The 106,798-nt window shown below is 31.3% G+C and overlaps 3 non-coding genes and 2 pseudogenes across 3 annotated transcripts; 3 read left to right on the top strand and 2 right to left on the bottom strand.

Moving 5' to 3' along the window:
- Nucleotides 1–6,941: 6,941 nt before the first annotated feature.
- Nucleotides 6,942–10,507, top strand: LOC110669100 (wall-associated receptor kinase-like 8; annotated as a pseudogene).
- Nucleotides 10,508–14,185: 3,678 nt separating this feature from the next.
- On the bottom strand, nt 14,186–14,291 carry LOC131177052 (small nucleolar RNA R71). Its single transcript, XR_009146773.1, has one exon. It is a non-coding gene; the product is annotated as a small nucleolar RNA R71 (small nucleolar RNA).
- Nucleotides 14,292–38,210: 23,919 nt separating this feature from the next.
- On the top strand, nt 38,211–38,317 carry LOC131177051 (small nucleolar RNA R71). The gene has a single exon (XR_009146772.1). It is a non-coding gene; the product is annotated as a small nucleolar RNA R71 (small nucleolar RNA).
- A 14,369-nt stretch (nt 38,318–52,686) lies between these two features.
- On the bottom strand, nt 52,687–52,793 carry LOC131177050 (small nucleolar RNA R71). The gene has a single exon (XR_009146771.1). It is a non-coding gene; the product is annotated as a small nucleolar RNA R71 (small nucleolar RNA).
- A 38,378-nt stretch (nt 52,794–91,171) lies between these two features.
- LOC110649558 (wall-associated receptor kinase-like 8) lies at nt 91,172–95,192 on the top strand (annotated as a pseudogene).
- Nucleotides 95,193–106,798: the final 11,606 nt, after the last annotated feature.

Below are 106,798 nucleotides of genomic sequence, written 5' to 3'. Positions count from 1 at the left end.
CATTATTATCATTAAATTATTATTTTTCATTTAAATATAGAGGGAAATAGTCAAAGATATTTAGAGAATGATATAAATAAAATGAATTATAGATAGAGATATTAAGATTATCATATATATATAAAGATAAATAGAGGGAGAGAGAGATAAAGATGTGGAGAGAGATATATAGAAATGCATAAATCAATATATGTGTTGATTTCAAAATCAACACATATATTGATTTATACATTTCTATATATCATATATATAAAGATAAATAGAGGAAGAGAGAGATAAAGATGTGGAGAGAAATATATAGAAATGCATAAATCAATATGTGTTGATTTATTGATTTATGCATTTCTATATATCTCTCTCCACATCTTTATCTCTCTCCCTCTATTTATTTTTATATATATGATAATCTTAATATATCTATCTATAACTCATTTTATTTCTATCATTCTCTAAATATCTTTGACTATCTCCCTCTATATTTAAATTAAAAGCAATGATTTAATGATGATAATGGTGGTAATATTGTACACGTGGTGATTATAGCGGTGGTGCTGATTTAACTATTGATAGTTGTATATGTGACTATTCTAATAGTAGTGAAGTGTTGTTAATACTATAAAACTAGGTGTATATAAGTAAATGATTTATATATATATATATATATATATCTTATAATTTTAAATTTAAATATTTGTTATATTATAATTTTAAGGAAAAGTGTTAATTAGGGTTTAAAAATACTTCCAATTATTATAGTTTAATATTATATTTTTTAATGAAAAGAATTATAAAGAATCACAAAAGAGAAAAAAAAAGGGACAAATGAAGGGATCGAATCCTAAACCCTCTACCTTATGCTTGGGAGCATGTGCCAATCGGACTATTAGCTCTCATCCGATAAATTTTTGTATACACACACACACACACAAGAGTTATTTCAAAATCAACACATATTGATTTATACATTTCTATATATCTCTCTCCCTCTATTTATCTTTATATATATGATAATCTTAATATCTCTGTCTATAGCTCTTTTTATTTCTATCATTCTCTAAATATCTTTAACTAGCTCCCTCTATATTTAAATTAAAAACAATAATTTAGTGATGATAATCATGGTAATATTGTACACGTGGTGATTGTAGCAGTGATATTGATTTAACGATTAATCGTTGTATAGGTGATTATTCTAATAGTAGTGAAGTGGTGTTAATATTATAAAATTAGGTATATATAAATAAATGATTTATATATATCTTATAATTTTAAATCTAAAAATTTGTTATATTATAATTTTAAGGAAAAATGTTAATTAGGATTTAAAAATACTTACAATCATCATAATTTAATATTATATTTTGGAATGAAAATAATTATAAAGAATCACAAAAGAAAAAAAAAGGGACAAATGGAGGGATCGAACCCTAAAACCTCTATCTTATGCTTGGGAGCATGTGCCAATCGGACTATTAGCCCTCATCCACTTTTTAAATCAACGAAAATATATATATACATATATAAAGAATGTATTGTGTTAGGTGCACTTATAAATGGAAAAAAATGACATTTGACATAAGGAGGGCTCGAACCCTGAACCACGCTGGAATGCGTACTTCTATGCCAGTCGGGCTACTTACCCTCATTTAACATTTTATTGCATGAAATATATATATTATACAAGCTCTAATGTGTATATATATTATTTTTTTCAAAAATATAAATTTTATTTGTCAAAATTATATATCATGTCCAGTAATATTTATTTTTACATTTATATCTAATTCTTCTCTGCAATCTAATTCATTATGCTAGCTCATCACTGCTGCATGTAGTAGCTCATATGTGCATGCATTAATGCAATAGACACACTTCTCGAATCATCAGTTCTTGAATGGTGTGCATGGCTGCAAGCAATAATAGCTTATTGCATGCACACTTTCCTTTGCATGAGCCATTAAATAAGCTACCTCACCAACTCCAAGCTTTGAAATTATTTTTAAGCTGTTTCTTCTCTTTCTTTTAAGGGTATAATAGTAAAACTATATACATTAGTACCATTTGAGCTAGCTCAAATTGAGCTATTTAGCAGTACTCATAGTTCTTATCCGATTTAAAATTTTCAATAAAATTTAATGAGGCTTTGCTTGTCATTAATGTTGGAGTTATTTATTTATTTATTTAAAAATCAAAGATAAAATTCACTGAAGTTCATTGAAGCCACTAAACGGACATATGATAAGAAACAAAGAGCACTTGTCTTAAATAATAGGGCAAGAAGATTTGTTAGAATACATTCCTTAAATATTTTAATTAAAGAATATTAAAAATTGATTTAAATATATATTTTAAAAATTGTATATAATAATTTGAGTTTGGCCCACTTTTAAAGGTATATATTTACCTTTAAATTTAAATATGTGCTTTAATAATTATTTTCTTACTTTATATTATTCACTTATTCCCATAAATTAAATTGCTCATATATTAAATTTGAATTCTAATAATTTTGAGTTTAATGAAAAGTCATTAGATTATATATATATATATATATATAATGAAAATTTTTCTTGGAAATAAAGTTTTCAAAAATAATTTTCTATGAGAAATGTTTTTTTGAACAATTCTTGAATAAAAAATGTCAGGGTTGAAACATTAATTCTATAAAATTTCAAGGATTAAAAAATATTTTATTTAATTAAGTGTAAGAATATCATTTCATATATATTTAACGGAAATGATATTTTTTTTTTATGAAAAGATCAACTCGTTAATGAATTCAAATTATAAAGACTTTTCGAGATACATGGAACTTCGCTCGAAAAAAGAAATATATAGAACAACTTATTAATTATATCAAATTATAGTGATCACGTGTTTTTGAAATGAAAAGATTCCGAGAGTTGAAATTTCTAACAAAACTTGAGTACATGAACCTTACTAAGAAATAATGACTTCTCTTGCAATCTCTTCTGTTTCTAACAACTACATTTGTGTTTTGTTCTTCTCTTTTCTCATCGAAGGTACACTTTTACTACTGGACTTTAGTATCATTAGAAATTTCAATGTAATATCTCTATTTCAATCAGATTGAATATTATTTCTTATGATATTAACAAATTAATTCATAATACCAATTGATCTAAATTAAAAAAAATAATCAATATTTTTTTTCATGAGGATAAAAACTCCAAGCTAAACAATAAATTAAATTATAAAAAAAAATATATTATGCAGATTCCATATGTCCTCAAGTATAAGATTTCCCAATTGATCAACTAATTGGCAGAGAAATTAGTTTTGAGGAACTTCTAGTTTCGTTAACTGATTGATTAGCTATAACACATATCATGCATGCAAAAGAAGAAATTAAATGCTTTATTTTCCTTTCTCTAAAAATTGTGGAGTGCGAGGATGTGATTTTTCTTGCAAAAATAAATGTTAATCCGGTGGACTAAACCAAAGCACTCAAGCTTTCACAATTAGATAGGGCAATGGGGTTCTGTTAACCTATTCTGATGTCAAACTTTCTCATTAATCTCCTTCTTTATATTTTAATTATTATTTAATTTATTGTAATTTATCCAACAAACACGAGAGTAGTATCGCAAAGACTATACCAAAAATGAGCTAAAGAATTTATATATAGCCCAAATCCAATTACTAAAATAATTTAGGTTATTGATTTATTTGAATCAATTGGAGCTGACGTACTGTTACAATTAATGATTAAATTTTATATTTCTAATTTTTTTTTCTCTCCAAAATTGTAGAACGCAAGTTTGAGATTTTCTTCCCAAAATAACAGTGCAATCAATATTCTTCACTGCATGCTAGGAAGTCTTGTATTTTGTATCTTTCAGCAAATGCTCACAAAGCTCACTCTGCCAAAACTTCTTACAACCGTTTGAATATTCTCTCTCAACTTTGCTTTTCAACAGAAGTGGGATTCGCACATTAAATAATTAATTCATCAACACATTTACATAAAACTTATTTTTATTAATAAATTTTTTTATTTAGCAACGATAGAGTCATTTAAACTTAACTTAGAAGGTGCAGAGAAACATCTCTTTAAGCTCAAAATCGTCATGCTCTAATCAAGTGAGAAACACGGGCCAAATAAAATAAATATTTAAATATGTTTTATTGTTTAATTAAACCTAATTAATTAATTGTATACCTATATTATTACCACAAGTATGATTTCTTAAAAATTGTTATTATAAGCTCATATTATACCACTTATAAAATATCGCTCTTGCGTTAATAATAAATAAAGGAGAATATTAATAATATATTAATTAATTAAATTTGTATTTATATTATTTAGTTATTAATGTTTTTTATTTTTATTTTTTTTAGCATTGAAAATAATAGTGTTCATGATTCTTATTCTTTTGAATGAAACAAAAAAAATAATAAGAATTGAAATAAAAAAATATCATAAAAATTAAACAGGATTGGACTAAATTTATTTTATTGTAATGATATAATTCTAATTTTCTATTGATAATTGAATTAAGAATCATATTATACTCAATTATACTGAATACTAAATAAAAAAATAAATAAAATAAAATCAATTTTATAAAATTATTATTTACAATCTTTTTAGAAATATAATATAATTTTAATATGATTAAAATTTAAACACGTAATACATATGTTATATTTATAATAATAAACTATATGCACTATAATATATAAACAACTATGAATGAATTGAAGGACCAACTTTTTGGACTGTAAAAATATTCTTATAAATATTAATAATATAAATTTATATTTTTCTTTCTTAGATTTTATTTTTTTTAAAATTATTTTACAGAATTCTTTTACAAATTTTATTTTAGAATTAGAAATATATATATATATATATATATATATATATATATATATATATATATATATATATATATATATATATTCAAATTTAATTAGAACGTGCAAGATTAAATTTATATTTTAATATATAATATTTATAATTTAAAAAATAAAAATATTTATTAAATAGATTTTAAAATATTTTATATTAGACAATATGACAATATAAAATTTCAAGATATTAATATAATAAAAATAAAAATTTTATAGTAATAATGCACTAGAGTAATAAAAATTTATTTAAAAAATTATTCTATTTTTTAATTTTACAAATAATTTTCTTTCAAATTAATCTAGATATATAATTTTATTATGGAAGTTAAAATTATTTTAAATTATAAAAAATTAAAATAAAATAGATACAAATTAAATATTTTTTAAAAAATAAAATAATAGAGTTTAAATAAATTAAATTCAATGAGATAATATTTTCACCTATTTATATTTTTAAAACTTATTATTATATCTTTTTCATTATATTACACTTAATTTTATAATTAAGTTAATATTACACATAATTTTTATAAAAATATGATAAAATAAAAAATTTAAATTGATAGATATTTTTATTTATATATATAAAATTAAAATGACATTAAAATTAATACTTTAATTTAAATAATTAAATATAATATTTATAATAGTATGATAATATTATATAATATATATATAATTAATAGTAAATTATATAAAAAAATAAATTATAATTTTTTATAACAAATATAATAATGTATATGTAAAAAAAAAATTAGTTAATAAATAATAGTGCATTGACTTAATTATGATATAAATTTACTAATAAATTTTAATGGAGGACTAAAAATATAAATGGATATGTACCATTCATATACAAAATATATATATACTACCATATATCTTATGTCTTATTCAATATTGACTTATTCAGACAAAAAATTTCCTAAATTCGCATGTATATATAAAAGAAAAACTTACTTAGGCTTGATCCATTATGATTTCAAAATATAAATATGTGAGTTTTATTATATATTTTATATGTTGAATGTACTGTTAACATAATTACAGCAATTAGCATGATTATAGGAGATTTGTGTAGCATAATTACAGCAATTAGCATGATTATAGGAGATTTGTGTAGCATAATTATAGCAATTATTATTCTTGTCTAAATTAGTTCATATTCTCATGTATAAATAGATGTAATATCTCTGTAAATGAGACACAGAAAAATATACAATCCTTTCCTTCATTACTTGTATTCTTTCTTCTAACATGTACAATGAATCTAGTCTAAATAAGAATAATTTTCTTTTGTAAATTTCAATGCTATTTTTTTTTCTTTTGTAAATTTATTGGAAAAATTATTCTTCAAAGTAAGTTTTTCTAGGAAATAAAATTTTCTCAATTTTCTTGTGAAAAATTATTTTCTTGAAAATTTTATTTTGGACTTAATTTTTTAAAAATAATTTTCTATGAGAAATGTTTTTTCAAACCATTACTGAAGAAAAGATGTAAGGGTTCAAACATTAATTCTATAAAATTTCAAGAATTAAAAAATAATTTTTTTAATTAAGTGTAAGAATATCATTTATTATATATTTAACGGAGAAGATATTTTTTTTGGATGAAAAGACCAACTCATTAATGAATTCAAATTATAAAAACTTACTCATTCCAATCTCAAGATACATGAAACTTCACTAAAAAAAAATACATGAAGCAACTCATTAATTTTATCAAATTATATTAAAAAATTGTAATAAACTCTTTATTCTTTTTTTAAAGAATGTCGATATCTACTTATTATATTATAACTTTGATTGCGTTATACTCAACATGGCCTTAGTGCCATTGGATTTCCTATTAATAATAAATATTTTGCTTATCCCAATACATATATATATATAGTCCAAAGACTTGTTAATCCACACATGCTGGTTTCTAGATTACAAAAGCCTTGAAAAATATCTTCAATGCATGCTAGGAAGTCTATCTTGTATTTTTGTCTCTTTCAGCAAATGCATATCAATTTCAACTCGCTCTGCCTACCACCTTTTGAAAATTCTCTCAACTTTGTTTGCCAACAAAAGTGGGATTCTTTCCTAGGCATTTCCACAATTTTTTTTTTTAAGAGATGACAGAGTCCTTTTAAATTAATTGAGAAGGTGCGAAGAAATATCTTTATTTTCCAGTCTCCAATTTTTATTAAGGCAGATATTATTTAGCTGCTTCAACTCAAAAGGCTCTCAAGAGAAAGACTACAAAAAAGAGCAAAAATGAGTGTGAAATTAGTGTGTGGAGTCAGTTTCACTTTGGCGCTAATGCTAACTATTCAGTTGGCAATAGCAAAGGCACCTATTGCAAAGCCCAACTGTACAGACCATTGCGGAAATATAAGAATTCCGTACCCATTCGGAATGGGCAATAGGGATTGTTATTTCAACGAATCGTTTGAGATTGAATGCAAAGAAAGTAGAGCTTTTATAAGTAAAATAAAAATGGAGCTCTCAATATTTCTATAGAAGGCTGGGCTAACGTCAAAAGTCCAATCATATCCTCCAATTGCTCCGACAGGGAGACCAATCTGCCTTTCAATTTGACGGGAAGTCCTTTCTTTATTTCCGACGAGAACGTATTCACTGCAGTAGGTTGCAACACCCGTGCTTTAATGATCGATGAACCTCTCCAACGCCTTGGGTGTGAGTCCAAATGCCTTGGCCAGAAGAAGGATGTTGATTGGCGACAAATGCTTCCTAATTTCATAGAAGAGGTTTCTAGTGGTAATTACTGGATACTGAACGATTATTGTAATGGTACCGATTGCTGTCAGGTTACAATACCTTCATCACTTCAGGTTTTCGATCCAAAATTACAGGCCATAGATGATAATCAAAGCACAGATGGTTGCCAGCTGGCATTTCTAGCAGGAACATATGAAGTAGATTCCTGGAGAGAAAAGGATCGCAATGTCCAGTTTCCGATGGTGCTAGATTGGGTAATCAATTCTACCCTAAGGGAAGATTATCTAAGGACGATGAATTCCAGCCAAAGGAAAGGTGTTGTCCCGAAAACCTTTTATTGCTACTACTACGGTTCTTCTTCTTCTTCTAATAAGCCAATATTCCGTTGTTCTTGCAAACGTGGGTACGAGGGCAATCCTTACCTTGAGTGCACAGGTAAATTTAATGCGCTGTTGTTTTACTTTTTACTGCTATTACAGTGCTACCAATTAATATATTTATTCGTCATCTATTTATTCAAAATTAACACATGTTAGATATCATTTATTTTATCAAATATCATGTGTCATTAATGAGTAATTTTAAAAAATAGTTGAAAATAATAATTACAAAAAATTTATAAAGATATAAATTTAATTAAAGATATAAATTTAATTATTATAAAATCAAATAAAAATTTTATTTGATTCTTATTAAAAGTAAATTAAAATTATTATTATAGTAAATTTATAAAAGTATATAAAATTACATTGATAAATTTAAAATTGTTATTATAAAAAACGTGGATCTATTATTTTAGAGCTTAAAATCTACTAAAGGCGAACTTAATTATTTGAGAATTCAAGTGAATGAATATATATAGGTAGATGAAAACTCGAGAACTTCTCACTCCCTTTATTTTAAAAGGTAAAAAAAAACCAATTAGATTACTCCCTGGTTAGCAATTGAAATCTTTTAATTAGTAGTTATTAATATATTATTATCCATCTACCAATAACTAGAATAGTACTAATCTTTTTTATTCACTTATTCTTTTCATTTTCACTTTGTTATATTAGATATTGATGAATGCAAAGAGCAAAAGCATCATTGCAAGGGAATAACAAAATGTGTGAATACTTCGGGATCATTTAAATGTGTACCTGATGCAAAATGGATTATATTATTGGTAAGTCTTCTTTTGCTCAATAATATCATTAATCAATCATGCAAAGAGCTATAATACTTTTTACCATTTTTATGAACTAAAAAAATTTTAAGTAAGTTTAATTAGTCTATATCATATTATCCTTAATGAAATTATTTTTTATTAATATAATTATAAATAGATATATAATTTAATTACTTTGAAAATTTTTGAATTACAAATAATATGAGTTAATATAATCATAAACAATTATGAGATTTATTATTTCTTAATTTCTATTGATGAATCCATAAATGAGTTTTTTTTTTAAATCTATAAATGAGGTTGCCTAATGATATCTCTAAGTTACATATATTGACTTTCTTAAGTTAGTAAGTTTAGACAAGGTAATTTTTTTTTTTTTAACTTCTATTGACTTTGTTAAGTTAGTAAGTAATCGTTCTCATATGTGTTTCACTTTTTTTCTTTTGAGTTATTTAGTGCGTAGGGGGGATTATTGGAGTATTGGTAATAGTCTTTGGTACTCGGATATTGTGCAAGCATGTGAAGAAAAGAAGGAAAATCGAACTCAGAAAAAAGTTCTTCAAAAGGAATGGTGGTTGCTTTTACAACAACAACTAACTTCAAGTGATGGTAGTGTTCAGAAAACAAAAATATTTACATCAAAGGAGTTGGAAAAAGCCACTGATCATTTCAATGATGACAGAATACTTGGTCAAGGAGGTCAGGGTACAGTGTACAAGGGAATGCTAGCAGATGGAAGAATTGTTGCTGTCAAAATGTCCAAATCAGTTGATGAGGAAAATCTACAAGAATTTATTAATGAAGTTGTGATTCTTTCTCAAATCAATCACAGGAATATTGTCAGGCTTTTGGGATGCTGCTTGGAAACAGAAGTTCCCTTGCTAGTCTATGAATTCATACCCAATGGATCTCTTTTTCAATATCTCCATGACCAAAATGAGGCGTCTTCTTTACCATGGGAAATGAGAGTACGGATTGCGAGTGAAATTGCTGCGGCACTTGCATATTTGCACTCAGCAGCTTCTATTCCAATTTACCATCGTGACATTAAATCTACAAATATACTCTTAGATGAGAAACACAAAGGAAAAGTATCAGATTTTGGAACTTCAAGATCAATTGCGAATGATCAAACTCATTTGACAACTCATGTGCATGGCACTTTTGGTTATTTGGATCCAGAGTACTTCCAATCTAGCCAATTTACAGATAAGAGTGATGTTTATAGCTTTGGAGTAGTTCTAATGGAGCTTTTAAGTGGACAAAAGGCAATTTGTTCAAGTAGCTCACAAGAAACCATGAGTCTTGCCACACATTTCATTCTTTTGATGGAAGAGAACAGACTTCATGACACTGTTGATGTGTGCATTATGGAGGATTGTCATGAAGAAGAAATTGTTGCAGTAGCTAATCTAGCTCTAAGATGCTTAAATTTGAATGGAAAAAAACGACCTACAATGAAAGAAGTTGCAATAGAGTTGGAAAGGATTCGAGCATCACCAAGTAATAAATTACATGTTCAACAAAATACTGAAGAGACTGAAAAGACCATGGCTGCTGAAGTAATTATATTGCAGATGGATGATGTTCCTACTTCAATTACTTGTGATTTTAACAGCTAATGTTGAAGTTGTAATAATAGATCTTTGAACCATCTATTGCTTTATAAGAAAGTTATTGAAGAAACTCTAGAACATGCAATAATAATATTAGTTCTTGCTTTATAGAATATGTAATAATATTGATTAGTAGGACCTGATGATCAAGAAGGCTATGTGTATTTCTATTAAAGTATATGTTTCATTTTGTTTCTTAGACTGGTCCATTACCATTGCCTTCTATTCTTTTTTATGTGAAGGTTGTTGAAGAACTAATTAAAGAAAAATCTAATTAAAGAACCTCTACAATATCTTGTTTTAAATAAATTGCACCTAAATTTAATTCATAATAACTTTAAGATGTAATATATATAATGAGATATATATTTATAAAATAAATTAGACTTGTATATTTATGTTTTTGAAAAGAAAAGATTTCGAGAGTTATCATGTCAACCAAATTTGAGTGCATTAACCTGAATAAGAATTAATGGCTTCTCTAGCAATTTCTTGTGTTTCTAACGGCTAAATTTGTTTTTCTTTCTTTTTTATCTTTTTCCTCATCCAAGGTACAGGGACTTTTATCACTGACATTAGTATTACTAGAAGCCTCAATACCATTTCTCTATTTTAATCGGATTGAATATTATTTTTTATGATATTTAAAAAATTAATTCATAATATCAATTGATATAAATAAAAAAATCAATATTATTTTTTTTTTCATGAGATAAAAACTCCAAGCTAAGCAATAAATATAATTATAAAAATAAAATACTATGCACACTAATATTATGTAGATTTCATATAAAAAAATAAGGCTAAATGATTAAAAAAAATTCAAACCTTTATAAGTTTTTTCTATTTTAGTAAAATCATTTAATTTTATGCATTTAATCTCAAATTTTCATATTTATTTTAATTTTAACTATTAGTTTCATTAGATTAAAAATAATTTAAATATTTACTAACATTATTAATATTAGTCAATTATTTTAATTTTTTTATTTTAGTAATTATTCTCAAATAAATCAAATAAAAATATTGTTTTATTGAATCAAGTACTAATTATTTTAAAAGTAATAATTAGATTTATTTTTTATATTATTTATTAATATTTTATGTCTAAACATTTGAATTTTTTTAATTAGTTAAGCCTTAAATTCGAGATAAAATTATGAGAAAGATGTGAATTAAAAGTACAATATAAAGAGAGAGAAAAAAAATTAAAATTAAGTTAATAATATTAGATATATTATTCAATTATTATATTTTTCATCAACAGGAAGTTTGTTAAAATTAATAAAAAAATATTAAAATCATAGAACAAATGAATAAAATTAAATAGATTAGCTAAATTTTACAATATATAAATTAAAAAATTTGAATAATTTGTCAATTAATGAATTTAATTGTTTAATTAAATTTATCAATAAAATTGAATACAATATGACAAGTTTATAATTAAATTGATAAAATTAAAATATTTATTAAAAATTATAATTAACATGAAGATTTAGATATTTTTTTGCAATTTAAAAAAAATAACAATAATAATAGAACGAAAAGTTATGTGGAGAAAGTCTTAAAGAAAATATTTCCTACAAACACTTAAGAATTTTCCTTTAACTACTCAACTAATACAATGTCAAGTAACTTATTGATGCATACATTTTATATTATCATTTAGATATCATTTTTTCACATAATTTACCCTTGTTTATAGCAATTACTGTAGATATTAGCATATATTTAGTTAATTTCGTCTTTTTACACTTCTTAGTTTAATTTTTGAAACTTGTTTGTTTTGTAGGTTAAATTTGGAGAATTTTGGGGTATTTTGATCAGAGCAGCCATTTAGAAGAAATTAGAGTTGAATTGCAAAATTTTGAAGTTGAGTTAAATAAACAAAAAGTTGCACAACCTATGACACAGGTTGTGTCGTTGTCAGATATAAAGTTTTTCTCGGGCAGAAAGTTACACAATTTGCAACACAAGGCGCAACACAACCGACTCAGCTTGTGACGTTTTAATGAAAATTTGCTGATGTGGCACTTTCGTCCCTCTAATTTAATACATTATTTTCTCTAGAATTTTCTGTCTTTTTAACCCATTCTAGGGCAGACCTTTGCACCATATATAAACACCTTTTTCTCTTTCTTTCCATAAGGAGAAAAATAGAGAAATTTTGCAAGAGAGAGAGAGAGGAAGAGGAGCACGTGAGATCGGTTTTTGGCAGCAGTAGAGGACGCCTTCTGCAACACTCCAGCAGCAGATTCTTCATCATTTTACTGGGTTCTTCTTTCCTTTAGCTTAGATTTTCATTATTTCTTCATTTTTATACTTGGGTTTGTCTTGAAACAATGATTTGTGAGTAGATCCTTGAGATTCTAGAGATGGGTTTGTAAATATTGCTTTGTATTGTGGTTTTTGGACTGATTTAGTCATTTAAATGAGATTTGCTGTATTTTGATTTATTGCTTGTGAGTTTGTTGTCTTGCTTGATGAATGGGTCCTCATTAAGTTAAGTTTTAATCCTTAATAGATGAACTGAAAAGTGAATGTTTGGGATAGATAATCTTGCAATAAACTTAGTTTTCTTGGTGTTAAAGATAAGCTAAGAGGATTAAGGGGACTTTCAACATCAATTAGAGCTTTAATTGGATTTTTTTCAGGTTTGAAATACCATGAAAACAGGGTTTGATTTGATGAATAACAACTTTGAAATGCTTGAAAAAGGTTTCAAAGCACTAAGAATTGATTTGATTTCCCTCAAAATTGCAATTCTCATGTGTTTGACTGAATTGGGGATAAACCACATGCAAACAATATTGAAAACTCTATCTCTAGAATCACTTTAATTTTTATTGAATTTAGATTTAATTCCTCCCAATTTCATAATTTGCAATTTCAATTTAAATTTTGGTAATCTAGTTTAATTAATTTAGTTAATTGTTTGATTTACCTTAAATTCCTCAAATACCAATTTTAATTTTAAATTTCATTTTTAATATCTTTAAATTTTACCACTCTAATTAGCTTATTCTTTTAATTCCAATTTAAGCATAATTCCCTGTGGGAACTATATTTTTAAAATTATACTATAGTAATCCGTGCACTTGCGGAAGCTATTTCACAGCTAACATCAAGTTTTTGGCGCCATTGCCGGGGAATTATTTGGTTTTAAGTTGGATTTTAATTGTCTAAGCTGATTAGAATTTTTATTTTCTTTTATTTTCACTGCTGTTCCTTGTGTTTTTCAGGTAATTTTCTTGTTTATGAGACGATCGAAAAGCACAAGTGATACTCAATTGTTGTTCAACCCTAAAATTGAAAAATTCTATCGAGCCAACAAAAAGGAATCTAAGAGGAGAAAGGAAGCAGAAAAAGAAGAACAACAAGGGTTTAACCAAGAGGAGAAAATTAAAAATATAGAGAATCAAAATAGAGCTATTGGTGGAAATAATGGAGGAAATGAGCAAAACAAGCAGAATGAAGTTGTTAATCAAAATGATCCTCAGAGAAGATCTATGTTAGATTATGCTTTTCCTAGATGTGCAAATGTGAGAGATAATAGTCCTATCATTGGAGCTAATCAATTTGAGTTAAAGACTGGTCTCATTCAAATGGTTCAGAATTCACAATTTGGAGGTAGTCCACTTGAAAATCCTCATTCTCATTTGAAGAAATTTTTGATGATATGTGGCACTCAAAGACAGCCTAGAGTTTCAGATGAAGTGATTCGGTTGACCTTATTCCCATTCTCTCTTCGGGATTTAGCATTAGAGTGGTATGACTCACTTCCACTCATTTGAGGAATTTGATGGTAGCTTTTAAACCAAGGGATGATGAAATTTTGTATGAATCTTGGATGAGATTTAAGGAGCTTGAAAGGCAGTGTCCTCATCATAAAATACCCAAATGGATGATTGTTCAGAATTTCTACACTAGAGTTACTCCAGCCATAAGAAATACAATTGATTCACAAGTAGGAGGAGATTTCATGAGAATGACAAGCGAAGAATGCTACGATCTATTAGAGAAGATTGCTCATAACACCCATTTATGGGGAAATCCTAGAGCAATTGAGCCAAAGAAGGCTGGGATCTATGAACTTGACTCAGTTAGCTACATGAATGCAAGATTTGATCAGTTGACTCAGCTACTTAGTTATTTTTGCACAAAGGCAACAACCTCAACTCCTACAACTATGCAACAAGTTGCCTACGCAGATGGAACCCAAAGTTGTGGAGTTTATTACTCTTCTTATGGTAATGATTATTTACAAGAACAAGCTGCTTATGCAGGAGGTTATCAACAGAAACCTATGGGAAATTCTTACTCTAATGTGAACAACTCAACATGGAGACCACAAGCAACTTTTGGTCAACAAGGTCAAAGCTCAAACTATGCTCATAACCAGCAGTATATGCAGCAGAATAAGCCTCAGTTTTAGCCTCAATTTCAGCCCACAAGGCAGCCACAATCTCGTTATTAACCAAGAGCACAACAATCCCTTTCACCTCATGAACCAAAGCCAACCTTGGAAAGCATGATGGAGAAATTTTTTGCTGAACAAAGCAAGATGAATAGCAAATTGGAGGAAGAAATGCAACACATGAGACAAACCATGGATCAATTACAAGCCCACAACCGTATGTTGGAGACTCAATTGGCTCAACAAGCAAGCTCATCAGGATCTAAATCCTATGGCAAACTACCTAGCCAACCACAGAACCCTCATGAACAATGTAAGGTTGTGACCTTGAGAAGTGGTAAGAAAGTTGGTCAAGAGAGTGAAAACAAGAAAAAAGAAAAAGAGAGCACAAAAGAAGAAAAATCAGTTGAGAGCAAGAAAAATAAAAAAGAAGAAGAAAGTAAAAGTGAGCAAGATGAGGGAGAGAAACCATACATTTCACCTGAACCTTATAAGCCCACCCTTCCCTACCCTCAAAGATTCATCAAGCAGAAGCTAGACAAATAATTTGGAAAATTTCTTGAAGTGCTAAAGAAGTTGTATATCAATGTGCCATTCACTGAGGCACTATCCCAAATGTCAAGTTATGCCAAGTTCTTAAAGGAGATTCTTACCCACAAGAGAAGGCTAGAGGATTATGACACCATCAACTTAGGAGCGCAATGCAGTGCTATAATTCAAAAGAAGTTACCTCCCAAACTTAAAGATCCGAGTGTGTTTTCCATTCCTTGTCATATAGGTAATAATTGTGTGGCAAATGCCTTATGTGACCTTGGAGCTAGTGTCAGCCTAATGCCTCTTTCAATATATGAGAAGCTAAATATGGGAGAGTTGAAGCCCACAAATATGTATCTTTCATTGGCTGACCGTTCAATTAAATATCCAGAAGGCATTCTAGAAAATGTGCCTATCAAGGTTGGAAAATTCTACATTCTAGTGGACTTTGTCATTTTAGATATGGAAGAAGACACAAAAATTTCTATCTTGTTGGGAAGACCATTTTTTGCAACAGCTGGTGCTTTAATTGATGTAAAGGGTGAGAAATTAACACTTAGAGTGGGAGATGATCAAATGATATTCAACATCAATCCAGCCATGAAAAGGAAACATGAAGAAGTTGAGTCTTGTTTGCAAGTAGACATTATTGATGAGATTGTTCAAAAGCATTTCAGAAAAAGCTATCCACAAGACCCTCTTGAAAATTGATTAGTCCATGGTGGGAGCATTGATGATGACAATCCTCATATAGTTGCTTTTGCACAATACTTGGAGAGCTCTCCACCACATCCTGAAGCTACAATTTTTCAGCTTGAAGAAGTGCAAACTTTGGAGATTAAACCACCATCATTAAAGGTAGAGGATGCCCCAAAGGTAGATCTTAAACCTCTTCCTTCCAACCTCAGGTATGCTTTTCTTGGACCCAATGGAACATTTCCTGTTATAATTAATGCAGCTTTGACTAATATTGAGATTGACAAATTGTTGAGAGTTTTAAGGGAATATAGGAGAGTTTTGGGTCATGCAATTGATGATATAAAGGGAATTAGTCCAACAGTCTGTATGCATAGAATTTTCCTATAGCCAAAAAGTAGACCTTCTATTGAACACCAAAGAAGATTGAATCCTATTATGAAGGATATTGTGGAAAAGGAAATCCTGAAATTACTAGTTGCTGGAATTATTTAACCTATTTTTGACAGTGAGTGGGTTAGTCCTTTGCATATTGTACCAAAAAAAGGTGGGGTGACAGTTGTTAAAAATGAGAGTAATGAATCGATACCCACTAGAACTGTTACAGGGTGGAGAATGTGCATAGACTAGAGGAAGTTGAACAATGCTACAAGAAAAGACCATTTTCCCTTTCTTTTTATGGATCAAATGTTAGAGAGATTAGCCAAGCATTCTTACTTTTGTTACTTAGATGGATATTCTGGTTTCTTTCAAATTCCAATCCATCCTGATGACCAAGAAAAAACTACCTTTACCTGTTCCTATGGCACCTTTGCCTATCAAAGGATGCCATTTGGATTGTGTAATGTGCCTGCCACCTTTCAAAGGTGCATGATGGCCATTTTTTCTAATTTTATTGAAGAAATTATGGAGATCTTCATGGATGACTTTTCAGTATATGGCACTAATTTTGATTCATGCTTGACTAATTTGTCTAAAATTTTGTAGAGGTGTGTTGATAATGATCTGGTGTTGAATTGGGAGAAATGCCACTTTATGGTCCAAGAGGGGATCATCTTAGGGCATTTGATCTCAAACAGGGGAATAGAAGTAGATAGAGCCAAAATAGAAATTATTGAAAAAATGCCCCCTCCAACCACTGTCAAAGGAGTGCGGAGTTTTCTTGGAGATGCTGGATTTTACCGGTAATTTATTCAGGATTTTTCTAAAATTACTAAACCCTTAACAAATCTTTTGAAGCATGATGTTAAATTTGATTTTTAATCAAAATTGTATGGTTGCTTTTTGCAGGTTAAAGACGGTAATAACAACAGCTCCTATCATGCAACCCCTGAATTGGACTTTGCCATTCGAAATCATTTATGATGCAAGCGAGTTTTTTGTTGGAGCTGTCCTTGGCCAGTGAAAAGATAGAAAACCTTATGCAATTTACTATGCAAGCTGAACCCTTGATGAAGCTCAAGTTAATTATGCTACAACTGAAAAGGAGTTCCATACGGTAGTATTTGCACTCAATAAGTTTCGTTCTTATTTGGTCAACTCAAAGGTAATTTTTTTTCTCTGATCATACATCAATAAGGTATTTAATGAGCAAGAAAGAAGCTAAATCTAGGTTGATTAGATGGATTTTGTTACTTCAAGAGTTTGATTTAGAAAGAAGAGATAAAAAAGGTGTTGAGAATGTGGTGGCTGATCACCTTTCTAGGATAAAAACTGAAAATAAAGATGATGATATTGTGTGAATTGATGACTTTTTTTATGAATGAGCAGCTGTATGTGTTGAAATCTGCACTTCCATGGTTTGCTGAAATTGTGAATTATTTGTCTTGTGGTGTCTTGCCACCTGATTTATCTTGGCAGCAAAAGAAAAGATTCTTGCATGATGTTAAATTTTATTCTTGGGAAGAGCCTCTTTTGTTTAGGAGATGTAGTGATGGAATAATTAGGAGATGTATACCAAAGGAAGAAATAAATGATGTTATTTACCATTGCCATTCCTCTGAATATGGTGGTTATTATAGTGTCTCAAAAACTATTTAAAAAGTCTTGACATTAGGTTTCTATTGGTCTAATATGTTTAAACATGTGAGAGACTTTGTAAGCAAGTGTGATAGGTGTCAAAGGGTAGGCAATATTTTCAAGAGAGATGAGATGCCCCAACAGTCCATATTAGAAGTTGAATTGTTTGATGTGTGGGGAATTGATTTCATAGGGCTATTTCCATCCTCATATGGGAATAAATATATCTTGGTAGGGGTGGAATATGTATCTAAATGGGTAGAAGCTATTGCTACACCTACCAATGATGCAAAAGTTGTAGTGAAATTTTTGAAAAAATTTGTTTTGACCAGATTTGGTGCCCCACATGCCATAATCAGTGATGGTGGTGGCCATTTTTGCAATCACCAATTTGAAAAATTGATGAGAAAGTATGGGGTAAAGCATAGGATTGCCACACCATATCACTCTCAAACAAATAGCCAAGTAGAAATCACAAATAGAGAACTTAAGCAAATATTGGAGAAAACTGTTAGCAAGTCTAGAAAAGATTGGTCCCTTAAGTTATATGACACTCTTTGGGCATATAGAACAACCTTTAAAACCCCCATAGGAACTACACCTTATAGGTTAGTTTTTGAGAAATCATGCCATTTGCCCATAGAGTTAGAACATAAAGCTTATTGGGCCATAAGAGCAATCAATTTTAATTTACAAGCTGCTGGATAAAAAAGATTTTTGCAACTTAATGAGTCAAAAGAATTGAGACTTGATGCTTATGAAAATACTAGGATCTATAAATAAAGAACTAAAACATAGCATGATAAGCATATCAAGAAAAAAGACTTTAAAAAAGGAGATTTGGTGCTCTTATTCAATTCAAGGTTGAAATTTTTTCCAGGAAAATTAAAATCAAGGTGGTCAGGACCATTTAAAGTTGTGAAAGTTTTCCCTCATGGTGCTGTGAAAATTTTTGGTGAAAAATATGGTAATTTCAAAGTAAATGGGCAAAGGTTGGGACATTATTCAGTTGGTGAGCCAATTGAGAAGATAGCAACCTGCTATCTCTCTCATTCTCCATGAAATTTTGGTTTATTAAGGTCAAGCTAAAGACCTAAACTTAGCATTTTTGGGCATAACCTACAATTTTTCTTTGATTTTTTATTTCTTTCATATATTTGTTTTAAGTTATGCTATACTCTTTATTCAGAATTTGAAATTATTCTAATTTTCTTGTGTAAATGGGATACAATTCATTGCAAGCAAATGAGCTTTAGTCATTTTGTTTTAGTTCTAGTTTTAAATTGCAGCTTTAAATTTTATTTTTAAATTTGTTCCTTTGTACTTTTCATTTTTCTAAGGCTGAATATTTGCTGGTTGGTTTTGCAGGACTCATTGCTCTTTTTGTTGATCTTGAGAAGAAGTTTTTCTAAACTTTGTCATCTTGGTTTAAAAAGAAAATTATTTGAATGTGGATGTGTGAATTGGTGCTTTGTAAATTTTTAATGAGTGTTTGATGAATACAGCAGGTTGAGCAATTAGAACTCATGTCATGAAGGTCTGATCACTTGAAATTTAATTTGTTTTAATTTTTCAGGTACTGTGTAATTTTTTTAAATTTGGATAGAAAGTTACACAACCTGCAATACAACCAATTTTGGTTGTGTCATAGCTTGTGTTCGCTGGACACCAATTTGGATAGAAAGTTCCACAACCTGCGGCACAATCGATTTTGGCTTATGTCACAGCTTATGTTCACGGGGTGCAAATTTGGACAGAAAGTTGCATAACTTCCAGCACAACTTACATCCCTGTGTTGTAACTTGTGTCGTTTATTGGGTTTTGCAGGTTAACAACCCAATTCACCAGAATGGACCCGCGTCCAAACCCTTCAGCCCACCTGATTTCTAAGCCCTTTTCACCTTTCATTTTAAGGCCCTACCCATATTTACCAAAATAAAGCCCACCCATTTTATATTTTAAAATCCACAAACACATTTATTTTTTAGCCCAAAAGCCCACTAACCCATGTTTATTTCAAAAAAAATAAAAACCCAAAACCCACTAACTAACTAACTCTAGCCCATAGCCCGTAGCCCATTTCACCAAACCCATGCCCAAAAGCCCATTATCATTTTCTTTTTACCAAAAGCCTACACCTAATTAACAAAGCCCAAAGCCCATAATCCATATCCAAAACCCCTCAATTTTAATCCCTAACCCAAACCCATACCCGACACCCATAATCCCTACTACCTCCTTCTTTCTCTCGCCATAGTCCCCGATGATGTGGCCCAACCGCAAGTGCACGGGTCTTACAAGTAATATAGAAAAGATATCGTTCCCACGAGGAGTTTTGTTAATGATTGAATTTTTGATATAAAAAGTTGACTAAATTGAACTATTTTTGAAATTAAAGCAATGAATTGATGGGTATTGGAGTATGAAATCTATATGTGCAAAATCAATAATCTATTCAACTATGTAATGATTTAACTAAAATTGCATCAAATTAAAATAGGCAAATTCAAATATGGCAATATTTAAAATGGCAAGTAATTAAATTCGACTAGAAATTAACAATGATAAAAGGTGATTCCGGAGTTCTGGATTTCATATTCAAGCTATTTTAAAATTTTTAAATTGGTTATCCAATCTTGTGGAACTTACGGGTTTTAAGGAGATTAATTCTTAAATCCTTTGAATACCCTTTCGAGTGAGACAAAGAGTGCCTTAATCAATCTAATCCTACTTTCGTGGACTTAGAGTTAATTAAGACCCATTAAGTTCTTTAATTAATCTGTGAATCCTCTTAATCCTTAGTCTATTTCTAGATCTAAGTTAATTAAGTCCAATTTCTTGATTATCTATCACAAGGCCTTCTCCTTTCGGTGCCTCAACCATGGATTAAGAACATCACTTAATGGGATCCTACACTAAGCATGTCATTAAGCACACAAGAAATGAATAAAACTCATTAAGACCAAAAAATATGGATTACCCAATCAAAATCCACAAAATATCTCAAATATTACATCCCTTACTCCAGAATCTAAGTAAAACTACTCACTATCCATAATGTTTACAAGATATTCTGAGTTTATAAGGAAATAAAGCTTTAATCTAAGTTAAGAAACAAGAAACTAAACACTAGAAAGGTAGGAAAAATGTAAGAAAAGAAAGAAATCTCCAAATCTGGTTGAAAATGGTGTGGGAGGTATTGTGACTCTTCAGCTGCTGCCTGCACCTTTCCCTTTTCTTCCTCTCCTTTTTCCTTCTTTCCTCTTCTAAAATGGGAAATGGGGCTATTTATAGCATTTTCTGATATGGAGCCCTAAAATGGTGTGTTTTAGGAGGGATTTTACGAGGAATCTTCCACTTTCATTAATGATATCTTTGTGGGACTGCATAAGTGGACTGCATAAGTCATGCAGTCCCTTATGCAGTTTTTGGCTGGTTTCTGGTTCACTTATGCGAAACTGCATGACTAGGCGCATAGGTTATGCACAATTCTATGAGATTGCATAAGGGAGGCGTGAATCTGCATAAGCTATGCACTCTCCTTATGCACAATTCGGCAGGTGTTGGAACAGTGTTTATTCTCCTTATGCAGATCTGCATAGCTTATGCGGCAAGTTATGCGCAATTTGGCCAATGCATATTTCAACTTGAAAACTTGTTTTTGACATCTTTGGCTGTAGAAGTCACTCCTCAATGGCAAAATTTCTTTTCAGTCCTTCAAAAACACCATTTTTCCTACAAAACAAAGTAAAAATTACAAATTAATCCAAAATTGACAATTATGAAAAACTAACTAAATAATTAATGAAATTAGCTAAAAGTGACTAATAATCAAATAAAATGGCTATGAAATTAAACCTAAATGATTATGCAAAATGTATGCATCAAATACCCCCAAACTCAAGCTTTTGCTTGTCCTCAAGCAAACTTTAAAATGTGATGCAAAATTTTTAGGGGTGCCTTATCCAAAGAGCTATGAAAATCACCTATTAAAGTAACTTAACACCCCTTTAGCCATACCAAAAATCCATATACCCATCCTTCAAAATGCAAAGAATTTAGTGCTTATCCAAGCTTTCACCGCTTAGCCATCAAGTCAATTATCATTCAAAATTCCCAAACCAACCAATCAAAAGAGAGAGTCATGCTCAAAAGGAATTCTAGGACAATCAATAGTCAAAGTGTCTCTATATGGAATGATGGAATTGAATGAATGAATGAATAGTTTTCCAATCCCATAGGCAAATTCCCTACTCCCATCTCTACTAATGTAGCTGTTGATACCATATTTTGGCCGATCCCCAGAATCAATAAGCTTTGAAACCGATCCCTAGCATTAAGTCCCCCTTTGCCAGCCAACCACATTTCCGATCTCTCCTCACGAGAAATTGAATCAATGCTAAGTCCTCATATCAGTTAAAGCCTTACCGGTCTCTCAAATCACTCACCGACCTCTCAAACCAATTGTCAAGTCCCCTGATCAGTCAATTATGTTTCCGATCTTTCTTGTCAAACGAGATTCAACCAACATTAGGCCTTCGTGCCACCAGTCTTATTGCCGATCTCTCATTTAAAAGTTTGGGAATAACAAAGTCAAGGTTTCGATCCGGTTTAATGATGATCCCGATCTCAAGTGTTCAAGACAAATTTCCACTTTTAAACAAATCCCGTTTAGCGTTGGTTCCCTACCGATCTCATGCTTATTGTGTTTTCCGATCTCTCACACTTAGGTTAATAATCACTTTTAGTTGTTTCAATATACTCAGACAATCGAGTGCTTAAATAATTTAGAGATTTTCCGATCACAACCATTCATTGAACAAAAGGGATTTCATTTCATTTCATATTAAAATTTGTACAAGTCATTCGGCTGGGGGATCACCCCCAGCCTGAGTTACATTTTGCTCATTTCCTCTCTCACCCTCGGCCTCCTCCTCGCTCTCTTCTTCGTCCTGGGGAGCCAGGTCTACCATCCAAGTGAAGTCCTCCTCAGGATATCGCTTCCTGAGCTCGGCCAAGAGGTCCCGGTGAGCATTTACATAAGCGCCGGCCTCCCTTGTTACCGCCTCTTCCTCTTTTGCTTTGAGCTCTTCAGTGAGGTGAGCAACTTCGCCAGCCCGGAGCGCTTGGACTTCTTCAAGAGCATGACCTCGCTCGGCCAGAACTTGAGCCTGTTCGGCCAACTTATCCTCATAGAACTTCATTCACCCCTCAATCTGAGATATGTAGTTCTGGGCGGATGACAGTTGGGATCGGAGGGAAGCCGCTTCATGACCCACTCTCTCAACCTCTTTACTCAAGCGATGAGCCTTCTCCCGGACCATATGCTGGTTCACCAAGCACTCCACGTTCAGGCTCATAGATCTGGTCAGGATGTCATCAAGACTATCCGAAGACAATCTATCCCGATCTTCACGAAGGCAGATGGAGGATCCCAGGACCTTAGAAAAACTCGGGTTCTCCCGAACAGTCCGGTTCTTCTCCAACGAGTGGATCAGAACTTGAGCGCCTCGAGAAAGGGGCCTTACAGGAGGTTGCGAAGGACCCCCTTCCACACTCGAAACAACTGGAGGAGGTGGAGGCGGCTCCTCCTTGCGAGGGGGAGATCAGACCACTTCTACGATCGGAGGTCCAGAAGGTTGAGACGAGCCTTCTTGTATTTCTCTGGGCTCATGACCAGGCGTTTGAAGCAGCTCTGAATGCTTCATCTCCTGTACCTTCTGGGAGATCTCTCTCTTCCGCTTCCAGCTCTCCTTGGAGGCTTCGCCGCTTGCCATACCTGCACAAAGAAGAGGTCAGTGAGATCGCTAAGGTCCTGAGATCTGAGATGTAGAAAATACCGATGCCGAGGTCAGAGAGCTGAAGCCCGCGATCTTTGCCGGTGATCAACTCCATTGTCCAGTGATGAAGTTCGGTAGTCACTGCATCCAAGCAAGAGAACTTCTCTCTACTCGCTTGTTCTTTCAGTTCCATCACCATCAGGCCTTCCTCCCTATTCAATACGAGATGATTCAAAATTAAGGGGCCTTGGTGTAGCCAACTACGAGGGAAACCTTCAAAGCCATTTGGAATTTTTCTCCTTAGAATGAAGAAGCGGTTCTTCCAATTCTTCAGGGAGGAGGGCAGATCGGTGAAAAGCCCGCAATGTGGCTTCGCCTGGAAAAACTAGTACTCGTCATCCTTTCGACGAGTTAATCTATGCAGTTCAGCGAATACCTTAGGCGTAGGACGGAATCCCTTAGCTCGGCAGAGGCCTCGGAAGGCTACTAAGATCCGCCATGAGTTCGGGTGAACTTGGGCTATGCACACTTGGTGAAATTTTAAGACTTCCTTAAAGAAGTCGTCAAGAGGGAACCGCAGCCCGGCTTTCAACTGTTCTTCGTATACTATAATCATGTCGTTCTCTTCGAAGAAATGATCGGCCCGGTGATCGCCGTGACACCGGATAAGTTCATATGAATCAGGCTCAATGTTGTACTCCTGGCTGAACGACTGCAGATCGGTTTCTTGAAGGACCGATGGCAGCTCGTCCATGGGAAGATTCTCTCTCCCTGAAGAAGGCGCATGCCTTGATGATGCCGCTTGCCCCCGAGCTGGAACGGAGACCCTAGGAGGTTCAGGTCGCGCGCTTGGCCCGACCACCTCTACTTCATCAGACGACCACGAGAACTGAATGGAAGGAGGGCTCGTCGCTCTCTGACCCTCGGCGCCGCTCATTTTCAAAGAAAGAAAAGAATTTAAACTAAAAGAAGGATCAAAACCCTTACCGGAGCTTGATCGGTGTCGGAAGAACTTGAGAAAACGAGAGAATTTTGAAGTTGTTCGCGAGAGACTGAAAATGACATAAGGGAGCAACTGGCTAACCCCACCCCTATTTATACTCGTCCGAGCATTTAATGCTCACGATGTTCCAGGCAACGCATCGGTTAGCGGGACTCGCCAGCTGTTCTGACACGTCTCACGAATATTCCAAAATTCCATAAGGAGAGATCGGCTAGTTAAGGATCGGCTAATTAAGGCGAATGTTTGGAAGTACGGATCAGTTAAGGGTTGTTCAGTTAGGAACCAAATCGGATAAACACATCAGAGATCGGAAAATAATCAATGCAATAATAATAAAATGACAGTTGTCAAAATAAATTTTATTTCCGAAAAGATCTGATTACATCATTTGGGCGATCTCTAGAGATCGGATTACATTAAAGGTCTGACTACATTATTTGGGTGATCTCTAAAGATCGGATTACATTAACAATATGATTACATCATAAGAGCGATCTTTGGAGATCGGTAGAACATCCCATCTAAAAGGCCTATGTCAAAGCCTAGTCTCGTGGCTGAGTCAAAAGATGTGTTTGACCAGGAGACCGGCTGTTGACATCGGATAGATGTACAGCTCAGATGGGGGGACTAAGACTCTCATGAGAATGAGAGAGGTCGTCATCAAAGTTACCGCTCGAAACCGAGCCGCTATCGGAACACCCAGTGTGGTGAGGAGCCAGATGAACACCAAAAAGCAGTCACCGGTGTTAAGGGGAATATTAGCAGTCTTCTCGCCCGAAATCAGTTCGCCATTTGTATCGGTCGAATGATTCGAGATCAAGGTCCTCGATCCAGGTCGGTAAGTTAGTTCGGTTCTCCCACTGTCATCAAATGAGGTTATCATAATTCTCCGATCACCAGGATCGTAAATTTTCAGTCGGGGAATAAAGAGGTCCATCGGAAAAGGATCAAAAGCCACAATCATGGCCGGAATTACTGCCGGAACGGCTAGAACAGGAAAGTGAGGAAAAAAAAAAGAGGAAAATCGAATGAGGAAGGTTTTTCCTGTCAGGGGTATATATAGAGGAAGATCAAGCATTTATTGCTAACCAGAAAACGAAGCGGACGCTTCGAGAATCGAGGGAAATTAATGCTTTAACCGGACCGGACCTGATAAAGGGGAGGACCGGAATGATAGGGATCGGAAGAGGGAAGGCCTGTATAAAAGATCGAAAAAGGAGCATGTTAAGAAGATCGGAAAGGAGGAGAGAGCGGAAAACAAAGAGAATAAGGCGCCTACCGCTGTCGTCATAATCAGAGCCTAGGTAGTTAAAGCGTTGCAGGTGAAATCTCAACCGCACGCCCCAGAATCGCCTGCATTACTGACAGGTGCCAGAATATGTCATGACAGCGCTGTGCCTTCCAATCTCCACCGTTGATCCGACTTGTAAGGACGATCCCGGGGCCCTTGGATCGAAGAAGAAGACGACAAGACCAGCGCCTTTCACTCCTAGCCCTCGGATCGCCCCGGACAAGAGAATTTGGGACCGTCAGATTAGAAGATTAAAAGGACAAATATTCTGAAGGGGATCTCGGCCGTCTGTTCTGATTCTCTTTAATTCATGAGCCTCAGATCATGTCCTTTGAAATCCTGACCCTCCATTTCCCTCAAAATAGATCCTGACCCTTCAGGGGAAGCACCCGGTTCCTATAAATACCTGCATGAAAAACTGTTTAAGGGACAAAAAAAAAAGGCGGTGACTATAGTGGAAGAACTCTGAAAATTAATTCAGTTCGTTACTCTGCTATTTTTTTAGCTTTCATAAGAAAAAACTTTTGAAACCAGTTTTCTAGAGTGTTTTCTCGCAAAGGGATTCTTGAATACTAAAACTCTCTATTTTCAGTTCGTTCATTATCCTGTGGTGCTCTCATTTTCAGCTCTTTGTTTTCTTTATTTCCACTCCCACTGTTCAAGCTCAACCTCATTTAAACTCGGTTATTATTTCGACCCGATGGCATTTTAGCAAAGCATCTTTCGTTTCAAGGCGAACCTTAACCTTCCGGTTATCAATCTGCAGTCCTATTACGTCTTGGTCATTCCATACTTAGTTTAGTAGATTCGGCTCCCTACAGGTGAGTGCTCATAACGTCATTTCATTAATTGCTCATTCTTATTTTATGTATTTCCTTTGTTCTATTATGTACGTAGCTTTCTCTAAGTTTATATTGCGCTAAAGAATACGAAGAGGGTTTACTTTTTTGTTAATCAGTCCATCCTTTTTATTAATCTTTGTTATTTCTGAATGTAAGTCTTCTAGTCTCGAGTAGTCTATAAAAGGTCGGGTAAAATGTAGGTAATGGTATCTTAAGGGTCTCTTTAAAGATAATGAAAGGTCTGAGTAATAAGTCAGGGAAATAGTTAGGCCGAATCACTGGAATAACACAAAAGACAATCGGGTAAGATGTCACAAGGCAGGATAAAACCGAACCTTAGATAAATAAATGGAATAAACCAGGTATCAGAGAGTACTGGTAAGGCGACCACGTAAGGAGATCGGGAAATTCAGTTTAGTGTCCCCGGTCTAGTCACAAGGTACTAATAAGTTAAAAGAAGCCTTATTCCGATCCCCGTCATCTTCGAATGCCAAAACCCTTAGTCTTAGGCTCTTACGAGGTGTAATTGAAATTAAACTTCGAGAGGTCAGAAAAATCCTTATCCGACTACCATTAAAATAAAAGAGATCGGAGGAGAGTTCTTATCCGGTTCTCAACCAAAATTTTAACAAATATTCAAAAGAGACCGGAGGAGAGTTCTTATCCGGTTCTCAATCTAAAATTTAAAACAAAATAAAATAAAAAAGATCGGAGGAGAGTTCTTATTCGATCCTCAAATCTAAAACTTTAATAAATATTAAAGAGATCGGAGGAGAGTTCTTATCCGATTCTCACCTAGAATTTTAACAAATAATTTAAAAGAGGTCGGAGGAGGGTTCTTATCCGATCTTCAAGCTTAAAAATTTTTAATAAATATTAAAAGAGATTGGAGGAGAGTTCTTATTCAATTCCCAAAATTGAATTCTAATGAAATAGCCCTTCAAACAAAACTAACATACAACAGTAACTCACTAAGGTTGTCTCATTTACTTATGTATCTGGGTAATCCGAATTAGTAAGAAATTGAAAATTCCTTTTGTCAAAAGGATTAAAATTTCCATTCAAGCCCTCCTCACTAATTTATAAAGAACGCGAAGTTAAATCTACTTACCCTTATTGAGAGACGAGGTGGGGTGCCTAACACCTTCCCCACCCGTTTACGGACCCCGAACATAGAATCTCTGTTTTGAAGTGGTTTCATTTTAATTTATTTTCGCAAATGGTTTCCTTTAATTTCCCCCAAAATTAAAGTGGCGACTCCTCACTCTTTTCCACTTCGGTGAGTGTTCGTCCAGGCGACCGCAAAACACCTTGCGACAGTAGCAAGTACTATCAAGAGATCAAAGGTCTTTTTAGGGATGTAATGGGGCCATGGGGTTCAAAATGAGGCTAAGAAGAAAGATGGGTAAAAAGGATTCAAAGCATGAGAATATTTTCAATCTTGACAACATAAGGTACACTTTTTATTTTATTATATTATTTTTTTCTTTTTTTTATGTTTATATGGGGGAGAGAAATACACAATGAGAATTGCCAAGTGCTAGCATATTTTACAAAACACATAAAGAATTAGAGGGACACTTTGATACTTTAAACTTGTATCTTGCATTTTCTTTTGATGATTGTCCCTAAAATTGCCACCCCCAAACTCATTTCTTTTAATACTTTGGGTGGATGTCTTTCATTTTGAATGACAATAGTGAAAAGCACATATACTAGCACTTTTACAAGATGACAAGCATTTCTTCTCCCTTTTATTGTATATATTTTTTCTTTTATTTTTTTTTTGTACCTAATATTATAAATAATTATTCTCATGAAAAGGGTTGGAGTGTTTGGTTCATTGGCTAGGTAGTAATAAGGGTTTCAAGAAAAATTAGGAATAAAAAGGCTCAAAGGGGTTTGCAAGGGTCAATTTTAATTAGGAAAAGGGCCAAAGGGTTTAAAATGAAAAGGTTTAAATAAAAGAATGCCTAATCATCTCTCTTTTCAAGTACAAGCTGGTATTTCACCTTGAAAGGTTTAGAAAATTTATTCTGGGATTGGTGAGACATCATTTGACTACCTTATATCCAATAACTCCCTCTAAACACTCCAATCTCTAAAGGACTAGTTGGGTGGCTTTTTGGCTAAGAAGATATAGGCAAGGGGTAGACACTTCAAAACCTTGCACCTCTTAGGAAACTTTCAATCCACAAACCCAACTAAAGGTAAGTCAAATCACTCTCATAGGCACATTTTCAATACTCAAGGGATTTGGCAAAAGATTTTAATGCATGATGCATGATTCCTAAGAATGAGCAATGCATTAACTAAATGGAGAAAATCTATTTGTGTGCAATGTGTACAATTTCTAAGTGATGTATAATGTGTGTGTAAATGTGTTATGTATATGTATGTATGGATGTATATGTAAAATATTTACAGTATATGTAAATGGAATGGGATGAGATGTTCCTATAATCAAAATGTGAAAAATGTAGCAAAAATTAAAATGTGCACCCCCAAACTCAAAATTTGACATTGTCCTCAATGTCTCAAGCAGTGTATTATCAAAAGTCAAAGTAAATAGGAATTACCAGGAATTGTGAGATTTAAGAGCAAAAAGAAAGAGTTACCTGGTATAGAGTAGATGAGAATTCAAGAGATAATGGGGATGCATAAGAAGCTGCACAGGTTATGCAGAATAAAGTGTTGTCCAGAACAGGTGCATAAGGAAAGTGCATAAGCTGTGCGGTTCTGCATGAGTGGCCATAAGGACTGCACAGGCTATGCAGAACATTTGCATAAAGGGATTCACAGCCTGTGCAGTTCTGCATGAGTGGCATAAAGGACTGCACAGGCTATGCAAAACATTTGCATAAAGGGATTCACAGCCTATGCAGTATATTCAAAAGCTGCTGCATGATGATGAGCAAGGAAAATGTGCAAACACCAGTAGAAGCATGCAAATATATAGTGTATGGACAAGTATGCACAAAAGGGCTGTAAAGGCAATGAAAATCAATCCAAAAACTAATGTAGTAGCCATCCAATAGAACTCAAGAAAAACAGAATTCAAAACAAACTAAAAATTGTTTCAACATATCTACAAAGAAAAACTCCTACAAGTTTGAACAAAAGTAAAACAGAAACTAATCTAATTCTATTGTTTTGCCCTTGTCCAAAGATGTTGCTAAGGGGCTGGTTGGAGCTGGCTGCTGTCGAAGCGATGGTGCTGGAGGAGGTGATGGAGGTGGAGGTGGCATTCCCAGAAAAATCATGAGCTGTTTCATCATCTGCTTTAATTCTCTCTGCTTGTCTCTGGTTTCCATGACAAAGTCAAATAGTTGATCATGACGATCCTTGAGGGTATCAAGACCAGTGTCAAGCTTCCTATCCACAAAGTATATATCATCACTAAGCCTTTCAAGATAGGTGAATAAGGCTTTAATGTTGAAGGCAGGAGGGGCTGTGGATGAAGAGGATTCAGCTGCAGAAGGTGTGGGCTGTGCAGAATCTGCTGGGATGTCCTGCGTGTCGAGTGGGTGGTGTAGGTTCGTGAGAATCTCGTTGGACTGGTGGGACAGGTTGTGCTTCTGGTTGTGCAGTGGGTTCAATTTCTGCTACTGGTTGTGCAGTGTCAGAGGGTGGCAAACTGAATCCAGTTTTGGATAGGTGTGTAGCATCAAAATATAAAGTGTCTGAAAGTGCTGGTATTGGATGCTCTTCCGGATTAAAACCAAAATGCTTGGCTATGACAGTTATGAGCCCACCCAAGACAATGTCACCTATGGATTTGGTAGCAATATGTAATACATGCTCACAAAAGAAGTAACCAGGAGAAACCTTGACCTTGTGAAAAGCACACCATAACATGAATAATTCAGATTTCCCAACAGCACCAGAACTAGTCCCTCTGCCCAAGATAGTGCTAGCAATAAGCCTATGGATAAATCTAAGTGCAGGGTCTAGTATTTGAGAAGTTTTGGATCTACCAGCAGAAAAAGTTTGAGGTTGGTTTGTGATAATCCTCCAAAATTGAGCAGCATTCCAAATACCTTTGTTTGCTACCTCTACCCCTGTATATGGCACCCTAAATAGTCCATCAATTGCAAATCAAAAAATGCTATGAAATTGGTCCAATGATAACTCTCTATTTTGCCCCAAACATCTAAATTTCATAGTTGGCTTATAATCTACGTCATGCAATTTCAGGGTAGCAGAAAATGAGGAAATAAATTCCAAAACTAAAGCTGGATAAACTATTTCTTGCTTATGTACAAATTCCATCCAACCCATACCATCAAGGTAGGCAACAACATTATCAAATAAACTAGCTGATTGGAGGGCCTCTGCAGAAATATACCTTGTGGGTTGCACCCTCCTTTCCTTAAGTCTCTTAAAGGCTGCCTTGTGAGTTGCATCAGGAAGGGGCCAGGGCAGTTTTGATACCTGTGATGCTGCTGACATTTGCTTTCTGCTGGAAGAGGGTGATTTGGCTTGTGTGGAGGCTGAAGTTTTTGGGTGGAGGCTCTGACATTGGGGTGGTGGGTGGTTCTTTGCGTTTTGAGAGAGGAGGTGCAGAAGCTATGGGTCGGGTGGATTTCGACCTGATTTTTCTCTTGTAAGTGGCTGTGGGAGGTGGTGCAGGGGTTTCTTATGGAGGGGAATCGGGGTTGGGAGGCCGCATTGCCAAGAGCGAAACTTGGAGAGGGGAGGTTTGAGAGGAATGAGGAGGCGACTCCATTGGGTTGCCGATGGTGAGGATGAAGGAGATGAGGGAGAAAATGAAAGATGCAGAGGGTAGCTAGGGCTAAGGCGGCAGAAAGATGAATGGAGCAGAAGGGGAGGGGTAATGCCGGAATAAATGGACGTGGGGGGGGGGGGGGGAAGAGTGAACAGGAATATCGGGAGGTGGAGGTGGGAAAATGGGTGCCGAAAACAAATTTTGATTTGAACAGGACATGTGTTAAGGCTGCATAAGGGGAAAAATAGGTGTGCATAACTTATATACTCTCTTATGCATGTTTCGGCCTGTTTTGGATTTCAGATAAATAGGTCATGCGGAAGTACATAAGTCATGCACTCTCCTTATGCAGGTCTCGGCAAGTTTTGGAGGTCAGAGTTGGTGGTTATGTGGAAGTGCATAAGTTATGCACTCTCCTTATGCACCTCTCGGCAAGTTTTAATTTTTGGAGAGTGTGGTCATGCGAGAGTGCATAAGTTATGCACTCTCCTTATGCGCCTCTCGGCAAGTTTTGGAATTCAGAGTTGGTGGTTATGCGGAAGTGCATAAGTTATGCACTCTCCTTATGCAGGTCTCGGCAAGTTTTGGAATTCAGAAAATGTGGTCATGCAATTGTGCATAAGCTATGCACTCCCTTATGCAGATTTCGGCAGAAAGAGAAAATGCAGGATTTGAAGTCATGCAAATGTGCATAAGTCATGCACACACTTATGCAAGTCTCGGCAGTTTTGAAATTTGACAAAAATGTGGCTATGCAGAGTTGCATAAGCTATGCACCTCCTTATGTAGTTTGCAACAGAGATGAAAATGGCAAGAATTGTGGTTATACAGGATTGCATAAGCTATGCAGTTACTTATGCACAATTCAACAAGATTGAGATTACAATTGAAAATGATTTGCAAGTATGAAAAATACCCTAGAATGAAGAAATATAATTCTATGAAGCATAAATCATGAGAAATTGTCATAAAAAACACATCAATATATACAAAGTCCATCAAAATTGCATCACACAAGCTTGTAGAAGTGAATCCTGCATAAAAGGCCTTTGTGAACCACGCCATTTCAACTCAAATTCTGCAAATCAACCTTTAGCACATAAAACTCAATAAAATCTGCATAAAGTTGCATCTATCCACAAATGATGAACTCCCCAAGTTATGCCAAGAAAATGCAGTATGTCCACCTTGAATCCCACAACCTAAATAAGCTCAAAACTGCAAAAATGACTCACTTACCACCATATTAACATTATAAGCACAAATACTTAAAAGTTACACACCCAACCTCACCAAGAAACATAAGCTATCTGCTGCAGACCCTTCCTTGCTGCAAAATTTCATTTTTTTTCTCTGCATAAACCAAATAGCAACCCTGCACAGGTTATGCAGTAAAAATCAATCAATTTTGGGAGAGTTTGAAGGACAAAATTTCAGATTAAGAATCACTCCCTAGTAGTTCACCAACCTTCCTCCATTGAAATACATCTACAAGGGACAAGATTCAACAATGTCAAAAATTGAATTTGGGGAGATTTAAGATAAAAACAAAAGCAATGTAAATAAAAGTAAATAAAAGTAAATCAGCAAAAGCAAAATAAAAGGAACTTGGGATGCCTCCCAAGAGGGCTAATTTATAGTCCTTAGCTGGACTCTTCATGAATTTTACTAAAAAGAGGTGAGGGATTGGAGAGCTTGTAACAGCTTGCTCCTTTTATTGGGTCTCCAGTTATGTAATGTTTCAATCTATGCCCATTGACCTTAAAATTCCCAGATTTTTCACTCCAAATTTCAATTGCTCCATAAGGGAAAACCTTAGAAACTCTATATGGACCAGTCCACCTTGCTTTAAGTTTTCCAGGGAAAATTTTCAATCTTGAGTTAAACAACAAAACTGAATCACCTTCTTTAAATTCCTTTTTCCTAAGATGCTTATCATGCCAAACTTTGGTTCTTTCTTTGTAAATATGGGCACTTTCATAAGCATCCATCCTCAATTCTTCAAGCTCATTAAGTTGCAATAGCCTTTTCTCACCAGCTTGCTTGAGATCAAAATTCAAGGTCTGAATGGCCCAATATGCTCTATGTTCTAGCTCCACAGGTAAATGACAAGACTTACCATACACCAACCTAAAGGGAGTAGTTCCTATAGGGGTTTTGTAAGTCCCTATATGCCCATAGAGCATCATCTAGTTTGACAGACCAATCTTTCCGAGAATTGCTTACTGTTTTCTCCAAAATATGTTTGAGTTCTCTGTTAGAAATTTCAACTTGACCTGAAGTTTGAGGGTGGTATGGGGTAGCTATCTTGTGCACTACACCATACTTCCTCATTAAGCTTTCAAATTGCTTATTACAAAAATGTGAACCACCATCACTAATTACAACCCTAGGAGCTCCAAATCTACTCAAGACAAATTTCTTCAAGAATTTCACTACCACTCTAGCATGATTAGTTGGAGTTGCAATAGCTTCCACCCACTTTGACACATAGTCAACCCCAACTAAGATGTATCTATTACCATATGAAGGAGGAAATGGCCCCATAAAATCTATTCCCCAGACATTAAATAATTCTACGTCAAGAATATCATTCAAGGGCATTTGATCTCTTTTTGACAAATTTCCACTCCTTTGACATTTATCACATTCCAACACAAATTTCCTCACATCCTTAAAAAGATTTGGCCAAAAGAAACCAGCTTGCAAAATTTTACTAGTTGTTTTAAAGATTCCAAAATGTCCTCCATAATCAGAAGCATGGCAATGATGCATAATACTCTGTGTCTCCTCATCAGGAATATATCTTCTTATTAAACCATCACAGCATCTCCTAAAGAGTAAAGGATTATCCCATCTATAAAATTTTACCTCATGCAAAAACTTTTTCTTTTGTTGCCATGTCATTCCTAGAGGCAAAACTCCACAAGATAGATAATTCACAAAGTCTGCATACCAAGGTAATTTAGCAACAAGAGAGAAAAGTTGTTCATTCAAGAAAAACTCATCAATAGGGACTTCATCCATTTCTTCATCATCCAACTTCAGCCTACTAAGATTATCTGCAACTACATTTTCAGCTCCCTTCTTATCTCTAATCTCCAAATCAAACTCTTGTAGCATCAGAATCCACCTAATGGGCCTAGGTTTAACCCCCTTTTAACGGAGTAAATACCTGATGGCTGCATGATCTGAAAATATAACCACCTTTGAGTCAATAATGTAAGGTCTGAACTTTTCCAATGCAAAGACAATTGCTAAAAATTCCTTTTCAGTTGTTGCATAATTTGTTTGAGCCTCATCCAGTGTTCTACTAGCATAATAAATAGCATAAGCCTTTTTGTCCTTTCTTTGACCAAGAACAGCTCCAATTGCATAGTTGCTAGTATCACACATAATTTCAAAAAGTAGGCTCCAATCAGGTGGTTGCATGATTGGTGCAATGATAAGAGCTTGCTTCAACCTGCAAAAGGCATCCAAACACTCTTGGTCAAATACAAATGGTATGTCATGACTTAACAAATTAGACAAAGGTTTGGCTATTTTAGAAAAATCCTTAATAAAGCGTCTGTAGAACCTGGCATGTCCTAGAAAACTTCGAATTCCCTTGTCATTGGTAGGAGGAGCCATCTTCTCTATCACTTCGACCTTGGCTTTATCAACCTCTATTCCTCTGTTAGACACCAAATGTCCAAGCACTATCCCTTCCTGAACCATGAAATGACACTTTTCCCAGTTTAACACAAGGTCAGTATCTGCACATCGCTGCAAAACTTTAGAAAGGTTAGCCAAGCATATGTCAAATGAAGATCCATAAATAGAAAAATCATCCATAAAAACCTCCATTATGTCTTCAATGAAATCTGAGAAGATTGCCATCATGTACCTTTGAAAAGTGGCTGGTGCATTACACAATCCAAATGGCATCCTCCTATAAGCAAAGGTTCCATATGGACAAGTAAAAGTAGTTTTCTCTTGATCATTTGGATGGATAGGGATTTGAAAAAAACCAGAATATCCATCTAAATAGCAAAAATAAGAATGCCTAGCCAATCTTTCTAACATTTGATCAATGAAGGGAAGTGGAAAATGATCTTTTCTAGTGGCTATATTTAATTTTCTATAATCTATGCACATTCGCCAACTAGTCACTGTTCTGATGGGAATTAATTCATTATTTTCATTTTTGACCACTGTCATTCCACCCTTTTTTGGTACAACATGTATTGGACTCACCCAAGTACTGTCTGAGATAGGGTGTATGATCCCTGCATCAAGTAACTTCAAAATTTCCTTTTTAACAACTTCTTTCATATTTGGGTTCAACCTCTTCTGATATTCAATAGATGGCTTACAATTTTCTTCCAAACAGATTCTGTGCATGCAAAAGTGTGGGCTTATTCCCTTAATGTCATCTATGGTATATCCTAAAACTTTTCTGAATTGCCTCAACACTCTTAACAACTTATCAGCCTCTAAGGTACTTAAATTTGCATTTACAATCGGATAAGTGTTATTGGTGCCAAGAAATTCATACTGAAATGAGAAGGAAGTTGCTTAAGTTCTACCTTAGGTGCATCTTCTTCCTTGAATGATGGTTGCTTAGATTCGCTATTTCCTTTTGTGTGAGTTGAAAACCGGAGCAGAAATGAATGGTGGACTACCCTCTAAATGTTGAGCATATGCAGCCACATGAGGGTTGTCATAGTCTATGCCTCCTCCATGAACCAAGCAATTTTCAAGTGGATCTTCTGGATATTTCTTTCTAAAGTGTTCTTCAATCAGCTCATCAATAATATTAATTCTCAAACAAGTATCAGCTTCAGAATGATGCTTCTTCATAGTGTTATTAATATTGAAAACCAATTGATCTTCACCAACTCTAAGAGTCAATTTTTCTCCCTTAACATCAATCAATGCTCCTACTGTAGCTAAAAAGGGTCTTCCCAAGATAATTGGAATATTAGAATCCTCTTCCATGTCCAAGATGACAAAATCAATAGGTATATAGAACTTCCCAACCTTCAGGGGCACATTCTCCAAAATCCCTTCAGGATACTTAATTGATCTGTCAGCTAACTGAAGAGAAATGTGGGTTGGTTTAAGATCTCCCATATTGAGCTTCTCATAAATGGAGAGGGGCATAAGGCTAACACTAGCCCCTAAATCACATAAAGCTTTTGTAGAACATGATTCCCCAATGTGACATGGAATTGAAAAACTCCCTGGGTCCTTGAGCTTTGGAGGAAGTTTCCTTTGGAGGATAGCACTGCATTCTTCTGTCAAAGCTATAGTTTCATGGTCTTCAAGTTTCCTCTTGTTTGAGAGAATTTCTTTTAAGAATTTTGCATAAGAGGGCATTTCTGAAAGAGCTTTAATAAAAGGCACATTTATGTATAGCTTCTTCAAAACCTCTAAAAACTTTCCAAATTGCTTGTCAAGCTTAGCTTTGTGAAATCTTTGTGGAAAGGGAAGTTGTGGTTTGTAAGGCTCTGGAGGTATATACTTCTCTTCCTTCTCTTCAATTTTCTCTTTACATTTTTCTGCACTTTCTTTCTCACTTTCTTGTTTTTCACTCTCCTCAGTTTCTTTTTCATTTTCTCTCTTCTCACTATTTTCACTCTTCTCATTTTTTTCACTCTTCTCATTATTTACAACTTTCCCACTTCTTAAAGTAATAGCTTGACACTGCTCTCTTGGGTTTTCTGGTTGACTTGGAAGTTTTCCAAAAGACTTGGTACTTGAGGAAGATACTTGTTGTGCAATCTGATTTTCCAACATTCTGTTATGTGTTTGCATCTATTCTAGCCTTGCTTTCATCTCTCTCATCTCTTCATCATGCTTAGTTTGGTTAGCAAGAATCTGTTGTAATAAAGCTTCTGTAGTGGAACTTTGTTCTTGCTGTTTTGGTAGAGGATTCATATTTTTCTGCTGAAAATTAGGCAATGGTTGCCTATTTTGCTGATATGGAATTCCTTGTTGCTGTTGTGGTTGAAAATTCTGATTTGGAACTTGACTTTGCTGATTTCCCCATGAAAAGTTGGGATGATTCCTCCAAGTTGGATTATAAGTTTGAGAGTAAGGATTCCCCATTTGTTTGTTTCCATAATTACCAACATATGCACTCTCCATAGTCTACTCCACAGCTGGTAGTTCCTTCTGCATAAGTAACTTGTTGTGAACTTCCAAATGATGATGATGAACTAACCAACATACTTAAATCTTCCATCTTCTTAGCCAAAACATTTGTAAGTGCATCGAACTTTGCATTAATCATGTTGAATGGATCAAGGTCATACATTCCAAAGACTTGCCTTTTTGAGTTGGAGCTGGTCCTCTTGGACTACTCCAAATATGAGTATTCTTTGCAATTTTCTCCAATAGCTCATAAGCTTCATCTTCATGCTTCATAATAAATTCTCCTCCTGTTTGAGCATCAATTATCCCTCTAATTGCAGGAGTAACATTGGTGTAAAAATTCTGGTTTATCATCCATTTTGGAATGGCATGATGTGGGCATTGTCTCTCTAATTCTTTCCATCTCATCCATGACTCATAAAGAGTTTCATCTTCTCTTGGTCTGAAAGCTGTCATTTGATTCCTCAATTCTTGAGTTTTTCCAGGTGGAAAATATTGTGCAAGAAATGCATCAGTGAGTTGCTCCCAATTTGTAATGTAGTTGTGAGGTAAAGAATCAAGCCAATCCAATGCTCTATCTTTCAAAGAGAATGGGAATAACTTCAATCTTGCTGCATCATCAGACACTCCAGATTGTTTTTGCATATCACAAATCATAGCAAACCTCTTCAGATGTGTGTGTGGATTTTCAGAAGGATGTCCCCCAAATTGAGAATTTTGAATCATTTGAAGAACTCCAAAATCCATCTTGTAACTATTTGCATCAATTCTTGGTCTTGCTATGCTTTCTCTCAAGTCATCAAAACGAGGAAAAGCATGATCCATCATACTTCCCCTAGGCACGTTAGCATTTACAACCTCTTCACCTTGGGCTGCATTTTCATTGTTTCGATCATTTCCAGCATTACCGCCACCAATTCTGATTCTTTCATCAGCCATGTCTGCTTCTAATTCAATTTCTCTCAAAGTTTCTTTCCTTTTTTTGGTTTCCTTCTTGTTGGCTTTACAAAATTTCTCAATTTTATGATCAAACAATAAGGATGTGTCACTTGTGCTTCTAGCTCTTCTCATAAAAGATTATAAGTACCTGAAAAAGAACAAACAAACACAAAATGAAAAGATAACAAAGATAAAACTATAAATACTAAAATAATCAAGAATTCAATCTTAAACAAACAATTCCCCGGCAACGGCGCCAAAAACTTGATGTGGCCCAACCGCAAGTGCACGGGTCGTACAAGTAATATAGAAAAGATATCGTTCCCACGAGGAGTTGTGTTAATGATTGAATTTTTGATATAAAAAGTTGACTAAATTGAACTATTTTTGAAATTAAAGCAATGAATTGATGGGTATTGGAGTATGAAATCTATATGTGCAAAATCAATAATCTATTCAACTATGTAATGATTTAACTAAATTTGCATCAAATTAAAATAAGAAAATTCAAATATGGCAATATTCAAAATGGCAAGTAATTAAATTCGATTAGAAATTAACAATGATAAAAAGGTGATTTCAGAGTTTGGGATTTCATATTCAAGCTAATTTGGGATTTTAAATTGGTTATCCAATCTTGTGGAACTTACGGGTTTTAAGGAGATTAATTCTTAAATCCTTTGAATACCCTTTCGAGTGGGACAAAGAGTGCCTTAATCAATCTAATCCTACTTTCGTGGACTTAGAGTTAATTAAGACCCATTAAGTTCTTTAATTAATCTGTGAATCCTCTTAATCCTTAGTCTATTTCTAGATCTAAGTTAATTAAGTCCAATTTCTTGATTATCTATCACAAGGCCTTCTCCTTTCAGTGCCTCAACCATGGATTAAGAACATCACTTAATGGGATCCTACACTAAGCATGTCATTAAGCACACAAGAAATGAATAAAACTCATTAAGACCACAAAATATGGATTACCCAATCAAAATCCACAAAATATCTCAAATATTACATCCCTTACTCCAGAATCTAAGTAAAACTACTCACTATCCATAATGTTTACAAGATATTCTGAGTTTATAAGGAAATAAAGCTTTAATCTAAGCTAAGAAACAAGAAACTAAACACTAGAAAGGTAGGAAAAATGTAAGAAAAGAAAGAAATCTCCAAATCTGGTTGAAAATGGTGTGGGAGGTGATTGTGACTCTTCAGCTGCTGCCTGCACCTTTCCCTTTTCTTCCTCTCCTTTTTCCTTCTTTCCTCTTCTAAAATGGGAAATGGGGCTATTTATAGCATTTTCTGACATGGAGCCCTAAAATGGTGTGTTTTAGGTGGGATTTTCTGAGGGAATCTTCTGCTAGCTCATTAATGAAATCTTTGTGGGACTGCATAAGTGGGCTGCACAAGTCATGCAGTCCCTTATGCAGTTTTCGGCTGGTTTCTGGTTCACTTATGCGAAACTGCATGACTAGGCGCATAGGTTATGTACAATTCAGTGAGATTGCATAAGGGAGGCGTGAATCTGCATAAGCTATGCACTCTCCTTATGCACAATTCGGCAGGTGTTGGAACAGTGTTTCTTCTCCTTATGCAGATCTGCATAGCTTATGCGGCAAGTTTTGCGCAATTTGGCCAATGCATATTTCAACTTAAAAACTTATTTTTGACATCTTTGGCTGTAGAAGTCACTCCTCAATGGCAAAATTTCTTTTCAGTCCTTCAAAAACACCATTTTTTCCTACAAAACAAAGTAAAAATTATAAATTAATCCAAAATTGACAATTATGAAAAACTAACTAAATAACTAATGAAATTAGCTAAAAGTGACTAATAATCAAATAAAATGGCTATGAAATTAAACCTAAATGATTATGCAAAATGTATGCATCACCTGACACAACCCACGCTGCTCCCTTTCCTTCCCTCACGGCCCAATCTGCACCACCCACGATCCACGACCACATTCTTCTTCTACTCCTTCGTATTTTTCTTCCTCGTTTTTTATTCTGCTCCCTCTCTTCCATTTTCACCATGATCGATTCCCCTCTTTCCTTCGAAAACTCTCCTCCCCATTCCTCACACCCTACGCCGCAACCTCCACCCATCCACCCTATGGATACTGACTCATCGGCAGCCCATTCTAGTGATGCTCCTATTGCTGCATACAAGAAGAAGAAAGCCAAAAGTGTTAAGCCACACAAAACCACAAGCGGCACAAAGAGAAAGGAACCTGAACAGCCCACCCAGCCTCAACCAGTCCAACTGCCTACTTCTGCCGTACCTAGTGCTCGCATTGGAATCCCGAGATCAGTGGTAAAGCGCCCAGGGAAGTCTTCAAGTAACCCCACTATTCCTTTATCTATAACTACTGCCAAACAATGGGTGTTGCCTACTGCCGAAATGAAGAAAAATAAGAAAAGAATTGAAAATAGAGAAATTGTTCAGACTCGGTGTTTGGATGTGTTTACACTTAAGTCTCTGAATATATATGATGAAATGCAGAATTTGTTGGATGCTTTGGGTTGGGTGAGATTTGTTCATAAACAGGAATTGGTTTACCCCAATTTAGTGCAGGAATTTATGGCCTCCCTGTCCACTAATGAGCATAAATATGAATTGGATCATAACTTGACAATGAACTTTAGATGCTTGGGTTAAGATAGGCTACTGTCCAAGGATGACTTTCATCATATATTCGGGTTCCCTATTGATAGTTTGATTAGAATGCCTACCAGTAGAAAGGAATATAACGGCCATGAATTCTGGCAGCAAATAGCACCCTTAGGAGGTGTTTTCAAACCTGGGCACAGTAAGGCCTTTAAAATTGAGAGTATCTCTTTGCAGTTGCTTCAAAGGTTAATTGCAAACACAATTTTAGGAAGAGGAGCAAGTGTTAGCACAATGTCTCAGTATGACCTATTTTTTTTGTGGTGTGCCAAAACTGGTAAAAAGGTCTCACCTAATTATTATTTTTGTCGCCATATGCTACACCAAGCTACTAGGGGTATTGGTAAGATTGTGTTTGAAGGTTTGATCACACCCATTGCACACTATTTTGGTTTTGACCCTCAAGTTCATAGGTGTGCTGCCATCATAACTGGCTTGCTGTATTTGGATGGACCTCACTTGGCTAACCAAAAATTCTGTGTTAAAAATGAGACTACGTAGCTTTATGAGATTCCAGCACTAGCAGCAACACCGTTAGGTTCCCCTACTGCAATTAGTTCCTCTACACCATTTGAGCAACCTACTGAGCAGCCCTCTACACAACCTTCACGTCAAGCTCCACCAGCTGCACAACCTGCTTTATCAACAGCTTCTGGACCCTCCATGGCAACCCTCCTGACATTCATGGAGAATCTCAGTGATGAGATATACTCCTTTCGCCAGATGACAGATGTCTCTTTTCAGACATTAAGGAATTTAGCAGACATCTATTTGGAAAGGAGTGCTGAAATGCAAGATGAGTTGAAAGCCATGCGAGCTAAGCTAGAGCAAATAAAAACTAACCAGGCACTCATTCTGAGCATCATTTCTCCACAGCAACCACCACCACCTCCACCAGATAGCAAGGGCAAAGGAGTTATCATTCGTGACTGAGCACCTTTTAGTTTCAGTTTACATATTTCATGTCTTTATTTTAGTTGCTTAATTAATTAGTGTTTTTAGCGATTTGTTTAGTTAATATTTTGCTTGTGTTGCTTTTCTTTTATTTGAAACATTTACTTATTCAGTATTTTTTTTAGTTGCTTATAAGTACATTTTTTGAATCCTTAATGCTTTGCTCACTTGCTTTTGATATGCTACTTTGGAATTTCACTTGATGAGTGAATATCTCATGGTTATATTTTTGAGCTTAACCTCCCTATCTCAATTTTTTGAGTTTAATTGCTTTAATGGATTCCATTCCCCTGTTTCTTTTGCAATGAGTACAGCAGCTGTCCACATTTTCTTTAATTAAATTGGCTGCACCTTCAATGAGGTAACAATTCTTATCTCAGCTTGTGTTATTTTCAGCACAAGTTGTGCTCCACTTATGAAACAGGGTACCCCTTATCCACTTTCTTTTAAGTTCATTAGGCTTACATATCCATTCTTTATGCACATATTAGCCACCTATTTCTTGCACAGTATTTGAGTGAATCCATTGAATTTATAGCCAAATTATCCCATTCCTTGCATTCTTTTAATATTGAGGACAGTGTCCATTCTGAGTATGGGGGAGAGGGTAAATTTTTTGCAAAAATTATTTTTCCTTTTCAGTTGCATATAGTGACATACTCATTCATTAATTCATATTGGTATATATTCATACATATACACTGCATATAGTCTCATATACTTAGTCATACATACTTAGTGCATATAAATTCATTATACATTCATACATTCATGCATTTCATTTATTCAAAAATTTTTTTTTTTTTTGGATTTTAAACCAGTCTTTGAATTTCAAAAGTTGCTTATTCAAGTAATCTAACTTGCCTCTAGATGGTTAGTGGAATGAAAGTTTCCAGCTGGGTACAAAGTCTTAAGCATTATTCTTTCTCTTACTTAATAGTTGAAAATTAATATATTCATCTAGGTATGCAGCTTTTGATTAGTTATTTTAAGTTCTTTAGTGTGTAAATAAGCCTTTAAGGAAGAAAATGGTCATTGTTGTCTCACTATTCCTAGAACAAGCATCTTAGATCTTTCAAAACGAAATTTTTAACTTGCATTTGATAAGAATATGACTTAGACATTCCTTCATATTTTTAAACCTCATATTTAGCCTTAACCCACCTTAATTTCATTTCAACCCTTGCAAGCCCCCTTGAATCTTAATTCCCTAATTTCTTTGGAACCCAAATCATTTACCTAGCCATAAACCTAAACACTATCCCCTATTTATGAGAATAATATTTTAGCAATTAAGTGCACATAAAAAAAAATTTTGAAGATGATAAAAAGAAAAAAAAAACTTGGAGGATTGAAACATCTTGAAAAGTGCTAGAGTAATTGTGAAAAGCTGATAACCAAAAAAAAAAAAAAAGAGAGTCACCAAAATATCCCAAAGGTAATTTTGGGTGTGACATGAAATAGGGACAAGTACAAAATCAAAAGAGTATAAAAAGTAGTCACTTTATATAACCCAAATTGTAACAGCCCGAATCCTTCTCCAGTCTGTATTGTCCGCTTTGGCCCGTGGGCCTCACGGATTTGTCCCTTGGGAGGTTTCATTCCCAAAAGCGCTGACCAGGTGAGGAAGACTCCCACATATATAGCCCAAATCTTTTCTTCCCGTTTCCGATGTGGGACACGAAGTTTCCACCCCAGTGCTTAGCTGGTTGAACAAGCACGTCCCAACCCCATCCCTGGGTCGTGACAATCACTGTGATAGCACTTGAGATTCATTGTGAATTTCTTTCCTCTTGATAAAAAAAAATAAAAAAATTATTATAAAAAAATGTTAAAAAAAAGAAAAGAATATTGGATGCACTTTTAGTTTCATTATTAGTATTATTCTCATATTTTGTTTTCCTTATTCCCTTTCTTTGTTAACCACAATTTTACCTTATTTGACCATATTACAACCCTTAAAAAAACCTAATGATTCCTTGAAAATTGCTTGTTACATTAGTAGAGTTAGATCTTTTATGCTTGTATATGGGTTTGGCAATATAATCCTCCATACATTACTCACCATTTATTTGAGACACATTGGCTATCTATTTCTTTTAGGTTTGTTTAGGCACAATTGACTCTTATAGCTGGTTGGTATTTGTTGCTTGGGTTGATTGGTTAATTCTTAGCTATTCTGTAATTGTTGAGAGTGATTGCTTCATTCTTTGTGCTTTGCTGGTGGGAATTTGGAATGTTGGTGGCTAGGGGTAAGTTGGTGGTTTGGATTAGTGATTTTTGTGTTTTCAAAGACTGATTCTATTCCCTTCCAAATGAGTTTTAATGAAATTTTGCTTGGGGACAAACAAGAGTTTGAGTATGGGGGAATTTGATGCATGCATTTTATATCATCATTTAGGTATAATTTTTGCACATAATTTACCCTTGTTTATAGCAATTACTGTAGATATTAGCATATATTTAGTTAATTTTGCCTTTTTACACTTCTTAGTTTAATTTTTGGAACTTGTTTGTGAAGGAACGGAAGCGTGAAAAACACAAGTTTATACCATTGAATTCAAAAATTTTCACCAGGGTCACATGCATCATGCAAGATTTATTTTTATCTATTTGATTTCAATGATAAACAACATATTAAAACTCTGTTAATATGTTTTTGGATCTGTATTTGCTATTTAAGATTTTAAAATTAATCAGATTAATTTTAAAACCCTAGATTAAATCAAGAACGATTACACTAACCTCTTGATGCCTTTGATGTCTGCGCGCTGAGATTCGTCTTCAGGACACCAGATGTTGTCCCTCTAGCTTGTCCACACCAAGAACACCTATGGCAGCCCTTGAACAGCTTCTAAAGCTTTTTCTATTAATTAGAAATTCAAGTTCTACCTTTTAAGAGATTAGAGATGTAAACAGGACACTAGAAACAATTTCTAGCGTTCTTAATTCAAGAGATTGATGGCTAATCTCTTTGAATTGATGAGAGATGAAGAACAATAGATGAAAAGCCTCAAAGTGGCGTGACAAAGGAGAGGAGTGGCTGCTGGTTACTTTTTCTTTTCATAACAACACTTAAATAGCTAGGTTAACACATTAAACCCTTGCCACATGTCACCCTTTGATTAGCTCTAGGTTTAAGTGACCCAATCACATTGTGCCAAGTGTCAAACATATATTTAATCTTGATTTTAATCATCTTACATGATTAAAAAACATTTGGCAAGCTTATGTGTAATTCCATGTGTCACCATCTCATGGTGCCACGTGTCACACTGTGAAATGACCAAAATGCCCTTGTGTCTTAATTTTGAGTTCTTAACCCAAAATAATTATTTTTCTTCTTCTAATTAATTTATATCAAATATAAATTAATTAATTAATCTCTATTAATTAATTTCTCATTAATTAAATTCATATTTAAATACTTTAAATATAAATTTAATTTATACTACACATCCAATAATCTAGATTTGGTTTCAAGTCATGCTAGGGACTTTGCAATTTAATTGCAAACCAAACCTATTTAATTAATCAATTAAACTCTTTAATTAATTAATTAAATCATATTTAAATAGGTGATAACTTGTGTATGTGTGTGACTTACTAGGCTTATCACTAATTGGCAATGAGACATGATATCAACTCTTAATATCATCAGAACTCTTTCTTACCATAAATGATTTCTCTAAATCATTTTATGAACCTCATAGACCATGGTTAACACCTAGCATAGCATGCCATGGCCACCCAATTAGTAATAAGGTTTACCTTAAATGAACCTATAATCATATGTTACCATGCACTAGAATCTCTCTGTTACAAAATCCCAACTCAAGCTGGAGTCATGGTTTATGTCAAACTCCATTTGCTATGAATATTATGTTCTCTTTTAATTCCAGTTCTTGATTAAAAAGATTTTCTCATCAGAAACTCTTTTCTGAATAAATCTATCTGTCTGCCAGAACTTGAAACATATAGAAAAATAATATAAACATAGGATTTTATATATATTTACTTAGAGGAACAGATTCCATATTGATCAACACCTAACTAGATATATAACTTGTAGGAGCCTACACATTCACATATACCCTTACAATGTACAAGTATGAAAGCAGTATCAAACTCAAACTACCTATATACAAGATAACTGTGCTATCTCAGGTCTAAAGATTATATGCACTGATATGATTTATGAAAAAACATTGACAAGAGTAAACTCCATGTGCTTGTCATAAGTGTCACTGGTTCGGCTTACTTATCATTTATAAGTGCCTATCATGTTTGTTATATGGCATGAGACTCACCATTCCATCTTATTTATATCTCATATAAATAACTTGGGAACAAACATGAATACAATCTTTCTGGATAAGTCATGTCCTTATTATGAAGTATCCTCGATTGTGAACCTATTTATGATACTTTGTGCTAGAAATATTGTCACTCATATTCTTAACAACTTAAGAATAATATTTCTAACAAAATATCAATGGACCTTTTCTATTACACATAAATATATTATGTAAACGGAAAAGTGGAAATGCCTTTTATTAATAAAAATATGCACAAGATACATACTAAATGATATGTTCTAGGGCATACTACTAACAGTTTGTTTGTAGGTTAAATTTGGAGAATTTTGGTGTATTTTGATCAGAGCAGCAATTTAGAAGAAATTATAGTTAAATTGCAAAATTTTGAAGTTGAGTTAAAGAAACAGAAAGTTGCACAACCTATGACACAGCTTGTATCACAGGTTGTGTCACACCTTACCCCTTTGTAAGGCATAACATGATCCCGTAGAATACCTAATGAACTACCGAACTTCACCTACCGATAACTAATTAAGTACCCTACAAGGGATTTTAAAACAAATTTCTATTTTTTCTTTTATAAGTGGTGAGCATTTTTTTTATATAGGTATTAAAAACATTTAATTGAAGTTGAAAACTATTTAAAATTTTTGGCCCATTTTATTTTTCCGCAAATTTTATAAAAATTTCGGCAGAGTGCCGTCTGTATTTTGAGAAAACAGTTCTTTAAATACTTGAAAAAAAAAGCACTTTCAATAATTTTTCTCAACAACTTCTTCAAATTCATAATCATCCCAATCAATTTCAATATCATTTATCAACTTCTAAAAATTCATATCCACAATTTCCAATATTCGACAATCATCAAAATACCATTTATCAATTTCATTCAATTTAAAACAAAATACTTCCATTCATATTTCATTAAAGATAAAACAATTTATATACATCATTACAAAAATTTACATTAAAAGAAATTCAAACTAAAATTTATTACAAATTTTATACAAGCTGCTCAAGACCAGTTTTACATGTCCATACCTTTACATACATTACATACATCAAAATAAATTTTTACAGTCAGGGTATAAAATATAACCGATAACTTCAAGCAGGTAGGTCCTCAATCCTCAGCAGCTTAGTCTGCTGCTCCTCTAGTCTCTAAATCTGCGATAGCAATAACAGCCATCGCTGAGTACTAGGACTCAGTGGTGCACAACATACTAAAATAATCTTTATGCAGAATTTAAATCATATTTATTCAAAAATTGGATTGAACATGAGAGTTAAACACAAAACATGAATTATGAGACTTTAATCCAAACAATTTCATTTCGAAGTGTCAAAACCAATTTCATAAAACCCACAGTTATATCATGCCATTCAAAACAAATATAATCTCAATAGCCAGAGGCTAAGGAGAAGTCACATCACAAGGCTAGCTAGCTCAAATATATGGATATCCATTCAATTTCTTCTTCTACTGGCACACACCTCAACACTTCAACCAGAGAAGGAATCAAAATTCGAAACTGATTACCCCCACTAGTCATGCTAGTGAGGTGTTCAAATATATGGTCATGACACTGTGGTTTCAAAACTTATCTTAACAATTTACTAAACATTTATGCCATCTCAAATATACATAAATAACTTTCAACAATTTAAATCAAAAGCATAATAAATATTTCATCCCAATAATGTCACAATTCAATATTTCAAATTATTCAAAACAATATGCAGAAGAAAATTTATAGAAATTCTACGTTGTGCACAAACCTTAAGCGAGTCGCCTCTTGGCCTTGACTCGATTTCTCGGGTTCTTTTCCGGTGTTCTTTTCAACTGAAATACACAGTTTCACAGTGTTTCAGTATCATAACTCATTATAAACCTAAAAATAAATTCAAATTCACTTTTATCTAGCTTATATATGCTAAACTTGATGTTCTTTAAACTTTGTGCTTCGGGGTTACTATTCACAGCACTATTCAAGTCAATTTGTTGACTTTCTAAGACTTAATAGGTATGGGAATTTCAACTTCACCCACATACCACATTTTGGTTACTAAATTTGTTAGTTTTGGTTGTTTACTCAAAATCTAAGTCTTTTAGGCAAATTTGTAAATTTTCAGTTTTAGTGTCTTATGTTGCACTGTTCCATTGGTCATTTTGCTGTTAGAATTTGGCAAAAACTTTCTTCTTAGAAAATGTTCTCTATTGTCTTAACTTTATTCTCTTTTTTGAATCACTCCATTTTAAGTTTTGTAGCTCAAGTTATAGCCATTTGAATCATGGCTGCCGGATTGGACTTAACCCAGATTTCTGAGAACCAAACTGGTTCTGGCAGTTTTAGGTCACCAATTTTGGGTGGCCAACTAACTTGGTTAAGGGCATAATTTGGGTTTGTATTCTTCATGAAAGTTTTAGTTCTATATCTTAGCTATCCACTGATAAAATTTCAGGTCATTTAGACTTACCAAGCCTAAGTTATGGCCAAATGAACAAACACTGTTCATTTGGTCATTTTTATACAGGTCAGACTGTATAAATCCGGATTTGATCAATTTGTTCACTAGGTTTTGGTCACTTTTTGGGCCTGATTCCTAAATGAAAAATGTTCCATTTTGTGTCTATTTTCATTCTCAATTGGTCTCATACCAATTGGACTTGTAAATTTTCAGTTTTGGTCCCTCAAAGGGACCTTGGTCCTGCTGCCTGTAGCATGGCCATTTTCAGTCCGAATTTAAACTCACTTCTAACACTTCCAACACATCTCAATTGGTCACAAATGACCATTTTTCATCTCAAACAAGGTCAAACACACCATTTGACTAATTCTCACATTTTTGCCTCCAAAACCCTAAATGCCAAAACCCTAGTTCATGCCATTTATTGCATTTAGCTAATTAAACACCTATACACATGCTTACTTAACTCATTCAAGCTCACCTATTCTACTAATTCAATCAAAACACATATATACACCCATTAACCCTAGCTGGCCGAAATTCAACTTTGGTCCCTCAACAAAAATTTTCTTTTCATTTAAGCATATTTCCAAGTTCCTTCAATCATAAACACATGTATTAAACTCAAAATTCCAAAGTAATTAGCTTACCTCAACTTTGAATTTCAATAACCCAATTTCTTCTTTCTTTTCTTTTTTTTTTCTTGCTCAATCTCCTCTTCAAGGTCTAGATACAAGATTTAGTGATGGAGAGTAGGGTTTCTATGGTGGGAATTAGGGTTTCTTCAAGCTCAAAATGAGCTTTAATGGAGTTCGGTGAGGGAGAGGGTGAGAGAGAGAGAGAACGGCAAGGTTGAAGAAAAATGGCCTTTTGCATTTTTTTTTCTTTTCTTTTATCAAATTTATCCTTTTGGAAGACCAAATTTATCCCATAATTAATTTTTAATTATTTTGTTTATTGCATCATGCATGATGTCATGCATGATGTCACCAATTTCCACTTTTCCATTTTCTCTTCTTTTTTTTTAATTTATTTTTCCATTAGTTCTTTAATTTAATTCCCGATTCTGAAATTTTCTTTTCTCAGATTTTATTTGACAGTTAGGTCAGGAGTCAGCTCTCGGGGTCAATTGACCAAATTGCCCCTCGCCGGTTCAACCCGGTTTGCAAATAATTCAATATTTCTTCCGGATCCCTGACCTAATTATTTGACTGGCTTAACAGTTCTTTTTCATGATTTTCTCTTTTCCACTGTGTTCGCAATAGTCTTAAGGACCACGGCGTTACATTTTACGATTCGAAATTTGAGTTTAAATCGACTTCACAATCCTTCCCGAGGAGGTCACCCATCGCTGTGACTCTCAGCTCGTTTAACTTCTTATGTTTTGTTTTTCTTTTTCATACTTAACTAATTGGCAATTACTAATTATTTGTATTTATGGCTTCTCAAGTTGTCTTAAGTGTGATTCTAATCCCCTTAATTGTCCGGACCGACACCGGTCACCGAAATAGTGAAATATACCAGGCTTTGCAAATAGGGGTGTTACAGGTTGTGTCATTGTCAGATATGAAGTTTTTCTCGGGAAAAAAGTTACACAACTTGCAATACAAGGCGCAACACAACCGACTCAGCTTGTGACATTTTAATAAAAATTTACTGACGTGGCACTTTCGTCCTTCTGATTTAACACATCATTTTCTCCAGAATCTTCTGTCTTTTTAACCCATTATAGGGCAGACCTTTGCACCATATATAAACACCTTTTTCTCTCTCTTTCCGTAAGGAGAAAAATAGGGAAATTTTACAAGAGAGAGAGAGAGGAAGAGGAGCATGTGAGATCGGTTTTTGGCAGCAGCAGAGGACGCCTTCTGCAACACTCCAGCAGTAGATTCTTCATCATTTTACTGGGTTTTTCTTTCCCTTAGCTTAGATTTTCATTATTTCTTCATTTTTATACTTGAGTTTGTCTTGAAACCATGATTTGTGAGTAGATCCTTGAGATTCTAGAGATGGGTTTGTAAATATTACTTTGTATTGTGGTTTTTGAACTGATTTAGTCATTTAAATGAGATTTGCTGCATTTTAATTTATTGCTTGTGAGTTTGTTGCCTTGCTTGATGAATGGGCCCTCATTAAGTTGGGTTTTAATCCTTGACAGATGGACTGAAAAGTGAATGTTTGGGATAGATAATCTTGCAATAAACTTTATTTTCTTGGTGTTAGAGATAAGCTAAGAGGATTAAGGGGACTTTCAACATCAATTAGAGCTTTAATTGGGTTTTTGTCAGGTTTGAAATACTGTGAAAACAGGGTTTGATTTGATGAATACCAACTTTGAAGCTCTTGAAAAAGGTTTCAAAGAACTAAGAATTGATTTCCTTCAAAATTGCAATTCTCATGTGTTTGGCTAAATTGGGGACAAACCATATGCAAACAATATTGAAAACCCTATCTCTAGAATCACTTTAATTTTTATTGAATTTAGATTTAATTCCTCCCAATTTCATAATTAGCAATTTCAATTTAAATTTTGGTAATATAGTTTAATTAATTTAGTTAATTGTTTGATTTAGCTTAAATTCCTCAAATACCAATTTTAATTTCAAATTTCATTTTTAATATCTTTAAATTTTACTACTATAATTAGCTTATTCCTTTAATTCAATTTAAGCACAATTCACTGTGGGAACGATATTTTTAAAACTATACTACTGTGATTCGTGCACTTGCGGAAGCTATTCCACAGCTAACATCAAGTTTTTGGCGACATTGCCGGGGAATTGTTTGGTTTTAAGTTGGATTTTAATTGTTTTAAGCTTATTAGAATTTTTATTTTCTTTTATTTTCACTGCTATTCCTTGTGTTTTTCAGGTACTTTTCTTGTTTATGAGACGATTAAAAAGCACAAGTGCTACTCAATTATTGTTCAACCCTGAAATTGAAAAATTCTATCGAACTAACAAAAAGGAATCTAAAAGGAGAAAGGAAGCAGAAAAAGAAGAACAACAAGGGTTTGACCAAGAGGAGAAAATTGAAAATGTGGAGAATCAAAATAGAGCTATTGGTGGAAATAATGGAGGAAATGAGCAAAACAGGCAGAATGAAGTTGTTAATCAAAATGATCCTTAGATAAGATCTATGTTAGATTATGCTTTTCCTAGATGTGTTGATGTGAGAGATAGTAGACCTATCATTGGAGCTAATCAATTTGAGTTAATGACTGGTCTCATTCAAATGGTTCAGAATTCACAATTTGGAGATAGTCCACTTGAAAATCCTCATTCTCATTTGAAGAAATTTTTGATGATATGTGGCACTCAAAGACAGCCTGGAGTTTCAGATGAAGTGATTCGGTTGATCTTATTCCCATTCTCTCTTTGGGATTTAGTATTAGAGTGGTATGACTCACTTCCATAAGCTACTATAGCTACTTGGGAGCAGCTATCTCAAGCTTTTCTATCTCAGTTTTTCCCACCTAGGAAGACCACTAATTTGAGAAATTTGATGGTAGCTTTTAAACCAAGGGATGATGAAACTTTGTATGAATCTTGGATGAGATTTAAGGAGCTTGAAAGGCAGTGTCCTCATCATGAAATACCCAAATGGATGATTGTTCAGAATTTCTACCCCAGAGTTACTCCAGCCATAAGAAATACAATTGATTCACAAGCAGGAGGAGATTTGATGAGAATGACAAGTGAAGAATGCTATGATCTATTAGAGAATATTGCTCATAACACCCATTTAGAGGGAAATCCTAGAGCAATTGAGCCAAAGAAGGCTTGTATTTATGAACTTGACTCAGTTAGCTACATGAATGCAAGATTTGATCAGTTGACTCAGCTACTTATTATCGTCCTTTCAGTTTGGCACCATTGCTAAATATTCAGCCGGCAATAGCAGAGACGCCTATTGCAATGCTTAACTGTACAGACCATTGCGGAAATATAAACATTCCATACCCATTCAGAAAGGGTAAGGGTTGTTATCTGAACAAATAGTTTGAAATTGCTTGCAACAAAAGTAGAGCTTTTAACCAAGTAATATTAATTTGGTTTAGAATGGTTTTGGGTAGTTTAAGATAAATTTTAATCCAATTTGAAACAAATTCGAGTATTAAAAATATTAATTAGAATTTGGGTATAGATAAAATAATTTTCGTTGGTACTTTATCTATTGCCATTTTTACCTAAACTCACAACAAACTTTTTTGATCGGTTAAGAAGCTAAAATGAAAAAACAAACCAAATTAATAAAAATTGAAAATGTACACATCCTACTTAGAAATTTCTGCGCAATTTAATTAAATACTTTCTTATAATTGATAAGGTCTCTCCATCTATTTTGAGTTGCATAATTCACTAATCATGTAAACCGAATTATATTATTTGTTTTTATTAATATAAAATTAATATAAATATCACTATATATTTTTTAAGTTTATTAAATTTTAATTGAAGTTTAAATTTAAAATTATATAGTCTTATAAATGATTCTGATAATTAATTATTAAATTAAAATTCATTTATTAAATACTGATACTTACTTAATGGTCAGTATCGACTTAATTTGTTGGCCAAAATCTGTCAACAAAAGCGGGTTCTGCGCGCGCACACACACACATATATAACAGACAGATTTTTCTTTGGTGCTGCCATATAGGATTCCAAAACCTTTATATTTATGCCACGTAACAATATTTAAAATAGTCAAGTTTTCTCCTAGGCTATCACATAAGATTCTAAAACCAATACATTTATGCCAAATGGCAATATTAAATTGAATTTATTTCATTGCCACATATACCAATTATATATATATATAAAGCAATGAGGTTTTCTCTTACTATTACCACGTGGCACTCTAAATTTTAGTACTGTCACGTGGTACTTACTATATAAAAATTATTATATTTAACAATTATAATAATTAATGTAAGTAATTATTATTTTTTATATTAAGTATTTAATTCCATTTTTTATTTAATTCTAATTTTCTTTTAAATATCTTTACTATAACCATTATTACCATAATTTTTATGGCTAACTAATTAAAAATAGTAGATATATTTCAAAAATTTATAAATTTTTCATTTAAGGATTCTTAAATTTTTTATTATTTCATTTAATTATAAAAATTTAAGAATTATACATCTTAAAATTAATAAAATAATTTAGAATTATACTATAAAAATTATCACATGGAGCTAAATATTTTATCCTCTTATCACATGGAGTTAAATAATTTGTCATCTTTCTCTTTTTTTATATATTTAATAAATTTTAATTTACCATGATTTTATTTTATTTTATTTTAACACATATTTAATAAAAATATATTTTTAATTATATATTGAATGTTATATATATATATATATAATAAATTATGAAAAAATGAAATAAAATTTTATTTTCATAGTAATGAAAAATAAGAAATTTATGTTAATATTCAATTTTCATTATTTTTTTGATATTCTTTATAGTATAATTAATAAATAACTAATATTAGTATTAATCATATTATATTGTTTTATTATTATTTAGAAAAATTTTATATATATATATATATATATATATATATATATATATATATATATATATATGCACCTGTCCCCACTTGAAATTTTATTTTTTATTAATTAATTATATAATTTCTTTAAATTATGTTTAAGTTATTAATTTTCTAATTTTACATATATAAATTACAAATTATTTAATTATTACATTTTAATACTATAATAAATAGCTATTATTATTGCTATTGTTATTATGATTATTATAAATACCCGAAAAGTTCAATTTAATTAGAGAAAGAACAAATTAAAAATTAATTTAATTAATTTATTAATTTTACCTAATAAAAATATATATTAATTTTATATATGTTGCATTTTTACTTTCTGATAAAAAAGTGGTCCATATTTTTATAAAACAAATTCAAAATGAGATAAGATTTTAAATCTATCATATTTATACTAATTGGTAATTTTTAATTACATTTATTGATAAATATTTTTCTATATTTCCTAAAAGTTGTAATATGCCAAGTGGCAATATTAAATTGAATTTATTGCCTTGCCACACACACACACACACACACACACACACATATATAAAGCAAGGAGATTTTCTCTTACTGTTACCACGTGGCACTCTAAATTTTAGCGCTGTCACGTGGCACTTACTATATAAAAATTATTATATTTAACAATTATAATATTTAATATAAGTAATTTAAGTATTTAATTTCATTTTTATTTAATTCTAATTTTCTTTTAAATATCTTCATTATTACCATAATTTTTATGACTAACTAATTAAAAATAGTAGATATATTTCAAAAATTTATAAATTTCTCAATTAAGGATTCTTAAATTTTTTATTATTTCATTGAATTATAAAAATTTAAGAATTATACAACTTAAAATTTACAAAATAATTTAGAATTATACTATAAAAATTATCACATGGAGTTAAATACTTTGTCCTCCTATCACATAGAGTTAAATAATTTGTCATCTCTCTCTTTTTTATATATTTAATAAATTTTAATTTACCTTGATTTTATTTTACTTTAACACATATTTAATAAAAATATATTTTTAATTATATATTGAATGTTATATATATATAAAATGAATTATGAAAAAATGAAATAAAATTTTATTTTCATAGTAATGAAAAATAAGAAATTTATGTTAATATTCAATTTTCGTTATTTTTTTGATATTTTTATAGTATAATTAATAAACAACTAATATTATTATTAATCATATTATATTATTTTATTATTATTTAGAAAAAATTATATATATATATATATATATACACACACTTGCCCCATTGAAGTTTTATTTTTTATTAATTAATTATTAATTTCTTTAAATTATGATTAAGTTATTAATTTTCTAATTATGCATATATAAGGTACAAATTATTTAATTTTTACACTTTAGTATTATAATAAATAGTGAGTGTTGGGCACTGAAAGAGTCGTATGCATCTAAGATAAGAGTTGCAGAGATGAGAATGTTAAGGTGGATGAGTGGCCATACTAGATTAGATAAAGTCCGTAATGAGAGTATCAGAGAAAAGGTAGGAGTGGTGCCAATTGAAGATAAGTTGAGAGAAGGGAGATTGAGGTGGTTTGGTCATGTGAAGCGTAGACATACGGAGGCTCCAGTTAGACAAGTAGAGCACATTAGGTTAGAGGATAGAAAGAAAAAAAGGGGTAGACCTAAATTAACTTGGAGGAGAGTAGTACAACATGACTTAGAAGCATTACACATTTCTGAGGATTTAACCCAAAATCGTTCAGAGTGGAAAAAACGAATCCATATAGCCGACCCCAAATTTTTGGGATAAAGGCTTAGTTGAGTTGAGTTGAATATTATAATAAATAGCTATTATTATTGTTGTTGTTATTATTATTATTATAAAACTTGAATGGTTCAATTTAATTAGAGAAAGAAAAAATTAAGAATTAATTGAACTAATTTATTAATTTTATCAAATAAAAACATATACTAATTTTATATATGTTGTATTTTCACTTTTTGATAAAGAAATGGTCCATATTTTTATAAAATAAATTCAAGAGGAGGTAAGATTTTAAATCTATCATATTTATACTAATTGGTAATTTTTAATTAAATTTATTGATGACTATTTTTTTATATTTCCTAAAAGTTGTAATATACAATTATTATATATATATATATATATATATATATATATATATAATAGAAATGTATTCACAGAAAAATTGCAACACTTTTCTTAAAAAATTATCACGTGTCACTTTCTATAAATATTCTCTTTTATACTAATTATTATTTAAATTTTTATTTATCTCTTAATTATTATTGTTATTTAAATAATATCTTAAAATTTATGATTTAAATTATTATTTTTTAAAAATTTAATTTTTTAAAAATTAAGACATTTTGTAATTAAATACAATATTTATAAATTATTTATATTATTCTATAAATACTAATTATTATTTAATTTTTAATTCTTCTTTTAATTATTATTATTATTTATAATACTACTTTAACATTTATTAGTTAAAATATTATTTTCTTTAAATTCTTATTTTTAAAAAAATTAAGACCTTTTATGATTAAATATAATACTTAAAATTTATTTATATTATTTTTTTTATAAATTCATATACTTAAAATTTATTTATATTATTTTTTTTTATAAATTCATTTATATAAAATATTATTTATCACATGATATGTTTAGTGATAATAATAATAATAATAATAATAATAATAATAATAATAATAATAATAATAATAATAATAATAATAATAATAATAATAATAATAATGAAAGGTAATTGATGACCATTAATTTAAGGAACATTGACTATTAATTTATGATTTCATAATTAATAATAAATACTCTCCTTTATATCAATTATTATTTAATTTTTTTATTTCTCTTTTAATTACCATTATTATTTATAATATTACCTTAGCATTTATGATTCAAATTACTATTTTTAAAAAAATTAAAACATTTAGTAATTAAATGTAGTATTTACAAATTATTTATATTATTTTATAAATACTAATTTTTTTTATTTCTCCTATAATTATTATTATTATTTATAATATTACTTTAATATTTATGATTTAAATTATTATTTTTTGATTTTGATTTTTAAAAATTAAGATATTTTATGATTAAATATAATTTTTAAAAATTATTTATATTATTTTTTTATAAATTCATTTTTATAAAAATATTATTTACCAAATGTTACCCTCCATAATAATAATAATAATAATAATAATAATAATAATAGATAATTGATGACCATTAGTTTAAAAAAATTAATCATTAATTTGTGATCTAATAATTAACTATCATATAATTCAATCTTAAATTATTTCATATATTTAACAAATATTTTTATTGTATTATTATATTTTTTATTATAAAATCTTTCTTAAAAATTTTGAGAGACAAAAGTGTAGTCTACATAAAAAGTTTTAAAAATAAAATATAGAGATTTGACTAATTTATAATTAGTATATATTATTTTTTATGTTAATAATTTAATATTATTTTTATTTAACTTTTCTAAAATTAATTAATGCTTATTATTATTATTATTATTATTATTATTATTATTATTATTATTATTATTATTATTATTATTATTATTATTATTATTATTATTATTATTATTATTATCATATGGCCAACTTATGACCATTTAATTGAAATGGCCAAGTAAATGAGAAACATTTTACTTTTAAAAAATTGAATTTAAATGTTTTTGTTACCATTTTTCAATTCAATAATATTTAGTTATAAATTATTTTTTATTTAAATGATTTTCATTTATTTGTCAATATATAGTATCATATGAGATTTTTGATACACATCAAACACTCTTCTTTCACCAAGTATTTTTATTTAACCTAAATGTGCTCAAATATTTTTTATATTTTATTATTTATTTCAAAGTTATTAGTTGTCATTCTCAAAATTTATTTTTTTAAATATATCTAATTAATATTTATTTAATTATTAATTTTCTAAAATTTCTTATTTAATATTTCTTAAACTTTGAATATCTTATTTCATTATAATTATATATCGAATAAAATTATAATTAATATTTTGATTATCTATATTTTATTATAATTAATTTTCATCAAAATTATTTTTAAATTTTAATTAAATATCTATATCTTAGTGCATAAATTATCTCTTAACTATATTTTTATATAAAAATAGAATTTTAACGATAAATTGCAAATATAATTGTTAGTAGTATGCCCTAGAGTATATCATTTAGTATGTATCTTGTACATATTTTATTAATAAAAGGCAATTTCACTTTTCCGTTTACATAATGTATTTATGTGTAATAGAAAATGTCCATTGATATTTTGTTAGAAATTCTATTCTTATGTTGTTAAGAATATGAGTGATAGTATTTCTAGCACAAAGTATCATAAATTGGTTCACAATCGAAGATACTTCACACAGGACATGACTTATTCAGAAATACTGTAATCATGTTTATTCCTAAGGTATTTATATGAGATATAAATAAGATGGAGTGGTAAGTCTCATGCCACATAACAAACATGATAGGCACTTATACATGATAAGTAGGCCGAACCAGTGACGCATATGACAAGCACATGGAGTTTACTCTTGTCAATGCATTGTCATATATCATATCAGTAGATATAATCTTTAGACTTGAGATAACACAGTTATCTTGTATATAGGTGGTTTGAGTTTGATACTGCTTTCATACTTGTACTGTGTATGGGTATATGGGCATGTGTTGGCTCCTACAAGTTATATATGGAGATAGGTGTTGATCAAGATGGAATCTGTTACCCTAAGTAAATAGGGATAAAATCCTATGTTCATTTAATTGTTCTTGATGTTTCAAGTTCCTGGCCAGAACAGACAGATTTAGTCAGAAAAGAGTTTCTGACAAGAAAATCTAATTCATCAAGAACTGGAATTAAAAGAGAACATAATATTCATAGCAAATGGGGTTTGACATAAACCATGACTCCAGCTCGAATTGGGATTTTGTAATAGAGAGATTATAGTGCGTAGTAATATATGATTATAGGTTCATTTAAGGTATTCCTTATTACTGATTGAGTGGCCATGGCACGCTATGCTAGGTGTCAACCATGGTCTATGAGATGCCTAAAATGATTTAGAAAAATCATTCATTATAAGAAAGAGTTCTGATGATATTAAGAGTTGATATCATATCTCATTACCAATTAGTGATGAGCCTAGTGAGTCACACACATACACAAGTTAATCACCAAGTTAAATGTGATTTAATTGATTAATTAAAGAGTTTAATTGATTAATTAAATAGGTTTGGTTTGCAATAAGATTGCAAAGTCCCTAGCATGGCTTGAAACCAAATCTAAGTTATTGGATGTATAGTACAAGTTAAATTTATATTTAAAGTGTTTAAATATGAATTTAATTGTGAGAAATTAATTATTGAAGATTAATTAATTAATTTATATTTGATATAAATTGATTAGAAGATAAGAAATAATGATTTTGGATTGAGAACTCAAAATTACAATATAAGGGTAATTTGGTCATTTCACATGGTGACATGTGGCACCATGAGATGGTGACACATGGCATCATATAAGTTTGCCATTTGTCTTCCTATCACGCAAGGTGATCAAAGTCAAGATTAAGTCTAGCTTTGACACTTGACTTAATGTGATTAAGTCAATTAAAAAAAAGGTGCAATGTGGTGGTGACATGTGACAAAGGGTGTAAGTGATTACTTGACCTAATTATAAAAGGGAAAAGAAAAGAAGAAACAAATAACACTCTCTCTTGTTTCAAGTGTGGCGGCACCTTTTCTCTCCCTCTCCTCTTCTTGCTTTCTCATCAATTCAAAGAGAATAATACAAATTCTTTTAAATTAAAATTGCTAGAAATTGTTTCTAGTGTCCTATACACACAAACAACCTCTCTAAAAGCAAAAATCCAAATTATAATTAGTTGGCAAGGCTTGAGAAGCTGATTTGGGGGCTGTCCATTGGTGATCTTAGTGTGGACAAGCTAGAGGGACAACATTTGGAGTCCTAAGTGCTTCCTAAAGGTGCCAATTGCATCCATAGTACATCAAAGAGGTTAATGCTCAAACTCCTCTTTTAAACTAGGGTTTAATTGAATTAATTTGTTAATTCACAATCTTGAATGGCAAATATAGATCCTAATACATATTAAAAGTGTTTTAATATACAATTGAGTATTGAAATTAATTAGGCACATAAGAGATGTGGCATGATGCATGAAACCCTAGAAGAAAATTTTTAAATTCAATGCTCCAATGAACTAATCACCATGCTTCCGCTCCTTCAATAATAACATTGAAAATTTAGCTACAAATAAAGATGATTAAGAACAATTAAAGTTACAATATTATAATCATGAAATCTGCCTTTTGAAAAATAGTATGTATTTTTAGTATTTATTTTAATAATAAAAAATTATGACATTTTATAATTATAACTTTTATGAAATGTATTTATTTTACAAATTTATGTAAAGTGATAACTATTTTTGTCAGATAATTATTTTATAAAAAAATTTAGATTAATAAAAAAAAATTACATTTAGATGTAGTAATTTTAAAAATAATATAATAGAATGTTATTTTTAATTAATAATAATATTATATATTTTCATTATTACTAAAATTAAATAATTCAATTCATCAATTTGATAATTTTTTATTATATTAATAACAAAAAATATTATATTTATATATTTTTAAAATAATATTATTTTCTCATTAATTTAATGTATTTTCTATAATTTATAAAAAATAAATATCAATTTACATAAATTATGAGATAAAATATAAAAATTTTATGAAATTTAAACTATTTTTCAAATAAAGTACTTTAATTACATTTTAAACAAAATAATTATGAAAATTACTCTTAATAAATGTATAAAAAGAACTAAATAGGTATTTTAATTAATTATAACATAAATTATTTAAAATTTTATTATTATGATAGGTAAAAATTTATTTAAATTAAATTAAATAAAAAAATTTAATTTAAAATTAATTTAATAGTAATAATTTATTTTATTTAAAATAATTAAAAATTAAATTAAAAAATAAAAATTATAAATTACCCATGCATAGCATAGGTATTATGCTAGTTGAATATAAAATCAATTCAAGACATTTCCAGGAAATATATGTTTGGACGACCAAATCCAATCCTTTCAACATAATTTAGAAGTAGAAGTTGTAGGGCAAAAGTTTCAGGGGAGATTTCTTTAAAACTAGATCTAGAGTTGTAAAACTAATTATGTGAGATTGCAAAGACGTGTGTATATTTACTATTGTTGATGGAGGGAGCTGAGCTCCCAATTTTTAATTTATTTATATTAAGAATTGTGAAGGTGAGCTGAACACTTCATACTATTATTTTTATTTGTTATAGGTCGGGTGAGTTATTACTCCCCGTTAGATAGTCCTGACTCTGTGCATTTATTTTCTTGGAATTAGGCTATTATTATGGGCTTTATGTATGGTTTAGAAATACTTAGACTTGCTACGAATTTTGGAGGACTTATGCTAACCAAGTCCGAGTACTAGTCTGGCCTAGAAATCGAGTCGTGACACACTCAATTTAGAAATAACACTAAAATAAGAGTTCTACTCAATATAGGAAATATTCATCTATGGTTTTCATGAATATTTCTCCAACTCAAATTAAAAAAAGTCTCCCTCCAAATCCCACTAGGATTTTGAGTCATAATTTTAAAATAATTGTACCGATTGCTGTCATATTACAATACCTTCATCCCTTCATGCTTTCGATCCAAGATTACAGGCCATAGATGATAATCAAAGCACATATGGTTGCAAGCTGGCATTTCCAGCCGGAACATATGAAACCAACTCCTGGAGAGAAAAGGATCGCAATCTCCAGTTTCCGATGGTGCGAGATTGGAAGATCAATTCGACCCTAAGGAAAGATTATATTAGGATGATCAATTCCGATCAATGGAAAAGTGTTTTCCCGGAAAACTTGGATTGCTACTACAGTTCTTCTTCTTTTATTGAGCTAATAATGCGTTGTTCTTGCAACCTTGGGTACGAGGGCAATCCTTAAATTTAATTAGAATTCACTTATTATTTTTCATTTTGACATTATTATATTAGTTATTGATGAATGCTAAGATCCAAAGTTTTGTGGTCATTGCCAGGGAATATCAAAATGTGCGAATACTTCTGGATCATTTAAATGTGGACCTAACGCAAAATGGATTATATTATTGGTAAGTCCTCTTTTGCTCAACAGTATCATTAATCATGTAAAGAGCTATAATATTTTTTACCATTTTTACGATCTAAAAAAATGTTAAGTAAATTTAATTAGTCTATATCATGTTATCCTTAAATAAATTATTGGAATTATGTTATTTTTGTATAATTATAAATATATTTATTATTTAATTATTTTCAAAAATTTTTATATATAAATAATATTAGATAATATAATCATAAATAAATATGAGATTTATTATTTCTTAATTTCTATTGATTAATCTATAAATGAGTTTGGCTAACGATTTCTCTAAGTTACATTTGACTAAGTAATCATATTTTTTTACTTACATTGACTTTATTAAGCTAGTAAGTAATCATTTTTATTTGTATTCATTTTTTTTTCTTTTGTCTGTTATTTAGTGTGTAGGTGGGATTATTGGAGTTGTGGTAATAGTCTTTGGTACTCATTTGACAACTCACGTGCATGGTACTTCTGGTTATTTGGATCTAAAGTATTTCCAATCTAGCCAATTTACAGATAGGAGTGATGTTTATAGCTTTGGAGTAGTTCTAGTGGAGCTTTTAAGTGGACAAAAGCCAATTTGTTCAAATAGCACACAAGAAATCATGAGTCTTGCCCCACATTTCATTGTTTTGATAGACGAGAACAGACTTTTTGACATTGTTGATGCGCTTATTATGGAGGATTGTCAAGAAGAAGAAATTGTTGCAGTAGCTAATCTAGCTCTAAGATGCTTAAATTTGAATGGAAAGAAACGACGTTCAATGAAATAAGTTGCATTATAGTTGGAAAGGATTTGAGCATCACCAAGTAATAAGTTGAATGTTCAACAAAATATTGAAGAGACCGAAAAGGTCGTGGCTGCTGAAGTAATTATGTTGGAGATGGATGATGTTCCTACATCAGTTACTTGTGATTTTAACAGTGTTGAAGCTGTAACAATAGATCTTGAAACTATCGATTGTTTTATAAGAAAGTTGTTAGAGAAACTCTAGAACATGCAATAATAATATTAGTTCTTTTTATATAGAACATGTAATAATATTGATTAGTAGAACCTGAAGATCAAGAAGCTTAGACTGGTCCATTACTATTGTCTTCTATTTCCTCTTTTATATGAAAGTTGTTGAAGAAACTAATTAAAGAAAAAATCCAATTAAAGAACCTAAATAATATCTTGCTTTATAAAAAAATCTTTACCTAAATTCGATCTACAATGAATTGAAGACATAATATATATAATAGAATCCACCTATAAAATAAGTGTAATTCTCATATTTGTATTTTAAATCTATGATAAATCAAGTTTTCTTTTATATATGTTAGTGATGGCATGTTTTTGAAAAAAAAAAGATTCCGGGAGTTGAATGACTTCTCTTGCAATTTCTCATGTTTCTAACAACTAAATTGGTGTTTTTTTCTTCTTTTTTCTCATCGAAGGTACACTTTTACTATTGGACTTTAGTATTATTAGAAATTTCAATGTCATTTCTCTATTTTAATCGGATTGAATATTATTTCTTATGATAATAATCAATATTATTTTTTTTTCCATGAGGATAAAAACTCCAAGCAAACAATAAATTAAATTATAAAAATAAAATACTTCGTACATTATATTATGTAGATTCCACTATGTCCTTAAGTATAAGATTTCTCACTTGATCAACCAATTGGCAGACTGTATGACCCTTGTCCCACATTGGTGCCAAATCCAATACAAAATAATTTGTGTTATTGATTTTAACTAATGGCTTAGATCTACAAATTATTTGAATCAATCGGAGCTAAGGTACCGTTACAATTAGTGAATAAATTTTTTTCCCTCCAAAATTTAGAACGCAAGTTTGTGATTTTCTTCCCAAAATTATAGCAATCAATATTCTTCACGGCATGCTAGGAAGTCTTGTATTTTGCATCTTTCGGCAAATGCACAAAAAGTTCACTCTGTCAAAACCTCCTACAACAGTTTGAATATTCTCTCTCAACTTTGCTTTTCAACAGAAGTAACTTTTATTAATAAATTTTTTGTTTAGGGACAACAGAGTACTTTCAAATTGGAAGGTGCAGAGAAATATTTTTTATAGTAATTTCACTATTTATGACATAATACTACATTTAGATATTATGATATTTTTTAAGATTATCCTTGAATGTAAAAAATAAAAGGCAAAAGCTCACATTTTTGTCTTTATATTCTTGAAATTGAATTATTAGTTTTTAATATTTAATTGTTTAATAGTTTAGTGCTCTATTTACTTTTTGTTCCTTAATAATTAGTCAAAATAATTAAAAATTTAAAATATTATAAAATTTTATGCATACTCAGAGACGTATCTAACATATAAAAAAAACAACTTCCCTTTTATTACAACGACTTTCCTATAGAGCGATTAATTTAATTGAGCGCATGAATCTTATTAACTATAAAACAACGACTTCTCTTTTATTATAAAGAAAATTTTCCCACTATCTATCTTCTACGCTTATCTTCTAGTGAATTAAAAAAATTTTTTGTTCCCTTTTATTACAAAGAAAATTTACTTTTCGTTCCCTTTTCATTGGTCAAAATAAATAAAAATTTAAAATATTATAAAATTTTATACATGCTTGGTGGTGTATCTAATATATAAAAAACAACGACTTCCCTTTTATTACAACGACTTCCGATAGAGGGATTAATTTAATTGAGTGCATGAATCTTACTAATTATAAAACAACGACTTCCCTATTATTATAAAGAAAATTTCTCCACTTTCTAACTTCTACACTTGTCTTATAGTAAATTTAAAAAAATATTTTTCTATTGTTTAAGTACTTATAGTAACTAATAATTAAATTTTTATATTTTAAAAATTAGTATATTTTTTTATAGTAATTTCACTATTTACGACATAATACTACATTTAAATATTATGACATTTTTTAAGATTATCCTTGAATATAAAAAATAAAAGGCAAAAGCTCACACTTTTGTCTTTATATTCTTGAAATTGAATTATTAGTTTTTAATATTTAATTGTTTAATAGTTTAGTGCTCTATTTACTTTTTGTTCCTTATTAATTAGTCAAAATAATTAAAAATTTAAAATATTATAAAATTTTATGTATACTCAAAGATGTATCTAACATATAAAAAAAACAACTTCCCTTTTATTACAACGACTTTCCTATGGAGCGATTAATTTAATTGGGCACATAAATCTTATTAATTATAAAATAACGACTTTCCTTTTATTACAAAGAAAATTTCTCTACTTTCTATCTTCTACGCTTATCTTCTAGTGAATTAAAAAATTTTTTGTTTCCTTTTATTACAAAGAAAATTTACTTTTCGTTCTCTTTTCATTGGTCAAAATAATTAAAAATTTAAAACATTATAAAATTTTACACATGCTCGGTGATGTATCTAATATATAAAAAATAATGACTTCCTTTTTATTACAACGACTTCTCGATAGAGGAATTAATTTAATTCATCATTAAATTAATTCATCATTACATTTACATAAAAGTAACTTTTATTTATAAATTTTTTGTTTAGGGACAACAGAGTACTTTCAAATTGGAAGGTGAGGAGAAATATCTCTTTAAGCTCAAAATGGTCATGCTCCAGTCAAATAAAATAAATATTTAAATATGTTCAATTGTTTGATAGTTTAGTTCCTTTATTTACTTTTAAGTTTTTTTTTATTAGTCTAAATAATTATAGATTTAAAATATTATAAAATTTTATAAATAATTAATAAACACTTTTTATTCATTAATATATTAAGTTCGTATATTGTTGATATCAAGTGATTCATTCTCATCACTAATTTATGTGTACATATATTTAATATATAATACTATGCTAATATTATATAATGTAAAAAAATTAATAACAAATCATATAAAAAAATTAATCACAATTTCTTATACGTTGTCTAAAAAAATTAGTTAATAAATAATAGTGTATTGACTTAATTTATTGGTCAAAATCAGTCAAATAAAAGTGGGTTCCAAACCTTGAATATGAAAATTAATTCAAGATTTTTCCATTAAATTTACCAAATCCTTTAAATTATAGAAATATCTTGAGTCTCGAATTGCACTGTTTTAGTGCAGTAGTTTCAACACCCGTGCCTTAACGACCGATTTGCCATAAAGATTAATTTAATTGAGCGCATGAATCTTATTAATTATAAAACAATGACTTTCCTTTTATTATAAAAAAATTTCTCCTCTTTCTATCTTCTACACTTGTCTTCTAGTAAATTAAAAAAAAATGCTATCATTTGAATACTTATAGTAATTAATAATTAAAATTTTATATTTTAAAAATTAGTATATTTTTATAGTAATTTCACTATTTATGACATAATAATACATTTAAATATTATGATATTTTTTTAACATTTTTTTAATATCCTTGAATGCAGAAAATAAAAGGCAAAAGCTCACATTTTTATCTTTATATTCTTCAAATTGAATTATTAGTTTTTAATATTTAATTGTTTAATAGTTTAGTCCCTCTGTTTACTTTTTGTTCATTTTTCATTAGTCAAAATAATTAAAATTAATTTTAAAACATTATAAAATTGTATGCATGCTCATTGGCGTATCTAATATATAAAAAACAATGACTTCCGACTTCCGTGTAGAGGAATTAATTTAAATGAGTGCATGAATCTTATTAATTATAAAATAACGAGTTCCCTTTTATTACAAAGAAAATTTCTCCACTTTCTATCTTCTACACTTATCTTCTAGTGAATTAAAAAAATTTTTTGTTCCCTTTTATTACAAAGAAAATTTACTTTTCGTTCCCTTTTCATTGGTCAAAATAATTAAAAATTTAAAACATTATAAAATTTTACACATGCTTGGTGGTGTATCTAATATATAAAAAACAACGACTTCCCTTTTATTACAACGACTTCCCGATAGAGGGATTAATTTAATTGAGTGCATGAATCTTACTAATTATAAAACAACGACTTCCCTATTATTATAAAGAAAATTTCCCCACTTTCTAACTTCTACACTTGTCTTATAGTAAATTAAAAAAAATATTTTTCTATCGTTTGAGTACTTATAGTAACTAATAATTAAATTTTTATATTTTAAAAATTAGTATATTTTTTATAGTAATTTCACTATTTACGACATAATACTACATTTAAATATTATGATATTTTTTAAGATTATCCTTGAATATAAAAAATAAAAGGCAAAAGCTCAAATTTTTTTCTTTATATTCTTGAAATTGAATTATTAGTTTTTAATATTTAATTGTTTAATAGTTTAGTTGCTCTATTTATTTTTTGTTCCTTATTCATTAGTCAAAATAATTAAAATTTTAAAACATTATAAAATTTTATGCATACTCAAAGGCGTATCTAACATAAAAAAAAGGACGACTTTCCTTTTATTATAACGACTTCCCTATAGAGGGATTAATTTAATTGAGCGCATGAATATTATTAACTATAAAACAATGACTTCTCTTTTATTATAAAGAAAATTTTCCCACTTTCTATCTTCTACACTTGCCTTCCAGTGAAGTAATATTTAATTGTTTAATAGTTTAGTGCTCTATTTACTTTTTGTTCCTTATTTAAAATATTATAAAATTTTATGCATACTCAGAGACGTATCTAACATATAAAAAAAACAATTTCCCTTTTATTACAGTGACTTTCCTCTAGAGCGATTAATTTAATTGAGCGCATGAATCTTATTAACTATAAAACAATGACTTCTCTTTTATTATAAAGAAAATTTTCCCACTCTCTATCTTCACATACATTTCCGCCAGGAACTATTTCACTGTAGTAGGTTGCAATACCTCAGTCCTCTCCCAAGTTTTTAAATGGTCAATACTTTGATTAAATCGGACCGAATCGACTGATCAAATCAAATATCAACTTAATTTATCTATACTTCTATACTCAACTCAACTCAACTAAGCTTTTATCCCAAAGATTTAGGGTCGGCTATATAGATTCGCTTTCTCCACTCTAAACGATTTTGGGTTAAATCCTCAGAAATGTGTAATGCTTCTAGGTCATGTTGTACTACTCTCCTCCAAGTCAATTTAGGTCTACCCTTTTTTTTCTTTCTATCCTCTAAACTAATGTGCTCTACTTGTCTAACTGGAGCCTCCGTATGTCTACGCTTCACATGACCAAACCATATCAATCTCCCTTCTCTCAACTTATCTTTAATTGGCACCACTCCTACCTTTTCTCTAATACTCTCATTATGGACTTTATCTAGTCTAGTATGGCCACTCATCCACCTTAACATTCTCATCTTTGCAACTCTTATCTTAGACGCATACGACTCTTTTAGTACCCAACACTCACTACCATATAACATAGCCGGTCGTATGGCTGTACGGTAAATTTTCCTTTTAACTTATTGGGAATTTTACGATCACATAAAACTCCCGTGGCACGTCTCCACTTCAATCATCCGGCTTTAATCCTATGACTAACATCCTCCTCACATCCCTCATCTACTTGAAGGACTGAGCCTAGATATTTAAAGTGATTACTTTGGGACAGTACCACTCCATTCAAATTAACTCCTTCCCTATCACCAATTTGGCCTTCACTGAACTTGCAATGCATGTATTCTGTCTTCGTTCTACTTAACTTAAAACCCTTGGATTCTAGAGTACTTTTCCAAAGCTCTAGCTTTCTATTGACTCCTTCTCGTGTCTCATCTATCAAAACAATATCATCCGCAAATAACATGCACCAAGGAATACTCTCTTGTATATGTTTCGCCAATTCATCTAAAACTAATATAAAAAGGTAAGGGCTTATGGCTGATCCTTGGTATAATCCAATTGAGATCGGAAAATCTCTTGTGTCCCCTCCCACTGTGCGCACAATAGTAGTTGTTTCTTCATACATATCTTTCAACACTTGTATACTATATATAAATGTGGAAAGGAAGAATATTAGCTTTACTAAAAATGCCCTTCACTCTACAAATTAATTATAATTATATTTTTTTTATTTAAACTAATTTGAATATTTGTATAAATTTAAAATTTTTAATTTTACAGTTCATATAAATTTTAAATTCTTAATCCTACTATATTTAAATTCAATTAAATATAAAATTTTATAAGAAGTAATTATCTAAAATAAGAAATTAATAAGTAGTAAAAAATAAAAAATAAAAAATATAATTAATATATAGACCTTATTTGGTTCAATTTTATGGTAAAATTCATTTTATTTGCAAATGAATTTCACAATAAAATTCATTTACAAATGAATTTCTTTATTTGGTATATTTTATATTCAATGTGAAATTCATTTCAAATGAAATAAATTATGTTTGAAATAAATAAAATAAAATAAAATGATATATAATAAGATGATAATTTTGCCATTTGAAATATGTATAATTTTAAGTTGGGAATTCATTTGTAAATTTTATCAATTTTGATGGAATTTGTCTTAGTGATAATAAATTCCATGGAATTAATTATTAAGAATTTTAAATAAATTTTCATTTAAACCAAACACTAAAATTTTATATTAATAAATGAATTTCACAAAATTTTGTGGAATTCATTAACACTACCATGATCTATATCTACAATAATCTATAATCTATATATCTATAATTATTATCTATAATCTTTATTATAGATAAAATATAAATGTAAAAAGAAAGGGGATTGACCCTAGAATTTCTCACTGCTATTGGGAATTGAGATGGTAATCCCACCATCATTTTAGTTGTCTTGAAAATCCTACAATCAAGAGCTCAACAATAGCTCTCTCTGGGGTTCCAGTTTGGATTTTGTAAGCATTTACAGCCATTGTCATTTGCTGGAGCAAATTCAAGATATTGTATTCAGACATACTATCTATATTTCATTCATAGACTGTAGAGGCATTGAACCTAGACTGTGTCAAAATACTGGGTTTATTTTCTATACTTATGTTTGGTACTGTTGTTGGAAGAGGTCCTGTCCCCTGCAAATAAAGTTTGTTTAATTTTAGACTTTCTTAAGAGTTTTGTAGGTTTGAATCCTGCTTTAATGTGTTAACACTAGCTTGAGGAGTATCAGGAACTACGAGTGTAGAAGTGGAGGCTGATAACCTACTAAGCTAGGTCCTAACAGCTCTTAAGAACTCAATTTGGTTATTTTGTAACTGTTGCTGACTGGTTTGGGAAACTTGGAAGAGTTTGAAAATTGGATTTTTCAATTTTGTATCTACAGCTTTTGAAGTTTCAACAGGGGAAACCACAGTCTTCTGGACCTATTCTATCCTAAGAAGTTGGTTCCCTATTGTGTGAAGATGTGCATTTGTAAAATTTTTCTGTTGAATAATATTTCTAATATTAACAGAATCACTTTCATTTGGGATTTTGTAAGGAGTTACTTCTACAGTCTGGCCCGAATGGGTTTTCTTAATTTGTCTAAGAGGAGGGTGCTCTGACTCTACCTTTCTACCATTTGCAATTTCCCATTCTGAAGTTTTATTTACAGTATGTGAGGTTCAAGGTTTTTGAAAATGGATATGAAATGCAATTCTCAGAGGTGTACATCTCAAACTAATAAAAAAATGGAATGTTGACTTTATGCTGAGACACAAACTCATAAAAGTGATTTTGTATTTCTTGCCTCTGATTTAGGAAATTTTTGAAAAACCACATTTTCTTCTCTGCATTATGAGGGGCATAAAACTCATCATGCAAGAACTCTTTATCAACTTCAAATTCTTTTTCTAACACATTCAACTCATTTGCAATGTTTTTAGTGACTGTAGAAAAAGTTGGAGAAGTTTCAGGTGAAGTCTGTCTTTCCACGTATTCTATCTAGGGGTTTGCATAGATTGGATGTGAAACATTTGTAGAATAATTCACATTTTATAAAGTAGAGCTAGATAAGTCTAAAGTAGAAAACCTAAGTCGAACTACTGGAGGAAAACTAATACTTGGTCCTTCTTCAATGGGTTTTGTAAAAAATAAATTTATGACAGAGGACAAGTTTGAAACTCTATTTATATTTATAGTACTAGATGTTGAAGAATCATTAGAAAGTCTAAGGCCTCTATCAAAGGTAAGACCGACTCTTGCATCTTCAAATTGGGTGATCTGTCTTAATTGGACATTGGGTTCTACACGTTTTGAAGACTCAAGTTTTACTGCACCTTCTAAGATTTATTGTCATTATCATTTTTAAATATTGAAGATTGTAGGGATTAAAATGTAATTCACCTTTTGTTGAATCTCCTTGCAATTGAAAAAGCACAAGAGATTTTTCCAGATTCTTATTTGAATGGCAAAAGGAAATCGATCGTGGAAAGTGATCCAAAATTTGTATATATTATTTTGGGTTTCAAAAATCAACAATAGACTTGGAAAATTATGCAAGAAAATTACATGGCAGACCAATTTTGCAAAGAAAGTTAATGTGTAATTATGATGTTGCAATTTTTTTCTTTAGTTTTCTTTATATACGGTCGGTCGAAATTTTAGATCTGAGCAATGCTGCATGTAGATTATATTTACATATATTTTTTTTAATGTAAATATATAATTATGAAGGTCAAAATAATTTAATAAATGTCCTATGTCACATGTCTTTGCACGTGCAATTTTAGCATTAAATATTTAAATAATTTTATCATTATCAACTATGGGAATTTCTCACCTACACTACACTAATCAAGATTTGATTGGAGTGGTTCCTTTCTACTCTTAGCTAGTTTTAAAAAAGGTTTTCTCGTCCTGTTCTTGATTTTTTTTTTTAATTTTATAAATTTTAAAATGAATAGATGCTGTCAAATCCTCCGCAAAGAGCTGCACTTTATAGCCATGCAGTGTAATTACCGTCAAGAAAACAGGAAAAATCATAAAGGTTCTCCTTCATTTCAAGATCATCCACATCTTCCGAGAGGCCAGTTCAGTCGCTTGCTCATTGACTAAGTAAGAACTCTACCGGGCAACAGATTTTATTGCTTCTTTTTGATGACCAGCCGCTACTTTTATTTGTTGCGTTTGCTTCTTTGTTGGTGATGTGAATCTTTTAGCTTGCTTATTTGTCCTGTTTTGATGATATGGCCATTATAGCCTATCTGTTTGGTTTGTGTGCTGTGTTCCTTGTTAGGCTCGTTGTTATGCTTCCCTTTATCCCTGTTAGGTTCATGGCCTTGGCCTATTTGCTGTTCACCCTGTTTTGGCTGTGATTTGTTGGTTTGTCGTTTCAGTTTTCAATTTTTTTTTTTCTTTTATCTTTGGCACTAAGTTTTTTTCACTTAGCATAATATCGATTAGGTTGAATATATTGGGGCAGCCTACTAGTTAGAGTTAGTTATTGACGTCCATGCTAAATTTTTCTTGATTTTATTATTAATAATATTTCCTTTTATCAAAAATAATATATATATATTTTCTATACTTGTCAAAAAGTTTTATATTTTCTTAGTCTACTTACCTAACCAAACAAAGCTTAGTCATTTCGATGAGTTAAGAAACTACAATGAAAAATGTTCATATCCTACTTAGAAATTTCTACGAAACTTAACTGAGTATTTTCTTATAATTAATAGGACCTCTGATCCATTTTGAGTTACATATTTCACATAATCTTGACATAAAAACAACATGATCTTAGTTTATGTATATTAGACCTGGCCATGGATCAGTTTCTATTCTATTTGGATCAAAATCGACGGTTCAGTCAGCTTCACAGTTCGAATTGATTTTTGTTCATAATGGCTCTAATCAGAAACAGTTTCAGTTCAATATTATCCTAGTTTGAAATGGTTCGATATGGTTTTTGATTCGGTTTCATTGTTTGTCCTGATTTTAATGTGAAAAATTAAAAGAATTCAATATTTGAACAAAAAAATTGTGCAATCGGGCCAATTTTAGGTTCAAGGAAGGGGACTGAAACTGACCCTGTAACTCGGCTCTGGGCCAGCTCATGAACCGGAACACTGACTCGATTCAATCACAGTGTAGCTTGTGGCTCGAACGGTTGAACCAACGTTTATATGGTGATATAAGTTTTAAATGAATGGTTCGAATATATAAAAATAGATTTTTATATTGACAAATATAAATTCCATAGATTTAAAAAATATAAAAAAAATTATCAAATATAATATATATTTTTCATTCAAAATCTGTGATAATTAATTGAAGAACTAAGTAAACCGAAACATATTATTTATTTTCTTATAAATATAAAAAAATAACTTAAGTATTATTATTTTTTAAATTTATTAAATTTTTATTGGAGTTTAAATTTAAAATTTTAATTATAGCCCTATGAATGACTTTAACAATTAATTATTAAATTAAAATTCTTTGATGAAAACAATGATATTTACTTAAATGTTCAATAAATGATAGTGTATTGACTTAATTTGTTGGCCAAAATCTGTCAATGAAAGTGGGTTCCGCACATTGAATGTAAAATTAATGAATGATATTTCCACGAAATTTATGTTTGGACGACCAAATCAGATCCTTTCAACATAATTTAGAGGTAGAAGTTGCAAAGAAAAAGCTTCAGTCTCCATCTCCAACGCATTGGTGTGACTTAACATGCCTGCCCCAAAACGGATGTTAATTGCCGAGAAATGCTTCCTAAAGTCGCTAACTAATTATTCCAACTGGTTAAGAAACTAAAGTGAAAAAACCAAATAAAAATTGAAATAGTTCATATCCGATTTAAAATTTTCAATAAAATTTAATGAGGCTTTGCTTGTCATTAATGTTGGAGTTTTATTTATTTATTTATTTAAAAATCAAAGATAAAATTCACTGAAATTCATTGAAGCCAATAAACGCACATATGATAAGAAACAAAGAGCACTTGTCTTAAATAATAGGGCAAGAAGATTTGTTAGAATACATTCCTTGAATATTTTTTAATTAAAGAATATTAAAAATTGATTTAAATATATATTTAAAAAATTGTAAATAATAATTTGAGTTTGCCCCACTTTTAAAGGTATATATTTACCTTTAAATTTAAATATGTGCTTTAATAATTATTTTCTTACTTTATATTATTCATTTATTCCCATAAATTATATTGCTCATATATTAAATTTGAATTATAATAATTGCTCATATGTTTATAATATTTACCTTTAAATTTAAATATGTGCATTTGGACTGTTTTTGGTAAGTAAAATCACAAATTTTTTTCAAAACATGCTGAAACTTGCTGATGATATTGCTTACCCTAAGCTGTACCCTATGCAAATTCTGCTTAACCCTAAGCAAATTTCTGCTTAACCCTAAGCAACACCAGAATCATTAGTTTAGCAATTGCTGCATGCTTACCCTAAGCTGAACCCTATGCAAATTCTGCTGAACCCTAAGCAAATTTCTGCTTAACCCCAAGCATAACCCCAAATTACCAAGTGTCTGCCCTACATTTTAAAAAGCCCCAAAATTTCCTCCATTTTTATGAAGTCCTCACCCTCACTCCCGATAAACCAAAGCACTATTCCACCCCCCTCCACCATTTTTTCCGGCCATTCTAGGGAAGCTGAAGAGTTTATTTCTCTTCATTAAATGGTGAGAACCAAGATGTGGTCCACCCACAAACCCAGAAAATCCAAACGCTCTGTTAAATTGAAAATGGCTACTCCATCTTCACTTTCTGTGAACCCTAACCCCAGTCCCAGTCTACCGCTGCCATCCCAATCACCACCGCAAACACCACCACTACCCCAAAACCAAACACCAACCCTCATTCCGCCGACCCCCTCTCGCCACAAAATGAACCACAAAATGAAACACCCATTTTCGAAACTCAGATTCAAGAACCAATGCCTGAACCTGCGCCAACTCAAACCAAATCTAAAGGTAAAATCAAAATGGCTGCGGGTAGATCCAAGAAAGCCACTGTCGGAAAAAGAAAAGGAAACCCCTCTATTCCTTTGGACTTTAACTCTCCACCTCAGGTTTCCTCTGAACCAGTCAGTAAAAGAACTAGGTCCTCATCGCAAATTTCATCACCAGTGGTTCAAATCCCTGTATCTCAGTCACCCTTAGACTCTCCCCAGCCTGCCACTGCTCCAGCAGCACCTGCGTCATCTGCCAATGATATAGAGGAGGTACTTTCTCCATTACCTTGGGCTTTTAAAGACATGGATATGAAAAATGCTTATGAGAGTTTAGCTCCTAAGCCTATTTCGGCAAACAAATATATGGATGAGCAGATTTTAAAAGAGTTAGGCATTTATGACTCTGTATTTGCTTATTTAGATGCTATCCACTGGACTAAGTTTGCTAGGATTAGGGAACCAGTGTACAAAGATTTGACCTTGGAATTTTTGAGTTCCTTAAGGCTGAATTTCAAACCAACTGTTCCTGAGCATAAGGATGTGATCTGTTTTCGATGTGCTGGCATTGATAGGAGTTAGACATGGATTCTATGAGTGAAATTTTTGGTTTTCAGGGTTCGGGCTAAAAAGTATTAAGTGGCAACAAACCATTTATGACCCTGTTCAGTTCTGGAAAGAAATTGCACCTTATGGGGTTTATTACAGACAGAGGATAGCAAAAGCCTCTAGGATAGTAGATCCTGTGTTGAAATACCTCCATAGATTTATCTCTTATACTGTTTTAGGAAGGGGACACAGTAACAGCATTGTGGGTGCTGGAGACTTATTTTTCTTGCGGTGCATCAAGGAGAGAAAACAAGTTAGCACAGCCCATTTCCTAGCTACTCATTGGCACCAAACTGTCACAAGGCATACCACAGGTAGCATAGTTTTTAGAGGCTATATAACTGCCATAGCCAATTCATTTAGCTTTGATGCTAGTCTACATAAGCTACTGCCAGTGTCTGGTGAATCCTTTATAGACAGCACAATGTTGCTACACATGGATCTTTGTGAGAAAGTAGGACATACATATGTTTTATTACTGACATGTTGATGCGATGTCTGCGAGAACCAAGTGCCTTTGCACGTGAGAACCTCAAGCGACCTTTGCCCAGTTTTGTGAGATATTTTGTCCCTCCTAAGAACCTTGGAATCTAAAGTAGTCAGCTTCATTGCCCAACCATCTATTCCCTCACCTGACACCATAGATATCCTTGCAACCTTGAAGAGCTTAGAAGTTAAAATTGATACCATGGGTCAGCAGCAGGTCAACCAAAAGAAGAAGCTAGAAAAGAAACTTAAAAAGAGATTTTCATCTCTTAAAAAGAAGCAGCAGCAGCAGCAACTTCAAATGTTGGAGCTCTATAACAAATTGGCCCAATCTTATAACAATTTATATCATTGGGCCAAGACATGCTCCAGCAAATGAAAGAACTCACAGAAAATTTGAAGACTGCTTCTGAAGCTTCAGATTACAATGAGACTACTGCAGAACCTGAAGCAGCAACAAAGCCTTGACAAGAATAATAAGAGCAAAGTAGTTTATTTAGTTTAACAAGTTTCTATTTCTGTATTTGTTTTTGTGTTTACTCTAGTCTTTGGTTTCATTTTATCTTTTGTTTGTTAAACTTCAAACTTTGGTAACATATGTGATTTATCTTATTTTATGGTTGTGCTCACACTTACATATTTTCTTTAGCTTATTCTCTCCTGTTTTATTATCCTATATGATTTTGCAGTAGTGAATCTAGTTCTTTTCTGAATACTCCTATTTTCCACCTTAGTACACATTATCTTTGCATTTTCTCCTTTATTCAGTTCTAATTTTGTGGATATTAATGAGTGGCACAGTTTACCTTCAGCCAAATCTGTTTCATTTTATCATGAGGTACTGAATCACTTGCAGTTCTTTCTATATATATATATATATATATATATATATATATATATATATATATATATATTTAGCATGTTCCCAGAGCTTAAGATCTTGCCTAACCTTATGCAGATCTCGCTTAACCTTAAGCTTAATCTTAAGCAATTTCTTAAGCAGTGTAAATTCATACATTTGGGATACTTTTTCACATTTTTCTCTCTAAAGCTTCATTGTTAATATCATTTTGAGCTAATTTTGAAATACTTGAGCTTATATTGATTTAATCCCCAATTGTATATATTTCATTAATTGATTAGTTTACACAATTTTGCCCATCTTTGCATTCATTTTCGACATTGAGGACAATGTTTCATTTGAGTTTGGGGGTGAGGGCAAAATTTTTGCAAAATTTAAAAAAAATTTTTTTTTTAAATTTTCATAAAATTTTCATTCATTCATTTATTGCATTTCATTCATCCATATATAGATAATCCATACACTTATACATATACCACACACATGTCTATACTTATATACATACATTTGCATATAGTTTTCATATAGATTACACTTAGTTTTAATTTGATTTATGCATTCATTTTAGGATCATGCATATCATAAAAATAATTTTTTACCTTGTCCTTAGAGGATTGAGAATTGCTCTGAAGAGCAATTGAGCTTACTTTTAGAAGGGTTTGATGGATTGAAAGTTCTAGATAGGTGCAAAGTTATTAGATTCTTGCTTTAGATTATATCTTCTTAGCCAAGGGCCACCCAATCAATTGCGTTGACTTTGAGTGCCTAAAGAAAACTCTAGGGTGCGAAGTAGCTAATTGTTGTCTCACCAATCCTAGAACAATCTTTCTAAACCTTTCAAGGCGAAATCATAGCATGCACTTGAAAAAGAAATGATCTAGGCATTCTTTGAATTTTAAACCCATATTTTAGCCTTAGCCAACCTCACTTAAAATTTTCCTTTGAAACCAATTTGAGCCTACATTTATCCCTCTTATTTCTTTGGAACCCACATTAATGTTTAGCCATAAACCCAAACACTTACCTACCCTCCATGAGAATAATTCTTTGAGTGATAGATACACTTAAAAAAAAAAAAAAAAAAAAAAGCTAGCAAATTCAATTATGGTATGTAAAGTAATTCACCACCCAAGTACACAAAGAAATGAGTTTGGGGGTGAATTGAAAGGGACAATTATAATTCAAAGTCCATGTTATTTATGTAGTCCCTCTAAAAGCTTCAAAATTATATGCTAGCATTGGTGAATAGTTGTAAAGTTCCTTCCCCCATTTGATTCAAAAAAAAAAAAAAAAGAGAAAAAAAATTTGTGTGTCTTGATCTTTTAATAATTTGATTATTCTCATATTTTGTTACCTTTATCCTTTCCTTGTTAGCCACATTATCACCCCCTTGGCCCCATTACAACCCTTGAAAGTCCTTTTTATCTTTTAATGGTGTTTTGCTACATTAGTGGAGATTGGAATAGGAGAATTGCCTATGGGATTGGGATATTATTAATCCATTCATTTACTTCCATCATTATTTGAAACACTTTAGTTTATGGATTACCCTACAGTCTATTTAGGCATGATTATTCTTTGTGATTGATTGGTTTGGGCTTGATTGTAACACCCTAGGCAAATCCCACATCGACAAAACACGGGAGAGATGCTGGGTTTATAAGTTGGTGGTTCGTAACCCCTAGTGACGCGTTTTAAAACCGTGAGGGCTTCGGTCCAGAGCGGACAATATCACTAGTGGGCCGGGCCATTACATTTGTGGTATCAGAGCCGCTCCGCGTGCAACCTTGAACGATGGTGGGGCAAACCTCAGCGAGGACGCTAAGTCCCATAAGGGCGGGTGGATTGTAACACCCTAGGCAAATCCCACATCGACAAAACACGGGAGAGATGCTGGGTTTATAAGTTGGTGGTTCGTAACCCCTAGTGACGCGTTTTAAAACCGTGAGGGCTTCGGTCCAGAGCGGACAATATCACTAGTGGGCCGGGGTAAACCTCAGTGAGGACGCTGAGTCCCATAAGGGGGGTGAATTGTAACACCCTAGGCAAATCCCACATCGGCAAAGCACGGAGATGGTCTTAGGCTCAAAAATAATGATATATAAGATGGGGGAACTAATCACGAGAGGCGCCTTTTGGTGGAATGGCCTGGAGAGTTGGAAGAACTCCAAGGTTAAACGTGCTCGCTTGAGAGAAATCCTAGGATGGGTGACCTCCTGGGAAGTTCTCCATTCCACCTATGGGACAAAACCGTGAGGCTTATGGCCAAGGCGGACAATTCCTCTAGTGGTTGGAGCCCGATCGTTACATTTGTGGTATCAGAGCCACTCCGCGTGCAACCTTGAACGATGGTGGGGCAAACCTCAGCGAGGACGCTGAGTCCCATAAGGGGGGTGGATTGTAACACCCTAGGCAAATCCCACATCGACAAAACACGGGAGAGATGCTAGGTTTATAAGTTGGTGGTTCGTAACCCCTAGTAACGCGTTTTAAAACCGTGAGGGCTTCGGTCCAGAGCGGACAATATCACTAGTGGGCCGGGCCATTACATTTGTCTGATACCACAAATGTAATGGCCCGGCCCACTAGTGATATTGTCCGCTCTGGACCGAAGGCCTCACGGTTTTAAGACAAATGTAATGGCCCAGCCCACTAGTGATATTGTCCGCTCTGGACCGAAGCCCTCACGGTTTTAAAACGCGTCACTAGGGGTTACGAACCACCAACTTATAAACCTAGCATCTCTCCCGTGTTTTGTCGATGTGGGATTTGCCTAGGGTGTTACAATCCACCCCCCTTATGGGACTCAGCGTCCTCGCTGAGGTTTGCCCCACCATCGTTCAAGGTTGCACGCGGAGCGGCTCTGATACCACAAATGTAACGATCGGGCTCCAACCACTAGAGGAATTGTCCGCTTTGGCCATAAGCCTCACGGTTTTGTCCCATAGGTGGAATGGAGAACTTAACAAGAGGTCACCCATCCTAGGATTTCTCTCAAGCGAGCACATTTAACCTTGGAGTTCTTCCAACTCTCCAGGCCATTCCACCAAAAGGCGCCTCTCGTGATTAGTTCCCCCATCTTATATATCATTACTTTTGAGCCCAATCGTTACATTGATGATATAGATAATTGACCCAAGGCTAAGCGGTGATAACTTTGGTAAGGATTAAACTCTTTGTATCTTGAAAGTGGGTATATGGTTTGTTAGTGGCTAAAGGTAAGCTTGAGAGTTTGAATAAGTAATTTTCATAAATTTAAGGTAAGGTACCCCAAATTGCATTAATTGTTTTAATTTGCTTGAGGACAAGCAAAGGTTTGAGTTTGGGGGAATTTATTACACTCATTTCATATAGGCATTTTAGGATAGTTTTGCATCCATTTTGCCCTTATATTTTAGTATATTTTATGTTTTTTTAGCTTTATTTTAGCTTATTTGTTAAATTTAAATACTTTATATTTGATTTTTGTAATTTTGTTGTTTTTGATAGGATTTTGTGGCAAATCAAAGATCAATGAGTGCATTAGAAAGTGATTTGAAGAAATTTGAAATTCTTTAAGCATGGAGGAAAGTTGAAGAAATCAAGCTTTGAAAGAGCAAGTTATCCGAAATTTGCTTAAGACTTTGCTTATAATGTTGCTTAGGGTATGTCATATAAGCTTAACCTTAAGCCTGTTCAAGCTGAAAGTCAAGCACGGCTTAAATCCTACACATTCAAGCTTTTACTCCACAACTTGCCTAGAATTGCTTAAGATCCTGCTTAGGGTAAAGCGGCAGTGCTTAAGGTGCAGCACAAGTCAAGCTGGAAGTCAAGCATGAGCAGAAAAGTCTATTTTACTCTAAGTCTGCCGAGATTTCGAGGGTCCGCAACCTTAAGCGCATGGTGCAACCAGAGGCTGAAATTTGCTAAGAAGCTGCTTAGGGTTAAGCCGTACCCTAAGCAGACTGCCCAGAACGTGAATAATGCTGCTGACTTGGATAATTTTACACCTCATTTCCTATCCACTCTTTGGCTCTTATTTACTTTTAAGGCAACTTTTTGGGACCATATAAATTCATCATTTCCTAGTTTTTGCCACAAGAGGAAAAGAGGGAGAAACAAAAAGGAAAGAAAATATAATAGAGAGAGAAGAGACGCCATTTTCTATGGAGGAGCTGCTGCAACCATCTTTTGGAGCTCCAGAAACCAGAGTTTTGGGTTCTTCTACCTGGATTTTTCTATTTTAGTCCTCTTATCATGTTTTTCTTTACTTTTCCATCAATCTTTCTTGTAAATACCATTATGAGTGAGTAAACTCTTTGGATTTCAGAGTTGGGAAATATGTTTTAGATTAATTTGTGGATTTGGACTGGGTATTTCCTTATTTTACATAAATATGAGTTTTGATTCTTTTCTTGTGTGCTTGATTTACTTGCCTAATGTTGGTACCCATTGGGTATTGTGTTAATCTTTAATTGAAGGACCGAAAGGTGAAAGTCATTGATAGATAATCAAGGATTGGAACTTAAAATCACCTAGATTTAGAAATAAACTAGGATTTTAAGAGGAATTAATTATTGGTTACAAAACTTAATGGGTTTTAAAGTAATCAAATAACATACGAAAGTAGATTTGGTTATCTTAGAACACACTTTGGTTTGCTTGAAAAAGATATCAAAGGAATTTAGAATCAATTTCCTTCAAATTCTGTTTTTTCCCTTAAAATTGGAATGCCCTAGACCAATCCGAATTAATTTATTCATAAACCCCCAACTCTGGAACCACTTTTAACATAATTAGACTTTCATTTAAATTACCCATTATTAATTTAGTTTAATTGCAAACTAGATTTAGAATTTATTTGTTTGCTCTTTACCCATTCTTATTAGATTAATCAATTTACCTTGCTTATTTATATTTACTATTTATTCATCAATCATTAGCCCAAATAATCGCTTCATTCATAGTTTGGTACTCAAACGGCAAATCCTTGTGGGAACGATACTTGATTCATCACTTTATTACTTGAAATAACCGTTATACTTGCGGATTCGCCACATCAATAACACATAATTTTCATAAAAATATAATCAAATAAAAAATTTTTAATTGATAGATATTTTTCTTTTATATATATATATATATATATATATATATATATATATAATTAAAATGACATTAAAATTATAATATGTTAATTTACATAATTAACTATAATATTTATAATACTATGCTAATATTATATAATGTATAAAAATTAATAACAAATCATATAAAAAAAATAAATCACAATTTCTTATACGTTTTGTAAAAAAATTAGTTAATAAATAATTGTGTATTTACTAAATTTATTGGTCAAAATCAGTCAAATAAAAGTGGGTTCCAAACCTTGAATATGAAAATTAATTCAAGACTCTTCCACTAAATTTACCAAATCCTTCAAATTATAGAAAAATCTTGAGTCTCCAATTGCACTGTTTTTGTGCAGTAGTTTCAACACTCGTGCCTTAACGACCGATATGCCATAAAGATTAATTTAATTGAGCACATGAATCTTATAAATTATAAAATGACTTCCCTTTTATTACAAAGGAAATTTCCCCTCTTTCTATCTTCTGCACTTGTCTTCTAGTAAATTAAAAAAAAAAATTCTATCATTTGAATACTTATAGTAATTAATAATTAAATTTTTATATTTTAAAATTTTGTATATTTTTTAAAGTAATTCACTATTTACAACATAATAATACATTTAAATATTATGATAAATTTTAACATTTTTTTAATATCCTTGAATGTAGAAAATAAAAGGCAAAAGCTCACATTTTTATCTTTATATTCTTGAAATTGAATTATTAGTTTTTAATATTTAATTGTTTACTAGTTTAGTCCCTCTATTTACTTTCTGTTCCTTTTTCATTAGTCAAAATAATTAAAAATTTAAAACATTAAAAAATTTTATGCACACTCATTGGCGTATCTGATATATAAAAAAAAATGACTTTTCTTTTATTACAAGGACTTCCCTATAGAGGGATTAATTTAATTGAGTATATGAATCTTATTAATTATAAAACAACGACTTCCCTTTTATTATAAAGAAAATTTCTCCATTTTCTATCTTCTACACTTGTCTTCTAGTGAATTATAAAAATTTTTTGTTCCCTTTTATTACAAAGAAAGTTTACTTGTTGTTCCTTTTTCATTAGTCAAAATAATTAAAATTTTAAAACATTATAAAATTTTATACATGCTCAGTGGCATATCTAATATATAAAAACCAACGACTTCCCGTTTATTACACCGACTTCCCTATAGAGGGATTAATTTAATTGAGTGCATTAATCTTATTAATTATAAAACGACGACTTCCCTTTTATTACAAAGAAAATTTCTCCACTTTCTATCCTCTACACTTGTCTTCTAGTGAATTAAAAAAAAAATTCTATCATTTGAGCACTTATAGTAATTAATAATTAAATTTTTATATTTTAAAAATTAGTCTATTTTCTATAGTAATTTCATTATTTATGACATAATACTACATTTAAATATTATGATATTTTTTAACATTTTTTTAATATCCTTGGATGCAAAAAATAAAAGGCAAAAGCTCACATTTTTGTCTTTATATTCTTGAAATTGAATTATTAGTTTTTAATATTTAATTGTTTAATAATTTAGTCCCTCTATTTATTTTTTGTTCCTTTTTCATTAGTAAAAATAATTAAAAATTTAAAACATTATAAAATTTTATGCATACTCATTGGCGTATCTAATATATAAAAAACAATGGCTTTCCTTTTATTACAATGACTTCCCTGTAGAGGGATTAATTTAACTGAGTATATGAATCTTATTAATTACAAAACAATGACTTTCTTTTTATCATAAAGAAAATTTCTCCACTTTCTATCTTCTACACAATTTCTCCACTTTCTATTTTCTACGCTTGTCTTCTAGTGAATTAAAAAATTTTTTGTTCCCTTTTATTACAATGAAAATTTACTTTTTGTTCCTTTTTCATTAGTCAAAATAATTAAAATTTTAAAACATTGTAAAAGTTTATACATGCTCAGTGGTGTATCTAATATATAAAAAACAACGACTTCTATTTTATTACAACGACTTCCCTATAGAGGGATTGATTTAATTGAGTGCATGAATCTTATTAATTATAAAACGACGGCTTCCCTTTTATTACAAAGAAAATTTCCCCACTTTCTATCTTCTAAACTTGTCTTCTAGTGAATTAAAAAAAAAAATTCTATCATTTGAGTACTTATAGTAATTAATAATTAAATTTTTATATTTTAAAAATTAGTATATTTTTATAGTAATTTCACTATTTACGACATAATACTACATTTAAATATTATGATATTTTTTAAAAAAATTTTAATATCCTTGAATGAAGAAAATAAAAGGCAAAAGCTCACATTTTTGCCTTTATATTCTTGAAATTGAATTATTAGTTTTTAATATTTGATTGTTTAATAGTTTAGTCCCTTTTTCATTAGTCAAAATAATTAAAATTTTAAAACATTATAAAATTTTATGCATACTCAACGCGTGTCTAATATATAAAAATTAACGACTTCCCTTTTAGTATAACGACTTTCCCATAGAGGGATTAATTTAATTGATTGCATGAATCTTATTAATTATAAAACAACGACTTCCCTTTTATTACAAAGAAAATTTCTCCACTTTCTATCTTCTACACTTGTCTTCTAGTGATTTAAAAAATTTTTTGTTCCCTTTTATCACAAAGAAAATTTACTTTTTGTTCCTTTTTCATTAGTCAAAATAATTTAAAAATTAAAACAATATAAAATTTTATACATGCTCAGCGGTGTGTCTAATATATAAAAAACAATGACTTCCCTTTTATTACAACGACTTCCCTATAGAGGGACTAATTTACTTGAATGCGTGAATCTTATTAATTATAAAACAACGGCTTCCTTTTTATTATAAAGAAAATTTCCTCACTTTCTATCTTCTACACTTGTCTTCTAGTGAATTAAAAAAAAAAATTTCTATCATTTGAGTACCTATAGTAACTAATAATTAAATTTTTATATTTTAAAAATTAGTGTATTTTTAATAGTAATTTCACTATTTACGACATGATACTACATTTAAATATTATGATATTTTTTAACATTTTTTAAATATCCTTGAATGCAAAAAATAAAGGCAAAAGCTCACATTTTTGTCTTTATATTCTTGAAATTGAATTATTAGTTTTTAATATTTAATTGTTTAATAGTTTAGTCGCTCTATTTACTTTTTGTTCCTTTTTCATTAGTCAAAATAATTAAAATTTTAAAACATTAAAAAATTTTATGTATACTCATTGGCGCATCTAATATATAAAAAACAATGACTTCCCTATAGAGGGATTAATTTAATTGAGTGTATGAATCTTATTAATTATAAAACAACGACTTCTCTTTTATTACAAAGAAAATTTCCCCACTTTCTATCTTCTACACTTGTCTTCTAGTGAATTAAAAAAATTTTTGGTTCCCTTTTATTACAATGAAAATTTACTTTTTGTTCCTTTTTCATTAGTCAAAATAATTAAAAATTTAAAACATTGTAAAATTTTATACATGCTCAGCGGCGTATCTAATATATAAAAAACAACGACTTCCCTTTTATTACAACGACTTCTCTATAGAGGGATTAATTTAATTGAGTGCATGAATCTTATTAATTATAAAACGATGACTTTTCTTTTATTACAAAGAAAATTTCCCCACCTTCTATCTTCTATGCTTGTCTTCTAGTGAATTAAATTTTTTTTTCTATCATTTGAGTACTTATAGTAATTAATAATTAAATTTTTATATTTTAAAAATTAGTATATTTTTTATAGTAATTTCACTATTTACGACATAATACTACATTTAAATATTATGATATTTTTTAACATTTTTTTAATATCCTTGAATGCAGAAAATAAAAGGCAAAAGCTCACATTTTTGTCATTATATTCTTGAAATTGAATTATTAGTTTTTAATATTTAATTATTTAATTGTTTAGTCCCTCTATTTACTTTTTGTTCCTTTTTCATTAGTCAAAATAATTAAAATTTTAAAATATGATAAAATTTTATGTACACTCGTTGGCGTATCTAATATATAAAAAACAATGACTTCCCTATAGAGGAATTAATTTAATTAAGTGTATGAATCTTATTAATTATAGAACAACGACTTTCCTTTTATTACAAAGAAAATTTCTCCACTTTCTATCTTCTACACTTGTCTTCTAGTGAATTAAAAAAATTTTTTGATTCCTTTTATTACAATGAAAATTTACTTTTTGTTCCTTTTTTCATTAGTCAAAATAATTAAATATTTAAAACATTGTAAAATTTTATACATGCTTAATGGCATATCTAATATATAAAAAACAACGACTTCCCTTTTATTACAATGACTCCCCTATAGAAGGATTAATTTAATTAAGTGCATGAATCTTATTAATTATAAAATGATGACTTCCCTTTTATTATAAAGAAAATTTCTCCACTTTCTATCTTTTATGCTTGTCTTCTAGTGAATTAAAAAAAAAAATTTCCTATCATTTGAGTACTTATAGTAATTAATAATTAATTTTTTCTATTTTAAAAATTAGTTTATTTTTTATAGTAATTTCACTATTTACGACATAATAGTACATTTAAATATTATTATTTTTTTAATATTTTTTTAATATCCTTGAATGCAGAAAATAAAAGGCAAAAGCTCACATTTTTGTCTTTATATTCTTGAAATTGAATTATCAGTTTTTAATATTTAATTATTTATAGTTTAGTCCCTCTATTTACTTTTTGCTTCTTTTTCATTAGACAAAATTATTAAAAATTTAAAACATTTTAAAATTTTATGCATACTCAGTCGCATATCTAATATATTAAAAAATAACTTCCCTTTTATTACAACAACTTCCCAATGGAGGGATTAATTAAATTGAGTGCATGAATCTTATTAATTGTAAAACAATGACTTCCTTTTTATTACAAAAAAAATTTGCCCACTTTCTATCTTCTACACTTGCCTTTTAGTGAATTAAAAAAAAAAAAAATTTGTTCCCTTTATTTACAAAGAAAATTTACTTTTGTTCCTTTTTCATTAGTCAAAATAATTAAAAATTTAAAATATTATAGAATTTTATACATGCCCAGTGGCGCATCTAATATATAAAAAACAACGACTTCCCTTTTTTACAATGACTTCCCTACAGAGGGATTAATTTAATTGAGTGCATGAATCTTATTAATTATAAAACGACTTCCCTTTTATTACAAAGAAAATTTTCTCACTTTCTATCTTCTACACTTGTCTTCTAGTGAATTAAAAAAATGTTTTTCTATCATTTGAGTTCTTGTGGTAATTAATAATTAAATTTTTATATTTTAAAAATTAGTATATTTTTTATAGTAATTTCACTATTTGCGACATAATACTACTTTAAATGTTATGATATTTTTTAACATTTTTTTGATATCCTTGAATGGAGAAAATAAAAGGCATGAATCTTATTAATTATAAAATAACGACTTTCTTTTTATTATAAAGAAAATTTTCTTATTTTCTAACTTCTACACTTGTCTGAGGTAAAAAAAAAAATCCTTCTACACTTATCTTCTAGTGAATTATAATTTTTTTTTCCTATCATTTGAGTACTTATAGTAATTAATAATTAAATTTTTATATTTTAAAATTAGTATTTTTTTATATTAATTTCACTATCCATGACATAATACTACATTTAAATATTATGATATTTTTTTAGAATGTTTTTAATATCCTTGAATGCAGAAAATAAAAGGCAAAAGCTCACATTTTTGTCTTTATATTCTTAAAATTGAATTATTAGTGTTTAATATTTAATTGTTTAATAGTTTAGTACCTTCATTAGTCAAAATAATTAAAAATTTAAAACATTATACATACTCAGTAACGGATCTAATATATGAAAAATCCTTTTTTTTTTTGTTAAATACTCTTTATATTTATATATATTTACATTCTTTGATCCGCATAAATTTAATTATTAAAGTCTCTTTTAAATAAAATTTAAAATTACTTAAGATAAATAAGCATATTATGAATTCAAAAGTTTTTTTTTTAATTCTATTGTAAATTTTTCATTAATGAATTTTATCAAGACAAACATGATATGATTACGTGTGTAATAAGTTAATGAGTGACTTTTAATTAAAATTTTCAATAATATTTTATTATTTAAATATTATATATTGACCCCAAAAAAAATTCTAAATCCACCACTGTACATACTGTTTATTAATAAATACTTTTTATTCATTAATATATAAAGTTCATTTTGATTAATGGTAAACTGCTCATATTAATTACGATTAAGAAATTCTAGGGGAAAAAAAAATCTTCTATATTATTCAATATTTAAGCATAACCATTTAAAAAAATTATAATATTTTTTTTTGTATAAAAACAACATGAACATAGTTTATATTGGCAAATAGTAATTCCAATAGACTTTTAGTAATTCATTTTTTTGCTAATAATATAAGTTTTATAAGAATGGTTTAAATATAAAAATTTGTCAAATATAATTATTTTTTCATTCGAAACATATGAAAACTAAATTTAATTGAAGAACTATGTACACGGATTCATATTATTTACTTTTTTTATAAATATAAAAAATTAACATAAATATCACTATTTTATTAAATTTTACTTGGAGATTAAATTTAAAATTTTATAGTCTTACAAATGACTTTGACAATTAACTATTAAATTAAATTCAATTATTAAATACTGATACTTAATGTTCAATAAATGATAGTACATTGACTTAATTTGTTGACCCAAATCTGTCAACATGAGTGGGTTCCGCAGCGAATATATAATCAATTCAAGACATTTCCAGGAAATTTATGTTTGGACGACCAAATCCTATCCTTTCAACATAATTTAGAGCAGAAGGTACAAAGAAAAACCTTTAATAGAGATTTCTTTAAAATCAGATCTCGAATATTCACGAGAGAAAGACCAAAAGAGAGCAATAACAAGTGTGAATTTATTTATTTTTACATCTTGTGAATCTCATTTAATTAATTATATTGGCTCAAATCTAGGTAGTACTAAGAAAATCTTGTTTAACTTAGTTTTCATCTAATTCTTTACCAAGGGAGAATTAAATAATTTTTTTTTCAAAAATGTAAATTTAATTCTTTTAAAGTGTTTTCATTGAAAAATTTATCAAATTAGCTTTCCAAAAGTTCAAACGGATTGAAAATCCGAGTTTGGATAAAAAAAGTTATGAGTTTTTAATCTTTAAATTTTTTAGTGCTTCTATTCGTAACTTTTCACTTTTGAGAAATGAAAATTTATTTTTTAAAGTGTTTTCATTAAAAAATTTATCAAATTAACTTTTCTTCCTTTAGTTCTACCAGGTTGAGGTTGATGATAGTAGTGAATGCCGAGGCTGAGGAAGGCTGGCAATGATTGATCTTAATTTTCATGCTAAGGAAGTGTAGAGAAATTTTGTTTTGAATATTATCTTTTTTTTCTTAATCCTAGTTGTTCAACTTGTTATTGTGCCACATCAACCTATATTTTTGACATTTTGGCATAGAATGGCGCGTGTAACTCATTCTTTAATTAGGTTATACAAATTTGAGATTAAGGGTGATGGATTTAAGGAGTTTAGGTGTTTAATATATCACAAAATTTGTTCAGGTGTGTAAAAGGCAAAATTTAAACTATTCAAGTGTCTAAAAATATATTTAAACAAAAAAACAAAATTCGTCTCAATTCCCATATTCAATATATATATAATAATTAGGATAAATGTAATCATTTAATAATTTAAAAATATTAAAATGACATAAAATATTTTAAAATTAGATATTATAAAAAAAAACTAAAGTTAAAAATTGAGAGATTTCAATCAATTAAAATAAAAAGGAAAAAAAATAATAAGATTTTTATTGAATACAAACTCAAAAAAATAATAATATTCTCCGCATGGATGCTTGGAAGATTTTATTTTATTATTTAGACACGGCCGAGTCCTTTCAACTTCTTTTTATTATGAAAAAACAAAGATTTTATTAAGGAAAAGAAAAGAGATAAGAGGAGAATTGAAACAGACATGCACTAACAGAGAAAAATAAGAGGCTAACCCCACACAGGCAAAACAACAAACACATGGCCCCAAAAGCTAAGCTATAGAACTCCTTTATTTCCGACTTAATTGAGAAGGTGCGAAGAAACATCTCTATTCTCCAATCTCCAATTTCTATAAAGGCAGATATTGTTTAGCTTCTTGAACTCAAAAAGGCTCTCAAGACAAAGACCAAAAAAAGGGAAGCAAAAATGAGTGTGAAATTAGTGTCTCAAGTCAGTTTCAGTTTGGCACTATTGTTAACTATTCAGTTGGCAATAGCAAAGGGACCTATTGCAAAGCCTAGCTGTACAGACCATTGCGGAAATATAGATATTCCATACCCATTCGGAATGGGTGAGAAGGATTGTTATTTCAATGAATGGTTTGAGATTGAGTGCAAAGAAAGTAGAGCTTTTATAAGTAAAATCAAAATGGAGCTCCTCAATATTTCTACCGTAGGCCGGGCTAACGTCAAAAGTCCAATAATATCCTCCAATTGTTCCGACAGGGTGTCCGATTTGCCTTTCAATTTGACGGGAAGTCCTTTCTTCATTTCCGACTACAACGTATTCACTGCAGTAGGTTGCAACACCCGTGCTTTAATGATCGATCAATCTCTCCAACGCCTTGGGTGTGATTCAAAATGCCTTAGCCATAAGAAGGATGTTGATTGGAGACAAATGCTTCCTAATTTCATAGAAGAGGATTCCAGTAGTAATTATTTGATAGCGGACGATTATTGTAACGGCACCGATTGCTGTCAGGTTACAATACCTTCATCCCTTCAGGTTTTCAATGCAAGTTTTCAAGCCATAAATAATCAAAGCACAGATGGTTGCAAGCTGGCATTTCTAGCAGGAACATATGGGCCGAACTCCTGGAGGAAAAAGGATCCAAATGTCCAGTTTCCGATGGTGCTAGATTGGATGCTCTATTCGAACCGAACTGAAAGTTATAATTGGATGATCAATTCCGGCTTTTGGAGTGGCAATTACTCGGGGTCGGAATCTCTGTATTGCTTCTACGTTTCTTCTTCTATTAATGAGGCAGCAGTATTCCGTTGTTATTGCAACCGTGGGTATGAGGGCAATCCTTACATTCGATGCACAGGTAAGATTGATTGCGTAATATATTATATATGTGTTACTATAATTTACATTAACTTTAATGACTATAATAAGAGGGGCATGGAGATATTTAAGAGGGGCCGAGTGCATAGTGGAGTCGCGCATGGAGTATTGAGCGGGCTGATATTCTTGTAAAGAAGAGTACATTTTATATGTTGAATATATTGTATTTAATTAAATTAAAATATGTTTTTTTATATCATTAATGTCATTAATTTTGTTTTAATGAAAATATAATTAAATAATTAATGCTGTTAATTATTATTGTTTAAAGATAAAAAGAAATTATGTCAATTTTTTCAATAAACTAAAACGTTGCGTAGAGATTATATTCATACATATCTTAAAAATTGTTATTATGTTTATAGTAAGTTCAAATTTTATCCAAATTCATATATCGATAGATAGCTTGAAATAAATACATAAATTTTATCCAAAAAAAAAAAAAAGTAAACAATCACTCACAGCTAAATCAGGATTTCATTTTAGTGTTATATATATATATATTGATTTTTAATTTTTTTACATAATATATTAAAGAAAAAATTAATTATTTAGTCTTTTTACTTTAAAAAAATATACTATTTATTCCTTCTATTTTTAGTCCACTTCATATCTTCTTATTCGAAGAGTTTTACTTGAATACCACTCCCGGCGAATGTGAAAATATCACGTATTTAAATTAAAAAAAAATGTTTAGTATCTTCGTAAATTTTTTCGTTAGTCACTAAATTTTAATACCAATCAAATTACAATTCACTTTCTCTATTTTAATAAAACTAATTAGTTGTTACCTATATTTTGAAAAATTTTATTTGATTCTTCTTAATAGTAAATTATAGTAATTATTATAGTAAATTTATAAACATATATAAAATTATGATGATAAATAAAAATTTATTATTACAAAAAATGTGCATGTATTATTTTAGAGTTTGAAATTCATATACTAAAAGTGGACTTATTTGAGAATTCAACTGCTTAATTAAATGCACACATAATTTAATTAGAAGGTATTAATATGTTATTATCCATCTACCAATAGTACTATTCTTTTTCATTCACTTATTCTTTTCCATTTTGACTTTGTTATATTAGATATTGATGAATGCAAAGAGCAAAAGCATCATTGCAAGGGAATAACAAGATGTGTGAATACTTCCGGATCATTTAAATGTGTACCTGACGCAAAATGGATTATATTGTTGGTAAGTCTTCTTTTGCCCAATAATATCATTAAATCATGTAAAGAGCTATAATATTTTCTACCATTTTTATGATCTAAAAAAATTTTAAGCAAATTTAATTAGTCTATACCATGTTATCCTTAATGGAATTATTTTTTATTAATACAATTATAAATAAATATATGATTTAATTATTTTAAAAAGTTTTGAATTATAAATAATATGAGATGATATAATTATGAAATCTATTATTTCTTAATTTCTATTGATTAATCTATAAATCAAATGAGTTTGCTTAATGATTTCTCTAAGTTTTATGGGTACTTTGACTAATGACTAAGTATGTTTTTTTTTTTTTTTTCTTACTTATATTGACTTTGTTAAGTTAGTAAGTAATCATTTTAATATGTATTCAATTTTTTTTATGGTGAGAGTTATTTAGTGCACAGGCGGGATTATTGGAGTATTGGTAATAGTCTTTGGTATTCAGATGTTGTGCAAGCTTATGAAGAAAAGAAGGAACATCCAACTCAAAAAAAAGTTCTTTGAAAGGAATGGTGGCTTGCTGTTACAACAACAATTAACTTCAAGTGATGGTAGTGTTAAGAAAACACAAATATTTACATCAAAGGAGTTGGAAAAAGCCACTGATCGTTTCAATGATAACAGAATACTTGGTCAGGGAGGTCAGGGCACAGTGTATAAGGGAATGCTAGCAGATGGAAGAATTGTTGCTGTCAAAATGTCCAAATTAGTTGATGAGGAAAATTTACAAGAATTTATCAATGAACTTGTGATTCTTTCTCAGATAAATCACAGGAATGTTGTTAGGTTGTTGGGATGTTGCTTGGAGACCGAAGTTCCTTTGCTGGTCTATGAATTCATACCTAATGGATCTCTTTTCCAATATCTCCATGACCAAAGTGAGGAGGATTCACTACCATGGGAAATGAGAGTAAGAATTGCTAGTGAAATTCTTTGGGGCAATTGCATATTTACACTCAAAAGCTTCTATTCCAGTTTATCATCGTGACATTAAGTCCACAAATATACTCTTAGATGAGAAACACAGAGCAAAAGTATCAGATTTTGGAACTTCAAGATCAATTGCCATTGATCAAACTCATTTGACAACTCACGTGCATGGCACTTTTGGTTATTTGGATCCAGAGTACTTCCAATCTAGCCAATTTACAGATAAAAGTGATGTTTATAGCTTTGGAGTGGTTCTGGTGGAGCTTTTAAGTGGACAAAAGCCAATTTATTTAAGTAGCTCACAAGAAACTATGAGCTTAGCAACAAATTTTATTCTTTTGATGGAAGAGAGTAGACTTTTTGACATTATTGATGCTCGCATTACAGAGGATTGCCATGATGAAGAAATTGTTGCAGTAGCTAATTTGGCACTAAGATGCTTAAATTTGAATGGAAAGAAACGACCTACAATGAAAGAAGTTACAATAGAGTTAGAAAGGATTCGAGCATCCCCAAGTAACAAGTTGAATGTTCAACAAAACACTGAAAAGACTGAAAATACTGAAGAGGCTGCTGAAGTAATTATGTTGGAATTGGATGATGTTCCTACTTCAATTACTTGTGATTTTAGTAGTGTTGAAGCTATAGCACTAGATCTCAAACCATTGATTTCTAACGGAGCTTGATGATCAAGAAGATTAAACTTCTATTGGAAGGTATGTTTTAGTTTTTTTTTTTTTTTAGACCGGTTTAAGCTTTTACTACTGCTTTTTTTTCTCCTCTTTCATAACATGTAATAATATTAATTCTTGCTTTGTAGAACATTTAATAATATTAATTACTTACAGAACCTGATGATCAAGAAGGCTATGTGTGTATTTCAATCAAAGCATATATGTTTCATTTTTTTCTTACACTGGTCCTTTATTATTGCCTTTTATTTCCTCTTTTTATTATTGCCTTTTATTTCCTCTTTTACATTAAAGTTGTTGAAGAAACTAACTAAAGAATCTAAATAATATACATTGCTTCGTGGGAAATTCTTATGTGTACTTGGTCCATTGTATAGCGGCTCAAGTTATAGGATGGGAAGCCACTCAAGTTACCTAGGTTATAGGATGGGGAGCCACTCAAGTTTTTAAATTTAAAATTTTCTCCAAAAAATTTAGTATATTATGCTGTTGTCCTGCCCTCCACTTGAATTTACCTAACAAAAAAATTTACTCCTCCAATATTTTCATTTTTATTCTATCTATGTACTTTATATATATTTTATTTATTTTTTGTATTATTTAATCTTATCTCTACATTTAATTAAATTTTATTTAGTTCCATTTTAATATTTATTTTTTGTAATCTCAAAAATGAAATTTATTTTGGTCATTGTATTATGATAACTTTTTATCAGATTTTTTTACTTAACATTTTAGATCTTTGGTTAGATATGTTAGATGGATATGTGCTAACGTGTGGTATGGATTTTTTTAATTAAAATTTTCCTAATTATTTAAAATTAATAAAAATATATGATTTATAAAAAAAAATTAAAATTGATTTTTGTTTAATAAAAGTTTAAACTATTTTTTGGATTCATTGGAGGCACAATAGGCCAAATGTAATTGATGAGCTACATAGTGGGAGGTACTCCTTTCTATTTCTTACTATAAAGGTGAATAATTTTAGAATAGGTAGATGGAGAGATTTAAACTCGAGACATCTACTTCTTAAAACTTAAAAGTGAAGGAAGATCAATCAGGCTACCCCTTGATTTGTAAAGTATAATTTACAATTAATTTTTATTAATTATAATAATTATATGACTGTAAATTTTAGCCTCTCTGCCCTTGCCATCGTGTGTATATATGTGTGTGTGTGTGTGTGTGTGTGTGTGGTAGGATCTACATGTAAAAAAAATGAAACTCATATATTTGTGTATTTCTTTTTTTAGTGGGGGATTGAAAAGCTAGAGACTCAAACTTAGATTTATCAAGTGAATAATATATACCTTTAGTCACGGAATCAAACTAGACTAAGCACACATTTGTATATTTAATACATAATGAATAAGTTGTTCTTTTCCTTTATTTACGATATAATGATAATATTGTTTTGAACAGAAAAGATTTCAAGAGATTTTTTTTTTAGTAGGAGATTGGAGACTCAAACTTACTATTTATAAAATGAGTAATATACTTTTAATCATCGGAGCAAGCCAAGTTAAGCAAAAGATTCCAAGAATTGAAATATCAACAAAACTTGAGTGCATGAACATAACTAAGAGATAATGACCTCTTGTAATTTCTTCCGCTTCCAAGTTTACATTTGTTTTTATTTTCCTCATCGGAGGAATGGAGACTTTTACTATTGATTTTAATATTATTAGAAATTTCAATTTAATAAGATTAAGCATTACCCTTCATGATAATAAAATATTAACTCACAATAAATGAAATTATAATAAATATAAAATATTATGTACATTAATATCCTATAGGAGGTTCTTAAGGATATGATTTCTCATTTCATCAATCAACCAGCACAAAAATTAGTTGTGAGGAACTTCTCGTTTCATTGATTGATTGATTGACAACCTATAACTTATCATGAATGGAAAAGAAGAAATCTAATGCTCTATTATTCTCTGTCCAAAATTATGGAGTGCGAGGATGTGACTTTTCTACAAAAATCTTTTTTTTTTTTTTTTTTCTTTTTCAATAAAACATACCTCCCTTCTGGGAATGTTCCTCTTTAGCATCAAGCTGGGCAAATACCCACTAGATCCAGCAACGCTAGGCCCATAGCACACAACGCAATTAAGGAGCAAACGACAACGTCCACCGATGAAACGCAGCACATCACTCACATGCGTGGCATCCCAAGGCCAATGCAAGAATGACGTGTCCCATGTGTTGTCATCCTCCTCACGGGGATCGATCCACCGTCGCCCGTTATTAAGGGCATGTTTGTTTTAACTGTTGAATACAACGATGATATTGGTGATAAATTCTTGTTAGTGATAGTGATAACCGATAGTGATGATAATTTGTTTAATGTTAAGTGTTTGGTAAAATTATATTTAACTGTTGCTATTGATATGTAAAATGACTAATAAGAGTATATATCATTATTTAATTTTTAAATAAATATAAAATTATAAATTTATTACATTATATTATATATTTTATTATTAAATTAAATATATAATTATTAAATTAATATATTATATTATTTAAATAAATATATAATTATTAATCTATTATATTATATCATTTATTTTATTATTGAAATAAGAAAATAATTATTTTTTAAGAAAATTAAATAATTTTAAAAATATAGATAAAATAATAAAATAATTATTATTGTTAATAGAAAATTTTATAATTAATTTTAAGTTTTTAGATATAAATAAATATTTTATATTTTATGTTATTAATAAAAAAAATTAATATTTTATGGAGATCCAAATTTTAATTTATTCTAAATGGATACGGATTGCTTTAAAATTGATTTCCTTAAATTTTGGATCCAAAATTTAAATAAAATATTTTATATTTTATGTTATTAATAATAAATATTAATAAAAAATATTTTACGTTAATTAAAATGTTAAAATTATAAATAAAAAAAATAAAAACATTAATAATATTAATTTTCAAGTTAAATAAAAAAAGATAATATGGTCAAAATAAAAAATAAAACCAAATCAGCTATCAGCTGACGAGAAACAGCTTTAAAAATAAAGCTGATACAAACTGCAGCTGAAGGGTATCATATCAGTTGCCCATCAGCTATCAGCTCTATTTTTTTAAGCTTGCCAAACACTATAATTTGCCTGTTTGGGTGTCCATCAGCTATTAGCTACACCCAACAGGTAAACCAAACACCCCCTAAATTCAAAAATAAGCCAAATTTGGCGTTGTACATTTTAAGAATGTATAATTTAATTTACTTTTAATTTTTATTTACTTTAACTTTTTTATTTTTATACTCATCACTTTGGTGTTACCTTTTTTTTTAATATTTTTAATGTTAATTACTTAATAAATATTATTTAATGTTAATTAAATAAATATAATTAGTTAATTTTTATATTTAACTTTTTTATATTAATTAATAATATGGAAAAAAAATAATATTTTATATTTTTAATTTTATTTGATCATAATTTTTTAATTTTAATTAAGAAAATGAAAATTTAAAATAATATTTTTTATTTTAAATAATTAAATTAATTATAATCATAATTTTAAATTTTAATAAATCATATGAAAATAAAAATATTTTTTATTATTTTTCAATTTAATTAATTTATTTTTATTTAATTAATGAAAATATAAAAATAATATTATTTTCATACTTTCTGTAACACCCCTATTGGTATAGCCTGGTATATTTCACTGTTCCGGTGACCGGTGTCGGTCCGGACAATTAAGGGGATTAGAACCACACTTAAGACAACTAGAGAAGCTATAAACACAAATAATTAGTAATGTCCAATTAGTTAAGTACAAACAAGAAAAACAGAACATAAGAAGTTAAACGAGCCGAGAGTCACAGCGATGGGTGACCTTCTCGGGAACGACTGCGAAGTCGTTTTAAACTCAAATTTCGAACCGTAAAATGTGACGCCGTGGTCCTTAGGACCCTTATAAACACAGTGGAAAAGAGAAAATCATGAAAAAGAACTGTTAAGCCAGTCAAATAATTAGGTCAGGGAGCCGGAAGAAATATGGAATTAATTGCAAACCGGGATGAACCGACGAGGGGCAATTTGGTCAATTGACCCCGAGAGCTGACTCCTGACCTAACTGTCAAATAAAATCGGAGAAAAGAAAATTTCAGAATCGAGAATTAAATTAAAGAACTAATAGAAAAATAGAAAAAAAAAAGAAAATGGAAAATGAAAAAGTCAAAAAGTGATGACATCATGCATGACCTCATGCATGATGCCATAAAGAATATAATTAACTTATTTATTTATTTACATTTTTGGTCTTCCATAAGACTTAAAAATTCATAAAAAAAGAAATAAAATCATTTCTTCTTCTTCAAAAACGTCCTCATCTCTCTCTCACTTTTCTCTCCCAAGGTGCCTCCATTAACAAGCTTTTAAAGCTTAAAAAACTTAGTTCTTCCCCACAAATTTCAACCCTAAACTCTAAAAAGCTTCTAAGTTACCCTAGAAAAGAAGATTGAAGAAGAATAGGAAGGAAGAAAGTGAAGTGTGGGTTAGCTTGGAAATCTCACAAGAGAGGTAAGTTAATTTAATCTTTTTCTTTAGTTTAATTAAGTGAAGTTGAGTTAAAATTTCATATGAAATGGAAGAATTGATGCTTGTATGGAAATAATGAATGTTGGAAACCATGTAAGTTTATGGAATTGATGTGTTTTGATTTAATTAAACATGCCTTCTAGCTTGATTAGTGATGCTTATATGATGTATAGGTTGAGGTTGCCTTGAATTGTTTAAAATTGATAAGTTGAAAATTTAGGGTTCTTGGCACCTAGGGTTTTGGGAGAAAAATTTGAGAATGAGCCATATGATGTAGTTAACCTTATTTAAGTTGAGTAATGGTCATTTGTGACCTAATTAAGTGTGTTAGAAGTGTTTAAATCAAAGCCAAATTTGGATTGGGTATGAAGCATGACCAAAAGTCAACTTTGAGGGACCAAAAATGGAATTTTACAAGTCCAATTGGTACAGGACCAATTGGGATTGAAAATAGGCACTAAATGACACAATTTTCATTTAGGAAGTATGCCCAAAAAGTGACTAAAACCTAGTGAACAAATTGATCAAAGTTGAAAAATTGCAGGCTGCCTCTGCAAAAACTGACTAAATGAACAGTGTTTGTTCATTTGGTCATAACTCGAGCTAGGCAGGTCAAAATGACCTAAAATGTTACCAGTGGTTAGATGAGATATAGACCTAAAACTTTTATGAAGAACACAAACCCAAATTATGCCATTAACCCACTCAAATTACTGAGCGAATTTGGTGACCTGAATCTGCAGAACTGTAGATTTGCCATGTGAACAGTAAAGTTTCAATGGCTATAACTCTCTGTAGAAAACTCTGATTTAGGTGATTCTTGAATCGATGGAAACCTAAGACATATTAAAACATTTCATATGAAGAAAATTAGACTAAATTATGGACTTAACTTAATCAAATTGCTGAACGAAGTTGGAATCAATAATCTGCTAGAACAAAATTCTGTAGCATAAATAGTAACCGTAATTTGGGCATAACTTGAGCTACAAAACTCCAATTGGAGTGATTCAAAAAGGAGAATAAACTTAAGACAATAGGGAACATTTTCTATGAAGGAAGTTTTGCCAAATTCCAACAGTAAAAGGACTAATAAAACAGTGTAACTTAGGACTCCAAAATTGAAAATTTGGCAATTTTGCCTAAAAGACCTGAGTTTTGAGAAAATGACCAAAACCAACAAGTTTGGTAACCAAAATGTGGTATGTGGGTGAAGTTGGAATTTCCATACCTATTAAGCCTTAGAAAGTTAACAATTTGACTTGAATAGTGACCCGAAACACAAAATTTCAAGAACGTCGAGTTAAGCACGTTAGAGCTAGGTAAAAGTAAAGCTAAATTTATTTTGGATTTATGTTAAGTTCTAGTACTGAAACATTATAAAATTTTGTGTTTCAGTTGAAAAGAATACCGGGAAGGAACCCGAGGAACCGAGTCGAGGCCAAGGGACGACTCGCTTGAGGTTTGCGCATAACGTGTAATTTTTGTAAATTATTTGCTGCATATTGTTTTGAATTATTTGAAAAAGTGAATTGAGACATTATTTATGATGCTTTATTCGAAATTATTGAAAGTTATTATGTATATTTGAAATGACAATATTTAGCAAATCGTTAAGATAAGTTTTGAAACCACAGTATCATGACCATATATTTGAACACCTCACTAGCGCGACTAGTGGGGGTAATTAGTTTCGAATTTTGATTCCTTCTCTGGAGAAGTATTGAGGTGTGCCAGTAGAAGAGGATGTGAATGGATATCCATATATTTGAGCTAGCTAGCCTTGTGATGTGATTTCTCTTTAGCCTCTGGCTATTGAGATTCTATTTGTTTCAAATGGCATGAACTAACTGTGAGTTTTATGAAATGTGATTTAATACTTCAAAATGAAATTGTTTGGGATTAAAACCTCATAAATTATGTTTTGTGTTTAACTCGCATGCTCAGTTCAAATTTTGAAAAAATGTTATTTTATTTCTGCATAAAGATTATTTTAGTATGTTGTGCACCACTGAGTCCTAGTACTCAGCGATAGCTTTTATTGCTGTCACAGATACAGAGACTAGAGGAGCAGCAGACTGAGCTGCTAAGGATTAAAGATCATTCAGCTTGAAGTTATCGGGTATAATTTATACCCTAATTGTAAATATTTCTTTTGATGTATATATTGCATATAAAAGTATGGACATATAAATGGGTCTTGAGTAGCTTGTACAAAGTTTGTATGAAGTTTGTAATAAAAAAATTTAGTTTGAACTTCCTTTGATGTAAATTTTGTAATGATGTGTATATAAATTATTTTGTCTCTAATGAAATATGAATGGAACTATTTTATTTAATGTGAATGAAATGGATTGCTAGTATTTTGATGATCATTGGATAGTGGATTTGAAATTTGAAAGTTGATAAATGTATTGAGGAATTGATTAAGATTGAGTATGAAATTGAAGCAGTTGTTGAGAAAAATTTTTAGAAGTGTTTTTTTTACAGGTAATTGAAGAACTGTTTTCTCAAAATACAGAGGGAACTCTGTCAAAATTTTTATAAAATTTGCGGAAAAATAAAATGGGCTAAAATTTCCAACTAGCTTTCAACTTAATTACATGTTTTAAATACTTATTAGAAATGCTCACCACTTATCAAAAATAAGAAAATTGTTTTAAAATCCCTTGTAGGGTACTTAATGAGTTATCGGTAGGTGAAGTTCGGTAGTTCATTAGGTATTTTACGGGATCATGTTATGCCTTACAGCGGGGTAAGGTGTGACATGTTTTAGTAGTATCAGAGCAAAATTTTTGAAGTATGTTTTAGCTTGAGAATTTGTGTCTTTCTTTGTTAAGTACAACTGCTCAATGTCCATAATTGTTACATACAGTGCATTACATCATGAATATGAACTAACGGAGGGAAATCTCCTTGTGTTACTTATTCAGGAGGTACCCTAACTTCAGCCTGAAATAGAAGAAGAGATCGCTCGCTTGAGCGATCTGTTGGCCCGAGGCATAAGGAAGCCCGACTTTACGAATATCGATGGGTCGAGCACCACCGCAAATCTGCGATTTCAGCCTGATTCGCCAATGAGATAGGCTGCGATGTTTCAATAAATGGTCGGGGTATACGCTCAAGCTTCACCCAGCACACTGTGACACAACCATCGCTTCCCCAGATAGTATGATAAATTATCAAGTATGGGGTCGAGAATTTAAGGGTACAGTGGACCCTTTAGAGGCAGAGCAATGGCTTGAAAGAATGGACAGAGTATTTAAGAAGCTGCATTGCCAAGATGAACTGAAGTTTGAATACTCTGTGTCTCTACTACAAGGGGATGTGTTTGATTGGTGGAAGATCATCCCCACGGCTTAGAACCACGATCTTGACACAGGATGACTTCATTAGAGAGTTCAGACAGAAATACGTCCCAGAAGCATATGTTGATCAGAAATTGCAAGAATTTTTGAGTTTGAAACAAGGGAACCGATTAGTGGCAGAGTATGAGAGGGAGTTCTCCCGCCTAAGTCACCATGCAGGGAGTCTCCTTGCTACCAGCAAGGCAAGATACAAGAGATTTGAGACTGGTTTGAAGCCCAGTTTGAGAATGCAAGTTGTGGAATTCAGGCACAGTAATTTTTCAGAACTTATGTCTCAAGCACTTGAGCTGGAGAGGATTGAATCAGAAGAGACCCCAACAAAAGAAAATTCAGGAAAAGTTGAGAAATCAGAAAAAAGACAAGGGGGAAAAGTCAGTAAAGCCAAGTTCTGGTGGTACCTCTAGAAAGAAGAAGAAATTTAGTGGACCCAGCAAGGGTCGAGGTGGAAGATTTGGTAGGGGCATATTTTCTGGACAGAGACCCCCTAGGTCTAGTCAGCAGTCGAGCAAGGGTTCACATTCTGCCCTCCCCTGTGAGACTTGTGGCAAGATTCATGGGGGGGAATGTTATTGGGCCACTGGAGCCTGTTTTAACTGTAGAGGCAAGGGTCATTTAGCAAGAGACTGCACTAGTGCTCCGTCTCCGAGATATGGTCCAGCTCCTACTACTGCCGAGGGATCTATTCAGAGTCCTGCTCCCAGAGGTTCACAGTCAATTGGCAGAGGAAGAGGCAGAGGTTGAGGCACTGCTTCAGGCAGTCAAGGCACAGTTGGTCAATCAGCACAAGGAAGTGCTTCAGTCAGGGTTTATTCAATGAGACAGCGAGAAGAGGCTGAGACTTCCGATGTGGTAGCTGGTACATTCTCTATCTCTAATCAAGAAGTATTTGTATTGTTTGATCCGGGTTCAACCCATTCATATGTTAGTGCTAGCATAGTCAGTTCACTTGCTGTTCCATGTGTGCAAATGGATTTTGAAGTGCTAGTAACTAGTCTATTAGGACAAGAGGTCCGGGTCAATAGAATTTATAGAGACTGTCCTTTGGTGATCCAAGGACATGTTTTCCTGTCAGACTTGATTGAAATGCTCTTCAGAGAGTATGATATTATCTTGGGCATGGATTGGTTAGCCAGGCATCATGCTATGATTGACTGTAGACTGAAGATAATCACTTTTAGTCTCCCTCTCTATGGTGATGTGGTAATACATGGGGAGAGGCATTTACTGCCATCAAACATCATTTCGGCTGCACTAGCCAGAAGAATGATCAGAAAGGGGTGTGAAGCATACTTGGCACATGTGATAGACACCCAAGTGGGGAGTCCAGCACTAAGGGACATCCCTACTATATGTGATTTTCTAGATGTATTTTCTGATGAATTGCCAGGATTACCTCCAGAAAGGGAGGTGCAGTTTGAGATTGATGTTATGCCTGGTGTGGACCCAATCTCCATAACGCCATATAGAATGGCACCTGCAGAATTAAAAGAGCTGAAAGTACAGTTGCAAGAGTTGCTTGACAAGGGCTTCATCCGCCCTAGTGTGTCACCTTGGGGAGCGCCAGTGTTGTTTGTAAAGAAGAAGGATGGCACTCTCCGCTTGTGTATTGATTATCGACAGTTGAATAAGGTGACAATAAAGAATAGATATCCATTGCCCCGCATTGATGACTTGTTTGATCAGTTGAGGGGTGCAGCGGTGTTCTCCAAAATTGACCTGAGATCAGGTTATTATCAGCTGAAAGTACAAGAGCAAAGTATTCCTAAAACTGCCTTCAGAACCCGCTATGGCCATTATGAGTTTTTGGTTATGCTATTTGGGTTAACTAATGCTCTCACGCTTTTATGGATCGATGAACACTATCTTGGACCATACCTCACCGATTTGTTGTGGTATTCATAGATGATATATTGGTCTATTCGAGGAATGCAGAAGAGCATGTTAGACATCTGCGAATTGTACTGCAGAGTTTGAGGGAGAAACAGCTATATGCCAAATTGTCGAAGTGTGAATTTTGGCTGAAGGAAATATCTTTCTTGGGGCATGTAGTATCAGAAGAGGGCATCAAGGTAGATCCAAGTAAGATTGAAACTGTCCTTAATTGGAAGCCACCCAGAAATGTCACAGAAATTCGTAGTTTTCTGGGTTTAGCTGGATACTACCGTCAATTTGTGAAGGGATTTTCCATGTTGGCATCTCCATTGACTAAGCTGCTTAGAAATGATGTGAAATTTCAGTGGACAGATAAATGCCAACAGAGTTTTGATGAATTGAAGAGACATTTGACTAAAGCTCCAGTCCTTACTTTACCTATTCCGGGTAAAGAATATACAGTTTATAGTGATACTTCTCACAATGGGTTAGGCTGTGTATTGATGCAAGATCGAAATGTCATTGCCTATGCATCACGCCAGCTGAAATCGCATGAGAGGAATTATCCGACACATAACTTGGAGCTTGCAGCTATTGTTTTTGCTCTTAAGATCTGGAGACACTATTTGTATAGGGAGAAATATTACATCTATACAGATCATAAGAGTTTGAAGTATTTGGGCACCCAAAAAGAGCTGAATTTGAGACAGAGGAGATGGTTAGAGTTGATAAAAGACTATGATTGTCTAATAAACTATCAGCCAAGGAAAGCTAATGTTGTGGCTGACGCCTTAAGTCGCAAGACTATGGCAAGTCTACGAATTACTCCTTTGTCTATGGTACATAAGTTGAGATCATTACATGCCAGCTTAGAGATTAATGATGAGGGGCAGACAGCAGTTGCATGGCATGTACAGCCAGTGTTGATTGATTAGATTAGAATGGTCGCCGAATGATCGAAGTATCGGTCGTTGGAAGAAGTCGAGGCAAGAAACTAGATTTCTCAATCAGAGATGATGGTCTACTGCTACACCAGGGAAGAATGTGTGTTCCTAGTGATGTTGATTTGAGGCAGATCATTTTGAATGAAGCACATGAGTCTCCTTTTTTCATGCACCCTGGTGGCACAAAAATGTATAGAGGGCTAAAGGAGCATTACTGGTGGATGGATATGAAAAGAAATGTGGCAGAATTTGTTTCCAAATGCCTAACTTGTCAGCAAGTGAAGGCAGAGCATCAAGTACCCACTGGGTTGTTACATCCACTACCAGTACCGGAATGGAAATGAGAAAGAATAACAATGGATTTTGTGATGGGACTTCCAAGGACACAGAAGATTCATGATGCAGTTTGGGTCATTGTTGACAGACTAACCAAGTCTGCTCATTTTCTGCCAGTTCAGATGGACTACAGTTTAGAAAGATTAGCCAAGTTATACATTGATGAGATTGTGAGACTACATGGAGTGCCATTATCCATTGTATCAGACAGAGATCCTAGGTTCACTTCTAGATTCTGGGGTAGTCTTCAGAGAGCCCTATGAACTAGATTGAACTTCAGTACTGCATTCCACCCACAGATAAATGACCAATCCGAGAGAGTAATTTAGATCTTGGAGGACATGCTTCGGGCTTGTGTGATTGAGTTTAAGGGCAGTTGGGATACACACTTGCCTTTAATTGAGTTTGCTTACAACAATAGCTACCAAACAAGCATTGGGATGCCTCCATATGAAGCTTGGGATGCCTCCATATGAAGCTTTGTATGGCAGAAAGCTGTTTGGATTCACCAAGAGGTGGTGGCATGGTTGTGTACCTCATGGTGCCCATGGTTGTTGGGCTTCCCTCTTGGTGCTCATGGTTGTTGGGCTTTAATATATAATTGTTGTATGTATTTAGGCCCATGCTTAATTAAATTGTTTAATTAAGAATTTTAATCACACAATTAAATTTTAAAAAATTATTTTTCAAGGTATTAAATTTGGAAAGAGTTTCTAAATTTAAATTTG

The sequence above is a fragment of the Hevea brasiliensis genome, unplaced genomic scaffold (assembly GCF_030052815.1).
Source record: "Hevea brasiliensis isolate MT/VB/25A 57/8 unplaced genomic scaffold, ASM3005281v1 Scaf311, whole genome shotgun sequence".
Classification (NCBI taxonomy): Eukaryota; Viridiplantae; Streptophyta; class Magnoliopsida; order Malpighiales; family Euphorbiaceae; genus Hevea; species Hevea brasiliensis.
This window is presented reverse-complemented; position numbering and strand designations above follow the sequence as displayed.